Here is a 142,475-nt window from a genome sequence, read left to right as displayed (position 1 = left end):
ACAACAAGATGAAGACCACTGGGGATTAAAAATAAAACCACAGAAGAGGGATAAAAATCCCCCCTTTTATGTGGCTCACAGAGACTCGGAGGCGAGAGACAAAACTTTTAACCAAAAAGAACCAACCAAGTGAACAAAGGAAGCTTACAACAACAAAAAAACCCACCACACCAAAAACTTTTAATTGAAGAAGAAAGGATGAAAAAAATACGTGGGAATAAATGGGAAATCTTTACTTTCTCTGGTTAGACAAATGGCTCAACCGTCTTTCTCTGTCCTGAAAAAAAAATACCTCATGGAAAGTTGCGTTGAGAAGCCAAGATTTTATAAGTGGCAAAGAGACAAAATAAATAAAAGTAAAACGAACCAAATCAATGGAAGTTGGGAGGGTGAGATCAGAGGATCCTGAAACTTCCTCCCAGAAGTCTAGAAAGCTTTAAAAATGGCTTCTCAAAACGCTCTTTTTATTTTTTTGTTTTTAAACTTTTCTTTTGTACATTTTTTGTTGGTTTCCTTTATTTTATTTTTTAAAAAACTGGTTGGTTTGGGTTTTTATTTCTAAATGTATTTGAGGGGTGTTTTTTTTTAGTCAATGTTTTGGGGGCTCTTTGAATGTTCATATTTTACTTTCAACTCCTGCGAACCAAAGTCTTGCTGTTGCAGAGAAGGAAGTTAGCCATGGCATACTGCGATCTGGTAGAAAACAAAAAACCAAACAAAAGGACAGTGTGGAAAAAAAAGATAAACAAGCAAACAAACAAAAAAAGAACTTTGAAACCTTTCTTAAAGGGAAAAAAAACCCTCGACCTCATTTTATCTCCTGCTTTTGCTGTGTTATAGCGTTCAGGTGGGTTTGAGATAACAAAAGAAAAAAATACTGTGAAACTTTCCAAAAATGAAACAAACAAACAAAAAACAGGAAACACCTAGTTTTCAAAGACTTGAAAAAAAAGTTTTTCATCCCATTATGTGCGTGAGTGAGAGAGAAGCGTCAAGTATTTATCTGTCTCTTTTAAGATTCCAATCATGCTATTATGGTGGACATCTGGGGAAAAAAGAAGGAAAAACATTTAGGGAGTCCAATCTCTCTCTCTCTCTCTCATGTGCTACTGAACGTGTTACTAGGTGGAATGTAACTGTTTTAGTGATATTTGTTACTCTTTCTTTTTCTTTCTTTTTCTTTCTTTTTTGGGAAAAAAATTCTTTTGGGGGGTATCTTCTATTTTTTTTTTATAGAGAAAATTCTATGTTCCGCTTTATCGCTTCTTACTGTATTAAAAAAAGACAAAAAACAAACAAACGCTAAAGGTTTGCAACAAAAAAAGATAAAAAAGGGAAAAAAACTAAACAAAAAATCAACAAAAAAAGAAACAAAAACCAAAACGTGTTTTTTTAAAAAAAATTGATTCTAGACCAAAAATGACCCTATCTCCATGTGCGGAGCTGAGCGGTGGGTGAATGGCATGGAGGGGAAACAGCCAAGATATATAGGGCAAGCAAAGGGTGATGGAAAGTTGGAAAGGTTGCTTAGAACCTGGAGAGAGGCGTTTCCTTTTTCAGAGAGTTGATGGTGGTTTTCCCCTGCCTTCAAAAACCAGGCAGCTGTTTGACCAGCGGCAATAGCAGGGCAAGAGAAATGAGTGGGTGGTGTTGCCTGTCTCAAATAACTTTCAACTCTTTTTTTAAAAAAACGACCGGCTCTCTCCAGTTTTAGGAGTCGGATATATGGGAGGTTGTGAATTTTGCAACTGCGGACTCAAGCCAGAGGGGTACCCCCCATTTCTTCCCTCACCCCCAAATTGGAGACTGTAAACAAGGACTAGATGCAGAGCTATCGCTGGCTCGGGGAGGGAAATGTTGCTGTTGGTTGGTCCAGAGCAGAACGACCTGGTACTCATTCCAGATTTGGCCACTGGTCTTGTGGGGCAGGATGGTTCGCCGTGTCCGTAGCCATCTTTGCCCCTCTAGTCCACATACTTCCCCATAATGGCTGGTAAGAGAAAACAGGTGTGAGATGCCAGGCTGCCCTTTATGAAAAGCCGCCACATCTCTCTGTTCCGCCAACCTCCCGCGCTCCTAGGAGTTTTAGAAAGAGGAAGGAAACAAGCTTTAAAGTACAGCTGTAAAACCAAATATTTGCTCACACGCCTCCGTGCCGGTGCCCGACCCAGGGTTGGGGGGCACAAGGGAGGGGTTCAGGCTAGACCCCCTCCCTCCCCTCATAGTGCCAAGACACCCACCATAAGGCTCTTTGGAGATAGCCCGCCATATACCTCATATACTTTAATGATAAACCAAATAGAAAAGCTTTATTAAGGGTGTGTGCCGGACGGGTCTGTTTGGGGCGGTGGGGATCAGGTGCAGCATCCTCTCTCACCCCCAGGAGGGAAATCAGGAGGGCGGCCCAGGCCCCGAAAAGGTGATCTATTCCCTTCAAACTGGTGTCCTACGGAGACTCTTTTCCCACTGTGTTGGAAGAGGAGACTCGACCACTTGGGTAAAAGAGGTGTCGGAATCATTGGGGGGGGGGTGGGCCTAGATGAATCTCAGTGGGCCTTGTTTACATAAAGCGGGTTCTGCCCTAATATAACGGGCGCTTTTCCACCAGGGTTAATTGCAGGACAGCTATGGTGCCAGAACCTGCTCCACTCGGGCGCTGTCTGACATCCAACACAAATTCTTGACCGTAGATCCCACTGAAGGCTCCATGGAGCATCTCTCCATTCCTGTCCTCCTGACTTCTTCTCCTGGGTGCTTGTTAGGTCCTTGGTGGCCTGTATCTGGGTCACGAGAGAAGGGAACCTCATGAGGCGCTTCTACACCAGGGAGGGTGTCTGTCACATTTTGATAGCCCTGGAAGAGTGGGTCAAATGGGCTGACCTTTGCATGAGGGATGCTGCTCCAGCCCCCAACTCCCTTACCACCACCACCCCAACAAGACTGGCCTGTTGCTGTAGCCAACCCGGGAGCAGTGGAAAAATCGTGTGATAACTTTGCCAAAGGTAGTTAGTTCCTAGTATTCAATTTTTATTTTTATTTTAATTTTTAAATCTTCCGGGGTCTGATCCTGTCTTGTTAATTTATTTGTAACTGTGGGGCTTAGAAGTGACTTGAAAAAAAATTAATAATGATGATGATGATGATGATAATGTAACAAATATTCTGAGTGATTTTTTTATTATTTTATTTGGTTCTGTCGTGGTTTGTGTTTTTTTTCCCTGTCTTTTTTTTTAATTAAAAAAACAAAAACAAAATAAAAATCTTGCAACCAAAGATGAGTTGAAAAGGAATTGGAAGTCTGTCATGGTGGCTGAATGGCGTTGAGAGTCCTGTGGGGAATATGATGAATTGGAGCCTCTCTTGCTTCTGTGGGAGCAAATTTGGGGTGTGGTGGGGGCAAAATCTTCATCTGAGTAATGAGGAACGGTAAGGAATCTCCAAGCACTTCCAATCAGATTCTCATGCTGCAACTGTGTGCTGGTCATTAATTCTGGCTTTGAAATGGCTCAGCGCTTACTGTTACAAAGTGCTGGTTACCTTATCAAAGGGGAAGGTCTTGTCTGTATCGACCACAGGCTCCAACAGCCGCTTCATATACACGCCCGTCAGAAAGCATCCTTTACTTTGCCTCTTGTTTCCAAGCAAGGATTGATCTCCCACTACTAGGCCAAGTCTTTCCAGACAGGAAATGACTCCTCAGGCTGCTTTTCTTCCTTGTCCGCAGTTGGGAAGGAAAGAAAGCTGCTTTGATCCTGGGGAACAAGGGAGAAAAACAGCATGGAGCCCTGAGTATGCGGTACCTGGTGGGGTGGGGGATGGGGTTCCAAATTGTCTGCTGACATACAACATGCTACTTGCTTTGCAGTATAAAAGGAATGTGCAGATTAAAACATCTGATAACTGATTGCCAGCCAGCGCTGTTCCTGAAGCAGTTTTATCCAGCCCCTTGCTGGTGACCCAACCAAATTTAAATCGAGATGTGGGGTTTTTTTTTTTTTTTTAAAGGTTCCTCCCAGTTCCATTTGTATGGAAAATAAACCTTATTTTTTCAAGTTGTAAGAAAAAAGAGAAGCTCCATGTTTCAATCTTTGATTTCAAATGTGATGCAGTGACAATGTCTCAGCGATTGCACTCAATTATTGTGAATCTGCTAATGTTAGATGGCGTCAATTTATTATTGACAGGGGTTTGGACTAGAGGACCCTTGGGATTCCTTCCAACTCTACAACTCTATGATTCTACAGCTTGACTCTCTGCGAGGTGTTTGGATGTTGTGGCAAGATATACTTCCACCCCTTGCATAAGAACAGAGGAGACCCTAGGAGGCTGGCCATCTCCTTTCTAAGTGCCACACGAGATTCTGGATTTTCTAAGTTACATTGGGATGTCCATGTTTTCAAAGGCTGGAGATTTAGAGGTGACCCTTGAAGCACAGCAGTTGTTTCAATGTAAATTTTATCTCTCAGAACCACCATGCTACTATCCCTCACATGATTTATTTGTAAATTATTGCAACATATTTTAAAACCATATCCCACTTTTCATGATTTAGATCTTAGAGTGGCTTCCTGCAATATCAATATACAATATGCAAAATTACAAACATAAATTTAACCTCAATATATATATAAAACCTCAGAAATTTAAAATCTCTGAAATTTTACCAAGAACATGAAATAATTGTAAAACATCAGATAAGCATTTGTGACTTCTAATGGGATGGAGTTCTAAAGAACTGGACCCACAAAACTGAAGCCATGACTTGTTCTTGACCTAAATCATGCTTCTGATGTTCCCCAAGGTGATCTGAGCGATTGACTTGGGGTAAACAGATACAAAATACACAAGTCACATGTTAATTAAAAACCTAGTTTCTACCTTATGTATTGTCATCATTTTTTATGCCACCTATAAAGACTTACAACATAAAATTAATATACTTCATAGGGATATAGATTATACCTTTGTTCTTCAAAATATAACTTTCATCTACTTTGTTAAATTGCAGCAATCCAGTTCTGCAAGGATGTGGGCTGCTGTTTTTTTTTTAAATAAAAAATATATAGTGTCCTTCAGCATAGCTGTCAATTTAATCATTTAAATATTTTTGCAATAGGTCCCTTTTTGAGGATTTTTCCACGTTTTTGCATATAAAACACTTGTCACAATGAGAGTTTTCAGAATCATAAAATTGGAGAGTTGGAAGGGACCCTGGGGGTCATCCAGTCCAATGTCCTGCAATGCTAGAATCTCAGCTAAATCATACATGACAGATGGCCATCCAACCTCTGCTTAAAAACCTCCAAGGAAGGAGAGTCCACCACCTCCCGAGGGAGACCGTTCCACTGTCAAACAGCTGTTGCCGCCAGAAAGTTCTTCCTGATGTTCTGTCGGAATCTCCTTTCTTGTAACTGTATTTGTATTTGTTTTTCACTGTCTTTAATATAAATCAGCAGACATATCACTGGGTCTAAAACTAGCTTTATCTAGACTTGACAGATCTGGTCACACACTTTGCTATGGAGAATCTGGATGACATTCGACTGTTCTCTGCACTTTCTTCCACGTTTATGTTTAGACTCGCTTTCTGGTGGACACCCCCCCCCCAAAAAAACCCTGCTGTTACAGTGCCAGCCTTTCCAGGGGACAGGCAGGTGCCATTAAGGCTTCTAAGAAATACTGTGACTTTAATTAAAAGTGTTTTCCTTGCAGGTTCTATTCAGTATGCCTCTGAAGATTAGAGACTTGTAAAGTCAACTCCTGGCATAGTGTTGTTTTTTTAAGGGGAAAGGAAAATGAATTAAATATAGGTTTCCTTTCCTTTCCCTGCCCTTTTGCTTATTCTATAGCAAAATAGCAGTTTTTCACAATGAAAGAAAGAAGCGAAAGTAATGTAAACCAGTAATTGAACCTGCCCTCCCGCATAGGGAGAACAAAAGGTGACTAATTAGGGTGCAGTTCATCATTAACCCTTCTGCTATGTTGTTCAGGAAGCGGTAAAAAGGGCAGAACCTACAAAGAGGTTGCAAACATAAGACTTCATTCATGTGCCAGCTCATTCCTTTTTCCAGACTTTTCCCTAACTGCTAATTTCTGCATTAAAGCTGAGCTTTCGCATGACGTAAATGCCACTTCTGGAAACATAGCAGAATATAGTTGAAATATACTCGGAGTCAAGAGTGCATTTCATGCTCTTTATTCAGCTTGTAGTAGCAAAAGGAGAAGAATGGCTCTTTCCCCAAAACTTCTGCTTATATACATTAATTACACAATGGGCCTTGTGTGATTGGCTACTTCAGGGCTGCACCTGTAGGCCAATCAGGTTGCGTATTCACTTCTACCAGCAGCCTGATCGGCTGCTCCTGCAGGCCAATCAGGTTGCAGGTTCACTTCTGCCAGCAGCCCGATTGGCTGCTCCTGCAGGCCAATCAGGTTGCTGATTCACTTCCACCTGGAGCTGGATTGGGTGCTGGTGCTTTTTTCAGTGTTATTTGCCTCCAGGGAAACTCCATACCCTCCACCATTTCTCTGATTAAAATAAGGGACGGCTTCTGTAAATCTGGGGCTGTCCCTGGAAAATGGGGACACTTGGAGGGTCTGCTAAATACAGCAGTTCTCAGTGGCATGCCGTTGCTTCCAAACAACATTTTGTTAATGTTTTCTAATGGCTATTTCTGTGGCTGCTCCTGGTTCCCTTCTTTATTATCAATTTTAGCCTTTTCCCCATAGAAGGCGGAAGCCCCTCAAGTTCCAGGACTTCTGCAGGAGTTTCTCCATGCTAGTCAACCAAGGCTAGATTCTCCATATCGTATGCGTAGCAGATGCCTTTCAGAATCATTCCTATTCAATCCTTAAGCCAACACCGTAGTCTTCAGATCACTTGAGTTCTGGTTGATTTACAATATATTTGTGGCCTCTTGAATCCCCCAAGAAACTTGGGTTCCCTTCATAGACTGAAGTTTTTCAAAGTTCTCCATGACTGAAGTGATCGGAGCGGAGAATTTTATTTCCAGTATTTTGGGTTTTACAACAGCCACAGCCCCACACCCACTGGGACAGATGGATTTGGATGGAGCTCCCGATCCGGTCACTATTTGATCTCAAAATGGTGATCTCATCTCAGAAATGGCCTTGTTGCATGAATTCCTGAAACAGCATTCTGGAGGGCATGCTGTCCTTGCTTGGGGCAAGAGAGCAAAACTGCATTGCTGTTGCAGAAAGTGCCATTTGAGGCAGGAACATGAGAGCTTTTGAAAGGCGGCATCTGGTTTCACAACAGGCAAAAATACCAGGCTGGCTAGGTAACTTGAGCGAGACTTATTGTAGTAACTACCTCTCGTTCCTGTGATCCACCAGCAAAATCACACACAGTATTTTGAGATCTGAGGAAATGATAAGAATTCAAGGGTTACACCCATTCTATTACCAGCAGACAAAACTCACTCACTTAATCTGGTAGACTTGGCTACAGCTGAGGCTTAAATAACTTGCAGGGCCGGCCCTAATATTAGGTAGATTGAGACTGCTGCCTCAGGTGGCAGGTTGTGAAGGGCAGGGAAGAACACTTAGGTGCTGGAGAAGATAAGAGTAGTTTTCTGGAACAGGCCAAGGGTCAAGGGCCTGCAGGCCCGTCTTAACCACATTGAGCGCTGTGGCGCAAAGGTCCCTCCGCTGCCGCCTCCCCAACTCACCACGGACGCAGAGGAGGGACATGGCATGGGCGAGCTGGGCGCTGAGGGTGGGCCGGGCTCAGGGGCTCCGCAGTGGGTGGGCCGGGCTGCCTGGTCGTCCTCCGGGGTGCCGGCGCCGCCTCCGCCTCCTCCTGCGCGGAGGCCTCTGCTGGGGGGGGCGGTGCTGCGCAGCACCTGGCCTCTTGTCCTCCTCATGCCCCCGACCTGACCCACCAGGCTGAGGCTGGGACTCGAACCCGCGGCGGGAGGGAGGGAGGCAAGGAGCAGGGCGAGCGGGAGGGCGGCCGGGCTGTCTGGCGGGCGCAGCACGGCGCACCCTGGCGGCCTGGCGCATTGCGCCACCCAGCCTTGCCTTAGGGCCGGCCCTGAGGGCCTGCCTATTCCAGCATCCAGATCCTGTTCTAAGCAGGACCTGTGTACAACAGAATTCTCCTCACTTATGATTCCCAGCAACTGGGGTTTAGAGACATACTGTCTCCAACAGTAGGGGTTGAACAGAGCTGTGTGTGTTGTGCATTTGGCCTATTTCTCCTAAACTGACCTGTTGTTCTCAGGTGGGTGGAGGATAATGTCCCCATCACTAGTTTGAAGTAAGATTCAGCTGGTCTAGTTGGCTTCTGCAGACAAATAGAGGGTGCTATTGTGTCCTTCATCTAAGGTAGCAGATGTATTGGGCTGGTCCCACTGATTTGACAGCTTCCTTGCCATGGAAACGCTACACTTTGGGACCAGCGAGGTTTTATTTTTCAACAGCAGGCCCTGTATTCTTTCTTTACACTTGGGAAAGCAGGCAGAAAGAAACAGCCACACCATACATGGCTTCTCCCAAAGAATTCTGGAAACTGTAGTTTGCTAAACGTGATTGGAACTGTAGCTCTGCAGGGGCTAAACCAGGCTTCCTCAAACTCCGGCCCTCCAGAAGTTTGAGACTACAAATCCCATCATCCCTGACCACTGGTCCTGCTAGCTAGGGATCATGGGAGTTGTAGGCCAAAACATCTGGAGGGCCGAATTTGAGGAAGCCTGGGCTAAACTATAATGGCTAGGGTTCTTTGGGGAAAGCAACAGCTTTTATACAGTCATACCTCGGTTTAAGTACGCCTCGGTTTGAGTACTATCAGTTTAAGTACTCCGCGGACCCGTCTGGAACGGATTAATCCACTTTCCATTACTTTCAATGGGAAAGTTTGCTTCAGGTTAAGTACAGACTTCCAGAACCAATTGTGTACTTAAACCGAGGTACCACTGTAAATGTGCTTATGTATGTGACGAACCACACAATCAATGCTTGCTGTCACCCTTTCAACAGTTTGAATGTTAGTTGGTCTATGTTTTCTGCAGTCTAGTGCTATTCAAATGAATTACAGTAAGTTGTACTTTACACCAGCAGACTCCTGCATTTTTATCAATACCTGATGCATTTCAAATACCAGGAGAAACAAAATTATAGAACAATGCTATGTAGACTTTTTGCCAGTTTAAGTACCATTTTAAGAATAAATAGCTTTGAAGCATGCAAACATTTAACTAGTAAAATGTGTTTAATTCAATCTGGAACTGGCCTGCTTTGTTTAATTCTCACAGCTGTACGCTGAAGCCTCTTGACAATTCTGTTTGTCAGTCGAACAAGACAGTGACTTGCCCAGCAGTTGAGTGGTGATTTGAGTTTCCAAGAGGGAGAAACAGCTGAAGACACAAAAGGCTGTGCTCACATTACCAGCTTAAAACACAGCCCAGCCTCATATAACCAACATGCTGTCCTGCCAAGCTTAGCTATGTCACTTCCCTTTACCTTGAGAGGAAATAGGTAATCAAGCCTTTGTTCACTCCCTGTTTATCTGAGAAGCTCAGTGTCCTCCAGCTCAACCACATGGCTTTCACCAGCCACTCTTGAGTTCCTATACCAATAGTCTAAGAACTTTTACCACTTAGTAATTAAGCTAGGTTTTGCTGCCAGTTTTTCTTATTGATATATGGAAAAGAGCATGAACCAGACCTTTGAAGAGTTTGTAAGTAAACAAACAAATTTTTAACTTGTCAAATATGGCTTTTTCCTATGCAGGGGAAAGAGGGAAATTTTGGAACTCGCTTGAAAAGACGTACTTTAAAAGTCAAACAGCTTATGTTTGCACACTTTACTTTGCTGCATATTTTGTGCCTTTAGCATAGCTCAATAGCTCAATCAGTAGAGCATGAGACTCATAATCTCAGGGTGGTGGGTTCAAGCCACACCATAGGCAAAAAGATTTCTGCATTGCAGGGGGTTGGACTGGATGACCCCTGGGATCACTTACAACCCTACAATTCTATGATTCTGCTGGGGTTCTCTCACCAAAGAGGTACTTGACCGAAATTTGGATATTGGCATCCAATGATTTGTCCTTTCTATATAGATGCACACCGCTTCCCAAACCAGCAGTGGAAGCAGTCAAGATGCAGAATAAATCTGAGTGCACATGAATAATCTAACACTAACAAGTCATATCCCTGAACAGGCATGACTTTCCCCAAACACTCTTGGGAACTGTAGTTCTCCCTCCCCCCTCAAAGCTACAACTCCCAGCAACTTTAACAAACTCCAACCCCCAGAATTCTTTGGGGGTGGGGGTCCTGCATTGCAAATGCAATGTAACCTGTTAGTGTGGCTTCATTACAGGGGTTGGACTAGATGACCCTTGAGAGCCCGCACGCAGGGTGGTTGGGCGACAGGAAGCATCAGGTCTGGATTTAGGTTTGATGAGACCCTAAGCTACTGAAGGTAATGGGGCCCTTTATATGTCCAGCTGTCCTTTGTCAACAACAAATTGTCACTGTTTTTTCGTGTTGAATATATGCTGTATGTATGGTAATTGATGGACCTAATAGGTTTCTAAAGCCATTTGCACATGTTCCCATGCAACCAGTCCATGCAGAATATAGGCACCCTATATATAGAAAAGAGAAAACCAGTGATATTTTAGGGAGCAGGCGGGGCTCATTAGTTATATCACAGGAGCCTACGTAACACAAAACACTGTTGCTGTAGGTAGGTTTTATTTTATTTGTTTTTTTAACTTATATTTTGGAAATGTACAAATGTGTTTTTTCTTTAAATTTTTGGGGGCCCCCCCAAGAGAGTGGGGCCCTAAGCTATAACTTGTTCAGCTTATACGTAAATCCGGCACTGGCAAGCATGGAACTGTGCTTCACGAATCCAAGCAACTGAGAATACCCAGCGTTATTCACAGGTGGACTTGCGGACCACCTGCGTGCATTGAAGGACTCCAACTCCCATCAGGCCATGCAAGCACTAGCCCAATGGCTCATGGGAGTTGTAGTCCAGCAACGCAGGGACCTCAATCTGGCGACCACAGGTTTCTCCGCCCTTGAGAGGGCGCTTTACAAGTACTGCGCAGGAAACCCAAGCCAGGAAGCACGTGACTCTCGGCTCCCGAGAGAACCATCAACGGTTTGAACAGAGCTTTTCCTAGAGGCAGCTTGAGAAGGGTCCATGTTCCCTGGTTAGGGGAGCAGAAGCTAGGAGAAAGGGTGCCTTGGCAAAAAAAGGCAATATATAAACGTCATAAAAAAGCAAACCAAATGCTTCTACGTTCATAAATATCGGTTTACTTCTCCCTGTAATCACTTAAATCGCCGTTTAGACGTTTCGGGTCGTCTCAGACACCCCCCCCCCGCCGCTTTTTTGGTACAACCCAACTGCCATTTCCCCCCATTCTCTCTTTCCCCGGCCAGCGGGTTCCCTCGCTTTCCCTTCCAGCCCCGCCCACTTCCTCGACGCGACAGGCGCAGCCTCCCTTCGGCCTCCGGATGACGTCAGTGTCAGATCGCCCTATACGGATCCCGACGGGTTCGGGCAAGGGCTCGCGCGTCGGGTAGAAACGACGGCCCCGATTAGGCGCGCGCTTGAGCAAGCCGTCTCCCGATTGGCCGTCCGCCGCGATCCAATCGGCAGGCTGTTTGTTCCGGGAGGAGGGTGAGAGAGAAGGCTGGGCTGTGGGGGACAGAAGGGAGGAAAAGGTGAGGGGAGGAGGGGGACTCGGGGAGAGCGCCCCTAGTGCAGGGGGGAGCCCAAGGCGGGACGGGGGGTGGGGTGGGGTGGGGTGGGGGAAGGTAAGGAATCCCAGAGCGGAGCCACCGCCCCCCACTTTGCAGGGCTGTGGGGGGGGGGAGAGGCGGCCCCTCCCGCAAGGGTGGGGGAGGGGAGCCCAGCACGCCCCATGCAAAGAGGGCGGGTGCCTGGTGCATTTGACCCCCCCACCCACCATGAAAATGGTGGTGGTGGTGGTGGGGAATGGGAGCCCCCATGTACAGACTGGGAAATCAGACCTCGGTGAAGGGGGCTGGGGCGGAGGAGAAGCGGGGCAGACGCCCATGTGCAGAGAAGGATGGGCGAAGGGGAGTCCCAGATGCACAGGGAGACCCGGAGAACTACCTGAGGAAGTAGGTTGTGGCCCGTGAAATCGTGCTGCGGTTAATGCGCTAGTCTTGCCAAGGTATCATAAGGCTCTTTGTTGCTGATGGGGGGCGGGGTGGGTGGTGGTCCTCTTTTCAGAAGTGAGGTGGAGAGAAAAGGCGTGAGAGCTGCTTTCAAGGGCAGGATTGGAAGAAAGTATGAACTAGAGGCTCTGATCCTCTCCTGTGTAAACAAAACAATAACAACCACCTGTGGGAAGGGTGCAGTCCCCTCATGATGGGTTGAATGTCAAATCATTGAGGGGTCTGTTCAGCCTTGCAGTGGGGGGTGAGGGGCTGATCTGCACCTTTGCTTGCTGTCTACTTATTTACAGTCTTCTTTTGAACTCAAGTTTTCAGAGGACCGACTTTCTCAGTCTTGGTGTGTGCTGGAGCAGGGAAGATTGGATGTCTTTCTAGAGCCAAAAGCCCTTCTGGGGCTGGTCTGTGGCTTTAGACCTTGAAGGTATGTGGGAGATGCACCCTGAAGCCAGGTGAAATACAGCTCAAGCCTCAGAAACAGCTGGTGGAGTAAAAACCAGGTTTTCATTTTTTCAAAGATTAATTTAAATTGGTGTTTTTTAAAGAATCTTCCCCCCATTTGAAATAAAATTGTTTAATATGGCAACTTACAGTAATTAAATGCAGATAAAATGTATATATTATACAATATTATTATAAAACTGGACTAGTGGTCGTTTATCAAACACATTGAGATAAAACCTCATTTTCTATGTTAAAGACATGTTTATGTTAATCTGTTCTCAGGTCAAGATTTATGAAGTGGAAATAGGTCACAGAAAAATGATGAATATTTATTATGCTGCCAGTACGCTAGACAGACATTTATGTTCCATCTCATGGAAAAACATGATTGAGACTAGTAATAGCCTTGCTTCTGGAATGTGTTGCACATTCCTGACTGGGATCTAAAGAACTGCTTAAAAATCTGCAGATTATATGGACCGTTCTAGTAATATTGTTGACTTATTTTCTCTGAAGTAACTCCCATGCTAGATCACAACTACTTTTGAAATATCCACAGTATTCAAAGCTATGCTTCCCCCCTCCCCCGTGCATTTTGCACTTAAATCAAATATTGATTGTCTTTGTTGCCTGTTCATCCAGTAGGGAGAGATCCTTTTGGATCCCCATCCTTAATAATGTAGTGTCCTCCTCAAATAGTGTTTGCATACAGATCCATTGACTGGTTATTTTCTCTGAAACATGCAGTGCACCAGAAATTCAGCTGCAATGTGGCAGTTGGAACCACTGAGAACTAGGGAAGGCTGCTGTACACTGGAGGACATTTGCACGTCAGTGCCTCTTACATCTGCTGCCAAGAAACACCAGCAGCCGCGACAACCTGGCAGGGGAAGCCCTGCCCTATGGCAGACTAATAATATTCCAATTAAATGTTTCATTGCTCTTTAAATGCATTATAAGCAAGCTTGAGATCTTTGGGTGGCTAATGGGCTATAATCCTAATCAATATCGTCAGTTGACATAGATGAGCCACCATGGGGATACAGGCCTTTGGTTAGACCTAGCAAAGCTCTTCCTAAATGATTGAAAATTGACATAATTAGCACAATTGAGTTGTGAGTGTGTATGTTTTAATAATTACCTTTACTTTTATTTCTTGATTTTAATTGTAACTATTGACTGACCCTGGTGTTTCAGGATAAATTATTTTAAAAGTCTGCTTACTAAATATTCACACTTAGAAAAACATTACTTAACATAGGGGTGTTAGGGGAAGGGTAGTACCTCTGGTGGTGGGTGGGGGGACAGGTTGTGCTCCTGTGGCTCCTAGAAGCTGTCAGCATGTGACAGCAGCCACACCTCAGGAAATGGCTTCAATGGGCCAGCTAAACCAGGTGAGGGTGGCAAATGGATCTCAAACACTCTGTGAGATGGCGACTTCCCCTGCATGCAAAGAAAGGCTCCCACAGATTGAGCAGACAAGATCAATAGTGAGTCCAACAGTCAAGGTGGTTTCTGCAGATGCTGTAGAGGGAAGTGAGGGACAGATGGGGATCATCAACCTGGGAAGGTAGCCCATCTAGGAGAATGAAAACTCTGATCCTAAACATCTGCTGCTTTTAGGGCTATCTTTGGGAAAAGAGGAGGCTAAGGAGTAAACCCTACACAAATCTGGACTGGAGTCCTCAAGGCAGTTGAATGGTACCTTGTAGGCTGCCTCCTAACAACTCCTGCAGCCAAGCTGGTGACAAATGTATTGCTCTGCTTTCCTTTGGACCACATCAGTGAGACTGAGGGGAGTCTTGCCATCTGGGCAGCCCAGGAGCTCCATACATAGTCTTGCGCCCTGGGGTGATCACTTGGGTGTTGCTAACACAGGAGTTTGACTTTAGTTAATTTGGTCATTACATGGTTCTTTGTTTTTTTGTAAATAGTATCAAGCCTATTGGTGATCAAAAATATTTCTTGTTTAAATAAGCCTACTATTTTACAAATAGTTAATCATTTTTTGACATTTGTCCAAAATTGAGTTGATCCTTTCTGACCAGTCAGATGCCCAATTCTGTCCTCAAACTTAGCTGCCTCGTTGTTTACCCCAGCTCCAGGTGTCTAATGAAATAGTTAAATAGCTGCTATCTACAGAAGCTCGTGGGATACCTCCATACTTGTTTCCATCTGTTTTGAAAACAATCCTATTGCTGACTTCTTTTTTTAAACCGGTTTCCAATCCACCTATCTTCCCATGCAGAAGCCATAGTGATTGTTTGGATCCTGCTCTTAAACTTGATTTGAATCAATTGTTTATATTCAGCCTTCTCCTTGGCAATTTAAAATCATGGAATCACAAAACTGTGATTTACAGTGCAATCCAAACCCCAGAACTGCCGATATGAGTTTGGATTTGGCAGATCTTGGACTTTTCTGGTTCAGCTGGGCTATACCGGCTTAAGTCCCTCATCCGGACTGAGACAAAGATCTAACAGTGCAAGTCTTTCATCCCCAGCTCAACTGGCAGAATTTACACCAGCGTAGTCCCCCAAAAGGGGTGTTTTGAAGAAGCGGGTGGAGTGAAAGAAGGAGAGACTTACACCTGTTTCAAACCCCATTCAGCTTGGTTGTGTGTCCTAGGTCCCAATCCTCAAAACCTAGGCCCCCAGCCAGCTTCTGGCTTAGTTAGCACTTAGTCTCCTCCCTCCCCTTGTCAGAGGCTCCTGAGTGGAGGTTGGAAATGGGGTAACATGTGCCAGCATAAGTTTCACCAGTTCTCTATAGTTGGGATTGCTCTGCCAAATCAGTCCGCTCACTGCTTTTGGACTCTAGAATTGGGCAAAAAGAAACAATGATACTGTGTGCTAACAAAACAGCACTGAAATCAGGACACAGGTGGCATGACAAAGAGGAGTGCCTCTACTACTGCTTTGTACTGAAAGAACTGAGAATATTTGTTGCAAAACCACACCAAAGAAGATGTAAACATGTGTTTATGCTACATGTTTAAGCCACTTTGAAATCTGTCCATAGTATCTGGCCATTGTACAGCAGAAGGGCTATAGCTCAGTGGTAGAGCACGTGCATAGCACACAGAAGGTCATCGGCTCAAAACCTGGCATCTCCAGTTAAAAGGTTCAGGTAGCAGATGGTGACAGTGACCCCTGCCTGAGGTCCTGGAAAACCACTGCCAGAGAGTAGACAATACTGGACTAAATTGCGTAAATCCCTGTGTGATTTACTGCCACAACTTCAGTATAGGTGTTTTTGTGAAATAACTTAATGGTTACAAGGGAAGAGGGTCTTTAATGTTTTGCTTTTCGATTCCCTGTTGCAGTAATGCATGAAAACCTAAGTAGCCTTGCAAAGTAACTCAAGTCTACATAACTCTCAGCCCCACTAATTAAGGTTTTTGCCCTCAGCTGACTAAATTGCCTAAAAAAGCAGTAGTTGACTGATGTACTGATTGATGCTGCAATCTTATACACTCTATCTAGGAGTAAGTGTCGTTGAACTCAGTGGGGCATCCTTCTAGGTAAGCCTCTATTGGGCTGTGGCGCTTATGCATTTAGTTCTTGCAATTCCTGCTCCTTGCTGTGGGAACCTCTGAAAGACCTGTATCTTACCTGTTTCATCATAGGATGTATTTTATACCAGGGTTGTCATTTGATTAATTGGTTGAATGATCAATAAATAGCATTTTTCTTTGTATTTAGATTTCTGCATACTTTATCTGATTTTAATTTTGTATTTTTATATTGTAACCTGTCCTGGAACCTTATGGTGAAGGGTGGATAAGGAATATTACTACTACTACTACTACTATTATTATTATTTATTAACATGTCACAGTAAACAGCATCTCAGAATCAGCATTCTGTTTTGTTGTTTTTAATTTGCAGACACTGATCAAAGTATTTTTCAGTCAGCGATCCAGATTAATCGCCCCAAAGTTGCAACCCTAATCTAGAGCACCGGGCTCCCTAATTTTTCCTTTCTCTTTCTTATACACCCCAGCAGGTGTCACGATGGCAGAGTCAGCCGAGGAGACACTGCTGTATGTGGAGCATCGCTTTGTCTGCTCGGAGTGCAGCCAGCAGTTCAACTCCTTGGAGGAAGCCCTGGTACATCAGCAGAGCCACCTGTGCTCCCAAGAGCAGCAGTATCAAGTGGTGGGGCTGGCAGAAGCTGGGCTGGTGGCAGGTGGCGAGGCCGGCCTCTACCAGACTGTGACTGTGCAGGAAAGCCAGTACCAATGTCTGGAGTGCGGACAAATCCTCCTGTCTCCGAGTCAGTTGCTGGAACACCAGGAGATGCACCTCAAGATGGTGATCCAGGAGCCGGAACCCTTGGTGAAACTGCTGAGCTCCAGCCAGATCCATTATGAGTGCACAGAATGCAAGGCCCTGTTCACCAGCCAGGATGTGTGGCTTGCTCACCGGCAGACCCACCGGAAGCCACCCGAGCCACCAGCTCCCCCTCCTCAGAGCCGGGCACTGGTCAACCTGGAGCACTCGTACCGCAAGCCGCCAGGCGGGGTAGACACTCTGCAACTGCTGCTGTATGAATGTGGCGAGTGTCTCCAACTGTTTCAGTCGACAGCAGACTTGCTGGAGCATCAGACCACACACCAAGTGATCCAAGCCTCCCCAGGGACACGAACGAGGGAGCTGCCTGCATCCTGCCCCACGGAACCGAAGGCGCCACCGCTGCCGCCACCACCTCCAAGTTTAGTGGCTGTGCACAATGGGGCCGTGCCGCCGCCAGCCCCCACCAGTGTCACGGCCACTGATCACAGCTATGAGCTAAAAAACAACCCTGTGGAGCAGCTTCCCCGGAAAGCGAAGCAGGCCGTCGAGGAGCACATGTGTGCAGAGTGTGACCAGCCCTTTCCTTCAGCCCACAAGCTCCAGCTTCACATGAAGAGCCACCGGCAGGGCGCCTTCAAATGCCCGCTCTGCAGCAAGGTGCTGCCATCCCCAGCTGCCCTTGAGAAGCACCGGGAGGAGCACAGCGGTGAGTCGCGCTTTCTGTGCATGGACTGCGGCCTGGGCTTTGGCACGGAGGCGGTGCTCTTGTCCCACCGGCGCACGCACTCCTCCAACCCCCTCTACCGCTGCGCTTGCGGGAAGACCTTCATCAACATGACCAAGTTCCTTTACCACCGACGTTCCCACAGTGCCAATTCAGCGCAGACCCACGAGTTGCCTGCATCTCCTCCTGAGGAACAGCCTCCTGAGGAGGAGTCACCTGAAGCCTTGGAGCAACCAGAGCAGCCCCCGCCACCACCTCCACAACCAGCGCCTCCTCAGCAGCAGCAGCAACAACAACAGCAACAGGAGCAACAACAAGAGGTGTTTCCACTGGCTATTATCTGCTCGTTGGACAAGACCTCTGCCCCAGTCGAAAGCAACGCACAGGAGCAAAAGCCCTCAGAGTTCCATTGCCTGCTTTGCAACAAGACCTTCCCCAAGTTGACGCTGCTGCTGCGCCACCAGCGCTTTGTCCACAACATGGAGCGCCGCCACAAGTGTCTGACTTGCGGCAAGATGTTCAAGAAGAAGTCGCACATGCGCAACCACCTCCTGACGCACACCGGCGAGAGGCCGTACCACTGCAAGGAGTGCGGCAAGAGCTTCAACTCGCAGGCCAACCTGCAGCGCCACCGCCTGACGCACACCGGTGAGCGCCCGTACCGCTGTGAGATCTGCCAGAAGTGCTTCACGCAGTCGTCCACCTTGCAGCAGCACCTCCTGGTGCACAAGCGCCACTACCCCTACAAGTGCCAGGAGTGCAACAGCGTCTTCCACCGGCCCTACCGCCTGCTCATGCACCGCTACCACCACACAGGCGAGTACCCCTACAAGTGCCAGACTTGTGGCCGCTCCTTCCTGCTCCGCCGGCTGCTGGAGGTCCACCAGCTGAGTCACACGGGACAGCAGCCCCACCGCTGCACGTCTGGCTGCGGCGCCGCCTTTGTCACAGCCGAGCAGCTGAAGGAGCACAAGTGCGGCAAGATGAGCCGCCACTTTGAGTGCTCTGTCTGCGGCAAGAAGGTTGGCTCGACGGCGCAGCTGAGAGCCCACGAGCGGCTGCACGGGGACATCCAAGTTCCCGAAGGGGTGGAGGAAGTGCCCCCCGCTTTGGAGCCGCCCCCGCCCCGGCCGCGCCGCCCCACCGGCCCCAAGGTTTTCGAGTGCAGCGACTGCAAGAAACTGTTCAGCACCGAGACATCGCTGCAGGTCCACCGCCGCATCCACACGGGCGAGCGCCCCTACCCATGCCCAGATTGCGGCAAGGCCTTCCGGCAGTCTACACACCTCAAAGATCACCGGCGGCTGCATACCGGCGAGAAGCCCTTCAAATGCGATGAGTGCGGGAAGGCCTTCACCATCGCTGTACGGCTGGCTGAGCACAAGCGCATCCACACTGGGGAACGCCCATACCACTGCGACGCTTGCAACAAGGCTTACCGCTCCTTCTCCAACCTCTGGAAGCACCGCAAGATGCATCAGCAGCAGCGGCTGCAGAACGAGCAAGAGGCCATGGCAGAGGCTGTTGCTGCTGCTGCGGCCGCGGCTGCTGCTGCAGCCGCAACGCCGTCAGCCTCGTCCACGCCTAGCGATCAGGTCTATGGCAACACTGTTACCATTATGGAGACCATCCCCGTGGTGGAGACCATTGAAATCTACCCTACGGATGCCGGGGTTCACTTTGAGAACATCCAGGTGGAGAATGTCCAGATAGGGGGAGTTTGAGTTGGGCTGGGGGGAGCAAGGAGATGCAGCTGGCCACGCTCTGTGGACCGGGAACTGCTGCTCTCCGGCTCCCCCTTGCTGGGGCTCTAGTGTTGCTGCAACAACTTCTGCTCCCTAGCTTTTTATCCATGCTCCCTCTGCTGTCCAGAATTTGGCCATTTCTGCAACGTGGCTACATCATCTTGACTTCCCCGGTTCAGATGGTGAACTGGGCTCCCATTTCCTCCCCGTCTGCACAAACACCAGGGCAGCATCGTGGTTGGCTTGGGCACTCAATGCCACCGTGGGCTCTAACCCTCCCATTTCCTTTGGGGTTGGGTTCTTTCCCACTCAGTTGTGTGGAGCGTGGCTTTTATTTTTTTTAATGACACATGCAACTCCCCAGACATGAGAATGCCCAACCACAGCCTCCCCCCCCCCCCATGGCTGAGCCCTTTGAATGCTAAATGGTTTTGTTTGTTTCATAGAGTGCTCCAGGGAATAGCTTCCCTGCTGGGGTTCAGTCTGAATTGTAAATACCTCTTGACTGGGTTTCCCTCTTCGCTGTGGGAGTTGCTCTCCCTGTTTGCTGTTGCTCCCCTATCACCCACACATACTCCCCTTGTGACCCCTGACAGCTGCTTTTATTTGGTTTCTTGCTAACTGGATTCTTCCCCATGGCTGCAGGAGCATTTTGTTATTTCGTATGAAAATTAAACAGAAATCAAAGCGCTCATGGTTTTTTGAAGTGTGTTCTTTTGTATTATGGAGGTGGTTTTGAGTAGAGCTGGGTGCAGCGTAAGGCTGTCAGTGGGTTAATTTCTAATCACCTGCAATGTTCATTATTTGTTATATTAGTACTTAATGCCGTCTTAGAAATGGCATTCTTCCCTCTTTCTCTCTCTCACAGGAGGGAATTTATTTCATTCCATTTATGAATCGCTTCCCATAAAACATCTTGAAGCAATTTAACCAAGTGGCTGTTTCTAATATTGTGCCTGTTGCAACATGTTACTTCGTTATCTGAAAAGGGAAATAACCCTTTCTTCAAAGTGTTCTTTATTTATATGGAAATCTATGCAGATTTAATTGTTTGACTGAAACTTAACACAATTAATCCCCTGATAAGGTTTTTAAAGCATCCAAGCCCTAAAGTTTTCATGTAATCCTCACTGTAAGGTGCTTTGACAAAAATTTAATAAGCAGAAACTGCTGGTCGTTGTTGAAAGAAAGGAGTATCTGTACCCTTTTCTGCTTTCATTTGCTGTTGTAGTAACATGAGATCACTGAAATACACTAAATAAATAACCTGTGCAATTAAATCGTGATGCCACCACATACAGTTGTCCCCCACTAATTAACTAAAGCAGGAATAGCTAACCTGTTGCCTTCCTGATAATGCTGGATGCCATTTCCTAGAGGCCATGCTGGCTGGGTCTTCTGGGAGTTGTAGTCCGGCAACTTGCAGAGAGCCAAAGGTTCCCCACCTTCGATCTAAAGCATTACTTGGACTATCTGTCATTTAAAAGTTGCAGCAGTAGCAGAGTAAAAAGTTATGACAAGTCTAGAGGATAGTGCAAAGTGTTTCTTCTTTCCAGGCAGGACTTCCCTGTTAAGGATAATTCTAGCCTGGTGAGGAATTTCCCCTCTGGAATGTGTCCCTTTGTTAGTGGGAGTCTGTAGAGCATGGGACTCTTAATTTTAGGGTCATGGGTTCCAGTCCCATACTGGGCAAAAGATTCCTGCATTGCAGGGGGCTGGACTAGATGTCCCATGTGGTCCTCCTTTCCAACTCTACAATTCTATGATTCTATGAGTGGTGTGCTCTGGTCCATGGGGTCACAAAGAGTCAGACACGACTAAAATGGGTGGATGGATATGATCATATGAGAGTGAGAGATCCCCTATCAGACCTTTTTTGGTCAGAGGCTGCAATTTTGCATCACGTCCACTAGGTGGGACAGTTTTTAAGAATTGCCTTGCTGAATTTGACCAAAGGCATGTTTGGCCCAGCAAGCTGTCTCCCAGAGCAGACAGCCAGATACCACAGGAGGGGTTGCAAGCAGGGTGCAACGGGGGTGAGCCTCTGACAATTGGGGGAATTATAGCATCTCTGAATGTGAAGGCTTCAGTTTAAGCCTTCAATACATACCAGCAGCCCCTTGATACTTGGAAGGCTTGATTGCTTGGAAAGGAAGCTGCTGAAACACAAAAAATATATTTGAGTCACAAAGTCAGGATTTGGTGTGGTGGAGGTAGAGAGACCTAGTTGGATTTGGACAGAGGTGGTCACTCACGCAAGTGGAAGCAAGAAGAACATTTTGATTAGAAGATAAATTATTTGGGTCCTAATAAATGCCAACTGAGAAGAGCTACCTAAAATTCCATCCCTGAACAAACAAGCACCAGGTCCCTTAAAATGTTGGGGGACAGCTTGCTACAGGTTGTATCACTCAAGTTTGTAGGCTTTCTGCACTACAGGTAAAGCCAAGCTAAGGGTTTCTTATTTCCTCCTTGCTGTGCTTCCTTCTGCTGTCTTTGCCCTTGTAGCCCAAGGAGAGCATCCGCTTGGATCCTCATCCACTCCAGGTAGACCTGGGAGAGACCCATGCCTCAAAGCCTGCAGAAACCAACACCTCTCAGCACAGACAATGCTGAGCTTGGTGGATCGGTGGTTTGACTTTGCAAAAGGCAGCTTCTCGACTTCCTAACAATTGATGCAAGCGATTCCTAGCTGCTGCTCCTTTTTCAGGCTGCCCTGGGGACCTTGGAGCAGGTGGCTTTTCTCCCCCTTATACCCACATAATCACACATGGAGTCTGTGCAGATGGAAGGAAAAGAGTTCCCGACTCTGGCGGGTGTTTTATGCCATTGGGCTTCCCTCAGCATCTTCTCCAGTTTGCACCTTATCTTCTGTTCCTCGCTGGCCAAGGAGCTGGCCCTGGTGCTGAGGACACCAGCTGTGAGGGCTCAGTCAATGAAATGCACATCAGACAAGAGAACATTTGCCTTTGTGCTCTCATGGACACGCTTTCCATTCTCCCAGGGCCGCAGAGCAGTTTCTCCTGTGCGTTTTGATGAGGCGCTTTCAGTGGTGTCACGACAGCTTGAGGAAGGATCCCGTTCTGGTCATTTCTTTCCGCCTGGCTGCAACGCGGCTGCTATTCCCTAGGCATGGCTGTGTCCTTAATACCTCTCTTGTTTCTACCTCTGGCACGTTAAGGCACCTTCCGGTTGAGCAGCACGTACATTGAAGATGTGCTAATGCAATATTAAGCACGGAGGGAGGAGGCGTTATTCTGTGATTCGAGATATGGGACTTGTTGGTCTGTTGTTTTAATGGCTAGGTGTGTCTGCATTTTCCCAGAGTAAAAGCTTCCAATTTATACATGGTGCTTCTGCGGAAATAACTTCTCCGTTAGCTTTTGTGAAGCTCCCCAAGTTATTAAGCAGGAGCATCTTTTCAGGAGTGAAGACTCATGGCAGGGGCACTGAAAGAAATGGTCTGTTGAACTTCAGAGTAATTTTATTTTCTTGTATTTTTTCTTTCATGCATGTTCTTTTTAATGGGGGGGGGTTGCAGTGTTGCAAGAACTGGAGCAGGAGGGGGGCGGGTTAAAGCAAGGTGACATTCCATTGTGGAATTGGAACATTTTCCTATGCAGATATGGGTAATTTGCATCAGAAAGTCCTTAGCTTGCATTAGAACATTTTCCAATGCCCTAGAGTGATCTAATTTAGCGAGCTTATTTTACTTGTATTTAGTAAACAAAGCTAGAATCTTTGAAATTTCCTGATACATTATTGGCAGTTGACACCCATTTATCGTTACTAATGAACTTATGGGATGGAGATTTTTCTGTGAAAAACCACATTTCTAGCAAATGTTTTTTGTGGTTTTCAAAAACCTACAAGCAAATCATCCTTGGAAGGAGGAAAACCTAGAGCAGTGCTTTTTACACAGAGATGCACCGGGTACCCTCCTGAGTGTCTGTGGTGCATCTCCAGTGGGAGTAATTGAATGGCCCATTTGCACCTGATGCGTGACAGGGCAGGAAGCTCAGCATGAGTGAAAGCTAATGGGAAAAGTCAGCATTGTCACAAGGTCACCATATCATGCAGGGAGTCAACAGGCAACGATTTGCTGTGGATAAATTCTCTGGATTGCTATTAATTAATTATTTTTCCCCTTGAGGCACAAGTTGTGAAACCTGCTCTGGATAGTCCATGAAAACAGTAACTCTGGATTTAATAAAGTGTCCACGGGTGGCCCCTCTTCTCCCCGCCCCAGTGATTACAGGGGCAATATGGTGGTGGTCTTAAACATTTTCACATATGACCTACCTTTAACTTCAACTGGCAACAAACGACTGGGCTCTGTTTCTGACCTTTATGCCCTTTCTCTCTGCATGGCTCAGCACATTTGGTTTAGCTCTTTTTTCCTTGTCTCCAAAGATCTGCGGCAGCACGAGAACAGGCCTTTCCAATGGTGCCTCCTTGCTTATAAAATGCTGTCCCAGGGGAGGCTCACCTGGCACCGTCATTGCATATCTTAGGTACCAGACAAAAACATTCCTTTTTAATCAAGCCTTTGGCGTTTATCTGCCTATGGCCTTTTTTCTTGGGTGGGAGGTTTTAATGTAGATCCATCACTTTGATAATTTTTGTCGCTCTTTTCTGAACCTTTTCCAACTCTTCAATATGCTTTTGGAGGTGAGGCAACCAGAACGGCATGCAATCTTATTCCAACTGTGGTTCCACCATAGATCAACACCTCCAGATATGGTCCTCTCCCTCCCTGACTTACATCGCTGGTTTTCTCTTTCAAAATTGATCTACCCTGCACCAAACAGGCCACAAACTTACATTTAAAAAAAAACATACATATTTCCGCACGTGGAGCAGGGACTGCCAACCCTCCTGTTTCAGCTCCAGGGCTGTCTCTGTGCCTGGAATTGGAGATGGCAGCTTCCAACCCTGCTTTGGAACTCAACCCAGACAAGTTGCAACAGGAAGCCCAGGCAGTGCTGAGGATGATGGGAAGGGAAGCTGGCAGCGAGGAAGGCAAGCAAGAAGAAAGGAATGGGAATGAGTTGAAATTGTTTTTCAGCCTTCCCTACGAAGTCCTTTCATTGCATGGGAAGCTAAGGAGTAGCTACAAGGCATGTGTATCCAAGATACAGTGGTACCTTGGGTCTCAGAACGGCTTGGCTCCTGAACGCCGCAAACCCGGAAGTGAGTGTTCTAGTTTGTGAACATTTTTCGGAAGCCAAACATCTGACACGGCTTCCAATTGAGTGCAGGAAGCTCCTGCAGCCAATTGGAAGCTGCGTCTTGGTTTTTGAACTTTTTGAACCGTTTTAGGAGTCGAATGAACTCCTGGAATGGATTAAGTTCGAGAACCGAGGTACCACTGTACACAAGAGTAAGGGAGATGGATCTGCAGTCAAACAGCTCATTAGAGCCAGGAGGGTTGCAGGATTCTTCCCCAAGCTCCAGGTAGAGAGAGAGGTAGAGGAGATTAAAACAGGAGGCATGGGAACTGTAGTTTTCCCTTCACAGAGCTACAATTAACCAGCATGCTTAACAAACTACACTCCCCAAGATTCATGTGCTTTAAATGTGCACTGTGTGTGCTTTGTGTGTGTCCTGGGGCCCTCCCCAAGCAGATTTCAAAACAAGGGAGGAAAGGAAAGTAGGAAGGGAAAGCAAGCTAATAAGGAGCGGAACAACTAAGGTATGATGTGGATCTGCCCACCTTTTGCTGCTGTGATGCACAATAAGCAACTAGCAACCCACTATGCCTAAATAAGACAGTCTATGGGTACGGGGAGTTCTTGGGTCCCCCCTGCACCTTGTACTTAATCCCTTTCTACCCAAAGCTGCCTATACCAGTTGTAGGGCCAGCTTGCATATTAAACAGTTGAAACCAAGATGTGGCCCTCGATTGCTCAGCAAGGTGTCATGATTAATCTTGATCCTTGGATCAATGCTCCTGTGTTATACTGCATTCACACCTTGATAGTTTGCTGCATTCACACCTTGATAGTTTCAGGTCTACGTGTTAAAATGTCAACTGATGTGTAGCTAGCTACCTGTTGTTGTTAGGTACAAAATACCAACATAAAGCTTGAATGATACTGCACACTTCAGGTACTTCAAAATAATCTGCCCCAGCAGTTAGCATAGATGACCAGCCTTCGATTAGAGCAGTGCTTTCCAAATGTTTCAGGTTGATGACACACCTTTTAGACATGCATCATTTTGGACCTAATGGTCAGGGGCCCCTTTACCTTTTACCTTTACCTTTAATTCAGTTTTACAGTACAGTGGTACCTTGGTTTGCATACATCTTGGTTTGCATTCGTTTTGGATTACAAACACGTCAAACCTGGAAATGCGTGTCCTGGTTTGCAACCTTTTTTTGGATTGCAACCCCCCCCTTTTAAATTATGAACAAAAAAAATACTGGCGGCCCCATTGGCAAAAGCACACCATGGGTTACAACCTGTTTTGGTTTACAAACGGACCTCCGGAACGGATTATGGTTGTAAACCAAGGTACCACTGTACTAGCAAACTGGAGGTTAAACTAACCCCTTTCCAGCCCCGGGAGGAGCATGGGGAGCGTTTGAGCGATACACAAACTGCAGCCAACACAGTGATGTGTTGCGACACACAGGAAAGCTCTGAATTACAGTACAGCATCAGATGAAGACCAGGTTGGGGGATGGGGAGAGAGACTTACCTAAAAATCTCCACGCAGGCATTGAGCAATCAAGCAGAGCCTGAGAGCAGTACATGTGAAAAGGATCTAGGAGTCTTGGTAGACCACAAACTTGACATGAGTCAGCAGTGTGATGCAGCAGCTAAAAAAGCCAATGCAATTCTGGGCTGCATCAATAGGAGTATAGCATCTAGATCAAGGGAAGTAATAGTACCACTGTATTCTGCTCTGGTCAGACCTCACCTGGAGTACTGTGTCCAGTTCTGGGCACCACAGTTCAAGAAGGATACAGTACTGACAAGCTGGAACGTGTCCAGAAGAGGGCAACAAAAATGGTCAAAGGCCTGGAAATGATGCCTTATGAGGAACGGCTTAGGGAGCTGGGTATGTTTAGCCTGGAGAAGAGAAGGTTAAGGGGTGATATGATAGCCATGTTCAAATATATAAAAGGATGTCATATAGAGGAGGGAGAAAGGTTGTTTCCTGCTGCTCCAGAGAAGCGGACACGGAGCAATGGATTCAAACTACAAGAAAGAAGATTCCACCTAAACATTAGAAAGAACTTCCTGACAGTAAGAGCTGTTCGGCAGTGGAATTTGCTACCAAGGAGTGTGGTGGTGTCTCCTTCTTTGGAGGTCTTTAAGCAGAGGCTTGACAGGCATATGTCAAGATTGCTTTGATGGTGTTTCCTGCTCGGCAGGGAGTTGGACTGGATGGCCCTTGTGGTCTCTTCCAACTCTACGATTCTATGATCTTTCCCTACCTGTCTCATAGGGTAGTAGTTGTGAGGGTACAGGGAAATATATATTTTATGTCGTCCAGGGCATTTTGGAGGAAAGGTGGCATAGAATTGCAATTGCGTAAGAAAGTCCAAACCAGTCACATTTGACTTCAAAAGAAGGTTTTTTTAAAACAAAACAAAACAAAACAAAACAATAAGGGGACAGTTAAGAAGGAAACTGGAAAGGAAAGTCAAGAGGGTTCTGGGGTGAGCTGTATGGCTAAAACAAAATGAGGTTGGGGAAGAACTCCAAAAGAATCTCTCTAAACTCAGTAACGGGCATTTGTGGGAATGTTCAGGAATGTGGATGAGGAGATATTGTTTAATATATCCTATCCCCGCTTGCGCTAGCAAGCACAAAACTTTAGCAGAGTAAAACATTCCCCTTTTGCAAAATACACAGCAGAAGAACGTTTGCGCAGGCTTGATTTAAGCCACTAAAATAAAGTGTATTTTCCTGGTATTTCCCCTTTTTCCCTCTTAAAAGGAAAGACACAACACAATGCTCTTAAAAGTATAAAAGATGTTTACTTACAAGCATCTCGAGGTACAGCACACTCAAGAGGTAGACTTGCTTAGTTAAAAGGTAATATATACATTGTGAAGTTCACTTATAAGAAGTGAGACTCCATCTCATCTCTCTCTCTAGGCTGGAGGCCTTGAGGGAGAGACTCACTAAGATGTGTGTAGTCCAAGAGGTCTGGTCCAAGAGAGGGAGAAAATGGCTGTTTCCTTCAGGATTTATCTGCCACTTCCTCAACTCATTTGCATGTGAAGGAAGAGGAAACTACGCTTAGTCATATCCTCCTCCTCAGTCCTCCAAGTGGACTATCTAGGGATTGTTGTGACTTGACTGCACTTAACCCTTTGCATCCCACAAACCCCTTCTCAGGCAATTCACAACATACACAAAAACATACATAAATAACTTTAATCAACCACCCAAGAGTCCCAGCTTGCCACGAAGATCCTGGAACTTCTCTCTTGGCAGGGGCTTTGTTAGGACATCTGCAGTCATCTGGTCAGTGTTGCAGTAACACATTTCAACAAGTCCATCCTCGATCACCTGGCGTATGTAGTGGTACCTGACCCCAATGTGTTTGGTGCGTGCAAGGAACTTTTCACTTTGTGTCAGCTTCATACTGCTCTGATTGTCCTCCATCAAGCTGACAGGTCCCGTTCTTGGCACGCCAAAGTCCTTCAGGAGCTGATCCAGCCAGGGGATCTCTCTGCAAGCTTCCGAAGCCGCAATGTACTCAGATTCTGTGGACGATAAAGCTACACATTTCTGTTTATAGCTGCCCCATGCAATAGCTCCGTCCCCATACATAAAAACATAGCCACTTGTGGATTTATAATCCTTATTGTCCCCAGCCCAATCCGCATCAGTGTACCCAAGCAGTTTAGGGTCTCTGACAGCTGGCAGTTTTAATTTACAGTCCATGGTTCCCTTTAGATAACGAACAACCCTCTTAACTCCAGCCCAATCATGCTCAGTGGGACAACTTACTTTCCTACTTAGGATCCCCACTGCACTTGCCAGGTCAGGTCTGCATGTGGTAACCAAATACAAAAGTTTGCCAATCGCTGACCTGTATTGCGTGTTGTTTGGCAGCAACTTCGAACCTTGTTGATTCTTCAAGAAGTCTGTGGCCATCGGTGTCGCAACTGGGTGTGCGTCCTGCATCTGCATGCTTTCAATCAGTTCAGTTATCTTTTGCCTTTGGCTGAGTAAGAACGATCCATCCTCTTCTCTCTCAACTTGAATTCCCAAGTAGTATTTCACTTTTCCAAGTTCCTTGACCTCTACTTCCCTGTTGAGGTGTTTGACTATGTCTTTATAGTCTTTCTCATTTGACGTAGAAATTAAAAGGTCGTCAACAAAGGCTAAAATGTACGAAAACTGTCCATTCCTTTGTTTGGTGTACAAGCACTTATCAGCAGTCCCTTGCTTGTACCCAAGCTGCACCAGCATCTCATGGAGTTTCTGGTTCCAAGCCCTCGCTGCTTGCTTCAAACCATAAAGTCCTTTCTGCAGCTTGCACACTAGATGTGCCTCATTTGGTTTAATGAAACCTTTGGGCTGCTTCATATAAATCTGCTCAGAAATTTCGCCGTGAAGAAAGGCTGTCGCAATGTCAATATGGTAAACTGACATTTGCTTAGATGCTGCAATACTTAAAAGTAGTCTGACACTGCTGTATCGAACTGTCGGTGCAAACACTTGATCGTAATCCTCTCCATACTTCTGGGAAAAACCTTGTGCCACAAGCCTAGCTTTGTAGCGTTGCACCTCCCCTTCTGAACCCTTTTTAACCTTGAACACCCATTTACTTCCAATTGCTTCCTTACCAGGAGGTAGTTCTGTGAGTGTCCAGGTCCTGTTCCGATGAAGTGCATCTATCTCCTCCTGAGCAGCTTTCCTCCAGAGACTGGCTTCATCTGGTGGCATCCTCTCTATCTCTTCCCATTTGGAAGGTTCCTGTGGAGACGCCGACCTTGTAAGGTAGGACAGCCGTAATGGTGGAACACCTCTGTTGGTTCTGGATGAGCGTCTGACCTCTGGTCTTTCGACCGCATCAGCTTCCTCATCCTCCTCCAGCAGTGGCATATCCCCATACAGCTGCTCGTCATCATCTTCGTCTCTGGTGCTGCCAGGGGCCTGGACCTCCACGTCTTCTCGGGTGTCACCTATAGGGGGTGCTACGACACTAGAAGTTGGATTAGTACTTTGTATTGGTTCAAAAGGAAAAATCACAAATTCCTCATCCTGTGGCTCCTTGGAACAATCAATGGCAGTGTCCTTTGTATCAACTTTGCCTTGCTCATCGAAGTAAATTACATGCTGCGAACTTGTCTTGCCAGTTTGCGGATCCAAGACTCTATATCCTTTTCCTCCAGAAGCGTACCCAACTAGGATCCCTGCCTTCGCTCTGGAATCAAGTTTGTGTCTGTGCTCCTTGGGCACATGATAGTAGCACAAACTTCCAAATACACGTATATGTGACAAATTTGGGGCTTTTCCATGCCAAAGTTCAAATGGTGTGCGCTCTGCGCCTTTTGTGGGCAGTCTGTTCTGAAGATAGACTGAGCAACGAGCCGCTTCACCCCACAGCCTGTGTGACAAGTTAGCTTCCTTTAGCATGCACCTTGTCATTTCCAAAATGGATCTAAATTTCCTCTCTGCAATTGAGTTTTGTTGGGGTGTGTAGGCAACTGTGGTCACGTGTGATATGCCTTCTCTAGCCATGACGGCCTGCATCTCATGTGAACAAAATTCCCCACCATTATCGGACATTAAAATGGAAGGGGCTCGCTGGAACTTGTTCTTGACCATGTTAAGATAGTCCCTGAACAATTCCACTGTCTCACTCTTCTCCTTGATAAAGTAGGCTACGCAGAATCTCGAGAAATCGTCCAAAAATATCAAAATATATTTATTACCTCCTAGAGAAGACACATTCATTGGTCCACATAGATCTGTATGGACAATGTCCAATACTTTAGTGCTTCTCTTCTCTGCACAACGTGGGAAAGAAGGTTTAGTTGCTTTCTCACTAACACAAGTTATACATTTTGATGTTGGTGTATTTGTGTTGCTTTGCTTTACCTGCAGACCTCTCACAAGATCACCTTTCTGTAGTTCCAGAATAACGTTGGTGTCTCTGTGTCCAAGTCTCTTGTGCCAGAGTTCCAGACTTCCTTCGTCCTTTTGACTTGGTTGCGCCACCTTTGCAGACTGGTTCTGCTGGTTCTCTGAAACATTAAGCTCATATACACCATCCTTTAGTGTGCCTTGAACATAAACTTCATCATGCTTAGTCACAATACATTGTCCTTTTTCAAATGTAATTTTAAAACCTTTCCTGTCCAAACTGGACACGCTGAGTAAGTTGCAATTAAGCTTTGGTGCAAACTTAACTTCAGTTATCTTAGTATTAATTGTTTCATGATCTACGTTGAATTTCAAATTCACAGTTCCTGAACCAATTGCCTTTACAATGTTGCCATCAGCAATCTCAATTTCAGAGGTTTCATCCCCATTAATCTCATTAAAATACTCCTTTTCATAACAGAAATGAGAACTCGCTCCACTGTCAAGAATCCACTTATTGCGCTTATTTTCACAATCCTGGACAGCTAAACTCCTCTCCTGCATCAACATGGTTTGCTCATGACTCCCCTTCTTAACACCTTGTGGTTTTGAGGGGTGGGATTCAACTTTATCCCCATTTTGACTCTTGCAGTTCCTTGCTATGTGGTTTTTCCCATTGCATTTAAAACAAATTATTTCTCTAGATGTCTGTCTGGACTTTCCAAAATGCTTGGATGCATAGCTGCTATCCTTCCTCCTTGGATTCCTTTCTTGAGAATCAAGGCTATCTCTGCATTCCTCTCTTAAATGGTTGATAAGCTCATTAAAAGTTAAATCCTTTGTGTGATCCATTATACTTTTAAATGGAGCAAACGTAGGTCCCAATGATGCAAGCATAAACGTTACTTTAGTCACATCATCAAAGGCTCTGGGAGTAAGGGCAATTCTTTGAACAATCTCAGAAAAATTCTTAAAATGCTCTGTAAACTCTTCTCTAGAATTCATCTTCAACTTGAGTAACTTATCCAACAAGTATCTATAGGAACTCTCTGTAGATTGTGCATAAATGCGTTCAATGTCCTCTAGGATCTTAGATGCATCATCTTCAAAATTTATCATTGATAGATGCTCATTCCTCAAACTGCTCAAAATTATGTGCTTGGCTTCATCATTTTTAATACTCCAAGCTTCTATCTTAGCTAAAGCTTCTGCATCGGTTCCTGTAGGCTTTTCTTCCTTAATGGCCTGCAGAACACGCCTAGCAGCAAGATAAACTAAAACGCGCTGCTTCCACTGCACAAAATTATTGTCATCCAGCAGCATAAAACTTGGTCTTGCCTCACTATCAAAACTGGAGCTTGCCATCTTAAAACTTCAAAAATTTCCAAAATTCAAAAATCTTTCGAAAATCAAATTCAAAATCTCAAAAATATCTTCACTACCTCTGAGCTTTCTCAGTGCTGTAAACTCTGAGGGAGGGGAGGGGTAGTTAATCCCCCAAGCACACTGCAGAACAAAGAGACCATGTGCTCAACCAGGAAATCCTAACTGGAAAAATCCTACAGAGTTCAAAATCACAATCCAAATCAATCCTTCAAAAATACACAAAATACGCAACTCTGGGCCGCAATAACCCTATGTGGGAATGTTCAGGAATGTGGATGAGGAGATATTGTTTAATATATCCTATCCCCGCTTGCGCTAGCAAGCACAAAACTTTAGCAGAGTAAAACATTCCCCTTTTGCAAAATACACAGCAGAAGAACGTTTGCGCAGGCTTGATTTAAGCCACTAAAATAAAGTGTATTTTCCTGGTATTTCCCCTTTTTCCCTCTTAAAAGGAAAGACACAACACAATGCTCTTAAAAGTATAAAAGATGTTTACTTACAAGCATCTCGAGGTACAGCACACTCAAGAGGTAGACTTGCTTAGTTAAAAGGTAATATATACATTGTGAAGTTCACTTATAAGAAGTGAGACTCCATCTCATCTCTCTCTCTAGGCTGGAGGCCTTGAGGGAGAGACTCACTAAGATGTGTGTAGTCCAAGAGGTCTGGTCCAAGAGAGGGAGAAAATGGCTGTTTCCTTCAGGATTTATCTGCCACTTCCTCAACTCATTTGCATGTGAAGGAAGAGGAAACTACGCTTAGTCATATCCTCCTCCTCAGTCCTCCAAGTGGACTATCTAGGGATTGTTGTGACTTGACTGCACTTAACCCTTTGCATCCCACAGCATTAACATCCCAGATGCAGCTGGGGGTAAGCAACTGTAAGTGATGCACATTAGGGCAATAAGAAACCTAACTTTGCAGATTTGCTCGTAGGGTATGAGCTGGTGGTGAGCAATCGGCAGAGAGATCTCAGGGTTGCAGTGGGAGCATGTTGAAGGTGTCGACCCAGTGTGCAGCAGCTGCAAAGAGAGTAAATTCCATTGTAGGGCTCATTAGGAAAAGGATTGAAAATAAAATTGCCTATATTATACAAAATCTATGGTGCAGCTGCACTTGGAATCCCGTGAACGGTTTTGGTTGCCATGCCTCAGAAACGACATTGGCTCGGAAAACGGTAACCAGAATGATCACAGACGTGGATCAACTCCCTTATAATACTGGGGATTATTATTTTTTTGATTGAGGAAAAAAGCAGGTAAGATGGGGAACATGAGAGAGGTACAGACAATCATACACGGTGCCGATAGTTGGTTGAGAGAAGTCTGTTATAATAACTGAGGGCCATCTCATGAAGCTGAATGTTGGGAAAATCAGCTTACACAAGGGAAATGACTTACTCGTACAGCACATACCGGTAGTTAAAAACAGGGGGATTTGCTCCCACACAATAGAGTTCTGGCTACCAACTTGCATGGCTTTAAGAGGAGATAGGACAAATTAATGATAGCTATGATACTCTCCATTGCAGCTATGGTTTACCTTCCACTTTCAGAGGCAATGTGCCTCTGAATACCAGTTTCTGGGAACTGCTGGTCCTGCACCCATGTCTTGCTTGCAAACCTCCCTTAGACATCTACTGTACTTGCCCTCTGTAAGAACAGGATACTCATATATCTGGGCCTTTGGTCTGATCCAGGCAGACGCATTTGGGGAGCTAGGCAAAGTCTACCCTGTTTCAATTGGCATTTGTGCTTTAACTCGGTCACATTTGCCAGTTCGTTAACTTTGTTTTGTATTTTATGTTTCAGATCCAGCCCTGCAATATCTGAATTATAGCTTTTACGGCTCTTGTTATTTCATTCTGCTAGCCTGCGTTTGGCTGCTGCTATCTGTTTTGTCACTTGCATTTTCATATCGCATTATATTTTTATGATGTGCTACTGTTTGTCAAGCCACCTTGAGTGCAATTTGTAGAAAGGCAGCACTAAATAAATAAATTAAAGCAACTCTCCTCTCTCTCTCTCTCTCTCTCTCTCACACACACACACACACACACGACCACCAGACCAGAATCAAGCTTTCGAGCTGCAAGCAATTCTGGTTGAACATTTCAGTACAGAATTTATCGAAGGAGGCGGAAGCTCCATTGAGGAATCGCTGATTTCATTTCTGGTCCCTCGTGAAAGTGATGCGTGTATGTAGAAGGAAATGGGGAGAGACCAGTAGAAGCATAGATGATAAAGGGTTTGGAATGTAGAGCAAGCTAGAAGAGAGTGAAGGGAAAAAGAGAGAGGTACATTTAGTTGGGGACGGGGCAGATTAAGACGGTGGGATTAAGCATCTTCAGATATGTAAGAGTCTGCCAGTTACAGAAATTCTCTCTTGCTGCCACTGATGTTTTTGCAATTTTGATTCATCCTATTCCATTCTTACCATATATACCCTACAGTGAGAGTGGGGAACCTTTCCCCCCTGTTGAGGACCGCTTCTCCATGGGGACAATCTGTTGGAGGCTACATGCCAACTATGGGCACGACCCCTTTCTTTCTCTCTTTCTTCCTCCCATTTATCTCACATTCCATCCTCCTCTTTCTCCTAACCCATCAGGTGCCTGGTGAGGGGCAGATCACTTTTGCCTGAGAGATCTGAACTGATGCCTTTGCAAGCCCCCTACTTGCCTGCTTAAATTTACAGGTGTCTCATAGGAATTCGGGGGGGGGGGGACGGATAGGGGCAGGGAAGACCTACAGAACTTCAACCCTTTTGGACAGCAGTCCTACAAGAAATAGGCAAAATAACTACACAGGTTTTAGAAGCCACCCCAGAACTAACAGGTGAAGACATCAGTGATATGCTGGGCAATGGATATAGGGCATAACATTGAATCGGCAGCATGGGAAAGGTTATGGGATGTTGATTTGAAATTTACAGCGTGCTATGTGATAAAAGAAAATTATATGAAAATGATGTGTATAGATGGTATCTGACTCCTATTAAATTAGCAAAAAAATATAAGTCGGAATTGGATACCTGTTGGAAATGTAAAGAGAAGGAGGGTAATTTTTATTCCATATGTGGTGGTCATGTAATGTAGCAAAAGCTTTCTGGAAAATGATTTATAATGAATTGAAAAAAAATGTTGAATATAACCTTTGTTTAAAAAAACAACAACCCAGAAACATTTCTTTTAGGAATACTTGGTGGAGAAGTACCTAAAGAACAGAATTTTTTTTTTAATGTATGCTACTACAGATGCCCGAATGATTTATTATGCCCAGAGATGGAAAGAAGAAACAGTTTCGACAAAGGAGGACTGGCAAACAAAATGGATGGAATACGCAGAGATGGCGAAGCTTATAGGAAGAATAAGAAACCAAGAAGATAGACTTTTTAAAACAGAATGGGAAAATTTATTGATAATTGAAAATACATTGTAAACAACTTAAAATATTAGCAGGACTGACATTAGGTTGACATATTCTCAAAAGTGATAATCCAGACAAAGGTGTTGAGTTTTTTGGGGGGAACATCTCCCTCCCAAAATACAGTAGGTTTTTGGGCTTTTCTTGATTTTTTTTAACCATTAAAAAAACCAAATCGCCCTACATACGTTTGGGTTTTCCCAGTTTCTTCAGCTGCCCAGACACCATTTTGCAGCCCGATTCCTGGATGTGTCCAGGAAAACCCAGACTCATGCAGTAAGAACTCCTGCAGTAAGAAATAATAAAATGAGAACATAAGGGAAAATTCATAAACAGGTTTGAGTTGGATATGCTGTAGTAAAAAAGATATAAACTAAGTAAATGGAGAAAGGAGGGGAGGGAAGTTGAAATAAGTGTAGGCTAACTTTATTGGGATTTTTGCTTAAAATATTTGTAAAATGTGAACATGAAAAATGAACCGGCCCTACTGAATATTTTCCAAGACAGGAATGCTCACTCACACTGTAAAGAGCTTTTAACCCACCTACTCTCAGTAGCCAGAAGCCTCATAGCTGGACGCTGAAGAGACCTGTTGATTTATGGACCGTTCTGCCACAAGGTGCAGTAATGGCAAATGCCTTTCAGTTGCAAAGATTCATGGCAAACGATCCCTTTGCCAGTCAGTGGCCACAAGGCATAATGGCTAAATGGAAACTCTTAAGTTCATGGCAGTACACAATGGGAGAAAGGCTTTATTGCCAAGGATGAGGAAGTTGTGAGCTGTGAGCCTCCTGGTCCTGTTGGCATCCCAGTTCCCAACAAATCCCAGCTGGAACAGCCAGTGGGCAGGAATGGTAAGCGGTGTGGCCCAACCACATCTGGAATGGCAAGCTGCAGTTTATCCCTCACGGAGCTACAGTTCCCAGCATCCTTAACAAACTACTTGGAGGGAAGCCACATGCTTTAAATGGGGTGGATGTGACCCAGGATGGAGGATACAGGTGCAAGAATGTGAAGAAAGCAGCTTACTGTGCAAAGGTAATATTTGCATTCAGAGCTCTAAACCCCAGTTGCCTGAGTCTGGCCTTGCCCACCACTGGCACGTGGCCCCTGGAAAGTTGCCCATAAGGGAATGTGGCCCTCTAGCTGACAAAGATTCCTCACCCTCAGTCCATGCTATGACATAGTTTGGGGTGGGAGGAGCATGATGTGCCAACCAGTGTCTGCCTGCATTTCTTTTGCCAAGTTGTGTTTTCTGTCTCCTCATTTGGGTAAGACTTCTGTTTTCTGAAGGCAGCTTCCTTGCTTCTAGTAGCTTCCTTGCCTTTGCTGGGTAACCACACTGGCATCCTCTTGGCCCTTTTTGGTACCTTCTAGCAGAGCTTCTCATTGTTGTGGTTTTGAATCATGCCAAGCATTCTGGAGAGACGTGATCCTCTTGACTTTCCTCTTTTTGAAGTCAAATGTGATTTGCGTGGGACTCTCTTGGCAATGGTCTGTTCAAGACACTTAATGAAAAATAAAAACCTACGTACTATCTAGTTTGGGAAAGGGTCTGTCTATTTGTTCCCTATAGGTTCCAGCCGCTTCTGGAGATATCGCAGCCAAACATGGCATCAGGGTTGCTGAGGTGGGGGCAGTGGAACTCAACAGCGTTGGATGCCAGCTGCCATTTTGAACCAAGATGGCGGACCAGAATGTGACTTTGGCATGACTTTACACAATCTTTGGCGCGAGGGGTCCAAACTAAAACAAAAGAAAGCTATCCATTAAAAAAACCTCGCAACTTTCTTGGGTTTCTAAATATGATTGTTTAGTACCGGTAACTCCCAACCTAGTAAAAAAAAAAAGATGATGATGATGCAAGGCGGTGGTAAAAGGAGAAGCAGTTTGCACATGCTCAGAGGCACTCTTGCTATGTGCAATCCTCCCCGCCCTAAAGCTGAGCGTCGGTGTGTGTGTGTGTGTGGGGGGAAAACAGGTGTCTGGGTACACATCGAAGTTTAGGTTCACAAATGCGCGCGCGCAATCCCTCTCCTCGCGGGCCGCCGGAGTGAGTCCGGATTGCAGCGAGCCTCATCAAGATTCTGTGCGCGCCGGCGAAGCGCTGCAGCGCATGCCAATGCGCCTCTCTGCTCTCCCTCCTCCGACGCCGACGCCGCGCTCCCCTCCCCAAGTCAACCACCCCCTCCCAGCAGTGGGAGCCTGATGAGAGGGGGAGAGAGAGAAAAAGGCAGTGCTGCCGCCGGCCAACGCCCCTCCCAGCCTCGACACCCCCAAAGGGACAAGCGCCCACCCCCAGCTTAGCCACCTCCGCTTCCGCGCATCACCCACCCCCTCTCTCCACGGGGGTGTAGCTGGATAACGGGAGGGCGGAAGGGAGAAGGAAGGAGCGTTTTGGCTGCTGCGGCTTTGGCAGCCAACAGATCGCAGCCTCTGGCCTCCCCCGCCTGGCTTTGGGGGGTGGGTGGTAACGGGGGGGAGGAGAGGAGGAGGGGGCCAACCGGAGAGATCTCGTTCCTCCCCATCACCACCCCCCAGGAGGATCATCCAGACGTGGACCGCGGATCTTCTTCGCCCCTCCACTTCGCTTGCCGCCGCCGCCGCCGCCGCCGAATGACTGAAGAATCGTAGAAAGAGAGAGGGGGGGGGGCGCTGCGTCTCTCCCACCCAATTTGCAGAAGGAGGCTCGACGTTTGCTCCCAAAATCCGGAGTTGGGGGGGTGAGCCAGAAGAAGACAGCGTTCGATTACAGAAGAGGGGATCCGACAAGGGGGTCCTACCCCCCACCCCCCGAAAAGGGGGGTGCTGCATCCTGGAGAGACGGACATGGGGAGTTTCCTATTTTATGGGCAGTTCTCCCCCCCTGGACAGGAGGGGGCCTGCGAGGCTTTGACTCCTGAGACATCTGATTAGCCCCCCCCTTCCTCCAACAACCCCACACGACCCTGAACTTGCTGTGCACCACGGTTTGGCTGCAAGGGGCTGGGGGGGCCAGGCCCCCTGGGAGCAAAGGACCCCTCTTGTCTCACTCTCCAACCCACCCATTTTCTTCTCTTGAGCCTTGCGGTACTGGGGCTGTTTTCTGGATGGAGAGGTGATCCGAGAGTTCTCCAAGGATACTCCGTGGAAGGGAGATTCTGAGGGAGGCGAGAGGAGAGTGTACGCTTTTATTTTCCAGAGAAATATTTATATATATATTAAAGAAAGGGGTGGGGGAGAACGGTACCGCGGTTGCCTCTCCCCAAGGAAGACCACAGAGAAAAGTGGGCCTCCCCGCTCTCGAAGAGGGGGAGCTGCAAGGAGACAGAGGCCGGGGGGCGCAGTTCACGGATTCCGTAAGTGGGGAGTACTTTGCTCTTACATTTCTTTGGGGGGGGGAGGATGTGGGGTGGGCGAAAGAGGGTGCCTCTGTGTTTGTTGTCCCCCTTTCCTCACTCGCTCAGATGTGGCCTCCGTCCAAGGGCCCTACAGGCATATGTGAGGGTGATGGGGGGAAATTGGTGGGTCTTGGGGGGGCAGGGATCAGAAGGGGGTGTTTGGATTTGAGCCTGGTGGGTGGTGGGTTGCCTTTCAGATGCTGTGTTTGGGCTGAGTGGTTGGGTGGCTTGATGGAGACGTACGACGTAGAAGGTAGTGGAACTGGGTGAAATGGGTTTTTGGGGTGAGTGGGTGGGGGTTGTGGAGCAGGCTGGGGAGATGCCACACGAAGATGCATTTTATCTTCCCATCTGCCCACCCTCCTGCACCATCCAACGCTTGCCATAGATTGTGTCTACCCCCCCCATCTCGCCTCACATCCCATCTCCCCCCAACCCCCCCAAATGAATTATTACATTTGAGCTGCACGCTCACCGCTGCTTTAGAAAAAGATTTATTTACAGCAGCCGAATACCCCAGGGCTTCCCCCTCCCCACTGCCTCTCCCTCGCCTTCCTACCGTAGGCTTTCTGGCTCCCTCGATCTAGGCCAGAGAGCTCTTTTGGTCTCCCAGTTGGCCTAGGTTGTTTCTGTTAGCTGGGCCCATCAGCCAAGGCCACAGCCCTCCCTTCTCCTTGTTAGTGGATGGGGGGGTGCAGGTGGGTGCATCTGGACTGGGGGGTGGTGGCATCAGACAAATCCAGGGGCTTTTCCAGCCCTGTAGGCAAGGTCGACAGACTCCCGGTTGGAGAGCAGAGATCTGGGGATACCAGGAATACATATGTCGGAGATGGCTTTAAGCATGCACAAGTTTCTAGCCCACATTGTGTATGTGTTCATTAGTGCACTTGCTCACAACTGGCTACCTGCACCAATCTTTTGTGGCATTTTGGTGGTCTAAGGGGGCGGGGGGGAGGAGGAAGGGCCAACTGTGTTTCAGGATACAAAGGCTCAGTTGCCCCTAGGCCATTCTTGCTTGCCACGGGTTCCACAAAGTCTGCCTGCACAAGTCTCACTCCCTGTAGAATTTTTAAGAAACACTTACCTTTCCTGGCTCTTCTCTTTGTGTGTCAGAACAGAACCATCAGCATTGCTTTGCTAATTCTTACAACAGCCCTGGAAGGTAGGCCTCTATTGCTATGATTTCTGGGTCCCTTGTTCTCATTAGATTTTAGGTCCATATACATTCCCTGCTCTGTTTCCAGCTCCTTTACCTCACTCCTTGTTTCCTTCTTCCCTGGAGGAGGTCTCCTGAGGTCTCTCCATCTTCTGAAGTCTTCTTTTGCATCCTCTCAAGCCTCTTCGCCACAGTCCCAATCCTTCTGCCCAGGACACCTGCTTGGGTAACTCTCTGCTTCAAACCCCCCCCCCCGGTTCCACAACACCGGATATTCTCCCTGGTATGTTCAGCTCTCCCTCCCCAGACTCCCACAACCCCACCTTCCTCTCCGAATCTTCCCCATGCAAAACAGAGGAAAGGCTTTTGAAACCTACAAAGTGGCCCGCCATCAGGCCAGGCTATTTGTCCACCTAACCTAGTGTTGCCTGCTCTGACTGGCAGTCGCACTCTCGCGTCTCAGGCAGAGGTCTTTCCCATCGTGGGCTGCCCGATCCCGTTCTAACTGGAGATATGAGGGGGTTGAACCCCTGGACCTTGTTCCTGTAAGCACTGAGTTATGGTCCCACCCTCAAGCTCCCATCTAACATGGATCTCCCTGTTGTGCTTAGGTCCCTCCTGGCAGGCTTCCCATGGGGACACCTGGTTGGCCACCATGAGGACAGGGTGCCTGATACCGTAGGAATCTTCTTGCATTGTTCCTTACAAACCCACCTACATGTCTGGAAGCAGCAATGACCATGGATGGGGTATCATTACCGACTGTGTGGAAGAGGGAAATTCAGCAACTTTTCTGCTCCGCTTGCTGAAATTCTCTCTCTTGCACAACGGCTGTAGGTACAGTCGGGAACCTTCTCCTCCTCTGTCCATCCTAATAGGGGCCTCCTTTCTTCCCAATCTCCCACCTACACCTCTCCCCAAACTGAACCATTAGGAAGCAACCCCAGTGACCTCTCTCCTGCCACCAGTTATCTTGAATATCTGCCTTGTATTGCAACCTTCTGTATAAGCTCCTTGCTTCCTCCTCCAGCCATGGTCATGTTTCCTTTATCCAGGATGCACCTCCTTGCTCCTAACCCAACCCACTTGGTTGGTTCTTTGTTGTCATCCCAGCCTGCCTCCATTCTCCCACCCCCAATCTGCCTCTGCCCCATCTCCTCCTCCTGTGGTGCCCTTTGCTCTTCCCCTTTCATATTTCCACCCTCCTTGTTTGCTCCTTGGGTGTAACCCTTGCCTCTCTCTGTGTGTGATGATGTGACCTCTCTCTCTCTCACCTGACTCCCTCCCTTCCTTTGAATCTTACACCCAATACGCTTTGCTTTCCATTAAGAGCCGGCTCTACCATTGCTTAGCAGGGTGAAGTGGCCCAACTCAAATTTATTTGGTGGAGGTTGGTGGGAAGCGCAGCAAATTGTTAACGACTTAGTTGGCGCCCACCATGGTGGGCCCTAAAAGTCAACCGATGAGGTTTTCTTATTCGGATCTCATCCGGCTTCCACTGTGCCCTGTGCCCGCTTACTTCCCTCTTTCCCTTCTCTCCAGTGCCCGCCTCCTTCTCTTCTCCTCTCCTGACCAGCTGGGAATTTTGGAACCCCTGTGCCCTATTTCCACCCCGTTTCCTCCCCGCCAGAGTTTGCGAGCCCCTGCCCCTTTCTGTCTTGGGTGCGCAGCAGCCTTGCCGAGCAGCTGTTGAGGCCGCGGGTGGCGGTTGGTGAGGAGAGGGGTAGAGCTCTGCCCCTGCCAGCCCCAGTTAGCATCTCCCCATCCCCCTGGCAGCTTCACCAAGCTCTGTGGCAAGAGACGGAAACGGATCCGAGACAGGAACCCAATTGCTGTGACAGCCACAGCAGATTTGCCGAGGCCTGGGTGTCGCAGCCTTCCCGGGGCTTCGGTGGAGTGTGGGGGTGGGGGGGAGAAGTGGGGTGGGGGGCCAGGGAGGTGTACGGATTTGTGTCTCTCTGTGTGTTTAACGTCTCTCTGTGTGGCTCAGGAAGCAAAAGAGAAGGGATAGTGGCATTTCTGGGTGCCAGGGAGCTCAGAGAGGTCTTATTTCCTCATCCAAGTTTTCGTTGCTCTGTTTGCTGGGAGCTGTTTTATTCAGGGGGAGTTTTCCCGGGGAAGAAGGGATGGGAAGTAGCAAGGAAAATGCAAGCGTCTGAGGCTGGAGGGTGCCAGCGTTGAGTTCTGGGACCTCAGCAACAACTTGGCTGTTTGCTTGCAGTCTGTTGTGGCAACTCCCATCATCCTCAGCCGTCGTGGCCAATGCCATCTGCGAGGCCACAACATTCCCCACTCTTCTCCGTGGCCAGGCCTGTGGGATTTGTGACTCTACAGTTCACCAGCAGCAGAGAAACACCTCTGCTTTGTTTTCTGCCCAAGATTGCAGTTCGGCTTGGTGGGTCATGTTCGGTAGGCACAGCTGGTGGGCATAGGGATGCTCATGACTTTGGACACTAGTGGCGATTTTAGGACCCACCACAATAGGAGATCAACACGTGCGCTGTGCTGTGAAAATGATCCAGAACATCTCCCTGGAGTGCTACGTCATGTCCATTTCTTTCTCGACCACCTCCTTCTGAATCCCTATTCCCAGACTGCAGGTTTTTATCCAAGAAGTTTTTGGCTTAACCCCTCAGCCCCCATCGCAAAAATACCAAAGTCTAAGCACTGACATCTGGATGGGGCTCTATTTATCCCTTGTTATTCTTGTCCCTCCCCTTTTGTTTTGTCTCCCACAGCCAACATTTAGACTGTAAGCTGCTTGGGGCACAGACTGATCTGCCTGCTGCCCTCAAGCACATTGATGGTTCTAGAGAGGAACAACAACAACAACAACAACAACAACAACAATAGAGAAAACCATTACAATTTGGGTGCATGGGGACTGCTTCTCACTGGTTCCCTGCCTTTGGCGAATTCATTGGGTGCAGGCCTGTTTTATTTTTGTTTAATTCTGCCATTGATTTATCCTGTGTTGGCACCACAAGCTTTTGGGATGGGGTCCTTGGGCACGACACCCCCAGTTATTCCTCTTAACTTGAAAGAGTTTGAGGCATGCAGTTGTACTCTGGCTTTTTCCTGCTGAGAATAAACCCAACTCCTTTTCTTCTACACATGCAGTAAAATGTGTTGGGAATGAGGTGGTAGAGTCCTTGAATGGGAGAGGACAGTACCACTTCAGGCTGCAGGCAGCAATTGCTTCCCTAAATGGTGGAAAAATCCCTACCAACCCCCCCCCCCCCAAAACCCCTAAAGCAAAACATCAGATTGTTCATAATAAGCCTTAACAGTTCAAAAGACGTAAGGTAAGTTTCCCCCAACCTGGCGTCCTCCAAAGGTTTTGGACCACAACTCCCATTGTTCCCTGCCAGCGTAGCTGAGAGTTGTAGCCCAAACTCCCAGAATTTGGGGAAGGCTGAGTAAGAGTTCAGAAATGTAACATTTCTATGCACTGATAAAAAAATTCAGACTTAACAAGTGGAAAATCTAGAGTGGTGGTCTTCAGCTTCTCCAGACTCGAGGCCCACCTCTGATTCCTAACCTGCAACGTGAGACACGCTTTCCCGCATTCTCTTTTGATTTATACTTACTATAATATGCTAATGAGGCATATTATTGAATCTTAAAATGGGAATTCACAGAGCAATGGACACAGTAGCATTACTACTAAATGAAAGCCAGCAAGAAATTAACTTCCCCCTGATTCCAACCCTATTGCAGGAAGTGAAGTGAGGCTGAAGTTTTTATCCCTGCTTTTTTTACCCTCCAACATTTCTCCAATGAAAATAGGGAGCTCCTATTCAGTTGTTGTTTGTTGTTGTTGTTGTTGGGCTGCCTTCAGATGTCTTCTACAGGTTGTATCTCCTTGGAGATGTTGGAGGTTGCATAACTCCATACCCTCCAACATTTCTCCGATGAAAATAGGGATGTCCTAAAGAAAAGCGGGACGTTCCGGTTTTCAAATTGGAAAACCGGATGGCTTCTGTAAATCCAGGTCTGTCCCTGGAAAATAGGGGTACTTGGAGGGTCTGTAAACTCTCATATCCTGCAGCCAGACTTCTGCCGTCACTTCCTGAGTCCCCCTGTTGCTGCCATGATGTCAGCTGCTGAACAACCAAGCTACCTGCAGAAGGAGACACCTCGGCATTCCAGTCCCCAAAGTACTTCCATTCTGGGAGAGGTCTAGAAAGCCGTCGAGACAGACTGGAAAGCAAGCAGAGTGTCCCTTGCTCCATAGAAAAGCTCCCGTACTAAAGACGTAGCTCTAGGAAGGTGGGGCACATGGTTGGCCAGAAATGCTGTTTTTATTGGAAAAAAAGGCTCTTGACCATCTCTTGGCCCATCGCGAAAATGAGTGTCTTGTCCGAAGAAACTGCATGAAATGCTCCTTTAGCCTTAGCTTGGAGTCCAACATGGCAGCATCAACATTGCCGTGACCCACCTGGGATGGTCTCACTTCCTCCCTGTGGGTCCTGACCCACTGGTGGAAGACCTCTGATACTGAACAGAACAATCCCATCAATTTATTGCAGGCAGTAGACCAAACACCTTAAAAAGCATGCTGTGCAGGGAAATCTCACAGCAGCACACGTTGAGAACAGTTGTATAAAGCTTCGATAATGTTGAGTGAGGCCCTGAAGATTGTTCTTCCAGGTTCAGGTGTGAATTTGCTCACTTCTTCTCCCTGCTGCAGATAGTGAGCAACACCTCTGCCAGTGTTACTGTTGGGATTTTATCTTCCATTAGATATTTAACATACAATTGAACTGACCTTCCTGGTAGTTTGGTTAGCAAAAAGCCAATCCATCCATCCATCAATTGATTGGTTAAGCAATCAATTAATTAATTAACTGAAGGGGAGAACCATGTATGCCACTTTGAGCTTCCTTGAAGAAAAAGGTGAGATAGACATGCAATAAGCAAATAAGCAAGTAATATAATAAACTGCATGCTGCTGGAACTCTAGCACAGAAAATACAGAACGGAAGGGCACAGAAAGTATTTTCTTTCTATAATATCGTGGTTATGATTTGATAGACGGGGTGCAGCAGAAGGGGAGAAACAACGACGCCATGGGAAAAGGGGCGTTAAGTCGACAAAAATAAGAGAAAAGATGAAATTGTGTTTTGGCTGTCTATGCTAAAAATGTTGAAACTTGTTTGTTTGTTTGTTTAGTCATTTAGTCGTGTCCGACTCTTCGTGACCCCATGGACCATAGCACGCCAGGCACTCCTGTCTTGCACTGCCTCCCGCAGTTTGGTCAAACTCATGTTCGTAGCTTCGAGAACACTGTCCAACCATCTCGTCCTCTGTCATCCCCTTCTCCTTGTGCCCTCCATCTTTCCCAACATCAGGGTCTTTTCCAGGGAGTCTTCTCTTCTCATGAGGTGGCCAAAGTATTGGAGCCACAGCTTCACGATCTGTCCTTCCAGGGAGCACTCAGGGCTGATTTCCTTAAGGAAGGGAAAGAAAGAAAGTTATTTATCACCAGGGAGGTGAAATCCCTGTCACCTTCATGTGCTATGAGATGGTGGATTGGAAATAGTGGAGGGTTTAAGGGACATGTTTAGTGGTGGTTTGCGGTTTACCATGGAAAACGAGAGGGCTGGCTGGTCATTTTGGGATAGTTCTTACTGCCTGATTTGCCAAGATGCAGACTGTAGAAGAGGATTGTGCTCAGATGGCATATTGAGCTGGGCATGCAGACTGGAGCAGATCATGCGTTGATGCTTGCTTGAAGACTTGCGTGTGATTTCTTGGTTTCTAACATTTATTTTTCCCTCGGGGGCAGTGGCTGGATGTAGTGGAATTGATGGGTGCTGCCGCCTTGATGCTGCGAAGCTCCCGGAGAAGGGAGTTGTCATAGAGAGCTCTGGGTTTCCTTTTCAAATACTGTATCTGTGGCAGAGGAAATCAGATTGCATTTCTCCAGCACTGGCATTTTTAGGGTGCCAACTTGACTTGCAACAGGGCATAGCTCCCAAGTTGGTTTTTTAATACCAGGCATCTGTGCTTGGACTGGAATATTTGTTTAAAGAGAGTGCTTCTGAGCATGTGCAGAATGGCCTCTCACTGCAAATTGGCCACAGTTGAAGCACATCTGAACTTTCAGATTTTCCCTCCTCTGGCTACTTTGTCCTCTGTGCCTAACATATCAGTCGACAGCAATGCTCTGTCCCTCCTCTGCCAGCTTGCACGCGTGCAATTCCTTGTTTTCTGTGGCTACCAGGCTAGAGTGTTTTATTTATTTATTCATTTGTTTGTGTAATACATTGATGTCTTGCCTTTCTTCCAAGCTGGGATTCCAGGCGGCTTACAACATGTAAAAATGTATATATAAATTATAAAAATGCAAACTGGTTAGAAACAAAACTCAAAACAGTTCAGAACACATTTAGAACCAGCAATTGGAATCCAGTTTGCCTCTAGAGCAGCCTTGATCCTTACTTTCCAAATGTCTGTCTGAACAGGAAGGATAACAAAGAGGGAGCCAATCTAACCTCTCTTGGGAGCGAATGCCGCAGTATGGGAACGGCCACCGAGCCTTTCTCATGTCATCACCAGCTGGGCTTCTGATGTTGATGGGACCAAGAGGAGGTGCTCACCTGGGCACCTTAGCACTAGGGCAGGTTCATATAAGGAGATACGATCTTTCAGGTAGCCTGGGCCCAAGCCATATATGCAGAACTGACCTCAAGGATTTGGCTTTCAGGCTCCCTGATCCAGTGATTGGGTAGAAACTGCTATTGTTTACAACAGGAGTTTCATTGCCATTGAGGTGGCATACCTGTGTCTCGGCTGTACTACTTCAGAATGGAAGTGAGGACCAAGGGCTTACCCACACTTGCCTTTTGCCCTGTTCTTTCCAGGCCCTGGTTCACGCCAGGAGAAGGAAAACTGGTCCTAAACCTCTGCTGCCTTGCAGGATATTTTCAGGAGAATAAATGCCTAAGGAATAAACCCTGCACAAATCTGGAGCTTAGTCCCTAAGACGGTTGGATAGAGTCTTGTACGCCTCCTTCCGGCAACTCCTGCAGCCAAGCTGGGGCCAAATGTATTGCTCTGCTTTCCTTTGGACCACATCAGTGATGCTGAGAGGGGGGGGTCTTGTCCTCTGGGCAGCCCAGGACCTGCCCAAGCTTGCACCCTGAGGAGGTAACTTTGGCACTGCTAACACAGAGGTTCAGCTTCACCCCTGGAGGCACACTCCATTGTCTTTCAAGACAGATGGCTGCCAACACTTTATCTGACTTAATATAAGGCAGCTTCTGTAGCTTGTGAACCCCACTTCCAAACTGAAGTGGTAAAGAGCCAGGCCAGGGGGATGTCTTCAAGGAAAGCATGGTTTACAGGAGTTGGCATATTAGTCTGCTTTGATCATTTGCAAGACTTCAACCCTTCTGTAAGTGCAGGAGCTGAGGAGAGCGGCATGGGCAAAGTGGTCTCGGCTGTCCCTTGATAACTGAACTCCTAGGACCAGGAGATCTTTATAAACAATTATATGTAGATATACACACGCCGAAATCGATGATCTGTCTGTTGAGCCTGTACATAAGTAAAGCCCCTACGTTGCAGGGTGAAGGTTAAAGATGCTTGTTGGGTCTGGGAAGGGTAAAGGCCACAGGTCTAGGGAATGAGTCCGCGCAGGGGGACGAAGCCACTACCAGCATCTCCGTAAGCTGATTATCTCCGGCAGCCTTCTCCTTGCTAGGATTGCAGCTGGGAGCGCAGGAGGCCTTTGATCCCATTAAACTCTTACCAGGGCTTTGCCCACAGCTAATCGGAGACTTCCTGCTAAGAACTGCTGTAATACAACTTACCTCCTAACATTTGACAGAGGAAATGAGCCAGGTTTAGGGTCTCTTTTTCTCACCACCAGTTCAGTATGGGCTGGGCAGGGCTGTGAGGAAAGCCTTCTAGATTGTTGAAAAATGGAATCTAGCACATGACCCGTGGCTGTGGCTTGCCAGGGGCTGAACTGATGTGGTTAAGTTTTGCACACACACCCTCTCTCTCTGCAGCTGCCATGCGCTAATGTGGCGACACGGTCCCTCAGCTGAGTAGCATAGGGAATCGGCAATGATCCAGGGGCTCAGTCCAGTTCCCCGTATCAGTATAATCCCACCCATGCTTTACATTGGCTCCCAGTATGTTTCTGAGCACAATTCAAAGTGTTGGTGCTGACCTTTAAAGCCCTAAATGGCCTCGGTCCAGTATACCTGAAGGAGCATCACCACCCTCACCGTTTAGCCCGGACACTGAGGTCCAGCGCCGAGAGCCTTCTGGCAGTTCCCTCACTGCGAGAAGCCAAGTTACAGGGAACCAGGCAGAGGGCCTTCTCGGTAGTGGCACCCGCCCTGTGGAACGCCCTCCCACCAGATGTCAAAGAGAAAAACAACTACCAGACTTTTAGAAGACATCTGAAGGCAGGCCTGTTTAGGGAAGCTTTTAATGTTTAGCAGACCATTGTACAGTATTTTAATATTTTGTTGGAAGCCGCCCAGAGTGGCATTATTTATTTTAATGCACCTCACTTGCTTCCTGCCCCCCTCAGTGTGATATGGGTAAAGGGTACTTAAACCTTCTCCTTGGTGCATGGGCATAGTTGGGCAGCTGCCCCCCCGTAAACCAAGTATATAAATACAAATACTTCACTAAAAGTAGAAATTTTGATGGCTGAGATCTCTTGGGTGGGGTTGCACTGCATTCTAGCGATGCAACTGGCAACCCGACTGAGCGATAGACAGAACCAGAGAGAGGGTGGTGACAGGTGGGTGTCCTCCCCCCCCCAATGTAAATCTTGGCTATGCCCATGCCTTGGTGTGAGGAGCAACAGGCTGAGCTCACTTATTGCAGGAGAGCTTAGGGACCTGTAACAGACCCCTTTGTCAACGCTTGGCTGGCTGTGGCTCTTTAGGGTTCCAATTTTGTGTGTGTGTGTGGGGGGGGGGTGTCTCTCTCAGCCCTACCTGGAATGAACCTTGACCTCCTGCATGCTGATGCTGTGTCACTGAGCTGCCTCCTTCCCTGGAATAAGTAGCAACCATTTCTTTTAATTTAAGTAATGTATTGATTAACTGGAGCATTCATAGCCTGCCCCTCCAGTGTAAATACGCCAGTCAGGGTGGCTAGGACTGTACAAAAGTTGCAATTTCATAAATAAGTGTTTAGATATTTTTACTTTGGGGTTTTTTCTTTTAAAAAGATTAGGTCTCTAGTAGGGCTGAGCGATATGTGGTTTACAACATCGTGATATATCACCAGCTAAACATCACGATACAGTGGAACCTCGGTTGTCAAACATAATCCGTTTCAGAGGTCCGTTCAACTTCCGAAACGTTTGACAACCGAGGCACAATTGCCAGTTGGCAATTGCAATTGAGAAAATGGAGAAATGCGCCTTGGAAGCCGTTCGACTTCTGAGGCACATTCAAAAACGGAAGCATCCACTTCTGGGTTGTTGGAGTTTGAAAGCCGAAACGTTCAACTTCCGGAGCGTTCGATAACCGAGGTTCCATAATATATCACAATGTCTGAAATAAGGATAGAGCTACATAGAGGCATTGGCAAGCTTCATGGTTATTCTCGCATCGTGATTTTTGCATAGCATGCACACACACATCATGATTCGCAATATATTGCCAGGTCAAATATTATGAAACCGATATCACGATATGGACTTAAAACCGGTTTTGGATGCTATATCACTATATCGCCAAGCCCTAATCTCTAGCCCACAGATGGAGAACCTAAGTCCTTTGAACGCTGTTGGACTACAACTCCCATCATCCCTGACCATGCTTGATGGAGCTGATGGGAATTGTAGTCCAGCAACTTCGGGAAGTTCCCCACAGGCTCCCCACACCTGCCTTATGGTTACAAAAGTTGGTTCGAAATCTTGTGAGCTATATATCGTGTGGCATTTGTAAAGCCAAAAAGGAATCTGGTAGGGCAGGAGTCTCCAAACTTACTGGGCTTCGGGCCGGTGCCTGCAGCGCTGATCGCGTGGAGGGCGGGGGAGCGTGCGGGAGCGCGTGCCCATATGCTATTTCTGGCGCACTTCCGGGTCGCAGGAGCACCGGAAATAGCTTGTGCACATGCGCACGGGCCTCCTCCGACCCGGAAGTGTGCTGGAAATGACGCTTGCAGGATGGATAAATGAGCCCTTTGGGCCGTATCCAGCCCACGGGCCGTAGTCTGGGGATGCCTGCGGTAGGGTTTCCAACAGAGAAGGACTCGAGCAGAGCTTCCGTGTCTTGCTGCGCTGTGTGCAGAAGCAGAATGAATTATAGAAAGTTACAGGTAGGTAGCCGTGTTGGTCTGAGTCGAAGCAAAATAAGAAAATTCCCTCAGCAGCACCTTAAAGACCAACCAAGTTTATATTTTGGTATGAGCTTTCGTGTGCATGCACACTTCTTCAGATACCTGAAGAAGTGTGCATGCACACGAAAGCTCATACCAAAATATAAACTTGGTTGGTCTTTAAGGTGCTGCTGAGGGAATTTTCTTATTTTGAATTATAGAAAGTAAGGGAAGATATTCAAAGCTCCTTTGACCGGGGATCACAGTGGGACCGGGAGGAAGATGAATTTGTGCATCCGCAGGCAGCAATACTTCTATCATTCTGCCTCTGTGTCTCTGAAAAACGGTTCTGGGCACGCATGAGGATTATCTCACAAACACGATGACCGAGTGCTGAAGCCCCAAGCTGGTCACAACAGCACAGCTATAGCCACAAATAAGATGCTCTCTAGCTTGTGTCTGAATTATGTGCTCTGTGGCCACCCATAAAGAGCAGACTCCCAGATTTATGCCTTGTCTTGTTCTGTAGGCACAGCGCTCCACCCCAGTGGTTTTCTCAAATGGCGTTTGGGGAAATCCCTGGGTTCATATTGGGGGTTCCTCAGGGACAAGGTCAGTAATGGCAGACAAGTTTTACTGTCCCCCATTAACTAATCTCCGTTGCCATAAAGAAAAATCACCCTACTTGTCTGGGTTTTCCTGGACATTTTGCCAGTTCAGCAGAAATCCCCCCCCCCCGGGTGCCATTTTGCAGCCCGATTCCCAGATGTGTCTGGGAAAACCTGGAGTTTTGGCAGCCCTACCTGCATGCAAGCTCTGTGTGAAGCCAGTTCAACCTGGGGAAGAAGGCTGATTAACTGGTTAGATTAACCATTTAAATATGTGTGTGCGTGTGTAGTATGTGTGAGCATGAAATACAGGTGAAACTCAGAAAATTAGAATATCGTCGAAAAGTGCATTTATTTCAGTAGCAAACCATAATGTTCAGAAATCTGTGAGGGAAATAATGTGCTTTGAATGTCCTTTAAAGGTATTGTGTGTGTGGAAAGCCTAAGTCTCCGTCTGAAGGCTCTGTCAAATTATGGACAATGTCTTTTTGGTTGGGGTGCCTCTTCAGGATGGTTAAAAAAAGAAGAAAAGCTTTTTTATTATTAAATTTCAAGTATAAGCAACATAAACAACTCCCACCCCTGCAGATGAGTGCAATATATCATGTCTATTGAAAGCAATTCCAATCAAAATGTCCATCACATTTAAGTGTCTTTCCATAGATAGCTGTGAGATGCCGGCATTTCCTTTTGTCGCGGCATATCTAATAAAACTGAGCCAAACAGCAGAAAACTTGTCAGACTTATTTCTTTGTTCTTGTGATGTGTGGGTTAATTTTTCCATGAGCACCTGGTCCAATAATTGCAGAGAAACCAAGCTTCCATTAAGTTTGGGTTTTACAACATGGGTGCAATAATAGACACATGACAGAAAGTTTATAAAAATTATTCGTGAAATAGAGGAAGTAGAAAAATAGAGGGGGAAATTCTTCTTCTCTTATAGCTCTAGAACTCATGGACATCCAGGTGAAGCTGAATGTGGAAAGATTCTGGAGCAAAATATTATAAATTGATTCTTATCCAAAGAATCTGTGGAGTAAAATCATATTTTTACACCTTCTTAGGAACACTCTGCTCCTGGAGTTTTGCTAGCCTGTTGTTTATGCTGAAATTATTTTGTTGCCAGGCAGAGCGCTTTCTAATTCTTCCAGGCTTTCTGTTTGTTTGTTAACCTTTTTAAGCAGCTTTAGAGGTTCTCTGTCAGCTGTGGGTTGTTTTTTTGTCATCTCTTTGTTGTTGCTTTATTTTCCCAATTGTTAATTATGCAGGGACATCTTGTATTGTTTCCCCCTCTTTTCGTGACCTGCCTTGGGAAGACCTGGGCACCCAAAGCAGAAATAGATAGAAAGACATGGAAAGAGTTGATGGGGGTGGGGGGCAGAGAGGAAGGTGGGTGAATAAGGAGCATTTAAGCCGTGTATTATAAATAGGAAAAAAATGTCAGAGAACCCTAATTCATTCCCACCTACTCACATTAAACAGCAGCTCCTCGCTTTATTTATTGCTCTATCGCCCCTCCTTTATCTCATTCGTAAGCTGAAAGGTCTGTTATCTTGTCTCCTACAAAAACCTCCTTGTGGGCAACAAAATCTTTATGCACAACATATTTATCTCTCTGTGTATGTGTGTGTATATATCTGCTCTGCCCTCCTGAGGGCCATTTAATATAATCAAGAGGCAAAGCTTCCTTTGGACTGTACTATTCTGGGCTGCAAGTGTGCTGTTATGTTTGGGGTGGGGGGTCCATTTTTAAATAATCCCTCATGGGCGGGAAGAATCCTCCCTAGCAGATCACGGAGAAGCTAAATCTAGCCGTTCTTGTTTTGCACATATGCAGAGACTTTTGTTTTTATTTTTTTGAAGGGAGGAACGGATTGGACCACTTGATGCTTTCTGAATTTACACCCTGAACCTGAGCAATCGAATGCTCAGTCTCTACATGACTAAATCCCTATATTTAGGCATGGAGTTCTTCAACCTCAGTTACCTGCTTAAGTGGGAGCAAATATAGAAATTTCACGGGGTTGTGGGAGGACAAATTAAATATTGCGGAAAGTGATTTGTGCGTTAAAAGTGCTGTGTAAAACTTTAATCAACGAGGTGCCGAAAGTTGTGCTGGTTGCCTTGGGGGAGAGCCAGGGGGGAGGAACAGCATAATCATTTTTGGGTGGTTTTTTGGGGGGGGATGGATGCTCAGTGGGCACAAACCCAGCTTATCCCCCTCTGTCTCCCACCTTTTTCAGAAGACAGGCTGAGCAGAAGGGTTGTGTTAGGACAGTCGTATTTTCATCAGAGAACTGTTGGAGGGTATGTGACAGAGCTATTTCAGTGGCACTTCTCCATTCATGGAATGGCCTGCCTGACAATGTGCTTCTGTCTCCTCTCTATTGACTTTCAGTAGAAACCTAAAAACATTGTTTACCCAGGTATTCGGTGGCCAAAAGACCCTGTTCCTGGCAAGTAGAGAACACTGACTGATATAATGTTTTAGCTGTCTTTAGAATGTTTTTAACACGTTTTTATTTTTATTTATTTTTATAATTATTATTGATGTTTTGGCTGCCCTGGGTTCTTTCAGGCAGTATAAATTGAGTAAAGAAATAGTAATAAATGTATGTCTTACAGCAGGCATAGGAAAACTTGGCCCTCCAGATGCTTTGGGACTACAACTCCCATCATCCCTAGCTAAGAGGATCAGTGGTAAGGGATGATGGGAGTTGTAGTCCCAAAACATCTGGAGGGCCGAGATTGTCTATGCCTGTCTTACAGGCTGCCCTGAGGCACGAAACTAGCCAGCTGCCTCAGGTGTGGCAAAGGATGCTATCCCATCACCAGTCCTGAATAAGATTTGACTTATGTACATAGAATGGGGAAGGAAGCCATGTTGCCCTTTGCATCAAGCGGCAAAATGTCCTGGGTCTGGCCCCGAGTCTGGACTATTTTCTTCCTATGGACGACATTCTGGCAGAGCTCTTGTGCATTTCAACACCTGTATAACCAGCAAAGAGTTAAGTGTGAACAGGCTTTTCTCGCCGCGGCCTTTCCCTGTCAGTCGAAGCTTCGCTTGTTGAATGTTTTGTTCGTCCCACAGCTGCCAAAGTCGCAGGAGCCCTGCCAGAAGAGAAGCTGGCAACCTTGCATGCCCACCTGCTATTTCTTCAGTGTCGTCCTGGTGCCCTGCAATGAACCCAGCAAACCTATAGTCTTCGTCCATCTTCACAGCCTTGGCTTGGATGTCTCCTGGGGAGCCTTCTTGCTAGGTTTTCTAACAGCACTTTAAACTGTAGCTTGTTTGTTTGTTTGTTTTTTACAAAAAGGGATGAAATGCTGTAATTTAAAGCCCTTTAAGGCTGGCGTATCAATTTACATCACAATGAAAGCTGCCTAGGTCAAGAAAACAAACAATCGAGCTTTTCCCACTAGGACAACCCTGCTGGGAAGGAACACAAAGGCAGTGATATGATTAATACAGCAACAGCAGACCTGATTCTGCCTCCACCACCACCCCATATTAATCTTTTTACTGGCTCCGCTGGGGTTATCCGTTTATAAGCCAGCCAACCCGCCTGTAGCTGCACCATCTAACTAAGGCTACATTCACACCATACGTTAGAGCACTTTAAACAGGCATGGCTTCCCCCAAAGAATTCTGGGATCTGTAGTTTGTTAAAGGTGCTGAGACTTGTTAGGAGACCTCGGAGAGCTACAGGGAACTCTGGAAATTGTGACTCTATGAGCAGAACCAGGATCTCCTAGCAGCTCTCAGCAAACCACAGATCCCAGAATTCTTTGGGGGAAGCCATTTTGGAAAGGATGAACAAGGAAGTCACGCCTTTTCAATGTGAACTGAAATTAATTTCTCCTAGGCACAAGGTGGACACGCACAGGCCAGGTTCTGTCTGCGCCGTGGAGATGGGTAGCTGCTGGTTCGGTTGGTGAGCTGTGCCCTTCACTGCCAAATGCAGGGGTCACGGATACCACCAGGCGGCATAGGGCGAAGCTGAGCAGTGGGCAGCTATGCATCCATAAGACAGCACTGACAGAACTGCCTCCTTCCTTGGCGGCTGCTTCACATCTCCCTCAGGCAAGGACGTGCTTCTCCAACTCTCCCCCTCGTTGCTGCTCAGTGGCGGCGGCGGCTGAGGACGCCTCGGGGCCTAAGCCTCACCATTTGTGTTGGCAGCTCTAAAGAGAGAAACAGTCCCCAGATTGCAAATTTGGATGCCTGTACTCCAGATTCGTTGGGTCGCCATCATTCGTATCCGGCTCTCAACTCCGATGCCTTTTTAACAGGAGCCTGAAAAGGACTGCTTCCTTTTCTCCAGACCATGCCCACTGCCAAAATCAGCAGAGGGCATCCTCTTGGTTGTTCTACCTTCCTCAGAAGTTTGTAGGCGGTGGATGAGAAGGCATTCTTTGTGGCAGCCCCTAAGTTGTGGAACTCAGAGGTGCATTTGGCTTCCTACAGTTTGGGGGGAATGCGGAAGACGCACCGCTTTCGACCCAGGGTTTTTGACGCCTGAGGTGTGTGTTTTCATCCTGTTCCTGTGACTGTCATCTGATTTAACTGTTTTTAATTCTGAATTTTAAATGGTTGTAACCTGCCCCGGAACCTGCTGGTGATGGACGGGTAATAAATTTAATGGTAATAATAAACAGAAATATTAATTAGGTAAGCTTTCCCCAACCAGCATGGTGCTAAGGTTTCTTTGAAAACAACAACAACAACAACAACAACAGAATAATGCAATCAAGGCCAATCATGCCCACAAGTACAAATGTGGGGTACTACAAAGGATGGTATGGGTCCAGGACAGGTAAAACTCACTGTCTAAACCGTAAATTGTTTGGTGAGTCTTTCCAATCCACATATGCTGATATAGCTAGCTAAAGGGTACCAAGTTATAGAAAATACATAATTTTTTGTATGCCCTAACGCCACTGTACCAACAATTCATTGAAAGTCTTTCTAGGACCTTTATTATGGCTTATGTTCTCCAATAAGTTTAATAATTCCAGTGCTGGTGGCATAGTAACTGACCAGTTACCACATTATTTCATCAAATACAATTACCTAGAATACTTGTACTATTGGGCACTGGTACCTCATGTGAAGGTAGGTGCCAATTTCCCTACCCAGTCTCCAACATGGAGATTCTAGATCACATTTGATAGGAGTAAGGTATTCTTTCTTCAATATTCTCAAAGAATAATCTATGCTGAGCTAGAACATTGTGGCCTTTTCATTCCTGTGGCAGCCCATTTTTCATCAGTGTTTCCACATTATTTTGGTGCGTTGCTAACAAACCCAAACATTATACAAGTGCAAACTTGTATGTTTTAGAAACCATTTTTTTTTGCAGAGGGTGTCATTGACAGCATTTAGCGTGTGTCTCAAAAGCAGCAAAATTTTGGGTCACTTGTGCAACACAGTGCAAATAATTTAAAGTCACACTTGGTGCACGTACACTTATTTAATTGCCCCAAAGTGGGAGCTTGCTTGCCAATCCTTATATTTTAAACGGGGATGATAACCACTGAGCCTCTTGGGCTTGCTGATCAGAAGGTCAGCAGTTCGAATCAGCGTGATGGGCTGAGCTTCCATTGCTCTGTGCCAGCTTCTGCCAACCTAGCAGTTCGAAAGCACACCAGTGCGAGTAGATAAACAGGTACTGCTGCGGCAGGAAGGTAAACGCGTTTCCATGTGCTCTGGCACTCGTCACGGTGTCTCTTTGTGCCAGAAGTGGCTTAGTCATGCTGGCCACATGACCCAGAAAGCCCCCTCAGCCTGAAACGCGATGAGTGTCACACCCCATAGTTGCTTTTGACTGGACTTAACTGTCCAGGGGCTCTACCTTTTACCTTTTTTAAAATAAGCAAGCAGTAGCAATGGAGATAGTGGACCCAGGTGGCGCTGTGCGTTAAACTACAGAGTCTAGGGCTTGCTGATCAGAAGGTCGGCGGTTCGAATCCCTGCAACGGGGTGAGCTCCCGTTGCTCGGTCCCAGCTCCTGCCCACCTAGCAGTTCGAAAGCACGTCAAAGTGCAAGTAGATAAATAGGGACTGCTCTGGTGGGAAGGTAAACGGCGTTTCTGCGCGCTGCTCTGGTTCGCCAGAAGCAGCTTTGTCATGTTGGCCACATGACCTCCAAGCTGTCTGCGGACAAACGCCGGCTCCCTCGGCCTATAGAGCGAGATGAGCGCCGCAACCCCACGACTAGACCTGATGGTCAGGGGCCCCTTTACCTTTACCTAGCAATGGAGATGGAGGTGGTGATGGTTTTTTAAATCAGGACCTCCCCTGTATAAAGGGAAGAAGCATGTTTTGCCAAATATTAAGACATTTAATAGAGAAGGGGGACTCGGGGAAACCTCTTGCACCTATTCCTCATGTCCAGCTGTCCAACACCACTGCAGGGAGCCAGCTACTGCTGCCACCACCTTGTGAGACTCTGGCCTATTTTCCCCAGACCAGGAAGTAAGAATTTGGTGCTGTCCAATTATCAAGTAGATCCTGGGATCCCAGAAAGATGCACCACCGGCCAATCCCTTGCAATTTACCCAGAGTGCAAAGGCAGCCCATGCTCCCAGTCTCTCTGAGACATGATAGAGTAACATACTGATCTCCAAATAGTCCTAAATTCGCAGTGGCATGGATAACCAAGTGGTCTTGAGATTCCACGACGAATGCTAAGATGCTGAGGTCAGCAAGCACCCACACTTCAGTGGTCCAATGATGAAACTTGATTAAGAACAAAAGAATTTACTCTGATCCTAGCCGCAGAATGAGCATTGCAGCCCTTATGAAGGAATCGCCCATGTTTATTTTGGTCATTAGTGTTTTCAGGAAATCGCAGCTGGTCTTGTCAAAACCTTTACAGGAGTCTAAAGAAAGAATAGCTGGGAGTTTTGTGATTGCGTGTTAAAGTGCATTTAAGGAGCCTTTGAATAACTGTGAGGTATTTGCCACCCTCGCATAAAGTCTACTTGGTCCAGTAGAATATGTTTTGTAATTGAATCAACTAATTCTAGTGTGGACAACTGGAGCTTACAAAGAGGGCAAGGAGCGAGGGTGGAGGAGATTGTCCCGGTGAGGGAATGACGATGGGAGTGTTGAATTGGCCGCCACATTGGCTGCTACTGGATGGACTGATACGATTCTGCAATTTTGCATTCTTCCTTGGTTTGGGTAGTAACACAATCTTGGAATAGAACCATGAAGAAGGTATAGAACCTTGTTACATGAGGTCAGTAAATAAGTTGGCAAGATGAGGAGGGGCTGGTCCCCCTCCCCCAAATTTCTTTTATGAAAGTTAGATCTAAAGCCATCAATGCCTGTGGATTTATGATTCTTTAATTTCTTGGTGGCTTCAATCACTTCTTTGCTTGAGATATTTTGGTTTAGATATACTTTATGCTTTTCAGCCAGTGGTGGAATACCAGTTGTTTGTGGTAAAATATCTTTATAGCTCCACCATTTGTTCTTTGGGTGAACAAAGAGTTGTATGTACAGTACTGTATAGAAGTCTGCAAAAATGTTGCTCATTTCGCTACGGTCAAAGCAAAGCTTCCTCTTCTAGTTCTGTACAGAACCAATTTTTCTACTATTTCGTTTGTTTTTATTTAAAAAACACACAATTTTTATTGGTTATTAAAAAAAATACTAATATACAATAACCATTCAGCAGTTATCCAGCAGTACAGCTAATTGTATTTGTTTTATCCATTGTCTCTAGATATAAACATTCAACATTCAAACATATTACCGGTACTTAATGTAACCTCTCTACTGAGAATATTGAGTGGTTGGCATGAGAAGATCTTGGTTTCTTTTCAATTTGGTTTGCAAGTCATTTAGAAGTTCATATTTCGAATTAACATACATTAGTTGTGTGGGAATTTTTGCAGCCTTAATTCTGCCTGTTTTTAAAAAGAAGTGTTCTTTTTCATGTTTAAGTTCCAGTTCTCCAGTTTCCTTCGCCAGACATTCTTGTTCTGCTTCTGTGGATTATTTTGATGGCTGAGGTTCCACTAATACAGACTCCTCTGATGGCCAATTTTATGGCATCCCAAGTGGTCGCAGATGAAAGGTTGCAGCAGGAGTTCACTACAAAATACCCTGTGATTGATGAATCCAGTCTTCCCACCACCAACTGATTTTGCAGGAGTAGTGAAAGAAGCTCCAGAACAGCAGGCAAACAGAGCAGGGCTAGTGTTTGACAGTAACCCATACGGAGATGCAATCTGACACTTTCAGGCAGACAGTTTCTGCCTAATTTTTAAACTCATCCAGCGGATGATAGGATGTAAGCTGTTCATGTGTATACATTTTAGCTTTAGGGGTAAAAAAACAACAACAACCAGGTGCAATTTCACACATTAGGATGAAGTCTTTCAAAGTTCCTCTAGTGTTTGCTGAGCATTCCCATTTGTTTGGATCAGTCTTCCCTTTTTATTGTGCTGTAAATGCTTCGCTGGATTCAAATCACCTCCAGGAAGCAGCTCCCCTGGAATGTTTCCAATGCTTTAAAAGTTTTATCCAAGAAGGGGAGCTGGGACAACGCTGTGTCTTTACCGCCTTTATAGCCCGCGGTGAAAATATAACATCCCTCCGTATCTTCAAGTTATGCAAAAGGAGAAAAGTTAAATTAACAAATAGTATTGCTACCCTTTATGCTTTGAATGTAGGGACCCAGGTGGCGCTGTGGTTAAACCACAGAGCCTAGAGCTTGCTGATCAGAAGGTCGGCGGTTCGAATCCCTGTGACGGGGTGAGCTCCCGTTGCTTGGTCCCAGCTCCTGCCAACCTAGCAGTTCGAAAGCACGTCAAAATGCAAGTAGATAAATAGGAACCGCTACAGCGGGAAGGTAAACGGTGTTTCCATGTGCTGCTCTGGTTCGCCAGAAGCGGCTTTGTCATGCTGGCCACATGACCTGGAAGCTATACGCCGGCTCTCTCGGCCAATAATGCGAGATGAGCGCGCAACCCCAGAGTCGGTCACGACTGGACCTAATGGTCAGGGGTCCCTTTACCTTTTACCTTTATGCTTTGAATGTACCTGGTGAAATATATTGGAGGGGAAATCTCTTACGTTTCAGTAAACATTCCTTAGGTTTTTTTAACATGTGCCTTCTGATGCCTACCGTAATTCCCCACCCACCCCTGCTCCTGAAGTCTTCTTCCATGTCTGATTCTTCATCATGGGATCAGCGTTGTTGAAGGAGAGGGGATGAGGAGTCCAAGTTAAGTAAATATAATAAGTTCCTCATCTCCGTATGAGTGGATTGCCCAATGCATGACACTATCTGTAGTGGTGATCACCCCACCTATATCTCATGCCTGCCTTTTGCATTTTTTCTGTGTAGAGGTGGAATTCATCAATGTGCCTTTACGTATCGGGACTTAAGTTGTAAAGAAATAACAGCAGTTCGTCTTGCCGTGTAACTTTTTCCAGGCTGTATACTCGCTTGCAAATGGAGATTTCTTGTAGTTGCAAGACTCCTGAAGCGGATCACTAGGTCTTTAGGCCAACGGTTCTTTTGGACCAATTCTAAACAACGCATCAGTGTTGAATTCTGTGATTCATTCTGAACATAGCACTTTAACCAGCCATTTTTGCCATGAAGGGTATTACAGCTTCACGCCCAGAACCCTTGACTAATCTGCTCACTTTTAGGTTCAAGCAGTGGCGGTCATTTTCTACCTCCTCTGTAATTGCAAGCTGAGAGTATTATGCCCCAGCAATTTCAGTTTTCCCACCTGTTTGACAGCTAGATTCACAGCTTCAATGGCTGTCTGAACTACCTTGGTAAGGTTGCCTTTGACTATAGTAACTCGATCTTCCAGAGGTTTTAAAACATCTTTCCAACCAGTGGTTAGATTAGTTCAGAGTCTGTCAAGCTGAGCTGACATTTCTGACAGGAAGAAGCCTGTGACCACTTTGTCCTTCTTTGTCAGTTTCAGCTCCTTGGCCGCCATAGCGGGCCTTCCTCTTTGCTATCTGACAGGACTTTTGGCTCAAAATACTCTCTCAGGTTTCGCTCCGACTACTTGTTTCTTGTTGCATGTACTCCGTGTAAACATTTGTCCTGATTTCAGAGAAGTCCTCTTTTAGTGTGTGATGAGCTAAAGATTAAGTGCTGGGGAGCGGAGCTGGTGGATTGCGCCTCCCATTTTCTTTCAGTGACGTTAGCATAGCTTCCCCTGCATGAAGAAAACGTTGCGCACTGAATTTATGTGGGAATATTCGTTTCAATGGGCTTACTCTGAGTAGGACTTAGTTGGAGGCAACCCATAGTGTTGGCATCAGCGGCGTGCGGACAATGCACTAGGGAGACTAGGCTACCCCCCTAAATGTTCCCCTTGTTCCTCCTTCTCAAAGCCTTGGAAGCTTTTGCCTGGCTTAGGGAGGGAAGTGTGATGCTCCAATGGGTCCAAGAACCCTCCCACCTTACTGAAGTCCGCCCAGCTTTGGGAAGGAGGCAAGAGGGCTCCAGCATCCTGTCAGAGCCCTGTCACCTCCTTCCTAAAGCCCAGGAAGCTTCTGTCTAGCTTAGAGGGGGAGGTGTGATGCTCACATGTGTGACATCGGGATGCCACAATGCCATGCTCACGAAGTCGGTCCCCCACCATCACCTTTGCAAGCTGGCACTTCTGGCCCTAACCGTTCCCCAATGAAAAATTTCATCGCACGCCACTGAGTGGCATCATTCGTTGTCAAAACTCTTACCCTCAAGAAACGCTTCCTAGATAAGTTTTACCTAACTACCTAATAACAATAACAATAATTTATTTGTACCCCGCCCATCTGACTGGGTTTCCCCAGCCACTCTGGGCGGCTTCCAGGAGCCCCTGTGTGTCTGTCATGGTTGATGTTGCAGAGAATTTGATGTTTGATGTTGCAGAGAATTCTGGGAGCGTTCTCAGTTCCCATGAGGCAATGGGTGCCTCTCTTGGGTTGCCCCACAGGCACTGAAAGTGTCCTTTAGAGCAGGGGTACCCAACAAAATTTTCTCGAGGACCCCTCATCGAGCCACTATTCCTAATCCTAAAATTAAAAAGTGAGAGCCAAATTAAGAGTCTTTTTATAAGAGTCCAGGGAGGAGGGAGGGGAATGGAGAAGACAGGGTACCTGAAGCTGACGCGCGCAAAGCATCTTGGGGAAGTGAGCATTAGTAGAATGCGCACGCTGCCTCTTTGCAAAACAGTAGTGTTTGTAAAGCGCCACCTAACGGCATACAGCAGAACTACTGCCTCATCTAATTCTAGTTTTGCGCTAGACTCTGCTCATGCAGGAAGCGGCCAAAACAAAAATTCTGTTATCATACGAAATATATTTAATATATTTTTTATTCTAATAGCATCTTGCGGACCCCTCTGGCATAGCTCGCGGACCCCTGGGGGTCCCCGGACCACCTGTTGGGAACCACTGCTTTAGAGTAAGGGCAACACTCCCCTGTGTCTGCAGTTTTGCAAGAAGATACACCATGGCCAGCAAGCTGACTTCCGGGGAATTTATCCTGCTGTTAAATGAATTTCTTATTGAGGAACCCCAGAGTTCCTACACCATATTGTGAAAGCTATTGGGGGTTTGGGTCTTGTTTCGGTTTTTAGAGTAGGGACTGGACCTGAGATTCTGACCAGGGAGACAAGCGCAGGTTCCGTCTTTATGATCTGGCTAGCCGAGGAAGGTCCAGCCAGGGGTGTCAGAATTCAGAAACAGGGTGTTTCCTATTTGCCCCATAATAAATCTTATTGGGAGTCACCGCTTTTACACACTGAGTGAAGACTCTCCGTATTCCCTACTGCCAAGCAAGCGCCTGTGTGTATCGTGGGGTGGAGAAAAGAGTGTGTCTGTTGCCGTTTGAACTTTGATGCAAATATTTCTTTTCCAAATGTGCTGTGAATATGAACGACACTCATGCAAGTCAATGAGGAGGAACTTGTCATTAAATATTCTCTTAAGCAGCACCTGAGTGCAGAATCCAAGAATTCGGGTCTGCAGAGAAGGGTTGGCCAGAGGCAATATACAGAGGACAGGCTGGCATTCCTGTCCCTTTTAAATGTTGAGTTGGGAGTGAGCGACTCCCATCTGAGGCGGAGCTTTAGCTGTGGTGCAGGAATACTACTGGAAGCAATAAGCTTTAAAAGTTTAAATAAATAAAAATGGGGGTGGTGTTCATGAAATGTGGATTAAGCAGGGCAGGGAAATACCTTGGCCCTAACTGGGAGTGACTGGAAGTGGCCATATAACATCAGTCCTGAAGGACCTACATTGGCTCCCAGTACGTTTCCAAGCACAATTCAAAGTGTTGGTGCTGACCTTCGAAGCCCTAAATGACCTCGGCCCAGTATACCTGAAGGAGCGTCTCCACTCCCACTGTTCAGCCCGGACACTGAGATCCAGCTCCAAGGGCCTTCTGGCAGTTCCCTCCCTGCGAGAAGTAAGGTTACAGGGAACCAGGCAGAGGGCCTTTTTGGTGGTGGCATCCGCCTTGTGGAACGCCCTCCCGTCAGATGTCAATGAAAGAAACAACTACTGACTTTTAGAAGACATCTGAAGGCAGCCCTGTGTTGGGAAGTTTTTAAATATTTGATGTATTATCGTGTTTTTAATATTCTGTTGGGAGCCGCCCAGAGTGGCTGGGGAAACCCAGCCAGATGGGCGGGGGTATAAATGATCTATTATTATTATTATTATTATTATTATTATTATTATTATTATTATTAAAAACAGAACCTGCAGGTCATCCTGATGCAAAAAAGACAGCACCTATAATAGTTGTGTGGATGACTTAATTCAGCAGGTGTAGCTTGCATGACAAACTACACCTGTTGGAAAGTCCCCTTTCCACAACTACTATAGGGAACCTTTTACAGCCAGAGAGCCACAGTCCCTTCTGGCCAGCCACCAGGGGCTGCATGCCAGCGGCAGGCAGGGCAATGAATACGGATGTTACATTTGTACAGTCGGCTGATCTGCGCTCTATACCTAAGCAAAGATCCAGGAAAGACAGAGGCGCTAGCCTAAGTTTTGGGAACCTCCCTGCTCTGGAAGACTATGTTGAAAAGCGGAGAGTGGAGAATAAGAGGAAGGGGCGTAAAGGTCCTGTGCTGGATGCTGGAAGCATCTGGGTCACCGACTTAGGGAAAAACAGGCCAGTAGGGAAATGTGGGAAGGTTCGCTCGTGAGACGAGATCCTTTCACAGAACGCACAATTGATGTCAGCAGTGCAAGAATCAGCAGTGAAAAGACATATGGAGTTCTCTGGGGGATGCCTTGCAATGGGCCTGGGAGAAGGAGTGAGCTCATTGAGTGAAAAGCCACATTTTGCTGCCTTTATGTTTTGATTTTTTTATTAAGTATTTTGTGCTTTGTTTATTTTTATTATGTAGTTTGTGCTTTGTATACTGTAACTTTGTGTTGTGAAGCACCCTGAGACCTACAGGTATAGGTTGGTATACAAATGTTAATAATAATAATAATAATGGGCTGGTTTATACATACCTTGGGTTGCCTGACCACTGATCCTGCTAGCTAGGGATGATGGGAGTTGTAGTCCAATAACATCTGGGGACCCCAGGTTGAGAAAAGATATCTCTAAAGATTGGTGAGCCATAACTCCCATTATCCCTGACCATTGGCCATGCCTACTGGGGCTGATGGGAGTTGTAGTTCAGCAGCCTCTGGCCGGTCAAAGGTCCCCTCCATCATCTGCCGTTGGCCCTTAATTATTAGCGTGTGGGAAATGGCTTCCTGTTGCTACTCAGGGAGGGAAACTTCTGTTTATTATTCCAGAGGGCTGTGTAGCCACGTCAGTCTGTTACATCCAACGTGAAAGACAGCCCTTTTCTGTAGCAAATCTGTTAGTGTTTTTCGGATCTCTGCCTGTTTTCTTTCTTAATTTGAAGTAAGTCCCTTGGCATTGTCCACAGAAGAGGGCCTGGTGATGTAAATTAGGCATGTTTAGGGCAGAAGGATCAGGCCAACGGCTCAACTTAGTCTGCCAGCCTATTCTTAAAGTAGATGCTTGTGGTAACCCTCAAGCAGGGCCCGGGTTCAAGAGCACTCTGTGGTTTCCAGCAACTGGCATTCAGAAGCGTTGCTGCCTCCAACCAATGGCTTGTAGCCATCAATAGCTCCCTGAATTTGTCCAACCCCCTCGGGACCACAGAGTTCCCCCCTGCATTAGCAAAATAACCCCTCCTCCCTAGCTGCACCAATGTAGGGACCGTGCGTGACAAATGAGGAGAATTTATTGCACAACAAATTGCCCCTTTCCCCACCTCCCGTCCCGTCGCTGACTTTCATCCCTTAGAAAGTGTAAATATGCGGCGCACCAGATTGGGAAGAAAGCACCTTGTAGGAGAAGCGCTGCCATGCCCCCAGGCCACCTTTGGTTGGGCACGCACTTCCCTCCTTTGCTTGGAGGGGCAAGGAGGTGAGAGAGGGCAGCCAAGCTGCAGGTGGCTCTGCCTAGCAACCGCAACATCCTTTTTAGCAGCTTCCTGTTTCCTGGCAACGGTTGCCACGTGGTGCACGAGAGAGAGCCCTCGTTAGCCAAACTTGGCGGCGGCTGCGAGTACCCCCAAAGCGCTTCCTAGCAGCGTGATATGATATCTAGGGGTGTCCCTGCTGCCGGTTCCTGATCGTGTTAATGCAACCCATCTGCCCGCTTGCTGCCGTGCCCTTCTGGCGCCTTCGCACCCTTGGCTGCTGGGGTTCCACTTCCTCCACAGGTATGCCCTGAATGCCTGTCTTTCATTTTAAGAAGAAGAATAAATTAATCTCATTTAAAAAAGAAAAAGCCAAGGTGTTGTTGGACTACAACTCCCATCAGCCTCAGCCAGAATTGCCCCTGGTCAAGGGTGATGGGAGTTGTAGTGCAGCAGCACCCAGAGACACCATGCTTACTTCCCCTTTGCTCTAACCTAGACCTTTCGGTTTTGAAGAGGGAGTAGAAAGTGTATATGCAGCCTTTAAAAAAACACACCAAACCACCCAATAGCTCACTGAGAAATAATAAAATTAAACAACTTTAAACATATTTAAAGTTTATTTATAAATAATTATAAATTATAATTATGAATAAATTATAAATATTTATAAATAGACAATGCTACCATTCAGTGGATTTGTAACTGGCTGGCTGACCGAACCCAAAGGGTGCTCATCAATGGCTCCTCCTCATCCTGGAGAGTAGTGACTAGTGGGGTGCCACAGGGTTCTGTCTTGGGCCCAGTCTTATTCAACATCTTTATAAACGACTTGGATGATGGTCTTGAGGGCATCCTGAGCAAGTTTGCAGATGACACCAAATTGGGAGGGGTGGCTAATACCCCAGAGAACAGGATCACACTACAAAATGACCTTAACAGATTAGACAACTGGGCCAAAGCAAACCAGATGAATTTTAACAAGGAGAAATGTAAAGTACTACACTTGAGCAAAAAAAATGAAAGGCACAAATACAGGATGGGTGACACCTGGCTTGAGAGCAGTACATGTGAAAAGGATCTAGGAGTCTTGGTAGACCACAAACTTGACATGAGTCAACAGTGTGATGCAACAGCTTAAAAAGCCAATGCAATTCTGGGCTGCATCAATAGGAGTATAGCATCTAGATCAAGGGAAGTAATAGTACCACTGTATTCTGCTGTGGTCAGACCTCACCTGGAGTACTGTGTCCAGTTCTGGGCACCACAGTTCAAGAAGGATACTGACAAGCTGATACGGGTCCAGAGGAGGGTCACTAAAATGGTCAAAGGCCTGGAAAGGATTCCTTATGAGGAACGGCTTAGGGAGCTGGGCATGTTTAGCCTGGAGACGAGAAGGTTAAGGGGTGATATGATAGCCATGTTCAAATATATAAAAGGATGCCTTATAGAGGAGGAAGAAAGGTTGTTTTCTGCTGCTCCAGAGAAGCGGACACGGAGCAATGGATTCAAACTACAAGAAAGAAGATTCCGCCTAAACATTAGGAAGAACTTCCTGACAGTAAGAGCTGTTTGACAGTGGAATTTGCTGCCAAGGAGTGTGGTGGAGTCTCCTTCTTTGGAGGTCTTTAAGCAGAGGCTTGACAGCCATCTGTCAGGAATGCTTTGATGGTGTTTCCTGCTTGGCAGGGGGCTGGACTAGATGGCCTTTGTGGTCTCTTCCAACTCTATGATTCTATGATTCTATATTAGGCTACTTAAATTTACACTCCGGCTCTTCCGAGATGATCCCTATCTTCAACTATTTGAAGGGTCACAGAGATAATGGAGCAATTTTGTTTTCTGTTGGTTCGCAGGGTACAACCTAAAACCAGTGTGTTCAGATGATAAGAATGCAGATTTTAAAAACTAAAAATGAGGAAGAACTTCCTGGCAGAAAGTTCAGCAGTGAATAGGCTGCCTCAGAAGGTGGCAGGCTCTCCATCACTGAAGGTTCCAAAATAAAGGCTGGACAGGGCATCTCTTGAGGATGATCTCTGAGGTGCCCTTCCAGCTTCCCACATCCCTGCTAAGCCTCCTCACCCCTCTGGCTATGTGGGCTTGCCTTGGAAGCAGGCATTCTTCTCTCCAACCGGCTCCGGAATACCAATAAGTATGTAGGGCATTAAAAAAAACCCCAAAACAAAATTGAATGCAGAAAGACCCTGCAGCTGAAAGTGGTTCCTGGGGCTCAGCTCGGAGCCCTTTGCTAAAATTAATCCCTAATTAATTTGGAGTAAGGAAAAGATAGTATCTTCCCTTGCAGTGTACAAGGCCTAGCGTAATGCTCAGGCCTTCATTTGAGTTGCAGTTTGCCAGGGGCAAGATGACACTCTAGCTTTGAGCAACAGGTTCCCGGAAGGGCTGCCATTTCTTTGCTTCCCTCTTCCATTTCTGTTTGCTGTTAAACAAACAAACAAAACAAAACAAAACCCAAGCTCCAGCCCTGAGTTAAGGGATGAGGAAGGATGCAAACCATCTTGTCCTTTTTGCTTCAAGGAACATGCTGGCAAAGGAGCAGCACCCTGCAGAACTGAACCCTGCCTGTCAGCTGATGACACCCAGTAACGCCAGCTGATTGACAGGTGGCTGTACTTTGTGGGGGAAGTGGCATTGTGGACACCAAATTGGACACCCTGGCACACTGAGAATGACCTGTGTGTTGGAGGTTCCCGGCCCCTGAATGGCATCATTACAAAGTTTTAACTTAGGATATGATGCATAGACACCCAAATCCACCTTTGCTACTGGCCAGTTTTGCTTCAGAGCCTGCTACAGCTTGGAGGGGAGTTGAGAAGAGAGAATTCCATTGGATCCTGCTTTTTCAGCCCTTGGCACCACCGTGGCAGACCATCCAAGTGTCCCTCTTTTCCAGGGACAGTCCTGGATTTACAGAAGCCGTCCTGGCTTCTGATTTGACCTGTTTACCCTTAGGACATTTCTATTTTCATCGGAGAAATGTTGAAGGGTATGGAGTTATGCGACACCCCCGCCCCGAGCCAAGGAGATAAGTAACTGTACAACCTTTAGAAGACATCTAAAGGCAGCCCTGTATAGGGAAGTGTTTTGTTTTGTTTTAATGTTTAATGCTTGATTATATGTTTTTATTTATGTTGGAAGCGACCCAGAGTGGCTGGGGCAACCCAGTCAGATGGGCGGCATATAAATAATAAAAATTAAGATGGAATAGGACGTCCCTATTTTCATCTGAGGAATGTTGGAGGGTATGCAGCGACTGGGGAAGTGGCACCTGAGTCCTGTTGCGGTGAGGGATGTTCCCTCTTCTGCTAGCCAGGAAGACGGGCTCGGGCACTTCCATGTGAATGCAACGAGAGCTTTGTTTCCAGCAGCAATTGGCCAGTTGCCTTCGGGAAGCCCAGAAGGAGGCCTGAAGGCCAGAGCCCTCATTTCTGTTGTTTGCCCTCCAGCAACTGGTACTGAGAGAAACAGTGCCTCTGAGCACTGATCATGCATGCCTCTCATTTTAGAAATAATCTGCTGTTTCAGCTGGAGGTGCATTTTTCCCTCTCCTCCTGGCTCTTATCTACAGGAATCTTCCTCCTTGCCGTCAAAATGAGCTTGTGAAGCGCAGCACCCCTTTGCCAGCTACTGACCCTTCTCCCTGCCCTCCTTGCCCCAGCCCCCCACTTTTGGCACTCTCCCTGCCCCACCCTGGAAAAAAGGGGAGGGGGCGGCGGAGTCTGATGCGTCTCCCCTTCGGCGAACCTCAGCTGTGCCGTTTGCCCGGCCGAGGCTGAGCGAAAATAAATATTAATGCTCAAGGTGAACGCAGTGCGAGGACGTCGGATGGGGAGTGTTGCTGACTCAGCTCATAGCAGGACCAGCGTCAAGTGCAAGGGGGGAGGAGGATGTTCTGGTCCCTCTGCAGCATCAGGCCTTGGGTGGATGCCCAGAGCTTGGGGAGCGTTGGACTTGGTGGCCATAAGGGGGCAGTGGGCTGCAGAGAGGAGGTTTGGCAGTCGGCGGGGTCTTGGAGGGGCCAAAATACTCCCCAAGTATCCCTCTTTTCCAAGGACAGTTCTGGGTTTACAGAAGCCATCTGTTTTTGATTTGATCCCGGAATGTCCCGCTTTCCCTTAAGACACCCCTATTTTCATTGGAGAAATGTTGGAGGGTATGGAATAGGGCGTCCCTATTTTCATCAGAGAGTTGTTGGAGGGGACATCTTTATTTTCATCTCCAAGTAGTTTTGGGAATCTCCCAAATGAAGCCGGTGAGAACTTCTGCCAGTGGTTGTAGACCAGCCTTCTCCAATCTGGTATCCTCTGGAGATGTAGTCTGAAACTTCCAGAGGGCACCAAGTTGGAGAAGGCTGGTGTAGACAGTTCCAAGCTGGATGGACCAATGGTCTGATGTGCTATATGCCAACTTCCTGGTTCCCTTGCTTCTGGAACCTCTTTTTAGTTGCCCTCCTGGTTCGTCTCCTGAGCTCTGCAAGAGCAGCTGGGAGAGTGGATTAGGGATGGCATGGTTTCAGCAGCTCAGTGTGAGACCTTCAGCAACATCCCCAGGCCCCAGGTAGCTGGTGGAGTTTGCTGCATGCTGGCACCATCTGCAGGTCCTTTGCCTTCACCTTTTTAAACGCACCAAGGCACAGACGTGCAGCCACCCTGATCCTCCACTGTACCTTTGGTTCACCCTTCTCCTTCCCCATTCTGGAGCAAAAGGAGTTTTGCTGGCTGCAGCAGGCAGTGGGCGGAAGAGGACAGGGGGTCAGCAGAGGAACAGGGCATGAGGCTCAGCACCAGGGTATTTTAGGGTCCTCCTTTTAACTGGGAGGATGTGCTTTTAGCTGGGAGGATGTGGTGCCTCTGGTCCCTCAAAGGCCCCTTCAACAGCAGGTGTTATGATGCTGCTGTTTTTGGCATCCGTGTGTCTCGGGAGACAGTGGAGTTCTCCTCTCGGGGTGAAGTCAAGCTGCTACATTAGCAGCACTGAAGTCACCACCCCGGGGTGCAAGCCTGGGTAGTGTGTATTGAGTTCCGGGGCTGCCTAGACAAAAAGACCCCCTCTTGGCCTTGCTGATATGGTCCAAAGGAAAGCAGAGCAAGACACTTGGTACCAGCTTGGCTGCAGGAGTTGCTGTAGGGAGGTCTACAAAGTGCCATCCAACCGCCTTAGGGATTCCGCTCCAGATTTGTGTAGAGCTTACTTAGACTTTTCTTCTCCTGAAGATATTTCGGCAAGGACCAGAGTTTTCTTTCTCCCAGATGGGCTACCTTCCCAGGTTGGCGAGCCCCCTCTGGCCAAGCTATACTGCAAGGGATCGTTATGGGTGTGTCCAGAAGGGGTCGCTGTGCCAAACTCGGTGTGCCCGCTCACGGGGTGTGTTTCTCCTGCCCCTCCTGCAGGTGGCAGCGCGGAGGCCACGGCCGAACTTTCTCCATGAGGAGGGGTAGAAGATGCCGGCTTTGCCCGTGCTGCTGCTGCTGCTGATTCTCGGCTTCGCCCACAAGAGCCTAGAGGTGCTGTCATCTCTGCGCATGGGTAAGTGGGGTCACCCATGGGGTGGGGTGGGGGGGCTGATCTACAGAGCTGGCTGCTGCTGTGGGTGACTGGGTCCTCGGGATGAGGCAACAGGGCTAGATGGGTGGTGCAGGGGGGACCGGGTCGGGTTGGTGCTGGGATGTTGATAGATGTTTGGAAAGGATATATTTGTTAGGTATTACCCTTCCTCGCGTTTGTGAGTTCAGCAGAGCACCATCCCTTTGCAGCTTAAAGGGGAAGCTTAGATAAACCAGCTTTAGCCTTTTGGTTTAAGTAACTCATGACGCTTTAAGCAAGTCTGGGTTTTCCTTGTCTTTCCCCCTTAAAACAATAATCAGTCTTGTAAAAGGTAAAAGTGGGACCCAGGGACCCAGGTGGCGCTGTGGTTAAACCACTGAGCCTAGGGGGTTGTTGAATGGTGGTGCAGTGTGGGGTCTTGAGGGAGAGGGTCTGGAGTTTATCTCAATCCCTCAGTGAGAGTGAGAGTTGGGGGTGCAGCAGCCTGAGTGAGGGTAGGGCTTTTGTCCATGGGACACACATTTATATGTTGGTCATGGGTTGTATCCCGCAGAATACAAAGTATGTAAGCATCTGACCAGCACAAGGATTTCTGCTTCTGCAATAGGGTCGCAGGTGGCGCTGTGGGTTAAACCACAGAGCCTAGGGCTTGCCGATCAGAAGGTCGGCGGTTCGAATCCCTGTGACGGGGTGAGCTCCCGTTGCTTGGTCCCAGCTCCTGCCAACCTAGCAGTTCGAAAGCACGCCAAAATGCAAGTAGATAAATAGGAACCGCTACAGCGGGAAGGTAAACGGCGTTTCCATGTGCTGCTCTGGTTTGCCAGAAGCGGCTTTGTCATGCTGGCCACATGACCTGGAAGCTATACGCCGGCTCCCTCGGCCAATAATGCGAGATGAGCGTGCAACCCCAGAGTCGGTCATGACTGGACCTAATGGTCAGGGGTCCCTTTACCTTTACCTAAAAGGTAAAAGTAATATTTACTCGCTCTTAATTCTTTTTTGAAGAGTAACAGATACAGCAGCTTTGTCCAGGCAGGCTTAAAATGGTAACCCAGCTACAAAGACATACTGTATTTTTTCGTGTATAACACTCCCCTGTATATAAGATGCCCCCTCTTTTTGGGGACTCCAAATTGAGAAAATGGGAGGAGATTGCCCAGAGTTGTTGAGCATTTTTTTTTTGGGGGGGGGGAGATTGCCCAGACTTGTTGAGCTATTTTTTTGAGGGGGGGGTTGCCAAAGTTCGCTCACCCGCAGGACCAGCACAGCCAATCGCCCGCCCAACTGCCGCAGCAGCCAATCGCCAGCGGACCTTGCAGCACCCACGAAAACACCGCTGACAATCTCCTGCTCGCGGCAGCCACCAATTGCCTGTCCTATCTCTCCACTATCTGTGTATAAGACGACCCGCAATTTTTTGCATATATATTTTATTATAAAATAACCCAGTCTTATATGGAAAAATACGGTAACTTTAGTTTAAGATGGAGCCTGAGCATTGGAGCTCAGACTCAGTTGATGTTCTCACATTTCTGTCTTGGTGATGAAGGTGGAAGAGTAAGAGCGATAGAGAAAAGAGGATGAGCCCAGGCAGGTAGGAGAAGTTATATGGCTACTGACGCCCCCTTTCAGGGCACAGTGGGAATGTCTCTCACAGAGGTCTCTCCAGCAAACTTACAGGAAAACTCTGTGAGCTCCAGCTCCTATCATGTGCCTTTCTAGCAAAACGTCACTTGTTGGTTTGAGTGCACTTTAAATATCCGACAGCCATTTGACAGCTCCATTCTCCATCCTTGCGTCCAGGTGGCTGCAGGGGGAATAAATCAGAACAGGGAAAATGTGGGGAATGGAAAGACATTTCGTGGGGTCACGTGAAAGCAGCTATTGATCCGGTTTGATTGCCTTTCTGCTCCGCTTTCCATTCAAATGAACCCCAAAGTGGCTTACAAGCAATAAACAGAAGCAGCACCGGCAGAACATTATATAGTTACAGCACAACTCAGAAAATATAATTAGCAGATAATCAATAAAAACAATTACACAACAAAACTGTAACAAGTACGCTAAAGACCATTACATTCAGAACCGCTGCCACTGCTACCACCCCCAGCTCAATCGTCTTTTGCTCTACACAATCCATTAAATCACAGAATCATAGAATTGTAGAGGTGGAAGGGACCTCAAGGGCCATCCAGTCCAACCCCTTGCAATGCAGGAATCCCAAGCAGACCATGCATAACAGATGGCCAACAGACCTCTGCTTTAGAATCTCCAAGGAAGGAGAGTTGACCACCTTCCAAGGGAGTCTGTACGACTGCTGAACAGCTCTTACCATCAGAAAGTTCTTCCATATATTTACTTGGAATCTCCTTCTTTGTAACCTGAATCCATTGGTTCAGTTCCTACCCTCTGGAGCAAGAGAAAACAAGCTTGCTCCACCTTCTATGTGACATCCCTTCATAAAATACACACCTAGCATACAAGAGGACAAAACACTCACAACAGAACCACACTGTAACAAGCACCCTGTCTCCGACGCACCAAGGGTGCAATAGGATTGATCAATGAGGTGAGCACCTCCTGCAGATACCATCTCATCAGGAGGTCCCTTCCATATGATACAGGAATTGGGCCTTTAGTGTGGTGGCTCCTACCCTTTGGAACTCCCTCCCACTACACGTCAGACGGGTGCCACCTCTATTTTCTTTTGGGCATTTATTGAAGTTATTCCTTTTTCAACAATCCTTTTCAGTAGGGATCACCATCCTGATTTGCTCATGTATTGGATTCGAAATTGTTTTTACATACGAAAGCATTGTTTGATTCCTCTATCACAATAGTTTTTGCGTATGAAGTTGTGCAAAGTTCTTTTTCCCAGTTGCTGATGATTCTTTTGCAAAATTGCTTGGAGATCTTTAAAGGGAAGCGATTCATCAATGGTCCCCCCAACCCTCCAGAGCAGAATTGGGGAAGGATGTGAGGGAAGGCAGTGTGTGTGGTAAAGGTAAAGGTAAAGGGACCCCTGACCATTAGGTCCAGTCATGACCGACTCTGGGGTTGCGGTGCTCATCTCGCGCTATTGGTCGAGGGAGCTGGCATACAGCTTCCAGGTCATGTGGCCAGCATGACAAAGCTGCTTCTGGCGAACCAGAGCAACACACGGAAACACTGTTTACATTCCCGCTGTAGTGGTACCTATTTATCTACTTGCACTTTGATGTGCTTTCGAACTGCTATGTTGGCAGGAGCTGGAACCGAGCAACGGGAGCTCACCCCGTTGCAGGGATTCGAACCGCCGACCTTCTGATCGGCAAGCCCTAGGCTCTGTGGTTTAACCCACAGCGCCACCTGCGACCCTATTGCAGAAGCAGAAATCCTTGTGCTGGTCAGATGCTTACATACTTTGTATTCTGCGGGATACAACCCATGACCAACATATAAATGTGTGTCCCATGGACAAAAGCCCTACCCTCACTCAGGCTGCTGCACCCCCAACTGTCACTCTCACTGAGGGATTGAGATAAACTCCAGACCCTCTCCCTCAAGACCCCACACTGCACCACCATTCAACAACAACCCCCCAAAAAACATAAAACAACAGAGGGATTGATATATCTATGCCCAACAAATTGGCAGCAAGACCCACCCTATCACTGTTCCCCAGCAGTTCTGCTCCAGTGAGAGTTGAAAGGGTAAAGGCCCCTTAGGGCAGGATTAGAGGGGCCAGGATCCATCCATGATAGACAAACCTCAGCTAGGGTTGCCGATTGTGTGGCTGCTGCATGCTGTACATTCAAGTCTTCTGAAGCTGGAAGGAAATGGTTGGATTTTTCGTCCTCTGCCAGAAAAGTGGCAAGGGGGCGTGATCTGACAAAGGAGCAGTGGGCTTTCCTACCTAAAGCTTTCCTACCTAAAGCACCCAGGGGACAGTCCTGCCTGCCATCTTCCTCCTCCTCACTCTGTGTTGCCCGTGCAGAACTAATCAGGGAGGAAGGTGGGGGACAAACCCAAAATCTGTTGTCTGTGCCAGATGTTGGCTGTGGCTCCGGCGGCTGTGGTCCTCTCTGCTTTCCACCCTCCCAAGTCCAGCAGGCACCATCTGCCGCTGCCTGAAGGGACGCAAAGGGCCATGGCTCAGTACGCCTTTCAAGCAGAAGGCCCCAGGTTCAATCCTGGGCATCTCCTGCTACGGCTGGAAGAGACTCTTGCCTGAAACGATGCCAAGCCACTGCCGGCCAGTGTAGACAGTCCTGAGCTAGATGGACCGAATGGTCTGGATTGGCACCAGGCAGCTTCCGATGTTCCTCTGAGCAGCAGCCCATGACCCTCTGCTTTCCCGCTGCTTGTCAGTTACAGCCCCTGGTTCCCTGGCATCAGCTGCCTTCTCCAACTCAAGCACATCTGGTGGGGCTGGTTTCTGTGTAGCAGCAGCCACTTCTACTGGCTTCAGGCACTCCTGAAGAGCATCATGTGCAGATGTTAGGAGGCAACAGTGCTTAAGTCTGCACCATCAAAGAGCCATGTGCTGCTTGCTTTTTGTTGTTGCTGCTGCTGCTGCTGCATGATAACCAGGTGGCTGTTATTTTCTGGTCAGCTGGCAACTCTACTATGGTGGAGGCAGGGCTGAGATGCCATGGGAAGGTTGGCACAGGATGCAGGTGGCATGGTCTGAAAGCTAAGCTGGTCTGGGTCTGGTCAGCGCATGAGTGGGTCAGCTGCCTCAAACTCCACAGAGGGAATAGAATCGCAGGATCGCAGAGCCACAAGGGACCCTGGGGGTCATCTAGCCCAACCCCCTGCAATGCAAGGAACCTCAGCTAAAAGCATCTATAACAAATGAAACAAATGGACAAATGAAGAATGGGCAGGACATGCGAGGACTCCGTGGCAGCTTTCCACCAAACCAATTTAATGGCGCCTCCAAATCTGCCACTGAAATGGTATCACTGGCAGTGTGCATGCTGGCAAACCCTCAGAGGGCCACATGCTCAGTGGGTAGAGTGTGAGACTCTTAGTCTCAGGGCAATAGGTCTGAGCCTCACATCGGGCAAAAGATTCCTTCTTTGCAGGGGGTTGGACTAGATGACCCTTGCGGTCCCTTCCAACTCCGCAATTCTACGATTCTATGATATAATTCTATGTCAGTGCCAGGTGGGGCCAGCAGTTAAAATAGGCAGAGCAAGGCATTAAATTGTAACCGTACAGTAAGTGAGCTTCTACATACACCAGCATGCATATTTCTATCCATCCAGACAAGCGAGATACACGATTAGAATTTAATGACGCATTCCAGCCAGGCAATAATAAAAAATAAAAATTCTGGGTGTGAAATAGGGCCAGTGTGTAGCCTGAACCTATTTTTGAGGGCCGAACAGAGAGTCCCATTTGGTCCCTATGACCCCCCTAACCCTGTGTTGCAGGAAACACATATCATGTCCATGCACTACTGTACAGTGGCTGAATTCAAAAATAGGGCAGGGCTTCTGCACCTTTAATAGTAGTGCAAACATCGAAAATTTCAGCAGGGCTAGCAGGCATGATACAACTAAAGGTACAGGAGCCCTGTGCCCTTTTGCATCTGGCTACCCTAAGTGCCTTAAAGGAGGCACTGTAGTAGCTACAGGTGCATCAGATGCTCTCAAAAAAGGTGTGAAGGTGCTTGCCCTTCCTTCTTCCCTTCCTTTGTAGTTGGAAGTGCACTGCCTGCACGCCCAGAGCTTCCACTTAGTTGTCACGGTTAATGGTCATTGGCAGAGCTCTCCCCCTTCATTACAGGAGTCCTGGCAAAACGTGTCATCTGCTGTCATTGCTCTCTGTGGAGCTAGTGATGTTAATTCTGGGGGAAAGGAATGTTCTGGGATAAGGAGTAGTTTCCTGGCACTCTGTGCTCCTTAGGAAGGCTTGAGTAGTTTAAAACAACTTTGCGGTTCTACCGTAGTTGGTGGGCTTTAGGCAACCATTACGCCAGAGATGTTGTTGGACTCCAAGGCCCATCAGCCCCTGCCGGTTTGGCCCATGACTAGGGCTGATGGGAGTTGGAGTTCAGCAACATCTGGAAGTCCACAAGAGTTCCATTCCTGGTCAAAGCCCAGTGGTTCTCAAACTTTTTCCTCTGTGCCACACTTTCAGAAGAAAAATTCGCTTGCGCCACACCAATTTTTTTTTATTGATAATAAATGGAGGACCAAAGATTGCATGGTGAGATTCAGGGAGGGCAGCTTTAAAAATCAGGTTTGAGCCAGGCATGCCTTTGACATTGTAGGGGCTGGTCCTTTGGGGCCACTGGAAAACTGCCCCACCAATCTCCTTCTGCACTCAGCAAGCCATTGCCTGCCATCTCACTTACAACATGCCCAGTTGCCTGTTCTTCCACTGTAGTTTCAGATTTGCCCTTGTAGAATTGAGCAGGGAGGGAAAATGGGGACAAACCCAGAATCAGATGACTCTGCCTGTCATTAGCTCTGGCTGGAATGTTACTTAGGGTTTTTTTTTGCTGTTGTTATTGACATTATTATCATTATTATTTGTATCCTTATTTTAGAACTTCTTATGATTTACGTGAAAATCGTTCAGTTTCATTGTGTACTTGTTTATTTTTTGTTTATGACTACTTTTGGTAGGCTTGTAATTATGCAATTTTTTAAAATTTAAATTTTTTAAATTTTTTTAAAAAAGCTGTCTTGAGCATGGCTTTAACTCTGGAAAGGCAGCCTACAAATAGCATTATTGACTGGTTGGGTGTTTGGTTGGTTGGGTGCACCTCCCCTTGGCCTCCCTGTTTTCAACCCTACCAGACCCAATGGGCACCAACCACCACTGTTCCTCACTTTATTGAGGATGAGATGAGAGATGGAAGCATTGGCAACAATGATGATGGCTGAAATCTTACCATCCCTCGAATCTCCCTGAACAGTAGTATCGGATCCTTGGTGCCATCCGGCATCCAGGCCAATAACGTCTCCTTGGAGTTGAGAAACTGACACCCTAAGCTCCTCCAATCCCATCAGGCCTGATGGGTGTGAAAGAGTGCCATTGGCCACCTACTTTTTACCCTCCTGGTCCCAATGGGCAGAAGCCCCCCCCCCCGTTTAGGGACCCTTGGGTGCTCATGAGTGATGTTTGCAGAGGAGAGATTTTCCACCGTGAGCGGGCCGGGCCGCAATGACCGACTTCTTGCTTTTCTCCCCCCCCCCCCGCCTTGCTGTCCCCCATGACCAGCTGCCATTTTGGACGACCAGACAGTGTGCGGCCGGGGGGAGCGACTGGCCTTAGCCTTAGCACGCGAGCACATCAACAGCATCATTGAGGTGCCTGCCAAAGCCCGAGTTGAGGTGGAGATCTTCGAACTGCAGCGGGACAGCCAGTACGAGACCACCGACACCAGTAGGTTGTGTGTGTGTGTGTGTGTGCCCGTGTGCATCACTGGAATCTTAGGCTCATGGGGGGCAGGGGAGGGGCTTACCTCACAAAGAATATTGTAGAGTTGGGAGAGGGTTCCAAAAATGGCAACTGAGATGATCAACAGGATGGAGAGACTCTCCCATAAGGAAAGTTTACAGCGTTTGGGACTTTTTAGGCAAGTAAGGCAAGTAAGATACAGTGGTACCTCGACTTACGAACGACTCAACATCCGAAAAAAAACCGTGGCGGTTTTAGATAGGGATTTTTCGACTTGCAAATTTTTAGATAGGGATGCTACGAAATTTTCCATTTCCAATGCATTCCTATGGAAAATCGTGTTTCCAATGGCGTTTTTTGACTTATGAATTTTTCGACTTACGGAGGTGCCTTCGGAATGGATTAAATTCGTAAGTCGAGGCACCACTGTAGAAGTTTGTCCAGTTATGTATGGCATGGGGTAAATCGATAGAGAAAAGTGTTTCTCCCTCCTTCATAACTCCCCCCTTCTGTGGTTTCCAGTATTCAGAAGCATTACTGCCTCCAATTGTGGATGAATAATAATAATATTATAATGATTTATTATTTATACGCTGCCCATCTGGCTGGGTTTCCCCAGCCACTCTAGGCGGCTCCCAACAGAATATTAAAAACCCGATAAAACATCAAACATTTAAAACTTCCTTAAACAGGGCTGCCTTCAGATGCCTTCTGAAAGTCAGATAGTTGTTTATTTCCTTGACATCTGATGGAAGGGCGTTCCACAGGGAGGGTGCCACTACCGAGAAGCCATCCAGGCCCGTCTTTCCTATTGGGGCTACTGGCGTGTTGTGCCAGGGCGCCGCCCCCTCAGGGGCGCCCCAGCGAGAGGGGGAGCTGCGCGGCTTTGCTGGCGGCCTCCCTTTTCCCTGCGCACCGGCCACCATGCTGCAGTGGACCTCCGGCAGCCGCAACGCAGCGCCCAGCCTGGGGGGGTGTCCTCGCCGCCGCCTCCCAACTTTCCGCAGCTCTTCCGAGGGCAGGTGCGTGGACTTCTGCGGAGCGTCTGTTCCCCTCCGCGAGTCTCTCTGGCCTCGCACGCGAGAAGTCCATTAGCCTCTCGCTCACGCTCTTCCCCCACCCTTGCCAGGTTGGCACGTGGCTCTGTGTGCGCGCGTGAGTGTGTGTGTGTAATCCTCTCGGAGTACTGTCCCCACCCGGCCGCAGCCCTGCCGACGCCGTCCTGGATGCTTCTCATTGCCAGCCCTGCCCAGCGTAGCCCCTCGCCTGCTTCCTGCCCCTTCTGCGCTCCCCGCTCTTCCAAAGAGGGACGAGCCCGTTGCTGGAATCAGACAAGCCGGGAGCGCAGCAGCAGCAGCAGTAGGAACTTTGGCTCCGGGAGGACTTGCTGTTCGCCCGTCTGTTTCTCGGAGGCCGGTGAGGAAGCTTCACGTTTTGAAGCATTAAAAAGCAGAGTCAAATCATAATATGACTTCTTCTTCTCCCCATAAACGTATCCCTCTTGCTCAGAAAGTGGCTAACTTTTTTTCTCCATCCTGACGCATATCCTAAAGTGGAGAGGCTATAGGTTTTTTTTTAAAAGGGTGGGGGCACTGCAGACGGCCCTGAAGCCATCAATAGCTTTCTGCTCCATGAACTTGTCTTTGAAAGCCATCTAAGTCAGTGACTGTCACTTCCTTCTCTGGGAGAAAGTTCTATAATTTAACTACGGTATGTGCTGTGTGAAGAAATACTCTCTTCAATCTGGCCCATTCATCTTCACTGGAGATCCAAGAGTTATGGCATTAGGAGAAAGGGAGAATAGCTTTTCCCAAGTCACATCCTCTACACCTCGGATCATTTTATAAACTTGCTCCATGTCATCTTTTCCTCCAAAGTAGAAAATCCCAGATGCTGCCCCATTTCACCATAGGGGAGGGTAGCTTTTGGTAAAAGATGAACTGCAGCCCAACGGAAACAGTGCTGTATGTAGGTTGTGAATACAGGGCAGTGGGGGGACAGGACGGGACGGACAGCACCTTCTTCCATTCCCTGACCAGGTGGTAAGAGCTGAAAACTTTGAAAGGTGATGCAGACGGTTTGTTCAGAGGTTTGGGGCAGCAGTTAGGTGGACAGAATTATAGCCAAGGCAACTTAATCATCCTCATGGCCAGCTGTGAGAGCCAGCGGGTGGGGATGTTTGTGTCCATGTTATAGGGTGATCAGGAGGATGTGAAAAGGCAATTTCCATGAGGTTAAGTGTGCAATGCCATGTGGCTTTGCTCAGGTGGTCTGGGTACAGGTGTGAGAACAAGTTGCAGAATACAATAATAATAAATCTGTATAACCTCTTTCTCCTGTTCCCTTTGCCCCCGCACCACAGTGTGTCAGATCCTGCCCAAAGGCGTAGTTTCTGTCCTGGGCCCAGCCTCCAGTCCGGCCTCTGCTTCCATTGTTAGCCACATCTGCGGGGAAAAAGAGGTAATGGCACCTCCACCATCTTCAACACTATTCTAATTTTCTGAGATTGTGAATTTCGGTTTTTTCCTCAGCTAATCATCACAATTACAACAAATAAAGGCTTGACATATCTCGCTTTGCATGTCATGAGTCTATCTCCTATACTGGTTTCACCTTTTAAGTTGAATTACTGAAATAAATGAACTTTTCGATGATATTCTAATTTTCCGAGTTTCACCTGTATAATGACATTATTATTACTGTTAAAATCATTACCTGCCCTTCACCAACGGATCCCAAGGCAGGTTACAGCAAATTAATTAATTCAAATTAATTCAACCGTTCTGAATTAATGGTTGCCTAGGAAAGCCTGTTTAAAACTTTAGGAGCTGCTGGGGTTTCTTATTACAGACCCCATCCTTCTCTTCATCTCTGTCCTAACTCCTACTTGAAGCTCCGGCTGCTTTTAAAAATTTTCTCAACCTCTTTCTGCAGTCAGTGACAGAAAGGGGAGGGAATCTGGTTCGGTAGCCCACCCAGTATATAATAGACTTCCCAAAAGGCTTTGATTGCTTTAAGCAGTCTATGGAACTGTAATTAATTTGCTGCATGTAACACTTGTCACAAGAGTTTTCTGTTCTGCAGAACCTGGTCTAAACGAAGACAGCCTGTGTGCCGACTTCTCGGCTGCAGAGGAGGACATGGGGATGCTTATGTTAGCACTGTAAACAAGCAGCTTCTTTCTCTGCTCTAGATCCCCCACGTGAAGGTGGGTCCCGAGGAGACCCCCAAGCTGCAGTACTTGCGCTTCGCCTCCGTCAGCCTCTACCCCAGCAACGAGGACGTCAGCCTGGCCGTATCCCGTATTCTCAAGTCCTTCAACTACCCCTCAGCTAGCCTCATCTGCGCCAAGGCTGAGTGTGAGAAAATGTGGCCGAGCTCTTTGGCGGGGAACGGAGAGGGAAGAGTGGGAGGGGGCAAATGCCGTGCTTGTGAGGCGGGGCCAGAGGGTAGCCAATCAGATTTCACAGAGGTGTGAGCCATAGGGATGGAAGCGGTTTTCAAACATCACACCTCTGGCTTTTTTTTTTGGAACTTTTAAAAATTAAGTGTTTTTAAATTAAAATACTTGTTTAGCGCCATGCCTAGTTTGGCCCCAGTGACGAGATGTGAAGAAAATGGAGCTCCTTCACTTCCTTAAAAGCTGAATGCTGGCAGACTTGGTCAGGGACCCCACTCCATAGTGTTGGCACCACCACAGAGAAGACCCTGCTTTGACTACCTGAAGCCCTAGCCTCATTCAAAATTAGTATGCAAAGCAGGGCTTCCTATACTATTGTTCTGGGCACAAGAATATATATATAAAAGCAGAGGTGTTCAAATGCCTTTATGTCCTGATCGGATGGTTCCTGGGCCAAGTCCTAAGCTCTGAAGCCAGGCAGGTTGGGTTGGGCTCTGGCTTGGGTGAAATGCTGGCGCAACCCCTTGTTCCTTTTGCATCCACCAGGCCTGCTGCGATTGGAGGAGCTCGTGCGTCAGTTTCTCATCTCCAAGGAGACGCTGTCCATCCGGATGCTCGATGACACCAACGACCCGACGCCGCTGCTCAAGGAGATCCGGGACGACAAAATCTCCACCATCATCATCGACGCCAATGCTTCCATCTCTTATCTCATCCTTAAGAAGGTGAGGAGAGGCAGTGGCAGGCAAGGGTTTTAGGGTGCCCTGTGAGAGGTGAACATTTGATGACCCTCCTCAGCCCTCATGCTCCCTTCCCAAAGGTGGGTAAGGAAGCGCCTCGTTTTGGAATAATAATAATAATAAATAATTTTATTATTTATACCCCATCCATCTGGCTGGGTTACCCCAGGGTGTGAGACACTGGCAGGGTCCTAGAGCCCTCCCACCTCCTTCCCAAAGCTGGGAAAGTGCTAACTAGGCTTTGGGAAGGAGGAAGGGGGACTCTAGGACCCTACTGGAGCCTCACACCTCCTTCCCAAAGCCCAGAGCCTTGTTTACAGGGCTTTGAGTTGGCGCTCCCTCTGCTCAGCACATGTGTGCCCTGCTTGCAGAGCCCTAAATCCGCCCTTTGGGAACGGGTGGGGCTCTGCTGTGGGCAGAGGTGGATGATGCCCCCTAGGACTGGCAAGGTGGAAAGCAGGGGGGCCAAGGGAAGGCGGAGCCAAGGACAGTAGTTTTTTCTGTTTCTTCTCCTCCTCCTCCTCCTCCTCCCTGTTGAGTTCTACAAGAGGCAAAACCAAGATGAAGGAGGATGGATATGGCAGCCAGTGTCACCCCTTGGCAAGAAGGCAAGCAGGTGGGGGGGGCTGGCTGAGGTCCATGGGGCAGGGCCCCTGCCTCCAGCGACTGTGGGGAAGCTTGTGCCATTTTCAGTCTTAACTTGGTCATGATGTGCAGAGCAGAGGCGCCATGTTCCAAAAAGCATTGAGGGGGCCTGGCACTATTCCATGGCTGGCCCCTGTTCAACCTCACAAATGGGGGGGGGGGGCTGCCCACCTTAAAAATACGATAGAGGGGGCCCAAAGAGCCTTGGTCCCCTGACATAGAGAGACCTTTAACTGTGTCTGGCCATTCTTCCTACGACTGCCATTTCCTTGGAATTTCAAAGGTGGAATTGACGCCTGGGGGGAATTTCTGAAGGGCGGCGCTTTGTCCTGGATCTTAGAGAAGTCAATCGGAAAATTGTGTTGTTTTGGCGTTTTTGTAAAATAAAATAAAGAAGCTCAGCAACTTTGGGGTCTTCCTAAGAAAACTTTTGGGGTGCCCTGGTTTTTACTATTTGAAATATGACAACCCTTATTCTGCCATGGGGGCTGGGGTGGGGGCTTTTGGTCCTTGTGCTGCCAGGCCTAGAAACTTGATTCTGTCCTGGGGAAGAAAGCGCCACACTGATTGCAGTTAGCGGTGTGGGCTCTCTGATTCGGGCAGCTGCCACGAAACCGGAAGGCAGCGGCAGATCTCCACTCAGCATCCCACGGATCGCCTTGGCTTCTGTTGCGTTTTTGCGAGCGTTGCCTCCGAGTAGCTCAAGGGCTTTTGCAGATACTTGAAAAGAATCCTCGAAACGCCCCTGTCCCGATCAGCGCTCCCCTTTTCCCCACCCCGCTTTGAAGAGCTGCTCGTGGGAAAACGGTTGCTGTGGGCAAAAGCCTGCCGCATACGGGAGCCCCTTGAGGTAAGACGAAGGCCCTGCAGCAGGATGGCTTTTTGCCTCAACGTGTGGACGGTGGCGGTGGAAACGATCAAGTTTTTTAAAAAATTCTTTTAAAGCGGTTTGCAAAAGCCCGTGAGGGTTTGTGAAAACGCTTGCAAAAAATAAAATAGAGGCCTGTGGTTTGTGAGGTGAACCGGGGGATGGGCCGGTGGGATGTTCAGCCATCTTAGTTAGGATTTAAGCAACTCCAGGTTTTGAAATAAGAATGCAAGGCAGCCACAGCCAAATTAAAACGGCAGAAGTGAAAACACAACTACTGCTGGGATCATATAAACTCCAGTTACATTGACAGGGAGTATAGTGTTTAACGTCAGGAAGGTTTAAACACAACAGAGCCCATTTCTTGTAGGGAAAAGGTGCAGCACGGCAAGCGCAGGGAATGTTTGGCTCTTCAGAGGTTGCTGGACTACAACTCCCACCATCCCTGGCCACCAGCCATGCTTGCTGGGGTTGATGGGAGTTGTAGTTCAGCATTGGAGAAAGGGAGTAGTTCTTTTAGTTGGAAGATTCAGGATTGATAAAAGGAAGCGCTTGTTCTATCAGAGCATAGTTAAACTACAGAATGTTCTCCCAGAGGAGTCAGGCCTGTCCGCCCACCTGGGTGTCTTTAAGTGGAATTTGCTGCCAAGGAGTGTGGTGGAGTCTCCTTCTTTGGAGGTCTTTAAGCAGAGGCTTGACAGCCATCTGTCAGGAATGCTTTGATGGTGTTTCCTGCTTGGCAGGGGGTTGGACTGGATGGCCCTTGTGGTCTCTTCCAACTCTATGATTCTATGATTCTATGAAAAGGGGGTCGAAGTGAGATTTTGCTATAAACGAGATTTTGCTACAAAACAAGATTCCGCTATATAGCATGACGAAACAAGATTTCACTACATAGCATGACAAATGTTTGTGATTTTATTAGGACCCATAAGAACTGCTTAGAGGTTTTGACCAAAAAAAGAAGCAGTACTGTATACAAATTAAAAAACAACAACAGATTTTTAAAAATATGATGCACATGCATTTTAAGAGGACATTTTCCTTTTAAAAACTAATGTATATTTTGAACTGATTTTATGTATACTTGAGTTTTTTGGATTTTTTTAGGCAACTTGTTTTTGACTCCTATTGAAAAATCTCAGTGTCTATTTTATGGTTTGTGTAAACCAGTTCACATTCTCTAATAATTACATTTAAAAAGGGGTGTGTGTTTTTTAGAAAAATTCATGGGAGATAAGGCTCTGAGTAGTTACTAGCCATGATGGTGAATATTGAGGGTTTGCTATTGGTGGGGTTTGCTCACAGACCTGAGAGTCCTTCCTAGAAACTGATTCTTCTTCTTCTTCTCCTTTTCCAGGCTTCAGAGCTGGGGATGACAACTGCGTTCTACAAGTACATCCTGACCACTATGGTTAGTACTGAGACCATGCTATGCAGGCAAAGGAGCCTCTTGTGCAGGCACCCCCAAACTGCGGACCTCCAGATGTTTTAGCCTACAACTCCCATGATCCCTGGCTAACAGGACCAGTGGTCAGGGAAGATGGGAATTGTAGTCCAAAACATCTGGAGGGCCGAAGTTTGAGGATGCCTGCTCTTGTGTGCCTCTGTGTGTTTGCACATGTTCAAATCCCACCCTGGTTTGTGCACTGGAGAGGAGCCGTAGCTCGACAGCAGTTAAACATGTGTTGTGACGCAGATCTCTCACCCTGGAAGAGCTCCTTCCTGCTAGTTTAGAAAACACAGAGCTGGACAGGACAGTGGAACGATAGCATAAACCAGTGTCACATCAGCTGAGAATCCTGCATTGCGTGGGGTTGGGCTAGATGAACCTTGGGGGTCCCTTCCAACACTAGAATTCTACGATTCTATATGTTCAGCCCGGGTGGTTTGTAGGGATGTCGGAGAGTTCTGCTGAAAAGGATAATGGGGTGGAAATGGTCAATATAATCAGTCCAAGGAATGCGGTAGAACTGTGCTTCCAATACCCATTCCACATATAGCTCATTCAGACTTCTGCTTGTCCTGCCTGTTCTCTCCCCCCGCCCAACGCCCCCCCCATTTTTTTCCACTGAATCGGAGCAACTGTGAATCAGGTTTTGTGCAGATAGACATTCGCTCGCGTTCAGTGCTAAAGAGCAGGTTTTCTGGGGCAAACTGCAAACCGCTCAGACCCAAGCTTTCCAGAAGGAAACTGGCCAATGGGATCAAAACTCATTGAGAGATCAAAGAAAACACTTCCGGTTGATTGCTATGCTGAGAGCAAGCGGGATTCAGCCCTCTGGGGAGAATCCAGCTCCGTGGGAGAAAAGGGGGGGGGTATTGCGCGGGCGTCACGAACCCCCCAAAACCTCAGGAGGAAGATCCTGAGGGCAGGCACACAGTGGCGCCAAAAAAGCAGTCTCTCCACTGGTTCACATTTCCTGTGTCCTTCTCCCAATAAAAGTCGTCATCCATCAGGGAGACCAAAGCTGGTTCATTCCTATAAACAGGTCTAAACCCAGATAGAAATGGGTTAAGATCATTTGTTTCATCCAAGAGTGCTTGCGATCGTCGTGCCCCCAACCCTCTCAGCCACCTTTCCTGTTTCAGAAGAGGCCTTCAGGCACCCTCTTGTCCAGTCAGTACGTGCAGAGAGCCGCTCTCCCCTCCCCATAAAACCCAGACCTGTCTGATATAAAATAAAATACAGGAGAGAACTAGATGTGATGCTGCCAAAAACGTTATGTCGTGGTTTATTTTAATTATCGTTTTTTGGCTCAAAGTCTCCCCATGCAGCAACTATAAAATAAAATGCAAAGTAAATATACAATCACAGTGCAATGAATCAATCAAAGCGAAATTACAATGTACCTATAAATCACACTATCTACGCATTATGAATGCACCAATTAACCCTCCTGTAAGAAACAGAAAAAAAGATCTATCAAGTTACCTCTATCTCCCACCTAGAGTGTGTACATCCTCCTGTGCCCAGTTTCCTTTCTTCATTTCAGAAATTGAACATTTTCATTTCAGAAATTGAACATTGAAAATTGAACATTTTTTGTGGGGGTTGGGGAAGAGAAGGGGGGTAATTGGATCTGAGGGCAGCTTTTTTCCAGCTGCAAACCTGTGTTGGGGCTGCAGCTTGCATCTCATTCCTCCCTCAACTGACCCCTGCTTCAGAAAAGGGAGTCCTTGTCCCCTGCTGTAGCGAAACATTGGATCTGGTTCAGCAATTGTTTTAGCAGTGATGAAGGGTGACCCTGCCATAGAAATTCAGCTGGAGGGTATGTTGGTGTTTTTTTTAAAAAAAAATATGCTGCTTCTCACAGTGAAGGGATGCTCAGTGCTCAGCCTCAGTTTTTTGGGTTTTTGTCCCCGTTTCGTTGGAAGGTGAAAACACTGGAGATTTAGGGCAGTACAACCAGCAGCCCGATCCAGACAGAATCATTTTGCAAGCCAGTTTCTGTCAAGCCCTTTGCCAAATGTAAATCTGGGGCTGGGTACGCATCACACATGTAAACCACATGACTTCACCTCCGAAAGAATCTTGGGAAATGCCGTTTATTAAGGGTGCTGGAGGTGGTAGCTCTGTGGGGAAGGAACTGCAGTTCCCAAGATTCTTTGCGGGGAGTCCTGCACTCTCATCGAGTCCAGCTCTGTTGCCCCTCTTGTGTTGGAATGTAGGCTGCAAGCTTATCGGGGCAGGGACCTACCCCTTCGTGCTTTGTAGAGATGCAGCCACACTGCTGCGTTAAATGCATTATGACAATAAGAATCAGCATGAAACATAAAGTGCCATTTAACCTGAAAACAACAGAAAATAAACAGCTATGGCCAGGAGCGGTAAAAAAAAAAAAAAAAGACGATCATTCCTGCTATCTCTTGGAAAAGTCTCAGGAAAACAAAACCACGTGGCATGTTCGAAAGTAGGCATCACCCCTGCATTTCTGAGAGGTGGGTGAGGCCTTCAAAGATGGGGGCACAGATGTGCTTTGGGTTACTTATACTACAAGAAGAAAGAGGAGGGGAAGGTCAAGATTTTTCACCGAGGTAATGCCAATTATCTGCCTAGCCCACTTGAATTTTGCAAAATGTACAACTTCTGCATAAGTGCACCTCTTTGCTTAGATGGTATCATTCTGCTCTTCAAGGGGAGATGCAAACAGGTGTGTAGAGCACTGAGCCCCTCACTCCATGACTACTTAAAATCCTTGCCCAGTGGCTCTCTTCTCAGCTCCTGAGATTTTAGTAGTGATCGCCCTCATTCTTTCAAACCTATCTTTACAGCAGTGAGGACTAGAAACCTGCTTTTTAAAAAACAAACAAACAAACAGAAAATGAAAGCTGAGCTACTCAGGGGCGTAGGGACGGTGGTGGCGGGGCACCCCGGGCAGCGCGATCCCAGGTGTGCCATCGCGGGTGCCCGCCCTGCCCCTAAAACGCGCATCCCGCCCCTGCGTGTGGCGCGCCCCACCCCCCAAACCGTGTGGCACGCCCCCAAAACATGCAGCACACCCCACCCCCAAACCGTGCGTCCCTCCCCTGTCCCCAGAATGCGTGCCACGGCCCTGGGGGCAGTGCACCTGCTCTCCGCCCCCAGTGGCGGAGCATGAAGCTCTGCCCCTGGAGCTACCATACTCAGGGCACACAAATCTGATCCTGAACCTGGAAGGGCTTGGGCTATATGCAACCTTGGCTACATTTTATGAAATAAATAAAAGCTTAATAAAACAAATTCCCTTGTGTAGGGCCAACTCATAGACCTGATCAGGAATATGGAACAGTAATTTACCCCTCCTATGGATTGGATAAACCACCTATCTTTGCAGAGCAGGAATGCATGGAATTGCAAGTTAAGAGCTGGGAAGTTCTCCTGCTTTGAGGGCAAACCATAGAAATGCAATACTGTACTGTTCTTCGTATTGCTTTCTCAGGACTGACTCCTAACTTATGGGGAACTGAACCTAGCTCATTTAAGGCTGTGTCAACTTCTGCTTCCCTCCCGTAGTTTGACGGACAGCTATCCTTTTGCCAGCTGTTGTGGTGGTGTTTGTGATGATGGTTTAGCTGGAATTGCCCCACCTAGTGGTGGCTCAGAGCCCCTGCCGGGAAGAATGCTGATTAACTTGTTCACCCATTCCGGGCCTGACCAGGCCTGACCCTGCTTTTGCTGTATCAGACTTGACGGGATCCCAGCCGGAGGCATACGGCTCGCCAGATGTTCCCAACGTAACTCAGCCGTGCTCGGTGTGAGCAACTGGCTGAGTCTGCTGCTCTCCTGCAGACAGCGCTGCCATTACGGATCTTGGCTGTGATGAGCTCTGCTGAAGGAGCATCGCTGGAATGTTTGCTGAGAATCCAGAGCGATGGACCTTCACCAGCTCCCCTTGCCCTGAATCGACAGCAATCTGCTAGCAGATTTTAGGAAAAGAGCAGTTCTGCCCAAGCCAGGCATAATGCATTAATGGCCCCAAAGTCAGATCCCTCTCTCCCCGCACAGTAACTCCACCATTCCCCCCCCCAAAAGGTGTATTCCAGTTTCTCTCGAAGGGAAGGGGGAAATTGTAAGCAGTAGAGGCACTCCATACACTTTTCCTTTTTCTGCGCTGAATATTCGGCTGTGAATTTTTGGGGGTGGGTTTGTGTAAAAGGAACATGACATGTACTCTCCCCAAAACTCCACTGTACCTTTTTTGCAGGCTTATTATCACATTTGCAAACAGTACAGGGCACGGGAGAAATATACACATAGATATTTCACCTACTGATCCCAGAATTTCTTTAAAAATGAATTTCTATTAAGGTTCACAACAAAACATGGTTTTAGGTCATGCTGATGACCTTAACCGCTGAAGTTCCAAAGCTATTTTCATTCTGTGTTCGTCTTGTCACACTAGCAAGAAATATTAGCAGTGCATACTTATGACCATATTAAAAGTCTTTCTTTGCACTTCTGGAAATAGGACCAAAGCAGATGAAATATCCAATCTTGTTGGCAAAAACTGGTTAGAAAACACAGAGCTAAGAGGAAACAGTTAGGTGAAGAGTACAGGGTGAAAAGGGCAAGCTGAGAGGTTAGCTATATCCAGCTAAACAGGAGAGTGAACACGTCATGTTTCATTATTTTTTTCAATATTTCTGTAAGGTCAGAGGCAACATTGTCCAGCATTACTGGGCAGCAAGAATTTGCAAAGTTAATTTTAAACTAAGTGCAATGATGTGTTAAGCTGAGCAGACACTCCTGGGATAACTATCAATCTCTTTCCCTCTAATAGTCATTAAACTGATTCATTAAAAAACATCCGTAGCATTCGTAATATTTATATCAGAACATTAAAATATCCCAGGCGTATTTATCCATAGTCATAGACACACACTAGCGGTTAACAAGCCCGCCGACAGCTCACAAACACAAGAACAGTGACAAAAGAAAAAGAACATCAGAATTATTTTACCATATAGCAGCATAACTCAGAAGTTCTAAGCCCCATCGAATTATGTGGGGCTTCCTCCCAGCAGAGTGGCTATAGGATTGCAGTTGAAGATCAAGTTAGTGTTATTTGAATGAACAGCAGCATTCCAAAGGAAAAAAAGGAGAGAGAGAAAATGCCTCCATACAAATTAATCTTTCGAGCAAAGCAAACAACAAACGTGGTTGCACAAAATCAGGAAGCGTAGCGTTCCAGAACATTATGAATACCATCCATTGTCTTTACAAAGTTGTTACCATTATACATTTCATTTTCTGCGGCATCTATGTGATAAGCACGTTTCACTGCTGTGGCTGCATCCCAGATTTGAAAAGTAAATAAATAAATAAAACCAGAGAAGGAGAGAGAGAGAGTCTCTCCCCACCCTATAAATGTATTTTAGCAGCTGTAAGCAGATTAATGACCATTTCTACCTCATTATCTGCACATCAAGATCATTTCGAATCCTTTAACGGAATCCTCAAAGCGCCATCTGTGAATTCATACCCCGTGGCTTGTTCAAACTACAATAACACAGAGCGCATCAATAGATTTTAATTTTCTCACACATTTCCAGAACATATGCAAATAGGCACCATGCCGTTTTGCCTGCATTGGTAACATTGATTAGCGATCGACTGTAAACCAATTGAATTTTATTGGGTGTGTGCGTGAAGTAACATGGGTGTGTTTTTGTTTGTTTGAAAGTGTTTTATTGAGTCATAGGACCATAGAGTTTGAAGGGACCCCCAAGAGTCATCTAGTCCAACCCCCCCTTTATTGCAAGAATCTCAACTAGATCATATTTTTATTTCAACCATGTTCCACACACACCCCACTGATGGAGGAAGGGGTGTGTGGTGGGTGTGGCCCACCCCAGGTATCATCCGGGGGGGTTGACATCGCCATGAGCAGCGCCCCCCCCCCGATGCTTGCCGTGGGCGGCACACCCCCCTGGGACGTGCGCCACTTGCTGTGTGTGGCGCCCACCTGGGACGCTTGTCTCGCGCCCACGGGTGGCTAGCCCCGCCCCTGATGCACAGCATATGCGCCACTCCAGGTGTCAGAACAGCTAACTCTGCCTCTGCACACCCCTGAGCACTCTTGATGAAGGATGGTGGCTCTGAGCACGTGCTTCTCATGCAGAAGGTCCCAGGTTAAATCCTTTTGTCACTGGGTGAGGGTAGGAGAGGTCCCCACCTGCAATGCAAGAGTCACTGCCAGTGACTGTAGCCCACCTTTCCCCAATTGGCACTCTTCATGTCCATCCATCAGCCGCAAGCCAGGGTCACCAGTGCTCAGAGAGGAAGGAAACTGGAGTCCAAAACATAGTCCAAGCATTTAGCACCTCTGCTCAGAGATCTGCATGGCTAGTCCTGCAAGCAGTCAAGACCTGCAGGACTTGATCTCCTCCCGCAGGGCCTGTAAGACAGAGCTATTTCACCTGGCCTTCAATTTGAATTAGCCTGATCCCCTATTCCCTTTCCTTTTCTATGAAGAAACCCCTTCTGGGACCCCACATTTAAATTCTTCCCTGGTCTCCTTGCTGGCCCTATTAGGACCAACTTGGCCAGTTAGCCCTGGTGATCATTTGATGTCTACTGACTGGGTCCCCCCCCAAAAAAAATGACCCCTGAATTTTTGAATTTTATTGATATTGATGCTGCTGCATTTTATGTTGTATTTTATGCTGTTTTATGCTGTTTTTAAGTCACATTTTAATCAATGTTTTATATTTGCTGTTAGCTGCCCTGAGCCCGGTTTTTAAACCGGGAAGGGCGGGGTATACATAAAAATTTATTATTATTATTATTGTTATTATTATTATTAGTCAGTTTGCTGTCAGCATGACTTCAGGGCGTTACTATTCATATATAAAACCCTGAACAGCTCAAGACCAGTTTGCATGAGACATCGCTTAACACCCCCAAATATACCCACTTGACTGCTTCCATCTGTGGAACTTGCACCATTGCAAGGACCACATAGTATTCATTTTGCATTCTAAGAAATCAGTGTTTTAGTATACCACTGTGGAACTCCTTGCCACATGGCTTCAGGCAACTGCCTTCATTGTACTCCTTCCAACACCTACTAAAAACATGTTTTAATCTGGTTCTGGATTTATTGTTGATTTTAATCAACGGGGTAGCTCCGTCGCTAGAGCATGAGACTCCTGATCTCAGGGTTGTGGGTTCGAGCTCCACCTTGAGCAAAAAGATTCCTGTGTTGCAGGGGGTTGGACTAGATTACCCCCGGGGTCCCTTTCAACTCTACAATTCTATAAGGCTATGAATTATTTTATATTAAAGGTTTTTAATTATTTTTAAATGGCTTTTTTTCTTAATTGATAATTAAATTGTTTTATTCTTTTGTAAACCGCTTTGAGGGTTTTGCTTTTTTACAGTCAAGTGGGCAATGAAATGAAATGACCAAACAAACAAACAGACATGCAAGGATGCCAGGTTGGGGGAGACTGGTGCAGGCAGTTTTGAGATAGATCAGGCATGTCCAACAGGTAGATCATGATCTACTGATAGATCACCGGGTGTCTGTGGTAGATCACTGGTAGATGACCGGTTCCCCCCAAAGAAGCTCAACAACTTTGGCTTCCCTAAAAAAAGGGGGCTTTCCTCCTCCCTAAAAAAATCTCAACAACTTTGACCTGAATCCTCAAAAATGGGGTAGATCACTGCCAGTTTTTTTAACTCTGTGAGTAGATTGCAGTCTCTTGGGAGTTGGCCACCCCTGAGCTAGCTGAACCCAGTAGTGTGACTTGGTATCGGGCAAATACTCTGGTTCCCCTTTCCATTGCCAGATCTGCTCAGGTCAGGTGCATGTTTTCTTTTTGCCATTGTCTTAACTCCAAGGCTCAGGAGTCAGAGGCTGTAAGAGACTGTCCACTTAGTATGCATAAGATCTTGAGTATCTAGGGAACTTAATGGATAGTGTGTTGCATTTGAACCCATAAGACCTTGGTTCAGTCCCTGCTCTGCCATGGGACTCACTGGGTATTAGCCTTGGCTAACCTACTCTCTCTCAGCTTATCCTACCTCACAGGGTTGTTGTGAAGCTAAAATGACAGAAACCCATTTATACTGATGCAGGGCCGTCTTAAGTATATTTGGCACCCTGGCACCATGGTGCGACGGATCCCTCCGGCGCCCCCACCCCGCCCTGTTTCCCAGCACGGCGGGTGGGCGGAGCTGTGTGGCCGGACTGGGGGCGCAGCTCCGTGGCGGGCAGGCGGTCGCCCTGGCGCCCTGCGCCACCCAGCCTGGCCGTAAGGCCAGCCCTGTACTGATGTGAGCTTCTTTAAGGATGGGATATTGAATGGGTTGGGAATATGAAGAAGTATGATGCTGATATACAGAAATACAGTGGTACCTCGGTTTACAAACACAATTGGTTCCGGAAGTCTGTACTTAACCTGAAACGTACTTAACCTGAAGCGACCTTTCCCATTGAAAGTAATGGAAAGTGGATTAATCCGTTCCAGACAGGTCCGCGGAGTACTTAAACTGAAAATACTCAAACCGAGGCATACTTAAACCAAGGTATGACTGTAAACTCTCAGGTTGAAGAATTAGACCTACCGTAGCTGAACTGGCATGAGGGAGAAATGGGAAAAATTGGGAGACACACACACACACACAAGCTAATGTAATGCATAAACTGCAAAGCAATGTTCTCATGAAATATAGCACCAATTAAAATGAACAATATGAATTTCTCTTTGTATCCAGAGCAAAATGATATTAATAATAATAATAATTTCCAAACAGGAATAGTATAAATAAACCTGATGTTTAAAAACCGAATGCACATGGCTCATAAAGTATCACAGAGCACACAAAAAATGTCAGTAAAACCGAGCCGTTAAAATAATAAGCTGCAACCAAACCCAAATGCGTTTTGGCTCTTGATTTCCCTCGGTGGTCTCGTGAAAGCTACTTGGCAGCAATAGTAATAATAGTAATAGTAATAATAATAGTAATAATTTTAACTCAGTAGATTATAAACAAGAGATTAGATGAGCAAATCACAAAAGAGCATTGTCTGCAAATATAGTAATTCAAAATATTGTAACCTGATTAAAATAATTTAAAAACCCAATAAAAATGGCATGAGGAAGACCATTGTTGCTTTCCCTGTCTCTTGATCAGGAAGGAGGTTTCTCCAAGGTAAGACTAGTCCATTGCACTCCAGATGTGCTGAACCAACCATTACCCGAAACACAGGACACTTGACTGCATGTCGTACTTTTCTGTGCATAATATGAGGGGTTTTTTAATTAAAAGAATGTGTTAGAAATTGGGGGTCATCTTACACACGAATAGTGCATAGGGGGGATGTGGGATTGGTTGCTGCCATGACCTGGAGATTGTCAGAGGCTATTTGGCATGTTATTGATGGCTGCGGCAATGGCTGGTGTTGATTTCTTTCACTGTGGCCATTGGGTGGGCGATTGGTGGCTTCTGCCGGCAAGGGGACAGACAAGAGAGAGCCAGTGTGGTGTAGTGGTTAAGAGCAGTGGACTCGTAATCTGGTGAACCAGGTTCGCTTCCCCGCTCCTCCACATGCAGCTGCTGGGTGACCTTGGGCTAGTCACAGTTCTTTGAAGTCTCTCAGCCCCACTCACCCCACAGAGTGTTTGTTGTGGGGGAGGAAGGGAAAGGAGAATGTTAGCAGCTTTGAGACTTAGGGTAGTGATAAAGCGGGATATAAAATCCAAACTCTTCTTCTTTTGGGATGCATGCGAGTGGCAGCGTAGGTCAGGCGGGTGAGCGATTTCTGGCAATCCCCCCTAAAAAATGCTGAACAAGTGCGGGCCACCCTTCCCCCCAAAAAAGCTCAACAACTCTGGGCAATCCCCCCATTTTCCTAATTTGGGTCCCCCAAAATAGGGGGGTGTCTTGTTGTTGTTTAGTCATTTAGTCGTGTCCGACTCTTCGTGACCTCATGGACCAGAGCACGCTAGGCACTCCTGTCTTCCACTGCCTCCCGCAGTTTGGTCAAACTCATGTTGGTAGCTTCGAGAACACTGTCCAACCATCTCGTCTTCTGTCATCCCCTTCTCCTTGTGCCCTCAATCTTTCCCAGCATCAGGGTCTTTTCCAGTGAGTCTTCTCATGAGGTGGCCAAAGTATTGGAGCCTCAGCTTCAGGATCTGTCCTTCCAGTGAGCACTCAGGGCTGATTTCCTTCAGAATGGATAGGTTTGATCTTCTTTCAGTCCATGGGACTCTCAAGAGTCTCCTCCAGCACCATAATTCAAGAGCCTTCTTTATGGTCCAGCTCTCACTTCCATACATCACTACTGGAAAGTGAGAGCTGGACAAATTGGAGAGTTTCACAACTGACCGTATTTTTCCGTTTTACACACGGAAAAATACGTTAATTTGTGAAACTCTGCTGCTCACCATCTCCCCCCCTTCTGCTTCTCTTCGCCTCCTGACTTGTTCCTTACAGGATTTCCCAATCTTGCACCTGGATGAGATTGTGGATGAGCACTCCAACGTCCTGGGCTTTTCCATGTTTAACACCAGCCATCCTTTCTACATGGAGTTTGTCCGCAGCCTCAACATGTCGTGGCGGGAGAACTGTGAGCTCAGCCCTTACCCGGGGCCTGCGGTAAGTGTGGTAACTCAGAGTACAAGGGTAATGTTATGCATAGGAGAAATCCATAGGAGAGAGCCAGTGTGGTGTAGTGGTTAAGAGCGGTAGACTCGTAATCTGGCGAACCGGGTTCGTGTCTCCGCTCCTCCACATGCAGCTGCTGGGTGACCTTGGGCTAGTCACACTTCTTTGAAGTCTCTCAGCCCCACTCACCTCACAGGGTGTCTGTTATGGGGGGGGAAGGGAAAGGAGAATGTTAGCTGCTTTGAGACTCCTTCGGGTAGTGATAAAGTGGGATATCAAATCCAAACACTTCTTCTTCTTCTTCTTCTGAATTCTGTGAAGTGACTCTACTAGAATGACCAGCCACTAGGGATGGAACAACATGTCAGTTTCATTTCTTCTGGTTTCTCGTTTTCCCAATCTCAAATTGGGTTCTCCATGTTTCTGTAGCTAATTTGTGACGCATTTGTTTATATAAATCATCACAAAAATTCTTCAGAACGTTGGTGCAAATTTCTCCTAGTAAACACATTTGTGTATGTGGTTTTGACTCATGTACACATTTTTTGCAAGCAATTTCTCCTGATATAATGCATTTCTCTGTGTTATTTTCATGGATATGTTTTAAAAATTTTAATGCTCACTTTTACCTAACCTATGCATTTTTTTACAAGTGTCCGTTTGTTGGAGGACTCTATCACAAAATTCAAATTTCATGCTAATTTCAAAGGATGGCTGTGTTTCGGTTCTCCTGTCCCCCCCCCCCCCAGATTTGATAGATTTTTTAATGTGGACTGAATCGAATTTCTCCCCCATGAAATTAGATTTAGTTTGCATTTAAAGATTTAGTCTTCATTTTCATAGGCTTTCCCCCTAAGGTGAACTCTGAGAAGAGATTGGGTATGCCTCCTCTGACGAAACTTCTGAGTGATTTCTAGGAAAGTGAAAATAATTTCAATTAAGGTTAATTATGTTTCTCGGTGGGGGGTTTTCCCGTCCCTAATGCAGAATGTTAAATTCTTATGTTAAGATACGTGGCTGTCCGTTTGAGAAACACATTAATTTCAGCCTTGCTCAGTAACTATGACTCATTCGACATCCACCTCCAGCTTTGCAGAGGCAGAGATGTTTAAGCCTAGTTGCAGGAGTAAGAGTATAACGGAGATGATAGGCTAGAGGCCCAGAAAGAACGTTTTGACAGCTGGAAGCACAACCTGGCTCCATCTGTCAGCCAGGGAAGAAACAATTGCAGGAGATTTCATTGCCTTGGCATGCTTGGAAGAACACATATAAGAACCTCATAACTGAGAACCGGCGCCTAGGTTTGCTTTCCCCCCTCCTCCTCCACATCAGCCCCTTTTCCTTTTGTGCCACGTCTTTTAGAGGGTGGGGATGATCTTACTTAAGTTTTTTCGCCTGAAGAGGGGGAGGGATGCTTTAAATAATAAACTAATAATAATCACAGGTGCCCTCACCCTCCGAGCTGCTTGATAATTAAACACTGGCTGAACCGTTTGCTCCCCTTCAGCTGTCAGCGGCACTGATGTTCGATGCGGTACATGTGGTGGTGAGTGCTGTGCGAGAGCTGAACCGCAGCCAGGAAATCGGGGTCAAACCCCTGGCCTGCACCTCGTCTAACATCTGGCAGCATGGGACCAGCCTCATGAACTACCTGCGCATGGTGAGGTGTGGCTGTGCTCATAGTGGGCAGGCTGTGTTTCCTATAATATCGAGGCACGTACACAGTATGAAGAGGGTCTTCACTGTGATTAAGGCCTTGTGCAGATTATATTTGCCCCAGACACATCGCACAAATGTTTGCCTAGGTTTGAGCCAAAAATAAGAATGGGATCCAAGTTTTACGACAGAAATTGTGACCCTGTGGTGGATTTCTCCTCTTTTCTTGTCTTTATTCTTTATTCTTTTGACTCTGCGCTTGCCGTCGGAGATGCTTCACTGTCTCCTTCCTCTGAGGGGATGCAAAAGAGGGCAGTGCGAGAGTGGGCCTTCTTGGTGGTGGCTCCTTGTTTGTGAAATGTTCTCCCCAGGGAAGTACGCCTGGTGCCGACATGGTTTACTTCTAATTGCCTGGGTAAAACATTTCTATTTCCCCAGGTGTTGGATGGTTAATTGGGAGGGTAGTGAGTTTTCTGGCCCTTTAGTGGGGCGGGGCGGATTCATCCTTTTATAAATATTCTTGGATGAGCATGCTTGGGTATTATAATGCTGCTGCAGAGATAATGATGCATACTGCTCAACTTCCCAAACAGCTCCTCGGCGGGTAGCTGACATTTAATAGCCTGGTCTCTCAAAGTGGCCTACCAAATGCTTTTATCTCCTCTTCCCATCACTCTCTGCCCTCCTTCCTTTTCTGCTGCCTGTGTGTAGCAGTCAGGTCTCTGAGGCCTTGCCTCCCTGTAACTATTCCTGCTAACATTAAACCACTCCTTCTGTAAGTAGGCCCTTTGTTTTGCAAAATCCCCGCCCCCCCCGCCCCTACTGAGCAATTCGGAATGTTCACGAACATTCCATGATGTCACTGCAGCCCTGGCCAATGGATGGGGAGGAAGGGCACATTTCAGTCGATTGAAAGCCAGAGGTCTGCCAACTTCATTCTCCAGGTTTCCCCACATCACACCTGCTCAGCCAATCTGGAGCAGGCTCAGTTAAACTAGGGGGTGGGGGGAAGTAATTTAATTTTAAAAAGTAAATCTGCACATTGCATCTTTGATAACCTTCGTATGTGCACACACTGTCTTAAAACGATGCGCAGAGAGGAACCCATAGTTCACATATATTGATGAATCTAGGCCAGGGGGATGTAAAAATCCAGTGCTGGCTACCTCAAGCTGGTCGTGACCTTCACCGCAGGCTGGTCATATCTCACTGTCTTCCCTTCTTTTCCTCTTTCCCTCTCTGTCTTTTCTCCCTCCCAACCCCCATTTCTGTCTCTCCATCCCTGGCCAGGTAGAGTATGACGGGCTGACAGGGCGCGTAGAGTTCAACAGCAAGGGCCAGAGAACCAATTATACCTTGCGCATCCTGGAAAAAGCCCGCCATGGGCACCGGGAGGTAAGTGGGGAGTTATCCTTAACCTGGCCTTCCCTTCCGAGTCCAGGTCCTGAGCTAAAGGTAAAGGGACCCCTGACCATTAGGTCCAGTCGTGACCGACTCTGGGGTTGCGCGCTCATCTCGCATTATTGGCCGAGGGAGCCGGCGTATAGCTTCCAAGTCATGTGGCCAGCATGACAAAGCCACTTCTGGCGAACCAGAGCAGCACATGGAAACGCCGTTTACCTTCCCGCTGTAGCGGTTCCTATTTATCTACTTGCATTTTGACGTGCTTTCGAACTGCTAGGTTGGCAGGAGCTGGGACCAAGCAACGGGAGCTCACCCCGTCACAGGGATTCGAACTGCCGACCTTCTGATCAGCAAGCCCTAGGCTCAGTGGTTTAACCACAGCGCCACCTGGGTCCCTCTAGGTCCTGAGCTAAGGCAACCCAAATCACACAGATCAGAACATGCATTTATAGCCCCTTAACTACAAACCGTCCGCTCCTGTTGGGTCATTTCCTGTAGCCTTGAGGGGCTGCAGGTTGAAGTCTGCTGTGTACTTATTTTGCAAGAAGGTGAAACAAATCAGGCCAGGTTTCCAGATATGAGCCCAGTTTTTTTTTCCAAAGTCTGATGTTTCTACGTGCAGAATTCTAAGGCCTCTTCTCTTCCTCCTCCGGCAACTGTTCTTCACTCTCCAGTCCTGCAGCTTCTCGGGCCTCTGTCTCTTGTCTCCTGGCTGTCACAGACTCCTCCAGATCACTGTTTCCCTTCTACCAAGTCTGTCTCCAACCCTGCTTCTCCCGCTGACAACTCCTCAATTTCCACTCCTCAGTGTCCAGCCAGTCCCTGACACTGTTTCTATACTGCTCTATACTTTAAAGAACAAATCTCAAAGCGGTTCACAACACATTAAAACATCCAATAGAACAATCTGGAATAAAACTAATTCAGGCTTCAAGGGAGATATTTCAGATCCTTCTCTAAGTGACATTTTGCTTTTCCCAGTCGCCAGCCTGGCACCCAGAGATCTCCACGTGGTTGCGATCAAACTTGTGCCAGTCACAAAACGCGCCTGGCACCTAGCTAATTTCAAACGCTGCTGATAAAACAGTCCAACTCAGGGGTGGGGAGCCGAGGGCCCGAGGGCCGAATGCAGCCTTCCAGGTCACTCGGTCTGACCCTTTGTATTCTCCTCAGGCCACACCCCCTTTCACCAGACCACACCCTCCTTGGTTGCTTTTTGCCTGGCTGGAATGTGTGCTTGAACTCCGATAATGCTTCTTACGCACCTGAACTGAGGACAAGGGAAGTATGGCTGAGCACTCATTGCCCCGCCCACCTGTCCTTCTAGCCCCGCCCACCCTGGCATCTTTGGGAAGTTTCCCAGAAGGGAATACAGCCTTGAGCTGGAAAAGGTTCCCCGTCCCTCTGCTAGTGAGACCCTCTAACACGCTTTCCCTTATTTGCAGATCGGGGTGTGGTACTCCAACCGGACTCTTGCCATGAACGCCACAACGCTGGACATCAACATCTCAGAGAGCCTTGCCAACAAGAATCTGACAGTCACCACTATCTTAGTAAGCTGGCTGCCTGCCTTTGCCAGGCTTTGTTAAGGGAGGGGAGTGTGGGTCCAGGGGATGGTCCCTTGGCCTTTAATATCAAATTTAGGTTGAGAGTTTTCTGGGCTTGACAGACAGACGGTGAGTTTGCACGTGGGCCGCAGGCAACCAGATACAAAGCGCTGAGCTCCTCAACTTGGGTAGGGGAGTGAATTTTTGCAAACTCAGTTTGTCACGCAAGAGGGAGGAGCGCAACCCCTGCCGAGATTCCTCCACTTTGGCACGGCTAGCCAAGCTGCCCTGGCACAGCTCACTGATCAGAAGGCATAGGGCAGCCCGATGTCAGGGAGGCATAGGGCAGCCCGATGTCAGGGAGCCTAATGATCTGCCGGTCTGCTGCAGCTTTGATCCCAGCAATCCTGACTGCCATATATTGTAGTCGCACACATAACACACCCTCAAGCCGGAAGCAAAACAGGAGGAGTATGGAGTCCCTTTTGGGCTGCCGTATATGGCTCATGGTGCATGGCCAGTGTGGTCCTCTGCTGGACTCCATCTCCCATCATCCACGGCTATTCCGCATGCTAGCAGGAACTGATGGGAGTTGTAGTCCAACAAGACCTGGAAGGCACTGTGCATTGGCCAGCTCTGGTGAGCACCCTTTTGGCTTGATTGATCCCAATTCTTGCAGGGCTGGGATTAAAGGTCAAAGGGACCTGTTCTGCTGTACACCTGGTCTGCGGCAAGAGGAGCCCCTGGGGCGCCTTCCAGATGCCATTGGACTCCAACTCCCATCAGCCCCAGCCAGCATGGCCTGTGTTCAGGGCTGATGGAGCCCACAGCATTGGCTGGCCTTGGTCTAAGGAGAAGACATGATCAAAACATCATTACACTGGAACTCATAATAATTCAGTGTAAGCCGATTGGTTCAGGATAGGTGTGATCTGAACTAGTGCAGTTTGGTGCTGAGTAGAGGGTTTTTTGTGGGGTGGTGGTGAATGCCTTCCTTTTATTATCTTCTGTCTTTCTTTTCGTTTTTTAACGAGCGCTTCCTTGCTGTGTAGAGCTCCTCAGGGTGTCCGGCTGCCATTCTCCTTCTCACAGAAGGCGCTGAGACAGAGCTAGGGCTGCGATCAACATGTAGCGCAGTCCCAGAGTGCCTTTTGGGAGGAGAATAAAGTGCTTTGTGGAGAGTGTGAGACCGGGGCTTTGTTTTGTTTCGGCTGAAGAAGGCAGGAAAAGGCGATGGCTGCACCAAACAGGGTAGTTTCCCCTCTCCTCCTCCTGAAAAGAAATAAGCCAACATTTCTCTCCCCTGCAGAGGGCTGTTCTGACTTGGCTGTAGATGCGGAATGACAAAAGTGCTTCTGCACATGATTAACCTGAGGAATCCACTGCCACAAGGTGTGCTGGTGGCCCGCAGTGGAGGGTGAAAAGGGGCATTGCCCCAGCAACCTTGGTCTGCCCTCAGCCAGCCCCCCCACCTCCCTGTGTTTTTACAACCTGTCCGATGGGTGACACAGCCTGCCATCGGTTGAGTCAGTTGCAAGGAGTGAGAAATGCCCTTATTTTCATCTGAGGAATGTTGGAGGGTATGAAACAGAGCAAGGCCTTGGTGAAACTTCCTTGCAAACTTTCTGCTAGAACTTATCCCCTCACACAAGGTGCTCTTACTCACTGTCTCCCTGTCCCCGCTTACAGGAGAACCCGTATGTGATGCGTCGTGCAAACTTCCAGGAGCTGTCCGGCACAGAGCAGTACGAGGGCTTCTGCGTAGACATGCTCCATGAACTCGCCGACATCCTTAAATTTCGCTTCCAGATTAAGCTGGTGGAAGATGGGCTCTATGGGGCTCCCGAGCCAAATGGATCTTGGACTGGCATGGTGGGAGAGCTCATTAATAGGGTATGGCTCCTTGGGGTTGAACCCAATGGGGTTTCCGTCTCCCAGACCTTTTCCTAAAGACCCACAACCCCCTTATCTTTCGGTAGTATGTAATCTGACATGGAATCTTCTGTCAGAACCAAAATCACAAAAGTGTGGCCTGGTGAAAGAGGACAAGTGCACGTGAGCATGTGCAGCATGCCCTTCTTTTGCAAGATACCACGACTGCCCTATGTGCTCACTGTCTTTTCGGTTCCTCCAAAAGCTCAGTCCCTAGCGCTGCTTCTTTGGTTCTTTGCCCTCAGATGAAGGGCCTGTCTAGACACAGAGCAAAATGTGATAGGTGGCAGGGGATCAGATTTTTTAATGCGCCTGCATTCCTACACTTGCTCCCTGCAAGTAGAAAGCTAGCATCACAGGAACTGGGCTCGACTAAAATATTTCCCTAGCTTTTTTCTTGCAGGGAGGGCTTTGTTCTGTTTGTTCGCATGAAAGAGTGCTCAGGAATGACATCCCCGGAACTGAAGTCTGAAGTTGTAAAACCACTCTGTCACCTCACTTTGCTGCATGGGTTGACTGAGGGCTTTCCCACAGCTTTCTCCCAGGGAAAACTGCTCTTTAGCACTCAGTTGGAACAAACTGCAATTGGGTTTTCTAGGGATTGCTATTTGTTCCGATTTAGAGCTAAAGAGCGGGTTTTCCCTGGGAAAGAAGTGAGGCAGGGGGGAAACCACTCAGTGTTTTCAGGGCACAGGGAAAGCAAAAGTATGGACAAGCCCCAAGGCACATGCCCGGTCTTATTTGTGGAGATAATGAATGGGCAGTGGGTACTTCATTCTTTTTCCAGGAGAAGGGCCACAAAGGATAGATAGTGCAATTAAAATGGACAATAATGCACTATGGAAAGAACTGATCAGTTGTGGTTCTGGAGTCTCCAACCAGAGGGCGATACTGAGACCTCTGGCTGCCAGTTGAGTGTTTGCTGCCTCCAGCCCACAAGGGCAGGGATAGCTAATGTGGTGCCTCCCAGATGTTGTTAGACTCCAGGGCCCATCCGTTTCAGCCAGCATGGTCGAAGGTCAGGCCTGATGGGAGTTGTAAGCTGGCAACATTTAGAGATCATCACATTGGCCACCCATATACACGGGCAGGGTTTCTCCAAACTTGGGTCTGTAGCAGTTTTTGGACCACGACTCCCATCATCCCTAGCTAGCAGGACCAGTGGTCAGGGATGATAGGAACTTTAGTCCAAAAACAGCTAGAGACCCAAGTTAGAGAAACCCCGTACTGGGGGACATATTTATACATTAAACTAGCTGGCCCTGCCACGTGTTGCTGTGGGTCATCCCTGTGATTTCCCCCACCCTGTGCCAATCCATGACATATCCCCCCACCCCGGCTTATCCCTGTGATTCCCCCTCCTCCTCCCCCCACCCCCGGCTTATCCCTGTGATCCCCCCTTCTCCCCCACCCCCGGCTTATCCCTGTGATACCCCCCTCTCTGTCCCGACCCATGACGTATCATGCCCCTTTCTCCCCCCGCCCCCGGCTCATCCCTGTGACTGGTCCCACCATGTCCTGACCTATTCCCTCCCCTCCCCCCCACCCAGGCGAGTGAGTACCTCCATTCGGCCTAGCCTGTAAAGGTTTTGGCCTATCATGTAAACAGGAGCCAAGGTGCTGTTGTGAGGGAAGGTTTTATAGGTGTAGTACCAGTGTAGCCGCTGCTAGAGGGCGCTGGTTTGTAACCTGGTTCTTTTCCCAGCATGCACTTTTGGCTGAGTGGTGCATTGTGGAACAGGCGTTTTACCTGGTGGAGGTGTGACATCTGTCTTAGCAAACTTTCCTATATCCTTCGGACATTCGCATGTGATGTTGTGTCAAAAATTCACCTCAATCGGTCAAGCGGTTTTGTTGAACATTGGAGACGAAGGAACATACTCAGTTTACATATATAGATATAGATATGCATTCAGCGTGGGAATATTTTTCTAACCACGTGCTTGGAAACCTCGGTATGAAATAAATGTGCAAAATCACCCTGATTTTTCGCTGCATGAGCAAGCAACTCTATAAAGTTGCCAGAAGCTTGCTGCCACAAATCAGTCTGTGAAATTCAGTGCCTCTCTCTGCCCACCCTCCCTGACCACTGTTCCCTGCCACCTCCTTTCCTGCTTGCAAGGTGTCGTTGCCAAAGTGATCTTTCCCCCACTCTGATCAGTTAGAATTGCTGGCGGGTGGAGGGGGAAGAGGAAGAGGAAGGCACCGCTCCTTTGCTCCTGCTCCCACCCAGAAGAGGGCGCATAGCAGTGGGTTGGGCTTTGCGATTCTCCGAGTGACAGGCAGGGGTCACTGTGCTTTGCTCCGCAGAAAGCTGACCTGGCCGTGGCTGCGTTCACCATCACGGCTGAGCGGGAGAAGGTCATCGACTTCTCCAAGCCTTTTATGACCCTGGGGATCAGCATCTTGTACCGGGTTCACATGGTATGTGCGCTTTTGTCTTGTGGGACTGGGGGGTGGGGTGGGGCACGGCTGAGAGGTTGAGCAAATGGGCTGGTGAACCTAAGGGCAGAACAGTGTGGCTATTGAGTCTCATTTCACACACAACCCAGTACAATGGTACCTTGGTTCTCAAACACCATGGTACTCAAACAACTTGGAACCCAAACACTGCAAACCCAGAAGTAAGCGTTTTGGTTTACGAACTTTTTTCGGAAGCCAAAGGTGCTCCGTTTTGAGTGTTACGCTTCTGTTTTGTTTGAGTGCCACACTTCCATTTAGAGTGTTATGCTGAGGTCTGTCTGTTTTTGCTATTTATTTTGTGTTTTTGTCTTTGCAGCTCATTTTTGCTTGTTTTTGTGACTTTGTGGAACCCAGTTCAGCTACTGATTGATTGTGTGACTGCAGTCCATTGTTTATTGCTTTCATTTTATGGATCAGTGGTCTCGTTAGATAGTAAAATTCATGTTAAATTGCTGTTTTAGGGGTTGTGTTTAAAAGTCTGGAACGGATTAATATGTTTTGCATTACTTTCTGTGGGAAAGAGCGCCTTGGTTTTGGAACGCTTTGGTTTTGGAACGGACTTCCGGAACGGATTAAGTTTGAGAACCAAGGTACCACGGTACCTCTTCTGAGACTTTAGACAGCCTCACAATTATAGGTGGGAGTTTTGACCCCTGTGGGTGATGTGCTGCAACCTTCTTAAAGCAGTTCTTTATCAATGGATGCTCTGGTTAAAGGAACGCTCCTTCATCCTCCCCTCCATTCTGATAACGGTGAAATGTTGTGCTGTGGTTTCACACCACCCCACGCCTCTTCTCTCCTGTCTTCAGTTTGGGAAGGCAGCAAAAACGACAACTTTTATCACATTGCAAGGTTGTCAAAACAAGGTCTCCTTGGCTGCGTGATGGATCGCAAAGTGTGCGGCTGGGCTAATATAAGCAACAGTGCTGGAATTGCACCAAAAATACCCTTGCTCCAATCCCCCGTTTTAGCCTCTAAATTCATTGAGTGACTTCAGGCTGGTCAGTATCTCTCGGCCTCACGAGGCCGTAGTCAGAATAAAATGGGGAGTGAGGAATGGAGCCACATCCTCTGCCTTGAGCTCATTGGAGGAACATTATCCTAACAAATACCCTGTTATTTGCAAAAGACCTTTAAACGGAGCATGGGAGCGTAGCTGCAATGCCCCGGGCTTCTCATGTATCAGCAGAAACCAAGGTATCAACCCTGAGTCAACAACCTCCGAAACAGCCTCCAGAATCCCCAATATAATGACAACAAGAAGCCGTTTTCCTTCAAGGCGCATTAGAGCGAAGAGAACGGCATTAAAGCTAATTGTGTAGCTCTATTATCTCTGCAGTTAGCAGAGTTGACCCGTTAAGTCTGCTTTCAGGAGCACTGCAAGCAATGCTGGCTCTGCTTCCGTGGAGGCAGATTTTAATTGGAATGCACCACGGCAGTTTGCTGGTCAACATGAAACAGCCCAGTCTTCCTACCTTAGGGATAGGCAGTGTTCAGGCTGGTCCATTGGGGCACGTCTGCCTCCAGCCAGCCCTGACCTGCCTGCCTCCTTTCTTGCAACTAGTCAGAGATGGCGCTAGTTGTCGGCTTCCTTCCCCTTAGTCTCAGCATTGCCCCTGTAGAATGCAGCAGCAGGGAGGAAGATGGGGACGAAACTAGAAATAGCTCTGTCATTGGCTCTGGCGCCACCTGCTGTTGGTCTCCCTGTGTTCCGCCCTACCAATCGCAAAGCACACCAGCCACCACTGGGGATAGGCAAGGTTTAGGCTGGGCTGAAGAGTGATATAGGGAATTGTAGGGGGAACTCCCTACAGGGACCCTCCCCCAGTCATCCTGACCAGCACTTCGCCCAGCGACAGCGTTAGCAGCGGGTCAGGAGGAGGGAATGAGGAATGGAGTGGAGTGGAGAGGGGGCACCAAGACGTGTCAGAGCCTCGGCACCAACCCAGCTGGCCAGAGGAGGAAGGACAGCGCAGCGAGGTGTCGGAGCCTCTGCAAAGCTCCAGCCAAAGGACGGGAGAAGGAACGCAGCCCCTTCCAGCGCCCACGTTGGGTCATGCACCCAGACGTAGGGCAAGGGGGCGGTGTTTTGGGGTTCCCAAACTAATATGGCGTGCTATGGTCCATGGGGCCACGAAGAGTCGGACACGACTAAACGGCTAAACAACAACAACAGACTATTATGCTGGTGCAAGAGCAGACAAGCGCCATTGCCGGGTTCTGAATCAGACTAGGCAGTCATGTTTTCTGATGTCTCTGCACTGTAAATAATATGCACAATAAAGCTCTTAAAGACAGAGCAGACTGGAGTGTCCTTACTCAAGAGTAGCCGCAACAATCCCCTGAGAGGAATATTTGTTGGAAGCCACCCAGAGCGGCTAGGGCAAGGGGTCAGCAAACTTTTTCAGCAGGGTGCCGGTCCACTGTCCCTCAGCCCTTGTGGGGGGGGGGGCGCACTATATTTTGAAGGGGAAAAAAGGAATGAATTCCTATGCCCCACAAATAACCCAGAGATGCATTTTAAATAAAAGCATATATTCTACTCATGTAAAAACACCTGGCAGGCCCCACAAATAACCCAGAGATGCATTTTAAATAAAAGGACACATTCTACTCATGTGAAAACACACCGATTCCCGGACCGTCCGCGGGCCAAATTTAGAAGGCGATTGGGCTGGATCCAGCCCCCAGGCCTTAGTTTGCCTACCCATGGGCTAGGGCAATCCAGTCAGATGGGCGGAGTACAAATAAAATAAATTATTAATATTAATATTGATGTTGATTCAGTGGTCCTGCTACTCTGGTGCTTTTTTCTTTTTTTCTGCAGGGACGCAAACCAGGGTATTTCTCCTTCCTGGATCCTTTCTCCCCGGCTGTTTGGCTTTTCATGCTCCTGGCTTATCTTGCTGTCAGCTGCGTCCTCTTCCTAGCTGCCAGGTTAGTGCCCCCTATCCTGGAGCCATACTGAGGCACTACTAGGGATGGGGCTAGGGGGCATGGCCTCCCAGCGGCGTAGCTGGCTGCTTGGGCGCCTGGGCCGAGCCATCCATGGGGGCGGGTCAAGCTGGGCAGGTCGCTCTGGGCAGAGCCTGCATGGAATCCACCCTCCCCCTCAGCTGCAGGGCGGCTGAGGGGGAGGCGCCTGGCAGATGCGATCCCCACGTCACCCGAAAAGGAGAGATGCATGGCTTGGGCACATTGCAGGCTCTGTGGTAAGTGCCACCCCCTGGGTGAGTGGCGCCCAGTGCGCCCCCCTGCTGCCCAGCTCCGCTACTGTGGCCTCCCCCACAAAAAAATTTCTAAGCGCCCCTAGTGTTTGTGCTTCTCTGTGTTCTCCATGTTACTGGGATATTAATTTGAGAGAATAACTTGAAATTACTTTCTAAAGAGTCTATTTGGGGGTAGTGAATTGGGTAACGGAAGGGAAAATGAATTGGGTTGGAACAGGAGACTCATGGGGGATAACTGAGCGAAAGAAGTTTGGGGTGATCTGGGATGGTGGTACAAATTAACTGAGTCTTTTTTTCGGGGAGGGGGAGGATTTGGTTGGGAAATTAGTTGGCTTGCATTCTGTTGCATTTAAATTCTGAAACTGCACCCACACATATAAATTAGCGTCTGCCAATTTTTGCTTATGGGCTTGTGCCCCAGATCTTTTAAGAACCTAACCAAAGGTCTTTGTTGCATTGTGTGTTGCAATGCACCCTGAAGCAGAGGTGGTCAAGCGTCTGTATTCTTTCTCGGGGGAGGTAGATTTAGTCACACAAATTGAGCTCCGCATAAAGTCACATCCACCTGTCAGTAGGTACTCAGACATAATGGTATGTGCAGATACGTACATTCACATGTACACATTGCACAGAAAGAGCAAGGCAGAGGAGTCACATTGAAGTATGTAATATTTCAGTTTCTTGCAACATTCCCTCCCCCGTATTCCAAATAAAATTGGGTAGGGCTGCCAGGGACCGGATAAAATTGCTTTGAGTGCTGCATCTGATTCAGAGGCTGCCTGTTAGCCACCCCTGCATTATGGAACAGGCTAGGTTTCATGCATCTTCCACATGTTACGCTTGGGGAAAGGACCGTAGTTCAGCGGAAGAGGGCCTAATCTACGTGCAGTAGACTCCAGGTTCAGCCCCTGGCAGCATCTTCAGGTCAAAAAAGGGAACAGGTAACTGGCGATGTCAAAGATGTCTAGCACAGAGGCCTGCTGCAAGCCAGAGCGGGTTGCACTGGACTAAACGGACTAAAAGTTGTGTGCCGTCTTTAAGGCAGCTCTTGTGTTCTTTGCTGCAGCACATTGTGGGAAATGTCACTGCTCAAATCCTATGATGGATGTTCGTGGCTGCAAGATCTGAAATGTCACTTTGAAACTGGTTCATCTTTCATGCCTTCCTGTAATTAAATTGGTAGTTTAGTGAAGGTGCGGAGACTACCCCCTAAGACCCTGAGCCTAAATATGTTTACATAGAAGTAAGCCAGCTCCTCTCCTCTCTTTCCTCTCCTCTTTTCTTTTCTTTTCACAGGCTGAGCCCTTATGAATGGTACAACCCCCACCCTTGCCTGCGCGAGCGACACAACATATTGGAAAACCAGTACACACTTGGCAACAGCCTCTGGTTCCCAGTTGGCGGCTTCATGCAACAGGGGTCAGAGATCATGCCCCGGGCCCTCTCTACCCGCTGTGTCAGTGGGGTCTGGTGAGCATCTGTGGGGCATGTGCCTGACAGGTTTGGAGAAAGGGGCCTCTGTGGAGTTGGGGTCCGTAGCAGGAGGGGTGACCAGCTGAGGGGTATATTCAAATCTGGAAAATTCCAGACACCACCTCATCTCCCAGCTGCCTAGTAACATTCTGCTGCTGTTTAAACAACTGAAATATATTAAATATATTTTTCCCAGGTGCCGCTTAAACATTTGGTGGTGGCTCCTAGGAATTTGGATTTTTTAAATGGGCTAGTGGTTAAGTCTTGATTAATCTACTAACGATTTAGTTGATTAATGGGGGGGCATTTTTGGTGACGACAACATTTGAAGGGCACATCTGTTTATCTGTGAAGGCCGATTTGGTTTTTGCATGTTACTGCAACAGAGAATCGGGGGAATTTTTTTAAAAAAATTAAATCTAAAAGGGAAACTGCCGTTTGTGTTTACCAAATTGTAGGCTGTCATACTTCAGTGTCTTACATCAGAGTTTGGGTGATATCTAATGTTAATTGATCCATTGATTAATTGTTTTAAAAGCAGATTCTAGAAATTCTTTAGCCAATTGGCAGTGTGGATTTGTAATATAAATCAATGTTTGGGTGCATTCAAACCTTTTCAGCACCTAACCCAAATGTTGCTTAGCCTATTCTACAAAGATATAAAATAGAATTTACAAAGATATAAAATAGAATTTACTAAAAAGTCTTAATCTAATGGAACAGACCTTTTCACCTAAGTGTATGTGACTAGGACGTGTTAAATTAACAAGGATAATGTTGGTTTGTGTCAAATGAGGACACAATCTTCTCTCTAGGCTAAAGGATAACAACATATCTTAAATGGGTTTTGTTGAGGACTTACGGTAAATAAGCACCAATGCTTAGGTGAGTGTTGATGGATTTTAATGGCTGGTATCTGCTAGCTACTAGAGATACTCCCATCTGCTTTGCTGAGGGCTGGGGAGAAACATTTTAGCAGTTGGCATGCAGCCAGAGAAGGAGAAAGACAATCAAGTTTTTTTATATTAAAAAAAAAAACCCTGTCTGGCAGGCAAGAAGTGGCTTTTTTCCTTTGAAGGGTAGCTTTCCCCATCTGGGAGTTTGCTTGCTCCTTTGTTCTCAACCTGGATATTTGTACAGTTAACTGCTATCACAAAGGTCTTCAGTTGCTACCACCCTCAGAAGGATTTGGCCCCTGTAAACTTCCGACTGAGAAATTGTGGCAATGTGAATTCTGATTTGCTGGTAAGGAGGCTAGGCGATGTTACACCAAAGCAACATCCTATCGCTTTCCTTATTCCAAAGAAGTCCAATCTTTTGGGGGAAGCCCTCCCAATCTGCTGCATAAATATGCAACCTGAGTTTGCTCGTGATTAGATGCCATCCGAAAATAGCTGCAGCCTGGAAGCGTCGCGGCATTAGATCTTGAAACCCGAAGGGATCTCATTAGCTAGGAAGTTTTCCTCTGCTTCTGCAGGATAAGTGGAGAGGCACTTTTATGCATGCCCAGAATGCCCTTCCCCGAGAGCCAGTGTGGCGTAGTGGTTACATGGCAGCACTATGACCTGGGAGAGCAGGGTTCAAATCTCCACTCAGCCATGAAGCTCACTCGGTGACCTTGGGCTTCTCACTTTCTTTTAGCCCAACCTGCTCCACAGGGCTGTTGCGAGGATAAAATGGAAGCTGGTTTTTTTTGGGGGGGGGGGAATGGGATATAACTCAAATGCATAGAAATGCATACATTACCCCCCCAAAATGGCTTTCTTTTCTTCTTTTTTGGGCACTGAAAATTGTGTGTGAATTTTGTTCTTGTTGCTGCAGGTGGGCTTTCACCTTGATCATCATCTCCTCTTACACGGCCAACCTTGCTGCCTTCCTCACTGTGCAGAGGATGGAGGTGCCCATTGAGTCGGCGGACGACTTGGCTGACCAGACCAACATTGAATATGGCACCATCCACGCGGGCTCCACAATGACCTTCTTCCAAGTGAGAGAGACGCGCTCGTCAGCTATATGGCTGGGGTGACACCCAGTTCCCTCCCGCAACTGTCATTCATCTGTCCACGGTCATCGAGCATGCGCCGTCATCACCGGCTGTTTTTAAGTCCCCCCCCCCCTTCTAACAATGTTTAGGCGCTTTTGTAAACTGCGGGGTTTTCCTGAGCCTGCTGCTGCCTTCCTCTCGTGGGTGGGTGCTGCTGTTTTAGCTGCAAAAGGCATTGGCACCCAGCCCTGAAGTTGGCAAATCCAGGTCTTTGATTTGAATTGGGGGGAAGAACCACGTAGCTGTGTTTTAAGCTGATCGTGTCCGCTTAGCTACTCTGCCCCAAGTTTTGCTCTTGTTCGTCTTAATAGCTAAAGCACAGAACCTCTTTATTCAAAGACGGGAAAACTCTTAAATGCCTGCTCCCAGGGGTGGCAATCTCCACTATGACCTCCCTGTGAACTTTTCTGGGTCACCTGCTTGGCCCTGGTTGGATTACATCAGGGGTCAGCAACCTTTTTCAGCCGTGGGCCGGACTATATTTTGAAGGGGGGAAAATGAACAAATTCCTATGCCCCACAAATTACCCAGAGATGCGTTTTAAATAAAAGCACACATTCTACTCATGTAAACACACCAGGCAGGCCCCACAAATAACCGAGAGATGCATTTTAAATTAAAGGACACATTCTACTCATGTAAAAACACGCTGATTCCTGGACCGTCCGTGGGCCGGATTGAGAAGGCGATTGGGCCGCATCCAGCCCACGGGCCTGAGGTTGCCTACCCCTGGATTACATGTTCCTCTTCTGTGAATCAGAGAGACAATCTGTGCATCTTTAGAAGCAGGATAATAGAATCCTGCTGGCTTTCCATTCGGCTTATGTGGGCATCCAGGCCTAACACGACATTCTCCAAGGATGCTGCTTAATAGGAATCAGTCCAAAAGGAAAAGGAAAAAAAAAAAGAATTCCCATGGACAATGCCTTGCGTGTAGTTCCCATTTAACTCAGCAGTTAAACAAAGACATGCATTAAGATTGCACTGTAAATCTGAACCAGCGCTCAAAAAGAGTGCAGTTCTGGAAACTGTTCCAACCTCTCCACAACCTCTGTGGGTTGGGCTTCCAGGGCAGAAGCTTTTGTTCACAGCACATTTGAGCCCTTGCACCGTTTGTTTTGCAAATATAACAAGGGGCAAAGGAGAGCAGGTCCTTTCAGGACTCCCCTATTCCTGCGGCTGCAAACGGTTTTTAATTCTAAATTTCAAATCATTGCAAGCCTGAAACCTTCTGGTGAAGGGCAGGTAATTAATAGTAATAGTAGTGGTAGTGGTAGTGGTAGTGGTAATAATAATAATGGTTTTATTTTGTTTACTAGTGCAGCTTCCCCTGGCCACACAACACAAGCTGTTCCCTTTAAAAATGCCCCTTTCTGAACCAATATAGGGCCCTGTTCTCTCTCGCATCTGGAAAACATTATGCGAAGAGCAGCCTTCATTTCTTTTCATTCTCCCGACTTCCTCAGTACCTTTTAATATACCTTCTTGAAATTCTCCAAGTGGTGGGGAGGAAGAGATCTCCACAAAACCACTTTAATTACTGGGTGGATAGCTGAGATGACCTTCAGCTGTCTCTTTAACTATCCCAAATGTTTTCATACATATAAACGCCCAACATCAAGCGCAGACTGTCTCTTGAGACTTGGGCAGTGTCCTAGCCCTGGCTAGCTTTTTCTCTGATATTGTGCTGGGCTGAAGAACTGTTCCCTCTGAAAATATATTCAAAGCTGATGTCCCTCAGGGCCAGGGGGGGCACAGGAACTGACATATCAGTCCGAGTGCCCCCCTCACTACTAATCATAGTATTGGGGTATTGGGGGGGGGAGAGAAGGTCAAGGCTGGAGGTTCCCATGGCAACAGTAGCCAAGGCGGCAGTGACCAGTCTATTGTCATTTTTGGGGAGGGGGGTCTAATTCTATCCTTCTCTTGGTTGCTCTGGCAACCTGTCTCCACAGTAACAGCAGTCTCTGCTCCGGGAGACATTAATGAAGGGAAATCAATCAACAAACAAGGTGGCAGGCCGGATGGCAGAAAGGAAAACCTACAGTCTTGCCTTTCAGCCAGGGCCCTGCAAATTTCTTTCCATCCTGAGTCCCAAAACTGTCTCCTCCTTATGTGTTGCCCTTGTCAGGTCTGAGGACCAGCTCACTGCATCCTGCCACTTCACAATCGCAAGGCAAAATAGTTTTTAGTGTGGAGTCCAGTTCCGCCTTCATATGTTCCTAAGTCCTCGGGTTTTTCTTATAGTTGAAGTTGATTCGTTAATCGCCTTCTAAAAACGCCATCTCTTGTGACGATTTGCACTGGCGATAGTTGACGACAAAGAATAATGCATTTAAAGCAAGACTGAAACCCTAACAAGTGCACACTCATGGCAGAGACCCATTGATTCACCTGAGAAAGCCTATCGGAACAAAAATGTCTTCAATTGTTTCCAGAAAGTGCTGATAAGTGACCGCCTATCATCTTGGCAGGAATGCTGTTCCACAGAACAGAGATAGCCCTTCTCCAAGTTACTGCAGAAGAAACTTCTGAGATCTTTGCAACTTGAAGGAGAAACCTGGCCACAATAATCTACTAGGTGTGCAGGGGCTGTATCATTATTATCAATAATAATAATAATAATAATAATAATAATAATAATAATAATAATAATAATAGCCCCCCCCTCGACATATACAAAATGACAGGTTACCCTGATAATTCCCTCTCTAGTGCTAAACTTGGGCAGCCCACTGCATTATCAGTTTGAAAGCAAAGCATCTAAAAATTCAACATAAAATTGTGCGTTGCTCAAGTGCATTGCCTGGGCAGTTTCTGATTTATTTTTAATGTGCGCCACCATCTCTCGCCACACCCCGTGCTTCTGGCTGCTTGTCGCCTGAGAACAACCTAGCCTTTTTATTTCCACCAGCCTCAGGGAAAGGATACAGCAAGCCCAGTTCCACTACTTGTTACTGAAAGCAGTAATCTGATTTTCACCCTGGGCCTCAGACAAGCTCTGTAGCATGTCAGTGAACTGTGTGGTTAGAATGTTGAACTTAATACAAATGAAGCCTAAATTTAAATTCCCACTCGGCCGCAAAACTTTCTGAGTGACCTTGGGTTAATCGCTGTCAGCCCAGCCTACCCAACAGGGTTGTTGGGGAGATAAAATGGGGAGGGTGAGAGAAACTTGCACGCTGCCCTGATATCTTTTGGATAAAAATGTAATAAACAAATGTACAGGTCCTTCCTTCGCATTGGGACAATGCTTATCACGATAAAATTTCATTTGTGGAAGAAACTAACTTCTCAAAGGAAGCCATGAGTATATGATCGCCTTGCAAAGTCTTGGCACCATCTCCCCTCATTCATTCTCTACCTATCTTTTTCTCCAACCAGAATTCTCGGTACCAGACGTACCAGCGGATGTGGAATTACATGCATTCAAAGCAACCTAGTGTCTTTGTAAAGAGCACAGAGGAGGGGATTGCCCGGGTGCTGAATTCGAAGTATGCCTTCTTGCTCGAGAGCACGATGAACGAGTATCACCGGAGGCTCAACTGCAACCTCACACAAATTGGGGGCTTGTTGGATACCAAGGGCTATGGCATCGGCATGCCACTGGGTGAGTGGCAGTAGCTGGAGCCAATCATCAGCTGGCATCGGTGCCAAGAGCAGAACAATGGAAAATGTCAAAGGCACAGGGACATAGAAGCGTGGGCCTAATAATAATTACAATGTTGATAATAATAGATGCTATTTATATATACCTGAGTCACTTCTACTTCTTGTGGAGGTTGTTGTAAGACTCCTACCTTGATTCTTCTGTACTGCACCTAGCACTAGGAATTCCTAGTGCTAGATGTTGTACAAAAAAGAAGATATGAATCGTGTCTATATTATACTAACACGAAAGCTCAACAGCACAAACATTTTACCAGCACATAAAAAAAAATCCCAAATGACAATGAATGCTATGAATCGCCAACTCTTTACTAGCAATCCGTAGTTAGCAGTTCATAGTCTTCACTGTTTAAATAATAATAATAATAATAATAATAATAATAATAATAATAATAATATTTAGATGCCGCCCATCTGACTGGGTTGCCCCAGCCACTCTGAGTGGCTTCCAGCAAAATAGAAAAAGATTACAAAACATCAAACGTTAAAAACCCACCTATACAGGGCTGCCCTCAGGATTCTGTATGTGTTCATGTGACGTCTGTATTGTTGATCTTCTATATTGGTATGAAATAGATACTGTTTATATGTACGTGAGCCTCTTTATTGTCCGAAAATATCAAGACAAGGCCCTATTTTGTAGATTTATAATCTGAAAGTAGTCAGCGTGGGGGTGCGATGGGGGTTCTGGGAGAAGTACCACCACAGAAAACCTTTGTGAGGTTGAGCCAGGTGCCCTGTTAATTGGCTCAGACTGGGATTGGAATGGGTATTGGAAAGAAAGAAATGCAAATAACTGGGGGTTCCGCCAGGTGGCAGGTTGTCAAATGCATTTGGAGTTCAGGACACTCTGAACTAATCAGAAGGAATTCTTTTTGAAGGCCAAAATTGACCGCTGAAATTTTTTTTTCCTACCAGAAAGGTAGAAGGTGTGCTTTGTGGAGAGGCCTTAATTTGAGATATTGCAAATGGGTTGTCGACAATCAATTTTTATTTTTATTTTTTTACATAAAATGTCCCTTGGAAAGGGTAAATCCAGAATAAATTGAGGGTGGGGGGTATACAGGTTCGTGTTCTGCTGTCAATGACATTGTGTGAATGCCAGTGCTTTTGTTTCTGAGGGGATGCAGGGGGACGCATACCCCTAAACATTTTGTGAATCTTTGTACTTTTGTCCATTTGCTGTATTTATTTCCCCCGACTGGAACTGTAAAATGGTGGTTTTCTTGAGTCAAAATGAGAGTACCCCTAAGCATTTTTTTAAAGAAAAAAAAGCTCACTGGTGAATGCTACAACAAAAAACACCTTGCATGAATCTTGCAAAAACGCACACTGATTTTCTCATGCAGACGTGCTTGCGTATACCAGCTCCTTCTTTTTCCCCTTCTCTTTTCCCGTCTCTCTCTCTCTCTCTCTCTCTCTCTCTCTCTCACACACACACACACACACACACACCTACATACATAGGCAGGTATAGCCTGTCTTTGGGGATGTTCGAAACAGTGGTTTCATCAACATGGATCTTTTCGATTCCCCTTTCACTTTGGATGAACTTCGGCAGTAAGGTCGGCCAGTCACCCAGAGATCAATACTGAGGGAGATTTTCAAAAAGTGATATAGGCTTGTTCTTGCAAGGAGCTCCAGCTGATTGCAGCAGCTGAGGCCCCGTTCGCCTTCCCCTCGCTTACCTTAAACGCTGACAAGCCTTGTGTGACCAATAAGCCAACTGGTAAATGAGATTCAAAGTCAGCAGGGAGCTATATTAGACGCCTTTCATAATGCTGGAGCCGGCATGCCGGCCCCTGCTCTGAAGCTCGACTGAGTGATGGCCTGAGAAGGGGTGGATTAATCATCATCGACAGCCCTGTGTCATATCTGCCTCCTTGACAATCCCGCAGGCTCCCCGTTCCGGGATGAGATCACCCTCGCCATCCTGCAGCTTCAGGAGAACAACCGCTTGGAGATCTTGAAACGCAAATGGTGGGAGGGAAGCAAGTGTCCAAAAGAAGAGGACCACCGGGCGAAAGGTGAGGTGCTGAGGGTTAGAGGGGAGGGTATGATGGGTGCCGCCAACCTGAGGTTGCCAATGGCCCCATGGTTGGGTTAACACTGAGTAGAACCCAACTAGAATTGCAGCCCAAGGTTTTTTGATAAATATGCGGCTATGGGTTAAACCAGGCTTCCTCAGACTCGGCCCTCCAGATGGTTTGAGACTACAATTCCCATCATCCCTGACCACTGGTCCTGTTAGCTAGAGATCATGGGAGTTGTAGGCCAAAAACATCTGGAGGGCCGAGTTTGAGGAAGCCTGGGTTAAACCCACACCAGGCACTTAAAGTACATAACTTCTTCCCCCAAAGGATTCTGGGAACTGCCGTTTACCCTTCACAGATTCCCAATTCCCAACAAACTGCAAGTCTCAGGATTAATTGGGGACGGAGGCATGAGATCTAAATGTGCTTTGAACGTATGGCACAATGTTCCTCACGCCTCTCTTCTGTACAAACAATTAAATATGGCAAGCTGGGGGGGGGAATAAAACCTGGAAGAAGAAGCCAGCAGGTGAAACCTTGGCATTCAGCATGGTTCTCGACCTAAATGACGGCCAACAGTATATGGTTGTGAGGCCCTGTCTTTGGGGCTGTTATGGCCTCAGTTTTTGGAACTTAGATTTCATGTGTGGCTCACAGGCATGCCCACCTGCTGAAATCAGAAGTAAGTTTTGTGGAGATTGCTAATAGGCTGTGTAGAGCAACCTCTGGTGGCGAGAGAGAAGACTGCCAGTCGAAAAAGATGGGTTGGTGGAGGAAAATCCCATGACACAGTAATACATGCCTCACCATAGCAGAAACAGATCCAATAATGTATCCGACTAACGGTTGAGCAAGTCAGTAGCTTCTATTGGTTTGGACGCAAAGGGTTTATCTTCAGCCTGTGTCCTATTGGTTTTTAAAGATCCCGCTTATTGAAAAATCAGCGAAATGTTTCAGCCCATTTACAAAGTGATTCCGGATTGGCTGGATTCTGGGGAAGGAAAAGCTGAAAAATAGTAGCCAGGGAACAGCAGGGAAAGGGAAACATGGTGTCTGCAAACATCCTAACTTTCCAAAGCATACGTTCAAGTTTTTCTTGGGTGGGATTTGGGGATCTTCCAAAGCGCTGAAAATTGCACTGAAAATATTTGGAAGCGAACATTCAGAGCTGCTCTGGGCACACTGGGCAAGGAGACAGCATTATAGGTGTGTGAGAGAGAGATCGTGTGAAATCCAAGGTGTTAGGAATGCTTTCTGACTTCCTGAAAGTGGCCAGGGTGGGGCAGCTTCGAGCTGTGTCTATCCTGTCCTTGCTGGCTCCCGTTATTATTTTTTCTTCTTCCCTCCCCCCCCCTCCGCCAACAGGGCTGGGGATGGAGAACATTGGAGGCATCTTTGTGGTGCTCATCTGCGGGCTCATCATTGCAGTCTTCGTTGCTGTCATGGAATTTGTATGGGCCACGCGTCGCTCAGCTGAACATGAAGAGGTGAGGTGGGGTGGTTCTCTGGTTGGGGGTGGGAGGGTGGGGCATGGAGGAAAGAATGAAGGACAGTGGCTGGGTCTAAAGGGAAGACTATTGCCACCAGCCCCTGAGGAAGTATGAGTGGGTGGTTTTAAGAAGGGCATTAAACTGGTCAAGGAGCCACAAGGAGATTGAGAACTGAATCAGAGGGTCTCATGTACAGACTGGAGTACAGACTGGAGACTTTTGTGTGTGTGTGTTTGTGAGAGAGAGACAGACAGACAGCGCAGACCCTCCAGCATTTCTCCAATGAAAACAGGATCGTCCTATTTTGTTGTTTGTTTGTTTGTTATACCCCACCCATCTGATTTTATTAATTATACTCCACCCATTTTATTTTGTATTACTCCAGCCGCTCTGGCGGCTTCCAACATTAATAAAAGCAAAATACAGCATTAAACATTTTTTTAAAAGCTTTCCTATACAGGGCTGACTTCAGATGGCTCTGGGAGTCGGATAACACCATACACTTCAACATCTCTCTGATGAAAATAAGGACTTCCTAAGGAAAAGCAGGACATTCTGGGATCAAATCAGAAACCTGGACAGCTTCAGTAAATCAGGCACTGTCCCTGGAAAATAGGGACACTGGGAGGGTCGAGGAGAGGAGAAGTTCACGTTCGCACCATACATTTTAAAGTACCATGCCACTTTAGACAGTCCTGGCTTCCCCCAAAGAATTCTGGGAACTATAGTCTGTTAAGAGGGTTAGGATGCCACTATTTCCCTCCCAGAGAAGCAATTCTCAGAGTTATTTAACAACCAATCCCTCTTCACAGGGAACTCTGGGAATTGTAGCTATGTGACAACTCTCAGCATCCGTATCGAACTACAGCTTCCAGAATTCTTTGGGTGAAACCACGACTATTCAAAGTGTGTGACACTGCTTTACAAGTATGGTGTGCATGTGTGCAGAGAGCCAGCAGAAATCTGCCGTTGTTTTCAGAGCAGGAGCAATGATATTGTCCTGCTTGTTTGTGGCTGGGCCTTAGCTACTCCTTCTTCAGCATTAATGCTGCCCAGCCATGTTGGCAGCCGTCTGCCTGTATTGCCTACCAGGTGTGCCAGCCACCAAACTACCCTGGCACTTAGTATTGCCTGCACTGATTGGCAACAGTTCTCCTGGATTTCTCTACCTGAGGACGCCGGGGATTGAACCTGGGCCTTCTGCATGCAAAGCAGATTTTTACCGCTGCACTACATCCTCCTCTGGGGGCTTGATGTTTGAGGTTGCCCTGTAACAGAAAAGCATAATTTCCCTATTGTTCATGAGCTGACATTGGCTTCATTTTGTGGTAATTTATCGGTTGCGAGCACATATTATTTATTTGCTTGCTTGTTTGTTTTGACTTGTTTGTTGCTTGCTACCCAAAGGTCTCCAAGCAACTTGCAACGTATTTAGAACATAAATTTAAATATATTCTGCCATAAAACAGAACAAAACAACCGCCCTAACAGCCGCAGGAAGCTTTGTAGTCACATAAACATTGAAGATCACAGAGGATGTTGCCCTGCTGTTCAAAATGAATTGTTTTATTATTTTGTTCATCAGCTGTTGAAGCTTTTCTTTTTTCATACATGGGGGGGGGGAACCACCTTGTTTCTAACAAGAGCTGAAGGGTTATTCTCACCTTGTATGCCCTTGATTCTTGTCCTCTGTACTAATACTTCTTAAATTAGGGAGGGGAAACCTGTGGCCCTCTTGATATTGTCGGCGTGCAGTTCCCAATGATGGGAGCTTCAGCCCAGGAACTTCTGGAAGGTCACAAATCCACTCTGCTTTAAATACACCAATAATCATTCAGTTATCATTATCAATTCTATTAATTGCTGTTTATATCCCATCCTCTAAGACGCTCAGGGCAGTGGGGTAGTTTTGGCCCAGAGAGTGTGCGAGACTGACTGGAACAAGGCCCTCTGGTGTCCTCGACTCCTAGAATTGTAGAGTCAGAAGGGATCCCAAGGGTCATCTAGTCCAACCCCCTGGAATGCAGGAATCTCAACTAAAGCATCCATGGCAGATGGCCACCCAGCCTCTGCCTAAAAACTCCCAGTGAAGGAGAGAGTCTGCCACCTTCTGGGAGTGTCTGTTCCACTATCAAACAGCTCTTACCATCAGAAAGTTCTTCCTGATGTTTAGTCAGAATCTCCTTTCTTGAAACTTGAAGCCATTGGTTCGAGTCCTACCCTCCGGAGCAGGAGAAACAAGCTTACTCGATCTTCCGTGTGACAGATACTTAAAGATCATTATCATATCTCCTCTCAGCCTCCTCTTATGCAGGCTAAACAGACCCAACCTCCCCCCCCCAACCTCAGCTACCAAGACCTTTTCTTACAGAAACTCCCTCCCTGTATCCCTCTTTTCTCTCTGGGTCAGCAACAGGGGAAGGGGAAGACCCTTCAGAAGTATTTAGTATGCTAGCCTCCATTTTCTGTTTTGTTTTAAAGATTTCTCTGTTGCTCCAACTTTTGAGAATTTTCCCCACATTTTGCCCAAGTAAGGACCATCTCCAAAATGGCTGCCGTATTGTAACATCACAAGATGGCTGCTATGTCTGGATTGGCACTAAGTGATTACGTTTCATTGAAACCAACTGGCAGTAGGCTCACAAAAATTTATTCCAGCAGGATAGGTTGGATTCATTCAAACAGTAGTACTTAGGTTTCTCAAGAAATTATATTTTTTAAGGATTAAATGAACCCAGACTAGGTCTATCAAACATTATTAATAAGAAGACATAATTTTCTGTATTGCCCTCTGTTCGTCGCATAAACACCGCTTCCATTCAGCTGCAGTTCGCCTTGCAAACTCTGTTATTTGTGTCTCTGTCTGCTGTGATGAAATTACGTAACTTAGGTAATTAATTGTCGTACGTAAATTATGTTGCCGCTTCATTTTTCCATCCCATTCATTTCACTGCAAAGGAAGTGGTAGTGGACAATGAATTAGGTATCATTTTAAGACTGAAAGCAGCAGCAGCAGCAAGTGAATACTGATCTATTTGATGGATTGACTTCCGTTCTGGACACAAGACAAATAAATGAACTTCGGCCATTTCTGTTCCCGCTGAAATTTCCCCACATCTCTAATCATGATAGTTCAAAGACAAACCCCTGTGTTGAGAGGCACTCTATCTATGGTTACTAGCGGCTGGGGAATCCCACAGGGGTCACTACCTTGCCCTCTAAGTTTCTTGGGGGCATTCTAAGTGAAGAGGTGGATCTTTGTTCTCTCTTTCACCATTTACTTTTTTAATTCAAAAAACCTTGTGATTTGAAGGTAGTCTGTGCTTGTTTGTGTTGTGAGAATCCAGGGGTTTATACCTTAGTGATTTGGAGGCTGGGTTTGCCAGCAACACTTTCATTTCAAAAATACTGTTTTTCTGGGTAAGCGTCGCAGCGGAACCTGCAAGCATTTGAAAACTGAGGAATAGGCTTGAGGTTGAATCTCATAGGGCAAAATACAAAGTTTATCAACTTTTTAGGCCCCGTTTACTGATGGGCTGCATCAGTAAAATACTTGCTGCTTGGAAACCCTGGTCAGGGTGCAAGTAGAGGGGCAGGGTAGCCGTGAAATGGAATGCCAGAAGGGCCAAAGGAGCATGCCTTCCTCCATTGGTGCCCCACAAGTGGGCAGGGGCTGGTCCTGAAATGCTGCCCGCTGTGTTAAATTATCCACAATGCCCCAAGCCGCCTAATGTAGCAACATTACACCGGTGCTATGTGTGGTATTGTGCAAAGTTTAACATGGCTATTGGCTTCTGCGGCCACTGCCACCACACAAGTATAAATTGCCAGGAAAATAGGGGGATGCAGAAAAATGGGGGGTCCCTATTTTCACCCGAGGAATGTTGGGGGGTATGCTTAGGGTTGCGCCCACCTCCTCACTGCTTGCTCCTTCCTTCACGACAGATCTCGGTGTGCCAGGAGATGCTGCGAGAGCTGCGCCACGCTGTTTCTTGCCGCAAGCCGACCCGCTCCCGCCGGCGCCGGCGCCACTATGCCACCCGAGGCGCCCTGTCACTGCGCTCCGTCCGAGAGATGCGCCTCAGCAATGGCAAGCTCTACTCGGGGACTCTGGTGTCTGAGCCGGGGCCGCAGCGCCTCCTGGAGGAGACTCCCCGGCCTTGCACCCACGTCCGCATCTGCCACGAGTGCCGGCGCATCCAGACTCTTCGGGGAGCCCCCCCGCCGCCTAGGGGGCCCCCGCCTTCTGAGGAGGGCACTCCGCGCCGGGGAGCCCCCCGCGAACTCAGCGGACAGGAGTGAAGCCCGCCCCACGTGCTTATTGGCCCCCTTCCCCACCTCGGCCCTGCCTTCACTCTCGTGCGGAGGCGCCTGCTGTTAAGACATGTACGCTATGCGTATGCCCTGATTTGGGGGACCCAGGCCTGGGGGGACTTCCCCGCACACACTCTGGCGCATAATCCCTTGCCCTAGGGGTAGTGTGTGGATATATTTGCGGCCCCCCTGCCTCCCCGCCAAAAAAGAAGGCCACAGCTCTTCTCGAAATCAAAGGGGAAGAGAGAGAGAGAGAGAGAGAGAGAGTCCTTTTCTAATCCCCACTTCTTGTGGGAAAGAGACATACATGCCCCCCCCCGCCCCAGTTGAACCTCGCCGTTGTGGTGGTTAGATCTGTGGTAGCTTGTTTCTGACGCTGCAGAAAGACAGTTTCCTGAGCCTCTTACTATGAGGGAAAGGGATGTGAAAACCAATATCCACAGACACAGCCCCCAACCCACCCCTTTCGGCCTTGCCCCCCTCCAGCTCCTCCTACCCCTTCCACAGTGCAGCTGCAACCACAGCCCCCCTTTTCATGCTGTTTCCCCCATGCCTTCGCCCCGTGGAGGGAGTTTGCTTAAGCAGAGGTGCCAAAAGGGGTTCGCGATCCCACACTGCCCCCGCCACGTGCCTGCTGGGAAATGAATACCTCCAGCTATTTGCGGGGCAACGGGACAGTTCGCCTTCTTTTTATGGTGCGGGGGGGGGGGGGAAGGTCGGGACCCCTGCCGGAAGGTCCATTTAGCAGCGCGGAAACCTAAACCCGCCGCACGGCTGGCGAGGTGGGTTGCGTGCAAGCAAACCATACATTGGCGATGGAGACTGAACTCAGGGTCAACTAAGCCGCCTTCTGAGGAGTCGTGGGGCCTGCCGGGTTCCACACTTTTAACAAACCAACCTGAAGTAATACAGGACCAAGAACTTTAAAAAGGGGGGGCAAGTGGGAAGATAAAGACCCCGACAGAGGTAACAAACCAACCCAGCTTTTGGGGTGGGGGTGGGGGGAGGCGAACTGCACAGGACCCTGGAAGCAGAAGAGAGTGGGGAGCGAGGATTTGGTCTGTGGGGGGCCCTCCCCATGACGTCTTGTCTGTCTTTTTTAATTTTTGTTTCATTCTTTAAAAAAAGATTTTTTCTTTTCCTTTTTGGAGAAATTTCTATAGAAGCCAAAAACTGGAGACTTTAGTGGCAACCCCAAAAGATAAATAAACGTGAAAATACTTGATTCTTTTATGTGAGTGATGGGAGAGAATTATTACTTTGTGCTAATGGTGGGGGCACCCTGGTGCACGTCCGTTGGGGGGGGGACCCCATGTGTGGATACCTGCAAACAGATTCAGCACACATAATCCATCCTTTTTCCTTCCCTAAGCCCTGCTTGGGATGCAGGTGGTGCTGTGGTCTAAACCACTGAGCCTCTTGGGCTTGCCGATCAGAAGGTCCGCGGTTCGAATCCCTGTGATGGGGTAAGCTCCCGTTGCTCGGTCCTAGCTCCTGCCAACCTAGAATTCGAAAGCACACCAAAAGGTGCAAGTAGATAAATAGGTAGCGCTCCCGTGCGCTGCTCTGGTTTCAGTGTTCCGTTGCGCCAGAAGTGGCCTAGTCCTGCTGGCCACATGACCCAGAAAAACTGTCTGTGGACAAACGCCGGCTCCCTCGGCCTGTAAAGCGAGATGAGCGCAGCAACCCCAGAGTCGTCCACAACTGGACTTAATTGTTGGGGGTCCTTTACCTTTACCTTTAAGCCCTGCTTGCTTGAAACAGCAGCTTGTGAAATGAAGCCTACATTCTTCTACATTTGTAGAAAGGAAAGGTGATGGCTGCACAAAGCTTTATTGACAAAATGGTCTTTTGGGTTTTTTTTAACGTGTTTCGAACATCTTCCTAGGAGGAGATTGAATAATGCACAATCATTCAAAATCCGAATCGTTTCAACATTCTCACAGAAATTAACTGCAGAGTGTACCCCCTTTCTCTGATCCATAGAACAATTGTAACAAAATGTGTTTAAAAATAAGAAGAAAGGGAGAGGAAATCGATACGAACACATTACGGGCATTTCAAATGGAGCCGGCCCTGCTCTTTGGCAGGCAGGAGAATGGATGCCACCTCAGGCAGCTGATTTCAAGATACTGCCAAAGGACAGCAAATGTTCAATTGTAATGCATTACTGGGTATTTTTTTTTACCCCCATTCGTACATTACATTCCAGAAATGAGAAGATTGAGCTTTGAGTTTTACTTCTGGCGATTATCTGATTGATCCTCAGTGGAGAATTACATTTCAATTGACATGTACAGGGTTGTAATGCTAATCAAAAAGAGACTACCGTAATTACATCCCTGTGCAGTAAACCTATAAGTTCTTTTATATACGATGTTTTGGTTTTTCTGATTAAGGCAAAACAGATTCAAATAGAGTGGTGGTTTTAAAGGTTCTGTTCTGTGTGCAAATGCAGCAGCCGGCGGATATGCCCAACATAAAATATACTAGCATTTCCCTCCATGGTGACTCCCAGATGTTTTGGACTTCAACTCCCATCATAGGGAGCTGGGTATGTTTAGCCTGGAGAAGAGAAGGTTAAGGGGTGATATGATAGCCATGTTCAAATATATAAAAGGATGTCATATAGAGGAGGGTGAAAGATTGTTTTCTGCTGCTCCAGAGAAGCGGACACGGAGCAATGGATTCAAACTACAAGAAAGAAGATTCCACCTAAACATTAGGAAGAACTTCCTGACAGTAAGAGCTGTTCGACAGTGGGATTTGCTGCCAAGAAGTGCGGTGGAGTCTCCTTCTTTGGAGGTCTTTAAGCAGAGGCTTGACAGCCATATGTCAAGAATGCTTTGATGGTGTTTCCTGCTTGGCAGCGGGTTGGACTGGATGGCCTTTGTGGTCCCTTCCAACTCTATGATTCTATGATCCCTGACCATTGGCTAAACCAGCTGGTGCTGATTGGAGTTACAGTCTTCTCTTCAGCACTCTGTTCACCAGTCCTTGTTCTTGAACCCATTTGACCTTTGGCTCACAGGAATATTTCTACAGATTCCCCTCCCGTTATTTCCTCTTTGCCTCAGCTCTTTGTCCTCCCTGCCCCTCCTTCCAGTTCACTTCTTCCTCCTCCAAGCATCCTTCCCTCAAAATACTAATTTCCAGACTTACTCAGCATCTTTCCTCTGGCCACTCTGTCACGTATCTTTCCGCAAAGTTCTTTCCTTAGCCTTTGGCTAGCCTCAGGAAGTTGCTCCCGTCCGCAGGGACCTTGCCAAGCATACTTTCCCTTCTCCCACAGAAACGGGAAACATTCTTAGAGCTTTGTTCTTTGAGCAGCTGGAGTGTTCGTGGATATTCAGTGCCAGCGCTTGGGCTCAGTCGGTGTCTGGAGACTTCACTGCTGCAAGTCTAGAACGATATAGAAGTGCCCTGTTAAAACCTTGATGCTAGCCAGGGCTCGATGCAACACATACGCAGTCTGCCATGAAATGATCTGTGTGGCGGAGGATTGTGTCATGGGAGAATGTCCAAAATCTGATTACAGGGAAACCTCAGCATTTTGGAGGGCTTTCGAACAAAACATCCTGTCCGAGGTAATTTCAATCAACAAGACGAAAGCCTCCATTTCAAACCATTGATTTTAGTCATCATGCCAGCTCCCATTTCTTTCTTCTTTTTACAACTGAGAGGGACATTCTTATGGATTGACACTTATTATTGATTGGCACAGCCATTAACCATGTTGTTCTGCAGTTTTAAAAGGCTTCTACACAAGACAATCTCCTGTCTTACATTGGAGAGAATGTAAATAAATATATGATTTCTTTCCAAAAGGTAACTTATGCAGGGTGCAATATTTGGTGGTGTCTTCGTTTTCTTCCCTTGTACACAAAATGTAGGGTTTAACTCCCCTTTTAAAGGTGAACATGAAGTGGCTTGTGGTTTCACATAGGCTAGTATGAAAGGCTTGAGCTGTGGAGTGCTTGGACTGGGAGCTGGGAGAGAGTGGCTTTAGATCTCAGCTTGGTTTCATCTCAACAAAGCTTAGGAAAATCATTTTCTCTCAGACAGCCCTGCCTCGCCACAAATCTGTTGCGTTAACTGTGGAAGCGTACCCTCAATTCTGACCAAGCTAAGCCTCCTAGAGCAAAATATACCCCACAAGGCTTAGTTCCCAGAGCCAAGATCAGTGTCATATGCTCAAACCGTCTTGCCCCAGTGAGCAACCTGGACACCAAATTCTGCACCTGGCGGCGTTTCCGAACCAACTTCAGAGGCAGCCCTACGTATAACGCATTGCAGTAATCTAACCTCGAGGTTACCAGAGCATAGACAACAGTAGTTAGACTGTCCCTGTCCAGATAGGGGTGTAGCTGGGCCACCAGCTGAAGCTGATGGAAGGCACTCTGGGCCACTGAGGCCACCCGAGCCTCAAGCAACAGCAAAGGATCTAAGAGTACCCCCAAGCCATAGCTGCCAAGTTATCCCTTTTTTTAAGGAATTTTCCCTTATGCTGAATAGGCTTCCTCGCGAGAAAAGGGAAAACTTGGCAGCTATGCCCCAAGCTACAAACCTGCTCCTTCAGAGGAAGTGTAACCCCAACAAGAGCAGGCGACCTCCCAGCCATCCAGTCTAGGGAACCACCCACTAACAGTGCCTGAGTCTTATCTGGATTGAGCTTCAGTTTATTGGCTGTAATCCAGTCCATTATCGAGGCAAGAAAATGGCCCACCGCATCCACTGCCTCGCCTGCAGATGTAAAGGAGAAGCAGAGCTATGTGTCATCAGCATACGGTATTGCTGACAGCGTACTCCAAAATTCCGGATGACCCCGTTCAGCGGCTTCATGCAGCATAGGGGATAAAATTGAACTCTGAGGAACCCCACATTGAAGGCTCCACAGGGCCAAAACGCCCACCCCCACCCACCCAGCATTGACCTCTGGAAATGTCCACCCAAGTAGGACTGGAACCACTGCAAAGCGGTGCCGCCACCCCCACCCCCCTTACTTGGACAGCCGCTCCAGAAGGATACCATGGTTGATAGTATCAAAAGCTGTTGAGAAGTCGAGGAGAATTAACAGGGGCACATTTCCCCACCTCTCTCCTGACATACACGGAAGCCAAAGCAGTTTCTGCGCCAAAACCACACTGAAACACCAACGGAAATGGATCCAGAAAATCTATTTCCTCCAAGAGCACCTGGATCTGGTCTGTGAGCTTTTAGCATCACAATAACCCTGTGAGATCAGTTACAGGTAGGTAGCCGTGTTGGTTTGAGTCGAAACAAAATAAAAAAATTCCTTCAGTAGCACCTTAAAGACCAACTAAGTTTTTATTTTGGTATGAGCTTTCGTGTGCATGCACACTTCTTCAGATACCTGTGAGATCAGTTGGAGAAATAACAGCTGGCCCAAGGTCTCTTCCTGGGCTTTGGGGCTGTTGGATGGGGAGTTAATAATAATAATAATAATAATAATAATAATAATAATAATAATTTTAAAGCTAGGTCCCTCTTGCTCTAGCCTTATGGTATTTGGAACCGAACAATTGGGCTGGGGTCTAAACCTAGTCCCTGATTATATGGTTGACTTCAGCTTTTTTTTAAAATCTAGATTGTTCCAAATTGCATATAGTCCATTCTGTTTTCTCAGGCATGCTTGAGTGTGGTGGTACTGTATATCAACAGCTGACTTTTATTTATTTTTTAAGGAAAATGCGTTTTTATTTTAACATTTTTAATTTTTATCAATACTTCTCAAAAGCTATGCAAACATGTATACCCAATACAAAGTATTTTTTCTAATACACCAGAAAAATAGAAATATTTTAAAAATCTAACTTAAAAGGAAACAGGAGCCAAGAGAAAGAAGGGGGGAGAAAAAGGGAAACTGTAAAAAAAGAAAGAAGTTAAAGCATTGCTTGCATTTCTGTAATGTTTTGCACACTGGAATTTCTCAAGCAGACATGTACCGGTATTTACCCTTCATTGGAGGAATGCCTTGCAGTGCCCACTTTTAAACACCAGGTGGCATCCCCTTCTTTAATCTAGTTGTGGCTTGATGCTGTGGTCTAAACTACTGAGCCGCTTGAACTTGCTGATTCAAATCCCCACGAAGCAGTTCAAATCCCCACGAAGGGGCGAGCTCCCATTGCTCTGTCCCAGTTCCTGCCAACCTAGCAGTTCAAAATCACACCAGCGCAAGTAGATAAATAGGTACCACTGCGGCGGGAAGGTAAAGGGCGTTTTCGTGCGCTCTGGCACTCGTCATGATGTCCCATTGCACCAGAAGCAGTTTGAGGAATCTATGGCCCCTGTAACCAATTCCGCAGACGGGAGCAGTTGTTTGGGCATATGTATGAGGTCAGGCGGTCTCACAGGTAAACCATATGTAAAGCAAGTGCTCAGGTGTCGTGCCAGAAGCAGGCTCCATGCAGGAACACATTACATACAAAATACAAAACACAGAAGGAACATCAATGGATCAATGGAACATCAAAGGAACATTAAAAAATAAAACCCCCCTTGTCTCCTTAGGAGTGAAACTCTGGGCAAACCTATTGCCCTGTGTGGGTTTATAATTGGCAGGATTGCCTGCAGTTCAGGTTAAATTGCTTTTGAAGAGAGGATCTGGTTCATAGGTTCCCAGATTCCATGCTTTCTGCGATCAAGGCTGGCTCAAGAGATTTTGGCTGCGTACACATCACATGTTTAAAGCACATTCTCCACCTGCAGCGAATCCTGGGAATTGTAGTTTACCCTTCAGAGAGCTAAAATTCCCAGGATTCTGTGGAGTGGGGAGTGCTTTAAATGTATGTTCTGCACACAAGCTTTGCTGTCTGTAGGTGGGCAAGATGGCGGCTGTGTCCACACACCGTGCATTTAAAGCCGATTTGGAGCATGTGACTTTGATCCCAAGAGCTGGAAAGGGTTGCCCTGTGTTAAGAGAGGCTAATTTACAGTTCCCAGATTCTTGGGGGGTGGGACAATGTGCTTCCAACAGGGGTGGCGTGTCCTTTTCCGCTGCTTGAGGCAAAATGGGGCGTGTGGCCCTGCCACTACTGCTGCTGCCACCGCACCTGCTGCTACCACCACAGCCACTCCCTGTTCTGCCACTGTACAAATAGCACCAATTTCAGGCAAGCTCACACCAATTTTGGCTGAGATTTCGCGGCTAGATCTCGTGTGATTTTGCCTGAAATCGACACTGATGGCGGTGGAGCCTCTTCACCAGTGGAGGAGGTGACGGGGCAGGCAGTGAGGATGTTGCCGGGAGCCTTCTGCCACCTGAGGCAGCGGCCTTACCTGGCCTAATGACTGGGCCGGTGCTGCTTTTAAATGCACGTTTCCTGTATGGTGCTTATATAGGTGCTGCTTTTCCCTGTACTGAATCTTGCCAGATTGTTAACCGAATTTTAGTTTTGACTAAAAATTGTACCCGGGAGCCAGTAGGCTAGACTACGTGGAGGCAAACACAGCCTTGTCCTCTCTGTGCCTCCTCAGCAGGTGCTGACTCATTCTGCCTCATGATATGGCCAGCCGTTCCTGGCACGCATTCTCCATCATGTTAATATGTGTGCCGACTGATGCAAACATCATCATTCAAACCTTCTTCTTTTTTAAATGAGATTTTTATTAATTCACACACACACACACACACACACACACACAATGCAGCAAAATAGCGGCTGCAGAAAAACACAAATCGAACAAGTAGAATATGGAATCCTCTCTTAAAAAGTAATTCTTAGCCCTTAACAGGTCCACAGAGGACAGTATCTGTCCCCAGCTCTTGCCTGAGATCTTTCTTTTCATTTCTCAGCCTCTCACCCTGTGAGACAGCTGTTCCTCTGGCTCTCGCCCATCAACCACCCTCATAAGTATACAATCTCTGGACCTTAAGAAAGGCCCTGGGCTCCAAAGAAAGAGGGTGGAAGGTAAGGGACAATAAGAACAGAGAAAAGAGAAAGATAAAAGAGACAAAAGAAAAATAAACATTAGAGAAAGATACAAAAAGAAAACTTCAAATTTTCCATCAGCCGGTTACATTAAAAAAGGGATTATTTGAAACATTCTGGCACCCGTCTTCTCCACTTCCTGCCGAACCAGGCTCCCCCCCCCCCCGCAGCTGGAACTCTCCAAAACTCAGTTCTGACACCTATCAGGTGGTTGCCATGGCCATTCTAAGAGAATGAAGGAAGTGTTCATGGTGAGTTTCATCCAGGGATGCCAACTTGAATAAAATATTGCGGGGGAAGGTAAGCCCCATTCAACATAATCGATCGCAAGACACGGTGCACACAGAACATTTGAATGGCAATGCCAATTAACTTTTTTGGGGGGGGCTGGCCCTCTCAAATATTTGGGGGGAGGGAAGACCCCCTTGGCCCCTAGAAGTTGGCTCCTAGGGTTCCAGTATTTCTTTTTCCAGGAAGATAGCACTATGTTGAACAATATTTCTTATAAGTCAAGGTATCTCAGAATCATTCATTTTATCCCCCACGAAAAGTCTGAGGTTGGTTCCCTAACTGTTGTTATTACTGATAAACATAGGCCATGGTTCCCACCCCCTTGTGACTTTGTCATTCAAATGTTCTGATGCTATAGGAATTTCAGGATCGATCTCAAAAGGCCACTTTCTTTTCAGTGCTATTTTCATAATGCAAATATAACCAAAAGAAAGGGACAGCATCAGCTCACATTAGCAATTTTAAAAACCCATCAGTCCTGATTTATATATATCTATTAATAGAAGCAGTTCATTTGTCTAAATCAGGGCCAGTCCAAGATATTTTGGCACCTGCAGTGAACCACAAAATGGCATCCTGCCCCCCTCACCTGGGAAGAATGGGTGAGGGACATAGGCATACCAAGGATCAAAACTGGGGGGGGGCACGCCAGCCACGCCCCCCACCCCCAGCCACCCAATTGGCTGGCTGGCAATGACGTGGCCAGGATCCCCCCAGGAGGCATGTTCAACGTCCACACACCCCAGAGGGGAGGGGCCGTTTCTAGCCATTGCCAAGGCGGCACACAGAGCTACCCACGCTTACACGTCTGCCTCGCCCACTCCTTTACTGGCAGCGGTGACTAAAATGAGGCAGCAGCAGCGAAGCTGCCTCTGTCGAGGGAAACCTGGACCTGGACCTGGGCTAACTTCAGCCCACACTCCTTCAAGTCACAGCGAGCACAGCACAGAAAAGTGCTGCCCCACAATGCTCTGTGGCACCTCATTTGCATACATGCAAGTTACCCCAGGTCCAGGTCCAGGTTTCTCTCGACGGAGGCAGCTTCGCTGCCGCTGCTGCCGTTTTGCTTCAGCCGATCAGGCCGAGGTGGAGCACAGCTGGCAGCGTCCCTGCCTGTTGTGCCGTGCTCTCCAACAGCCTGGCAGGGCGCTGGACCAAGGCGGCTGGTATAGTTAAGACGGCCCTGCCCGCTGCAGCAAGATCGTGTACCCGACTGAGAAGGTGACCTGTATTGACCACAGCTCGCGCAGCGGGCTGTTTTATACCACCCCCCTTTTTGCTTCTGGGGGCAGCTGCCCCCCCTGCCCCACGCTGGGCTGGGTACGCCCATGGTGAGGAAAAATCTTCATCAGGACAGGAGGAAGTGGGGAATAAAATTTTGCATTGGGATCCAGTGGTGCAATGTGGTGGGGGCACAGGAGCAGTTGCCCCGGGCACAAAATTATTAGGGGCACAAAATTTCCAAAGAAAAAAATAGCACGCTCTCCTCCTCAGGGCCTCTCTCAAGAGGCAAATCCCACCCAATCCGGTCCCACAATTGTGCTCTCTTTCCCCCTCCCAAAGCCTTCACTTACTCCATTGGGTGAAAGGCACATATTTTGTTGGGCTGTTTATATCATTTGTTTTTATTTTATATTCCGGCGGTGGCTGTGATCTGCATTGAACTGAAGGGGGAAAGGGGGAAATGGTTGGCGGGGGCCAATCAAGGAGGTGGGTGGGCTGCAGTTGCCATGCAGGTGCTGTCACAGGTTAGGGAGTGCAAGTTGCCTTGCCCCGGCCCCTGGCAACTCACGCTATGCCACTGTTGGGATCTGCTGCCCCTGTGGATCCTGCTGGCCGAGGTGACCACCTTACCTTGTCTTGTAGCTGGGCCGGTCCTGATCCAAATAGATATGCGAATGAGACTTATAAAAGGCATATGTTAAAATGTTGATGTAATGTTGATTACATCAGCATTGGGGGGGGAGGGGGACATGGATGATGGGGCTTTTCCTGTGGTGCTTTCTTCCTGGTTAGAAATTGTTGTTCATATTAACTTTGGGGGGAAATCCTCTATATTTGCAGATGTTCAGACACTTTTAAATGACATTCCTGCGATGTGGGGTGTGTGTGGCTGCGGGTGCTTTGCTGTTTTTGCTGCAAGAGAGGAACACAACTACCCCTCTCTGGAAAATATTATTATGAATACTTATTAATATCCTGCCTTTTTCCCAGAACTAATCTGAATCACCTCTCCACCCTGACTCTGAGTGTCTAGGAGCCCAGTCTCTTCTTCGGCACATTCCTAGGCCATCTCTCTGTTGGGAGGCCAGGCGAGGCCTGCAGGCTCTTCTGGGTGCCCCGACGGAACTCCTTGCCACTGCTTGCCAAGGGTGCAAGGGATTGGGCGGGGGAGGGCGCCGATACAGCTCCTTGCCAAGGGTGCAAGGGAGCCTAGGTACACCTGTGGCACTAGTGCGCAGAAGGAGAAGGAGAAGGAGAGCTTCCCCGGACATTGTATTTAATAATTCCTCAGAAGCGTGGGAGGGGAGACAACCCCAGAACGAAACCGCAACTCTCTTTGAAGGAACCAACGCAATCCTCACGGCGAACACACGGGGGCAACCTCGGGTCGAAGCGCGCGCCCTCTTTTTCCTGCGCTTCCATCGTGGGGTTTCCATCTCATGCAACCAAACGGGGCAGAAGGAAAGTGGCTCTGCAGCGGGAACCGAGGCAGCAGGATCCCCTTCCCTCGCCTCACACAAGGGAGGAGTTGCGGAAGTATGGAGCGGATTTGGGGCTGGCAGGGGAGAGAAAGGGGGAGTATGCTAACGGTATTGGAGGAGCAACGGTCCTAATTCGGAGTGTTCTGGTTTGGGGGGCGATGAGCACCCCGACACGTGAAGACCATGGGTGCGGGCGCGAGACGTACTGGTGGATCCTGAGGGCGGGTCCAGGGCCGAGATCGCTTTGGGAGCAGCCTGCTGAGAAGGGGCAGATCTATTTATTTATCTATCTATCTGTCGGAGTCAGCATTTTATTTATGCTACTTTTAGCTGAATCGCAGGATTTGAATGTCCCTATACAGAGTTCCTGACTCGGGAGGGGAAGAGGGAAGGACAAAGAGGACTAGAAACTTGGGCTGCAGACCCGGATAAAGTCCCCAGAGGGGTAAGGAAAGACGCTATTTCCCCCCTCATGTACGTAATATTTTTGCACCAAGCTGCAGGTGGATTCCTTATTAATTCCTAGGGTTTAGGGGTCCCCCCCCAAAAAAAATCTCTAACAATATTCGCAAGTCACACACCACCCAAGAGCCCCAGCGGTTAAGTGGTGGAGATGCGGTGGGGTGGGGTGGGGGGACAATGAGAACGGGGGTGGCAGCAGAGCCCACCGCAAATGCGTTCCCTCTCCCTCCCCGGCAAACCACACCCCGAGCGTGTGATCTCCGTCCCCCTCCCCCCATGCCAATGAATACATGGTTTAAAATTGCAGAGGATGTAATGGTATATCTTACAATGCAGCAGGAGGTGGGGGCGGGCGGGAGGTCGGAGCTGTGTGTGCCCCCCCCAGCCTCTTCCCCATATACCAGCTGCCTGCCTGTCTGCGTCTTCCTCCACCTCCCCCCGACCCCCCTCCAACCACCACCACCCAGGTCTTGGCATGAGATGGAAAAAGCGAGGCGTCCGATATGAGGCTTATGTAACCGGAGCCTCCTCTCTGTTAGGGCTGGACAAGACGGGACACGTGCGGGAACGGATGAGACAGCTGTCCGGGAGGGGGGAGAGAGAGGCGCAGGGAAGGACAGAGAAAAGACGGCGGGGAGGAACGAAGGTGAAAGGGCGTCTCGGTCTAAGAACCCAGGCTTCTTCGCGAGAGAGGGGGGGGAAATCTGTGTGCTCTAACCACTAGGAATCACTCCCCTTCCTCACGTTGAGCCCCGGGGGTATATCTCCATCTAATGGTGTCCTTACAGGAGAAGGGAGAGTCTGCACTAAGAATTAGACCTTTTCCTCCTCTCCCCATCGCTTAGATGGGTTTGGCAACTCCTTCAGCCAGCCACTGCAGCTGTGCCTTAGTCATCTGTCAGGATGGAAAGCTTTAGTTGAGATTCCTGCATTGCAGGGGGTTGGACTAGATGACCCTCGGGAGTTCCCTTTCCACTCTATGATTCTATAGCATCATCAGATGCTTGACCTCTCCTGTGCTGTGGGGGAGGGCGGAGGCTTCCCCAGCTGATTTCTATATCATCAAGGGCACAAGACCATGTCTGGTTTTTCCTCTTTGGGTCACTTTTATATCTTTTTATTTCATAAAATGTATACACTACTTGATTTTACAAAATAAAAATTTTAAATCCAAAAAACACACACCTCAACGCAGATTATTAAAAAAAAGAAAAAAGCAATAAAGTTATCAATAAGAAAAATTAAAACAATAATTTAAAACTTTCAGAATGCTAGAATATCAATAAAGTAATAGGAGTTGGCAATCTTAGACCCCAGGGTTCATGTTTTCTTCCTGATGTGCCCAATATGGCAAATATTTTTGCTTAACTGTTTATGGAGCAAGAAGCATTAGTATCCACTTTTTACTTAAAAAACAAACAGCAAGAAATGGTTGGTAGAATGAAGGTGAGCACAATGGGGGGGGTTGTGCTGGAAGGGGGTTTGCAGGAACTCTTTGGATTGAGGGCAGAAGTGTACTTAGAGTCCAAGGTACATGTGAGAAGGATCTTAGTACTGTAGTGAGAAGGAACTTGACATGAGTCCACAGTGTGACGCAGCAGCAAAAAGAGCTAATGCTATTCCAGGCTGCATCAAAAGTAGTCCACTTCAAAGGAAGTCATAGTACCGCTCTATTCTGCCTTGATCAGACCACACCTGGAATACCGTGTCCATTTCTGGGCATCACAATTTAAGAAGCATATTGACAAGCTGGAACGTGCGCAGAGGAGGGAGACCAAGATGATCAAAGCCTGAGGAGGAATAGTTGAGGGAAGTGGGTCTGTTTATCCTGGATAAGAGAAGGCTGAGAAAAGATATCATCAAATGTCTCAAGGGCTGCCACATGGAGGAAGGAGCCAGCTTGTTTTCTCTTCTGCTCTGGAGGGCAGGACCCGAACCAAGGGCTTCAAGATACAAGAAAGGAGATTCCGACTAAACATCAGGAAGAACTTTCTGACATTCAGAGCTGTTTGTCAGTGGGAAGGACTCCCTCGGAAGGTGTGTGGCTCTCCTTCCTTGGAGGTTTTTCAGCAGAGGTTGGATGGCCAACTGTCATGGATGCTTTAGTTGAGATTTCTACATTGCAGGGGGTTTGACTAGATGACCGCTGGGGGTCCCTTCCAACTCTACAATTCTATGATTCTAAGAGGTGGGGGTGATAACCCAAGTCCTATGAGAAAGCAGGATATGAGGTTGCATGTATGGATTTTGTGCATTAATTCTCTCTCTCTCTCTCTCTCTCTGTGTGTGTGTGTGTGTGTTGTTGTTGCTATGGTGTCTCTGTCTCCCTCCAGAAATAGCCAAATGCCCAAGCCACCTGTCCCCTTCTCCACCCACGCAGCTCTTCCCCCTCCTCCCCCTCCTCTCCTACCGGAAGAGGGGCTTCCCTCCCCCCCCCCATGCTCAGTTGCTAGGAGAGATGAATTAACATCCTCTGGCTACTGATGCAGCCAATCTCTGGGATCTTCCCCCTCCTCCCTCCTCCCCCAGCCTCCCTTCTATCTAGGGCAGAAGAAAATGGGGTGGAAGATGGCGGGAGTGATGGGGTGGGTGGGGGTGGTGGAATTGCGGATGCTTCCCATTCACTCCCCTCTCCAGTCCCACATCACATGCTCCAAAAAACAGACAAGCCCAAGCGTCCTCAGGCTGGGGAAACAAAAAAGAAAATGAACCTAAGAGTCTGTCTTGATGCTCAGCGGCCTATTCTGGCATTTCCCTTTCCGTGACCTGCCCACTGAGCGAAATTTCCCCCAAAGCCTGATCTGTCACCGGCGCAGTCTGTTGCATATAATAACCCTGGATGCCCTGAAAATCTGCCTGCCAATCAATGGTCGCTGTGGAAACCAGATATAGAACAAATGACCTTCAGCTGTCAATGGCTGCACAGCAATGGGATTAGTTGGGGGAACCCCAGTTGAAGGCACCATTTTGACCTCAAAGTGTGCGGCCATTTGATGCAGGCTAGCTTCACTGGACTGGAGCAGTTAAAGGGTGGGTTCTGTCTGCCTTCTGCCCCTCCTTTTGATGCCTGTGTCTTTGGAAAGGCCGGAGACAGATAATCACTTTTAAGAGCATTGAGGCAGGGAGGCACAGCTTCCCATGCTGCTGGGTACCACACCAGACCATTCCCCCCCCCTCCTCCCCTTTATCTCTGCATCACCTGCTTTGATCTAAGCAGAGGTCTCCCACCTCACCTGCTCCCCCATCCTTTTAACTGGAGGTGCCAGAAATTGAACCTGTGGCCACCTAGCCTATGGCTCCCTCCCTGCTGTGCACATGTCTATATTTTGTCTCTTCTGCTGAAACAGGTCGGGCAGGTTTCAAGGCAATACCTGAGCCTGCCCAACCCGTTTAACTGGAGGCAGCAGTGGGATAAATATTACAGGCACAGTGGGCTGTGACCCCTCTTTCATATCCGTGAGTTGGGGTGCTTTATTGAATTCTCTGGAGGGGGGACCCCTATTGTCCCTAGCCTTAAAAAGCAGCATTCTTGTTTGTGATGATGGTATCGCAGTTATTCCAGATTATGGAATCCAGAGTTTTATATATAAAAAAAGGATGTCGTAGCATCAGTACTCTTGACACCCAAACAAAGCATTGGGCAGGGTGCCAGTTTAGGAGATCTCAAAGGCAGCTATCTTCTGGTTATTTCAGTGTATCAATTTGGGCTTGATCATTTGGGGTGAACAACCCCAGCTCCTTATTCATTTCTACATATACCAGGAATTGATTGGCGTGGGCCGAGGGTGCTTGTCAGTCCTGGACCTGAATGAAGTGGTACCAGCCAGAGCATCTCACAGAGGACACTATCCTGTAAGTGTGAGTGTGTGATTTGTGGTGTCCCAACCCTGCATTTGGGGTGTACCCAGCACCACCTTATTTCTAGGTGCCATCTAAAAAAATGCAGTATAGACACTGACAACTGGGAAACACTGACCCGTGAGCGCTCCAGTTGGAGAACAGCCTTTACCAAAGGTGTCATGGGCTTTGAAGAAACTTGATCTCAGGACACAATGAGAAACGTGCTAAGAGGAAGGCACGCTTGGCAAATCCACACCGTGATCAACTCCCACCCGGAAACTAATGTCCCCACTGTGGAAGGATGTGTGGATCCAGAATAGGCCTCCACAGTCACTTATGGACTCATTGTTAAAACCGTGTTTATGGAAGACAATCTTACTCTGCTACGAGTGATCGCCCAAAAAGAAGACCATGTATTGTAAAATGTGTTGCTCAAAACTGCTGTTTTGCCTGGAGAGAGACTGGTGGTCTTAAAGGGGACAGTCCTTTGATCATGGAGTTTTTGGGGTTTTGTTCCTTTTCTCTCGCTTTCTCTTTCTTTAGGTTTCTCCTTTCCTTGTCTTTTCTTCCTCCTGACTTTGTTCTCCTTTAGACTAAGTTAGTAGATGTTTTCTCAGTATATTACCGTATAAAAAGATAACTTTTTAATGGGTATGTATTTTTGTATAACTCTGAATAAGCATCAATAAATACATTATTATTTTTTAAAAAATGAGTGTTTGGTGCTATCATTAGACCAACTGGGCAGTCCACACCTCAGAGGGGCGCAGTACTGACCTTTGAGAGAAACAGTTTTATACAGATTCGTTTTTGTTGTGCTGTGTCTTATAAATTCCTGATAATATTTTGCTTGTATCATATACTTTGAAGAACGTTATTGTTTTTGAAGTAATTCATACAGGGTAGGTTGGAGGTTATGTAATGGGTGTGTTTGGGTCTGGAAGCAACGAGTTTGTTCAGTTTAGTTCAACGGATCTAGAATTATTTCTCTGCATTGACTCAGCATTGGCAAATTCTAACTAGCCATTTATCAAACTTAGCCATAGCTGTCATAGCTGCCAAGTTTTTCCTTTTCTCGCGAGGAAGCCTATTCAGCATAAGGGAAAATCCCTTTAAAAAGGGGATAACTTGGCAGCTATGATAGCTGTTGTTAAGCCATTGAGTGAAACAAGATGGGAGAATTCAATCAATGCTTTGAAACCACTGAGATACAGTATATCACCTTGGTAGCATATGTGATGCTTTAATATATGTCTTTGATGACACAAGTCTAAAAGGTTTATCTGGAAACACTTCCCAAATTGAAACCAAGGCCCTTGTGGATGCAATTTGTAAACTCATGTTTGTGGCATCCCTTGTTACACGGTAGTCCATTTTGCAAGCAAGCTACTACTCTGCGATTCTATGATTCTAAGTAGTTAGCCTTGCCTGGCACACAAAATAGCCTGGCACCGGCACTAGGCAGCCCACATATCAGCTTCTGTTCCCTGGTTGCCAGTGCCATTCAGCTGTGTTTTGAACTTTCAGATAAGGGACTGGGAACTAGGAGCCTTATGCCAAATCAGATCATTGGTCCATCATCTACCACAGCTGGTCTACACCCAGGAATGGCTCTCCGGCGCTTCAGACAGGCATAGGTTCCACCCCTGGAGGAACTGGACATGGGACCTTGGTCAGTGGAACTCCCTCCTGCAGGAGGCAGTGGTGGTGGCCACCATCTTGGATGGCTTAAATAGAGGATTAGACAAATTTTTCGAGGATAAGCCTGTTCGTGGCTACTAGATGTGATGGCTCTTCTCTGCCTCCACGGGTTGTATACAGTGATGCTTCTGAATGCCATTTGCTAGAAACTCCAGGAGCGGAGAGGACTGCTATGCTCAGGCCCTGTTTGCTGGTTTGGCCACTGTGAGAGCAGGATTGCTGGAGTAGATGGGCCCTGGGACTGATCTTATGCAATTACGCTTGCAAAACACGTAACCATTTAATGGGATTGGTGACTGCTGGAATCCCTTTAACCACCCCAGAGAGACCGGAGAGCAGTAAAAGAAAAAGAAAAAGAAGTCTCAGTCTCTTTCTCTGCCATGTTTATGGGTGGAAAAGAAATTCTGAGCCATATAAATAATGGCCAGTACAGAACTTGGGAGTGATGGCTATTCCAGAACAGTGATTAATTCAGGGGGTTGGGGGCTGGGGAGCGTGTGTGAGATCACAGCTTGCCATCTGTGATTTGGGGATCAGAGAGGCATTTGTGAGATCTCGCTCTGTAATTTGAAATAAAAGTCAACCCGTATCCCTTTGTCCTTGTAACCCGTTATACAGATTAGAATTCCCCTTTACGTTTTCCCATCTGTATACAGACTTTAGTACTATTTATTCTCATCGTCCCAGCACAAACTGGTTACTCCTTAGTATTTTGGGGGGGGGTACACAAAGGGTGCAAAAACAGTAGGTTCTCCACCTCACAATTAATTCTCTGTGTCCTTAGCAACTGTACATTAATCTGCTTCGTTTTTTTCTTTGATATAACTAAGCGTGTGTGTCACAGCTGAATGCAAGTTTTGAAAATTAAAAAAACCCTCAACACATTCTCTATAAAGACTCTAATTTCTCTCCCCCCCTTTAAAGCCCACTTTCCTTATGCTTCTTAACTACTCCTGATGATGTCAACAAAGGGATGATTAAAGTGTGTGTTAACTCATCAGCACAAGGATCTGGTGAATTTCCCCCAGATGGTGGAGATTTGGGAGGATGCTGTTCCCACTGACTTTTCAAGAACTGGAAAGCTTGCTCACTTTTCGTGTGTGGTCCTGATAAAGCAGAGATGGGGAAGCTGCCACCTTCAGAATGTTTGTGAATTCCAATTCCCATCAGCCCCAGCCAATCAAGGCCAAGGGTCAGGGATGGTGCAAGCTCTGTGCTCTGAGTACAACTGAATGGCCAGACCTGTCATAAGAAGGCATTGCCTAGCTGTGGATTTTAGAATTTAGAAAGATTGCTTTTGACTCTACCCAAACGTAGAATCATAGAATTGTAGAGTTGGAAGGGACCCCGGAGGGTCATTTAATCCAACCCAGGCAATGCACAGATTTCAACTAAAGCATCCATGAAAGATGGCCATCCAACCTCTGCTTAAAAACCTCCAATGAAGGGGACTTTGGTTTCTGACAATTACATACCCCCCCCCATCTGTTGGTAATACTACGCAATATGTCTTTACTGACCTCATTCATTCATTCGTTCATTCATACATTTAATTTCTATAGCGCCCTTCATCTGAGGATCACACAGCACTTTACAATTTAAAAACACAAAAATACACAACATAGCAACAAATAAAAACAATCACACACACACACACAGATCAATGGTTCCCAATTAGCTAAGTACCGCAGACCCTCTGTTTTTCAAAAGCCAAGCCCCTACTTTTGAAAATTTTGATATCTCTATGGTAGTTTTCTTTATGTGAATGGTGCCACAGACCCCCCTGGGTGGGTTACACAGAAACCGTGGGGTCTGCAGACCACCAATTGGGGACCACTGCCATAGATTGTTTAATCAACCAAAGGCCTGGGAGAAGAGGAATGTTTTTGCCTGGCGCCTACAGGTGCCTGCCAAACCTCCCTGGGGAGAGCATTCCACAAGTGGGGAGCCACTGCAGAAAAGGCCTGCTCTCATGTCTCATGGAGGGGGTACACAAAGAAGGACCTCAGGTGGTGATTGAAGGGTCTGGGTCAGTTGTTACCTGGGACATTACCTAAAATCAAGGATATGCCCCTCCTGATACTAATTGATTCCATCTCCTGTCATCTCTTGCTATGGGAGCTGAAGCTCATCCATACTTTGCTGTGGATGGTAGGTGAATTGGTAGGTGAATTTAGCATCATTCTGATGTCCATATGGTGTTTCCCTCTAAATCACTGCCTTTCCGCACTTTCCCCTCCCTCAGTTGGGATTTTCGCATACCCTCTCCTTTTCAGATCCACCCCATACATTTAAAGCACATGGCTTCCCCCAAAGAATCATGGGAGCTGTGGTTTCTCCCTCACTGAGCTCCACTTCCCAGCACCCTTAACAAACCACAGCTCCCAAGATTCTTTGGGGG

The 142,475-nt window shown here is 47.2% G+C and overlaps 2 protein-coding genes across 11 annotated transcripts; both read left to right on the top strand.

The window, feature by feature from the left end:
- The first annotated feature begins 11,566 nt into the window (after positions 1-11,566).
- Positions 11,567-20,088, top strand: ZNF574 (zinc finger protein 574). 10 transcript variants are annotated; one of them, XM_035117573.2, is made up of 3 exons: positions 11,655-11,708; positions 12,497-12,609; positions 16,635-20,088. In XM_035117573.2, the coding sequence occupies exon 3, from the start codon at positions 16,646-16,648 to the stop codon at positions 19,373-19,375; it is 2,730 nt and encodes a 909-aa protein (XP_034973464.1). In that variant the 5' UTR covers positions 11,655-11,708; positions 12,497-12,609; positions 16,635-16,645; the 3' UTR covers positions 19,376-20,088. The 10 variants fall into 10 exon arrangements, with proteins under 10 accessions (XP_060131598.1, XP_034973464.1, XP_060131601.1 ...); XM_060275617.1 differs by lacking the exon at positions 11,655-11,708 and adding an exon at positions 11,781-12,131 and having other exon boundaries at positions 16,115-20,088; XM_035117574.2 differs by lacking the exon at positions 11,655-11,708 and adding an exon at positions 11,781-12,184 and having other exon boundaries at positions 16,638-20,088.
- An 18,448-nt stretch (positions 20,089-38,536) lies between these two features.
- Positions 38,537-123,111, top strand: GRIK5 (glutamate ionotropic receptor kainate type subunit 5). The gene is made up of 20 exons (XM_035117543.2): positions 38,537-38,608; positions 70,564-70,699; positions 77,936-78,100; positions 80,478-80,575; positions 81,309-81,474; positions 82,062-82,240; positions 85,129-85,182; positions 95,698-95,859; positions 97,376-97,528; positions 98,815-98,919; positions 100,374-100,481; positions 102,165-102,368; positions 104,718-104,831; positions 107,698-107,807; positions 109,397-109,570; positions 111,395-111,560; positions 115,002-115,227; positions 117,185-117,313; positions 118,685-118,806; positions 122,755-123,111. The coding sequence occupies exons 2-20, from the start codon at positions 70,615-70,617 to the stop codon at positions 123,109-123,111; spliced, it is 2,877 nt and encodes a 958-aa protein (XP_034973434.1). The 5' UTR covers positions 38,537-38,608; positions 70,564-70,614.
- The last annotated feature ends 19,364 nt before the right edge of the window (positions 123,112-142,475 follow it).

Source organism: Zootoca vivipara, chromosome 6 (genome assembly GCF_963506605.1).
Source record: "Zootoca vivipara chromosome 6, rZooViv1.1, whole genome shotgun sequence".
Classification (NCBI taxonomy): domain Eukaryota; kingdom Metazoa; phylum Chordata; class Lepidosauria; order Squamata; family Lacertidae; genus Zootoca; species Zootoca vivipara.
The sequence above is the reverse complement of the archived record's forward strand: the minus strand, read 5'-3'. Positions and strand labels throughout refer to the sequence as shown.

What these genes read in the sequence shown, in the direction of transcription:
- ZNF574 (XM_060275615.1), top strand. Translation starts at nt 16,646, where the DNA reads ATGGCAGAGTCAGCCGAGGAGACACTGCTGTATGTGGAGCATCGCTTT.
- GRIK5 (XM_035117543.2), top strand. Translation starts at nt 70,615, where the DNA reads ATGCCGGCTTTGCCCGTGCTGCTGCTGCTGCTGATTCTCGGCTTCGCC. An exon ending in CGCTGTGTCAGTGGGGTCTG is followed by an intron (nt 109,571 to 111,394) that starts GTGAGCATCTGT and finishes TTGTTGCTGCAG; the next exon opens with GTGGGCTTTCACCTTGATCA. An exon ending in CCACAATGACCTTCTTCCAA is followed by an intron (nt 111,561 to 115,001) that starts GTGAGAGAGACG and finishes TTCTCCAACCAG; the next exon opens with AATTCTCGGTACCAGACGTA.